This window comes from Coregonus clupeaformis, chromosome 33, assembly GCF_020615455.1.
Source record: "Coregonus clupeaformis isolate EN_2021a chromosome 33, ASM2061545v1, whole genome shotgun sequence".
NCBI classification, from domain to species: Eukaryota; Metazoa; Chordata; class Actinopteri; order Salmoniformes; family Salmonidae; genus Coregonus; species Coregonus clupeaformis.
Genome location: NC_059224.1, coordinates 19060129 through 19204307, shown reverse-complemented (window position 1 = coordinate 19204307; position 144179 = coordinate 19060129). Strand labels below are relative to the sequence as shown.

Genomic DNA, 144179 nt, shown 5'->3' with positions numbered 1-144179 from the left:
GTTATTCCAAATATTAACATCAAAGGTCTTCTCACAATAACATCATGTTTTTCTTCCATTGTTCAATGACCTTAGCTACTTACCTGGACTGCATATATAATCAAATAGATTCGATTTTTTTATATCTGATTTTGTAGACAGCATTGCTGTCATCATTCTAAATTCACATGTGTGCATTTGATTATCTAAGTAACCCATTGTTTAGGCCAAAACAAGGAACAATGGAATAAAAGCATGATGCACATGTTAATATGATACGTTCCAATCATTTGGTTTAATGTGTTTACTTTTTCTTTTTGTAGCTTTGGAAATGACTGAAAAAGACAAAAGACCTTTCCTAGGTTCATCCCCTGTTTTTGTACTTGACAAGGCCAACCACAAACACGGAAAACACTGAGACCATATAGGACAGTTTACCTGCTGTACATTCAAAATGAGCATGTACCTCACATGAATGATAGCACTCAGACAGAAGAGTATCAATGTGTAGTAATGTAGTAGTAATGTGATGCCTCAGTAGTGTGAACTCAATAAAGACTGTCTGTCTATACGATTACATAGGACCATTGAGAATCTCATTGATGTAATTGGTGTGTCCGTCTCTGCCCGTGCCTAGTGCCAGTTGGAATTACTGAAGCCTCAACACGCCCTCAGGCTCAACATGGATGTTCCTCCTAACGCAGTGTTTTCCAAGACTCTCCTCCAGTACCCCAGCCAGTTCCAGTTATTTAATGTAATGCTCCGTTGATGTAATCTAGTACACACCCTTAGGCACTACATGGATGGATGTCCCCAATGGACTGGCCATGAACTGAGGCTAGCCAGTTCTGCTTGGGGGTTGGTTGGGGGCATTGGGGTAGTGTATTACTGACCTCTGTATACCAAAGTCCAAAACTAGCCATCTAACTTTTGAACTGATAACAATACAAATGCAGTATTGTATTGACTTCTTCAGGGGGACTTACAACTGGTAAACATTACACAAAATGTCATATCCATATTGCTGATCTATTGACCATAATTGAATCATAATTGAGCGACTCATGAAGCGAAACACACAAACAATAGAAAAAGATGAAAAACAATAATCAGTAAATCAATCAATCAAATTGATTTATAAAGCCCTTTTTACATTTGTCACAAAGTGCTTATACAGAAGTGGAAGTGTCATCAATACTAACATGAAGAGACCTTGTCATAAAATACTCTCTCTAGACATCAGAGGAATCAAACCTCACCATGGGGTCATGTTGAAACCCTCTGGATCTATGTCTTACTGTCTTATCTTGTGTCCACATCTCTTAAATTGAGTTAAAGGCATTCCAGAGGCTCAAGTGATGTCACTGGGAAGAAAGGATGTTTCATAAATGGAAGAAATGGAAATGCCACTCATACCAACAAGCAATAATGTAATGTCATTTTTGGTCCTTATCTCTTGTTTAGTTGAACTCCAGATTGTACTTTCCCCATTATATTTGTGCCTTTGGATATTATTTAATGTCCTGACTAAATCATAAAATATCAAGTGAATCATTATTGGAAAGAAATGGAATACAACAAGAATGCCAATTCAAGGATGTTATTTAGAATTGTTTTTAAATTCAGCTTTTGGTGTAGGCTACTTGTAAGACTGAATAAAGCTGCATTTGAAACAGTGGGACTAGGTCCTATTTGGATCTTTAATTGAAGCGCGTTCCTTCAGCACACGTGACCCCTGAGCTTTGACACCTGCAAATAATTAATGGACGCATGCGCGCATTCAACGGAACATTACCTGTCAAAGTACATACCTTGATTATGAATTTCTATTCATGAAAATGCCCAATTCATTTGATGAAAAAACATTGTTGTTTGCTCAGAGCGTCGCTGCTGGCGGTTTTTTACAGAAGTGTTGCGGGTGAACGGAAGCTCAATGAAGAACAGCTTCTCTCCGTTGAGAGTGAATAATTTTTCACGGACAGGATGTCGAAGGTTAGGACGGTCAAATCCTTTCAAAGCGTCAAGGAAAGCAAGTAAGTGCTGAATACATGTTTAATCTGAAATGCCATTCTGTACATGATTGGGGCAAGACTTCACAAACTTTTTCACCGTTCTGAACCTATGAAGACATCGACGGTTGCCTCATCAGGACCCAGTGACGTGTTGATGATTGACACTTCATCCAAAATTCTTGCAGACGTCTGAATTATCGTCATAGCCAGTCCACTCAGCATGTGGTCGGGGATAAAAAGTTTCGAGGCAGGTTCCAAGGGTGTGTTTTAAATTTACACAGACAAGTTACACACAGTTTTTTTTTATGTCCAGAGGGTCTGTCATTGAAGATTTAGATCGACACCCTGTAGCCGTTTCCCCTAACATCCCAGGAAATGTCATGGAACACTGAAGGCTATAAATCAGAATTGATCTTGGGTACCTTTTGCTGACCATGTGCAGGCAAAATGTGTGGCTGGGAGGCCCGTGACATATGCAGTATAGGTCTTGTTGGCTTTGTGTGTGTGTGTGTGTGTTTTTGTTAATGTAATACTTGGCCCTGGATTCAGAAAGGTCGTTTCTGTACATGACAGACATAGTGTATTGATTGTTGTTGTGTTGGAAAGGTTGTCCATTTTAGTGCCATTGACTAGATTTGCAGAGAAATTGCCTTTTTTGCTTTCTCTGAAGAGTGCTAGAGGTGATTTCAGCATAACAGATAAGAAATACATCTACAAAGAGGACCAGGCCTGAGTAACCATTTCTTTCCCTCATCACCACTGGCTTGTAAAGTGATTGGGTAGGTTTCGTCAACATAAATTACACCTATCAAGTCCTTGTATATCAATGGCTATGAAGGAAAGGAAATGAAGACTGGAAGGAATAGGAAACCTGCCTGTCACACCACCGGGACACTGGGATACAGAACCACCTGCCCAGACAGCCCAGGGAGCCCTGCAGCTCTTCAGGCCAGGGTGGCAGGTGTTTCCACTGGCACCTAAATCTCGTGAGAATGTAACCGGAGAGGAAGTGACCTCACCCCTCCCAATGTGCTACCCAGTAAAGCAACACCCTGACTGGTGATGGGACAGGCCGGATCCCCCAGTGCTCCCAGTGACACCTCCCTAGTGATTTACTGGTGCTCTAATGACATAGAGGTGTTGGGTTTATACGAGGGGAGAGTGGGGGGATTGGGATGGGGGGTGCTTCCAGTGATTTGTGACAGTTTCACGTGATGGGGGGAGGTGGGGGGAGGATGGGAGGTAGGTGGATGGGAGCGTGTGTTCAAGAACTCGGCATCTTCCAGGCACTGCCCCTCTTTTATTCTCTAATGTACGACAGCTGATCTAGAATAAGCCCTTCTATCACCACTCTCAGCACTCCCTGTTATTTTACTTAGTGGTCACTGTCTGGTGGAAAGTTGGGATGACTATGCTGAGCTGTAGCCTGCAGGGCAGTTGTAAGAGAGCACAGCCGTCCCTCACTGTGTTCTGTAGCTGTTACTAGCATTGCTCCACTTCCACAGCATGCCTTTAGACCTGTGTTTGTAGAACATTTCATTTTTCTCACTCTAAGAATGACATCTTCAATCAATCCTCAACCTGCCCTGTGTGTGCTGCACTACAAATAGAAAACCTGGTTGAAGCAGAGCTTGAAGTTGAGCGTTTGAGTGCGTGCACGTGAGTGCGTGCGTGTCAGTGTGTGTGCGCGCATTAGTGTGTGGGTGTGTGTGTGCATGCGTGCGTGCTTGCGCATTAGTGTGTGTGTATACCAGGGAGATGACACACGGCACTCTGATGTCCACTGAAACCCTACACTTTTATCTCCGCTCCACTCTAAGCAGTTCCAGATTGTGCTTCAAGTTCAAACACACGGTAGATGGAAGAGACCCAACTGTGACTCCGCCATCAGACATGAAAGGCATATTGCAAATATTTTCCACCACGGGGCAGTATCATTACTGAAGGTATAGATACTGCAGAGAGATGGGGGTGTTGGGGTGGAAGGGTGATGGTTTGTAGGCAAATGAATGGGGAGATAGCCTTCGGGAGATTAAACGGAACTGAACTGTACTGCCATACAATTGTTTATTCCTCCTGACTTTTTCTGTATAATGCTATGATCTGTTGCCCAATGTGATCACCAAATCCTCTGGAGCTTTGGTCTTGGCTGTTTGACACTGTTTTGGGGAGCATCTCTTTTGTTTGGACCCCCCCCCCCCCTCGCTACTGGAGCAGTAGAGGGTCTTTGTCTGAGGTTTCACGACCTTTCACCTGCTACTGGCCAGCCTCCCTGCTGTGAGGTCACATTTGGGAGCTGAGGCATGAAGGAGAGGTGGGGGGAGAGGGGGAAGGTTGGGAAGGTGGGGAGGGAGAGGGAAGACGGAAGGGGAAGGAGTGGACAGGAGAAGGAGAGAGGTGAGCATCAGGGAAAGGAGAGGTGAGAAGAAAGGGGGAGGAGCGGGGGAAGGTGTTGAGAGAGGGGGAAGGTAGAGGCGAGGGGGAAGGTGGGGGTGGAGAGAGGGAAGGTATGGGGAGACGGAAAGTGGCTGTGGAGAGAGGGAAGGTATGGGGAGACGGAAGATGGGTGAGGAGCGGGAAGGTGGGTGAGGAGAGAGGGAAGATATGGGGAGAGGGAAGGTGGGTGTGGAGAGAGGGAAGGAGGGAAGGAGATAGGGAAGGTATGGGGAGAGGGAAAGTAGGTGAGGAGAGAGGGAAGGTAGGAAGAGAGGGGTAAGGTGGGAAAGTGTGGGGGGGGTGAGGAGTGAAAAAAGGGCATGCCAGCAGAAAGAAGGCATTTGTTGTTACTTGAGCCTGAGAAATTGTGAAGCACCGCTTTTACACGTTATACAGTGCATTCGGAAAGTATTCAGACCCCTTGACTTTTACATTTTGTTACGTTACAGCCTTATTCTGAAATTGATTAAATAGTTTTTTCCTCATCAATCTACACACAATACCCCATAATGACAAAGCAAAAACAGGTTTTTAGAAAATTTTGCTAATGTTTTAAAAATAAAAAACTGAAATCACAGTTACATAAGTATTCATACCCTTTACTCAGTACTTTGTTGAAGCACCTTTGGAAGTGATTACAGCCTCAAGTCTTCTTGGGTATGACGCTACAAGCTTGGCACACCTGTATTTGGGGAGTTTCTCCCGTTCTTCTCTGCAGATCCTCTCAAGCTCTGTCAGGTTGGATGGGGAGATGTTCGATCGGGTTCAAGTCCAGGCTCTGGCTGGGCCACTGAAGGACATTCAGAGACTTGCCCCGAAGCCATTCCTGCGTTGTCTTGGCTGTGTGCTTAGGGTCATTGTCCTGTTGGAAGGTGAACCTTCTCCCCAGTCTGAGGTCCTGAGCACTCTGGAGCAGGTTTTCAACAAGGATCTCTCTGTACTTTGCTCCGTTCATCTTTCCCTCGATCCTGACTAGTCTCCCAGTTCCTGCCGCTGAAAAACATCCCCACAGCATGATGCTGCCACCCACATGCTTCACCGTAGGGATGGTGCCATGTTTCCTCCATACATGACGCTTGGCATTCAGGCCAAAGAGTTCAAGCTTGGTTTAATCAGACCAGAGAATCTTGTTTCTCATAGTCTGAGAATTCTTTAGGTGCCTTTTGGCAAACTCCAAGCGGGCTGTCAATGTACCTTTTACTGAGGAGTGGCTTCTGTCTGACCACTCTACCATAAAGGCCTGATTGGTGGATTGCTGCAGAGATGGTTGTCCTTCTGGAGGGTTCTCCCATCTCCACAAAGGAACTCTGGAGGTCTGTCAGAGTGACCATCGGGTTCTTGGTCACCTCCCTGACCAAGGCCCTTCTCCCCCGATTGCTCAGTTTGGCCGGGCGGTCAGCTCAAGGAAGAGTCTTGGTGGTTCCAAACTTCTTCCATTTAAGAATGATGGAGGCCACTGTGTTCTTGGGGACCTTCAATGCTGCAAAAATGTTTCGGTACTCTTCCCCAGATCTGTGCCTCGACACAATCCTGTCTCGGAGCTCTACGCACAATTCCTTCGACCGCATGGCTTGGTTTTTGCTCTGACATGCACCTTTATATAGACGGGTGTGTGCCTTTCCAAATCATCTCCAATCAATTGAATTTACCACAGGTGGACTCCCAAGTTGTAGACACATCTCAAGGATGATCAATAGAAACAGGAGGCACCTGAGCTCAATTTCGAGTCTCATAGCAAAGGGTCTGCATACTTATGTAAATCAGGTTTTTCTGTTAAAAATTTTTTTAAGGCTATATCTACTTTCTAAAAATAGAAAATGTGAAAAACCTGCCACCAAATTTTTATTTTTTAACAGTGGCTATTGTAACTTATATGAAGGCTATAGCCTATATCTAGTTCATATTTTGCCTTCCTTGTTGACTAAAAATAAATATAACCGAGTTGGGCAGATTACTTGAAAAATTGCATCCATAAGTAAACCTACTAATAGGAGTTAGCCACTGTGCAGAATATCTAATATCCTATATGAACAATAAAGGACAATAGAAGAAACAAAGCAATCAAAAAACATTCTTTGAACTTTTTAAATAATTCATTTTATTTAAATTTTCTCTAGAATCAAATTATTGTTTGTCAGCAATATACTGAATATCTCTCCATAGATTTGAGGAATATTATTAGGCTACTAGTGATCGGCACCAATATGGAACGTCTGTCAGTCAATAGGCTGCATTTTTTTCGATATGAAAATTGGAGATGGAAATGTGACTGGCCTGCACAGGTAGGAAAGTGTCCAGACTTTGTGCTGGTTGAACAGTTTAGCTGTTCTGGAAGCTTAATTCAAATAAATAATCTGAAAACAAAAAATCTACCACTCAAAAAATAATAAGAAATAAACATAACTTGCAACATTAGCCTATTAAAAACAGTACTGTAATGAGGTTTCTGCAGTAGGCTATAGGCCCAATACATTATCACAGCATATTGGCTATGCTTGAATTGCCCTACCAATGTTGTTCTTCTCAGACCATTTAGAAAGTATATTGATTTTGTTTTTAAAGTATATGATGGTATTAGATCATTTTATTACTTGTGAGGCACAGCTGAAGGACCATAATAATTAGCTATTTTTATATTACTGGACTGATGGTCAGTCTGAGGGGAGGGAGGGAGCAGCGTTGAGGGTGCCTCACACCTGACTCACAGTCCCTCCGCTCTCCCTCCGCTGAGAAAAGGGGACACTGTCTTCCAGCTGATGGCGAAACTCAAGTCGCACTGCATTATTTCTGCCACATGCACCATTTCATGTTGTTATTCCTATGACCAGAGAGTGAAATATTCCTCTATTATTAAAAAAGGCACAGTCTGGGTAGCCATTTGATTACCTGTTCAGCCTTTTAGACCTAGACTTGACGCCCCGGTACCGCTTGCCATGCGGTAGCAGAGAAAACAGTCTATGACTAGGGTGGCTGGAGTCTTTGGCAATTTTTAGGGCCTTCCTCTGATACCGCCTGGTATAGGTGTCCTGGATGGCAGGAAGCTTGGCCCCAGTGACGTACTGGGCCGTACGCACTACCCCCTGTAGCGCATAGCAGTTGCCATACCAGGCGGTGATGCAACCAGTCAGGATGCTCTCGATGGTGCAGCTGTATAACTTTTTGAAGATCTGAGGACCCATGCAAAATCTTTTCAGTCTCCTGAGGGGGAATAGGCATTGTCGTGCCCTCTTCACGACTGTCTTGGTGTGTTTGAACCATGATAGTTTGTTGGTGATGTAGACACCAAGGAACTTGAAGCTCTCAACAGCCTCGTCGATGAGAAGGGGGGCGTGCTCGGCCCTCCTTTTCCTGTAGTCCGCGATCATCTCCTTTGTCTTGATCACGTTGAGGGAGAGGTTGTTGTCCTGGCACCACACTGCCAGGTCTCTGAACTCCTCCCTATAGGCTGTCTCATCGTTGTCAGTGATCAGGCCTACCACCGTTGTGATCGGCAAACTTAATGATGGTGTTGGAATCGTGCTTGGCCACGCAGTCATGGGTGAACAGGGAGTACAGGAGGGGACTAAGCACGCACCCCTGAGGGGCCCCCGTATTGAGGATCAGGGTGGCAGATGTGTTGTTGCCTACCCTTACCACCTGGGGGCGGCCCGTCAGGAAGTCCAGGATCCAGTTGCGGAGGGAGGTGTTTAGTCCCAGGGTCCTTAGCTTAGTGTTGAGCTTTGAGGGCACTATGGTGTTGAACGCTGAGCTGTAGTCAATGAATAGCATTCTCACGTAGGTGTAACTTTTGTCCAGGTGGGAAAGGGCAGTGTGGAGTGCAATAGAGGTTGGGTCGGTATGCAAATTGGAGTGGGTCTAGGGTTTCTGGGATGATGGTGTTGATGATTGTGTTGATGTGAGCCATGATCAGCCTTTCAGACACATGAAATGGTTCAAAATGGGATCACTTTGCCTTCCCGGCCCTAGGGCTGCTGAATCTAGAGCACCTACAGCCAACAGCACTAAACGAAAAATAAAAAATGGAAGTGTTGTTTTTTTTACAGAAATGTTTGGTGATCGACTACAAATGCCTCGGAGATCGGCCAGTAGATCGCAATCGACCGGTTGGTGACCACTGTCATAGATCTATTGTTGTTAGACCCAATGTGGCTCTCCTCACTTATGTTACTGAATAAATGGTGGGGATCGTGTTGTGCATGTGAGTTGATTCAATTTGAATTATGTGAATAGCCTAGTGATGATAACATTGATGATGGTGAGAGCCCAGTAACAGATTGACTGTAGTCCCTATAACCATAGGCTATAGTTACTTTGTCTCTCTAAAATCAATGTTTCCATTTCTATAGGCTAGCCATGTGACAGAGTATATTTTTTAATTAAAACTTCCAAATGCTGTCTTTTACCGGATCCATTTTTTCTCTCTCTCATAAACTGTTTTATTTTCATAGCTGATCATAATTTGGTATGCTATAGCCTATAGATGGGGCGGCAGGTAGCTTAGTGGTTAAGAGCATTGTGCCAGGAACCGAAAGGTCGCTGGTTCTAATCCCCGAGCCGACTAGGTGAAAAATCTGTCTGTGCCCTTGAGCAAGGCACTTAACCCTAATTGCTCCTGTAAGTCGCTCTGGATAAGAGCGTCTGCTAAATTACTGAAAATGTAAAAATAGATAATATTCTGCCCATATCAACAAACCTATTTTAGGCCATATAAAGAACCGCTATGCATGATTTAATGAAAAGCAGCAAACAGACACATTGTTTCACATTCTTTAATAAAAGACTCAGAAACAGAAACAGACAATAGGCTACACAGCTCGCTTCAGTTTCCCCGCCAAATAGGCCTACAAGAACTCGACGTATCTCAACGACGTTGAGTGCGCGAGGAGGTCTGCGCAGCGTAGTACCTTCCAGAAAAAGTTTTGCTTGGCAAAAAGACACGTAAGTGAGAAATTGTTGTAAGGTTCAGATTTGACGTTATATTTGAATCTAATACTGTACAACATACTGCCTGTGTTGTGATGTTTTGTGTGTTGGGGTATGGTTGGTGTTGAATAGGAGGAAATCAGTCTCAGCACACCTGTCTGTTTTTCCAGGCAAAGCCATGACTTCAGCAGTTTATGTGGAAGTCATTTTTTTTTTCTTAGAAGGAGAAAATAGGAGCAACAAGATGAGGAAGTGAACTTTCGTAAGATATCGCTAACTTAAGATATCTCTGCGCCTAGCCAGAGCACTACGTGTGCATTTTAAGCCAGAAAGGGGTGGGGTGGGGGGAGGATTTGCTGTTTGTCCTTGCAGATGAGGAAAACACCAGATTGGCCCTGTCAAACTGGCCTGTGTTTGTGTGTCTTCCTGCACAGCTGAATGACCTTTTCTGCTTGCCGTACAGGAAAAGGAAGTGAGCTGTGTCAACAAGCAAGACGTTCAGCTTGAACCTGAACTTGTCGTTTTCCCTGCTACAATCACACATTTGGGCTATTGCACACAATAACACAAAAAGTATGCATGTAAACACTTATGCATGCACTCACACACTGACTTGTGTACAGAGCAATATAATCTGAGACATGTTGTGAGAATGTAAAGGCCATACTAATACCCCTCCCATTAAAACTCCATTCATCTGAAGACTGTAAATGGCAGATATCAGTTTGGAAGCTCCAGTCAGTGCCTGAAGGCTCTGGTGCCTTTGAAGCAGAGAACATCCCTACCTCCCCTCTCTCCTCCCCCTCTGCTCCTGTTGTGATTTTGCATGCAAAAGGATTTTGCAATGCAAAGTGTGCTCTTAACCAACATGCAAAGCAGTTTGACTTGGTTCATGGCCCTGCTACTCACTCTCCATAGCAACCAGATTGTGTATTAATAATGATGTGGAGGTAGAGATTGAGAAAGTTTATGGACAGGAGGGTGTTTGTTTTGCGTGTGTGTTGCATTAAAGTTTGTTAGTGTTGTGTGTTATGCATGTTTTGTGTATGTGTGTTCTGGTGGTCACCTGCAGCCTTGATAAGGGGACATCAAATTTTATTTGTCACATACACGTGTTTAGCAGATGTTATAGCGGGTGTAGCGAAATGCTTGTGCTTCTAGCACCGACAGTGCAGTAATATCTAACAATTTCACAACACATACCCAATACACACAAAACTAGTAAGGAATGGGATTTAAGAAAATATACATATATGGACAAGCAATGACAGAGCGGCATGGACTAAGATACAGTAGAATATTATAGAATAGAATGCAGTATATACATATGAGATGAGTAGTGCAAGATATGTCAACATTATTAAAGTGACTAGTGTTCCATTTCTTAAAATGGCCAGTGATTTCAATAGGCAGCAGCAGCCTCTAATGTGCTAGTGATGGCTATTTATGATGCACCTGTACTGACCTCGCCTTCTGGATGATAGTGGGGTGAACAGGCACTGGCTCAGGTGGTTGATGTCCTTGATGATCTTTTTGGCCTTCCTGTGACATCGGGTGCTGTAGGTGTCTTGGAGGGCAGGTAGTTTGAGTGCTGCTTCCTGTTGCTCTTTATGGAAACTCTGTCATCTGACCTACAGTGAGGGAAATAAGTATTTGATCCCCTGCTGATTTTGTACGTTTGGACTGACGAAGACATGATCAGTCTATAATTTTAATGGTAGGTTTATTTGAACAGTGAGAGAAAGAATAACAAACAAAAAATCCAGAAAAATGCATGTCAAAAATGTTATAAATTGATTTGCATTTTAATGAGGGAAATAAGTATTTGACCCCTCTGCAAAACATGACTTAGTACTTGGTGGCAAAACCCTTGTTGGCAATCACAGAGGTCAGACGTTTCTTGTAGTTGGCCACCAGGTTTGCACACATCTCAGGAGGGATTATGTTCCACTCCTCTTTGCAGATCTTCTCCAAGTCATTAAGGTTTCGAGGCTGACGTTTGGCAACTCGAACCTTCAGCTCCCTCCACAGATGTTCTATGGGATTAAGGTCTGGAGACTGGCTAGGCCACTCCAGGACCTTAATGTGCTTCTTCTTGAGCCACTCCTTTGTTGCCTTGGCCATGTGTTTTGGGTCATTGTCATGCTGGAATACCCATCACGACCCATTTTCAATGCCCTGGCTGAGGGAAGGAGGTTCTCACCCAAGATTTGACGGTACATGGCCCCGTCCATCGTCCCTTTGATGCGATGAAGTTGTCCTGTCCCCTTAGCAGAAAAACACCCCCAAAGCATAATGTTTCCACCTCCATGTTTGACGGTGGGGATGGTGTTCTTGGGGTCATAGGCAGCATTCCTGCTCCTCCAAACACGGCGAGTTGAGTTGATGCCAAAGAGCTCGATTTTGGTCTCATCTGACCACAACACTTTCACCCAGTTCTCCTCTGAATCATTCAGATGTTCATTGGCAAACTTCAGATGGCCCTGTATATGTGCTTTCTTGAGCAGGGGGACCTTGCAGGCACTGCAGGATTTCAGTCCTTCACAGCGTAGTGTGTTACCAATTGTTTTCTTGGTGACTATGGTCCCAGCTGCTTTGAGATCATTGACAAGATCCTCCCGTGTAGTTCTGGGCTGATTCCTCACCGTTCTCATGATCATTGCAACTCCACGAGGTGAGATCTTGCATGGAGCCCCAGGCCGAGGGAGATTGACAGTTCTTTTGTGTTTCTTCCATTTGCGAATAATCGCACCAACTGTTGTCACCTTCTCACCAAGCTGCTTGGCGATGGTCGTGTAACCCATTCCAGCCTTGTGTAGGTCTACAATCTTGTTCCTGACATCCTTGGAGAGCTCTTTGGTCTTGGCCATGGTGGAGAGTTTGGAATCTGATTGATTGATTGCTTCTGTGGACAGGTGTCTTTTTTTATACAGGTAACAAACTGATATTAGGAGCACTCCCTTTAAGAGTGTGCTCCTAATCTCAGCTCGTTACCTGTATAAAAGACACCTGGGAGCCAGAAATCTTTCTGATTGAGAGGGGGTTAAATACTTATTTCCCTCATTAAAATGCAAATCAATTTATAACATTTTTGACCTGCGTTTTTCAGGATTTTTTTGTTGTTCTGTCTCTCACTGTTCAAATAAACCTACCATTGAAATTATAGACTGATTATTTTCCCTCACTGTATGTGTGTGTTTGTCGAAGGACTGCGGACTGACGAGCATCAGCATTTTTTTCCTGAAGTCCTCAGAAATGTGTGTGCGCGTGTCCAGCCACTGTTTCCGTGGCCCAAACTGGAGGCAGAAAGGGGCAGGCAGGGGCCTGTTTGACTCTGCTCGGCGCTCGCTGATATTTTTGGATTGTTGTGTACGAGCGCTGAGCAGAGCACTGATAGAGGGAGGGTTTTCCCCCCCTCCATCCCCCGTACAAACATCCCAGGACTTCCTTTTAGAGAGCAAATGATTTTTTGGGCCTAGAGTCTGGAATGTCCCTGCAGCAGGGAGCTTTGTGTCAATAATTGAAGTATTTATGCTGTCATAAGGACTGACGGAAATCATTGTCCACTATAGAACAGCTTGCTGTCTTAAGGCTGCTGCAATAACATTTAACTGCACTGTTTATTTTATAATGTCATTCACTATGTCTTTCATCCTCATTTAAACAGGTATTTCCCATCGAGCTAAAAATATATTTTAAGACCTGAGTATTAAGTTTCTTCGCAGCATAAAGTCTGTAAATACCTTCTAAACCTTTTTTTCTTATAGTGACAGCGATGAAGACATTTACTGTAGTGACATTTTTAAACATGTTGACATGGTTAAACTGCTCCATGATCTAGAGATACATGACTACCAGCTGACCTGATGCAGGGACTTTCTTCCATTCAGCCACGAGCATTAGTGAGGTTGGACACTGATGTTGGGCGATTAGGCCTGGCTGGCGGTAGGCGTTCCAATTCATCCCAAAGGTATTCGATGGGTTGAGGTTAGGGCTCTGTGCAGGCCAGTCAAGTTCTTCCACACAGATCTTGACAAATTATTTCTGTATGGAACTTGCTTTGTGCACGGGGGCATTGTCATGCTGAAAAAGGAAAGGGCCTTCCCCAAACTGTTGCCACAAAGTTGGAAGTACAGAATCGTCAAGAATATCGTTGTATGCTGTAGCGTTAAGATTTCCCTTCACTGGAACTAAGGGGCCTAGCCCGAACCATGAAAACAGCCCTAGACCGTTATTCCTCCTCCACCAAACTTTACAGTTGGCACTAAACATTCAGGCAGGAAGCGTTCTCCTGGCATCCACCAAACCCAGATTCGTCCGTCGGACTACCAGATGGTGAAGCGTGATTAATCACTCCAGAGAACGCGTTTCCACTGCTCCAGAGTCCAATGGCGGCGAGCTTTACACCACTCCAGCTGATGCTTGGCATTGTGCATGGTGATCTTAGGCTTGTGCCTGCTGCTCAGCCATGGAAACCCATTTCATGAAGCTCCCGACGAACAGTTATTTTGCTGACGTTGCTTCGAGGCAGTTTGGAACTCGGTAGTGAGTGTTGCAACCGAGGACAGGCTATTTTTACAGACTATGCGCTTCAGCATGCGGCGGTCCCGTTCTGTGAACTTATGTGGCCTACCACTTCGCGGCTGATAGTCACTGAGCCCTTCAGTACGAGCCATTCTATTGCCAATTTTGACTATGGAGATTGCATGGCTGTGTGCTCCATTTTATACACCGGTCAGCAACGGGTGTGGCTGAAATAGCCGAATCCACTAATTTGAAGGGGTGTCCACATACTTTTGTGTAAGTACATATGATAGCTACAGTGCATTCGGAAAGTATTCAGACCCCTTGACTTTTTCCACGTTTTGTTACGTTACAGACATATTCTAAAATGGATTAAATACATTTTTCCCTCATCAATCTACACACAATACCCCATAATGACAAAGCGAAAACAGGTTTTGAGAAATTATTTACATATGTATTCAGACCCATTGCTATGGCACTCGAAATTGAGCTCAGGTGCATCCTGTTTCCATTGATCATCCTTGATGATTCTACAACTTGATTGGAGTCCACCTGTGGTAAATTCAATTGATTTGATTTGGAAAGTCACACACCTGTCTATATAAGGTCCCACAGTTGACAGTGCATGTCAGAGCAAAAACCAAGCCATGAGGTTAAAGGAATTGTCCGTAGAGCCCCGAGACAGGATTGTGTCGAGGCACAGATCTGGTGAAGGGTACCAAAAAAGACGTTTGGAACCACCAAGACTCTTCCTAGAGCTGGCCACCCCGGCCAAACTGAGCAATCAGGGGAAAACGGCCTTGGTCAGGGAGGTGACCAAGAACCTGATGGTCACTCTGACAAAGCTCCAGAGTTCCTCTGTGGAGATGGGATAACTTTCCAGAAGGACAACCATCTCTGCAGCACTCCACCAATCAGGCCTTTATGGTAGAGTGGCCAGACGGAAGCCACCAGATCTAATATCTCTGCAGAGACCTGAAAAATTGCTGTGCAGCAATGCTCCCCATCCAACCTGACAGAGCTTGAGTGGATCTGCAGAGAAGAATGGGAGAAACTCCCCAAATACAGGTGTGCCAAGCTTGTAGCGTCATACCCAAGAAGACTCAAGGCTATAATTGCTGCTAAAGGTGCTTTAACAAAGTACTGAGTAAAGGGTCTGCATACTTACAGTGAGGGAAAAAGTATTTGATCCCCTGCTGATTTTGTACGTTTGTCCACTGACAAAGAAATGATCAGTCTATAATTTTAATGGTAGGTTTATTTGAACCGTGAGAGACAGAATAACAACAAAAAAATCCAGAAAAACTTATGTCAAAAATGTTATTAAAATGCAAATCAATTTATGAGGGAAATAAGTATTTGACCCCTCTGCAAAACATGACTTAGTACTTGGTGGCAAAACCCTTGTTGGATATCACAGAGGTCAGACGTTTCTTGTAGTTGGCCACCAGGTTTGCACACATCTCAGGAGGGATATTGTCCCACTCCTCTTTGCAGATCTTCTCCAAGTCATTAAGGTTTTGAGGCTGACGTTTGGCAACTCAAACCTTCAGCTCCCTCCACAGATTTTCTATGGGATTAAGGTCTGGAGACTGGCTAGGCCACTCCAGGACCTTAAAGTGCTTCTTCTTGAGCCACTCCTTTGTTGCCTTGGCCGTGTGTTTTGGGTCATTGTCATGCTGGAATACCCATCCACGACCCATTTTCAATGCCATGGCTGAGGGAAGGAGGTTCTCACCCAAGATTTGACGGTACATGGCCCTGTCCATCGTCCCTTTGATGCGGTGAAGTTGTCCTGTCCCCTTAGCAGAAAAACACCCCCAAAGCATAATGTTTCCACCTCCATGTTTGACGGTGGGGATGGTGTTCTTGGGGTCATAGGCAGCATTCCTCCTCCTCCAAACACGGCGAGTTGAGTTGATGCCAAAGAGCTCCATTTTGGTCTCATCTGACCACAACACTTTCACCCAGTTCTCCTCTGAATCATTCAGATGTTCATTGGCAAACTTCAGACGGGCATGTATATGTGCTTTCTTGAGCAGGGGGACCTTGCGGGCGCTTCAGGATTTCAGTCCTTGATGGCGTAGTGTGTTACCAATTGTTTTCTTGGTGACTATGGTCCTAGCTGCCTTGAGATCATTGACAAGATCCTCCCGTGTAGTTCTGGGCTGATTCCTCACCGTTCTCATGATCATTGCAACTCCACGAGGTGAGATTTTGCATGGAGCCCCAGGCCAAGGGAGATTGACAGTTATTTTGTGTTTCTTCCATTTGCGAATAATCGCACCAACTGTTGTCACCTTCTCACCAAGCTGCTTGGCGATGGTCTTGTAGCCCATTCCAGCCTTGTGTAGGTCTACAATCTTGTTCCTGACATCCTTGGAGAGCTCTTTGGTCTTGGCCATGGTGGAGAGTTTGGAATCTGATTGATTGATTGCTTCTGTGGACAGGTGTCTTTTATACAGGTAACAAGCTGAGATTAGGAGCACTCCCTTTAAGAGTGTGCTCCTAATCTCAGCTCGTTACCTGTATAAAAGACACCTGGGAGCCAGAAATCTTTCTGATTGAGAAGGGGTCAAATACTTATTTCCCTCATTAAAATGCAAATCAATTTATAACATTTTTGACATGCGTTTTTCTGGATTTTTTTGTTGTTATTCTGTCAATCAATGTTCAAATAAACCTACCATTAAAATTATAGACTGATCATTTCTTTGTCAGTGGGCAAACGTACAAAATCAGCAGGGGATCAAATACATTTTTCCCTCACTGTATGTATTTCAGTTTTTTTTATACATTTGCAAAAATGTTTAAAAACCTGTTTTTGCTTTGTCATTTTGGGGTATTGTGTGTACATTGATGAGGGGAAAAAACAATTTAATCCATTTTAGAATAAGGCTGTAACGTAACAGAATCAGGAAAATGTCAAGTGGTCTGAATACTTTCTGAATGCACTGTATGTTGGAGAGAGTTGATTACTGGTGAAACGTTCAGTCTGATGCACACACCGGTAGTGTTTGCCAGCCGAGAGTACATGGCACTTCTGTTCGGAGTGCCAGCCGTAATTTGCAAACAAAGTGCAAACCTATTCTACACGTAGAATCGCGTGAAAATGATGGCAGTCAGACGTCCACCAGTGGGTGGTCCCTTAGTCTCGAGGTGAGAGCTCACACTGCCCTGACATGAATGGAATTCACATGTCAGAGGTGACTACAGTGCTGAAGAGGTTCAGAGCCTGCAAATATCCTCACTCATTTTATGTAACGTTATGTCAAATCTCAGTGGTTAGAGTGACTGTTTTTCTTTGAGGAAAAACATCTCACCAAACTGTAAATAAATGTGTGTTTTCTGTACAATTCCAACTATCATTATAGACCTTAGGAAGGGTTTACTGTAAAAACATGTTTCACAAAATTACAAGGTTAGAAAGAGAAGAGAAAGTTGTAGCCCTTCTTTTACCGTCTCAAATCGGTACCTTTGCGAATACTTTAATACATACCTTGATGATTAGCCTACCTAAATACTTCCCTTGTTAAACAACATTTTTGAAGAGGCAGATTTGTAGAACTGCAACTCTTAAATGTATTTGAAATTGAACATGACGTGTGTATGTAAGAGAGTGTGTACAATCTGCAGTTCATCAACTTTCTTGAGGCGTGCCCGTGCGTGCGTGCATGGGTGTGTGTGCGTTTTGTGATGGCCTTGACAAGGGTGTGTCTTTACACTTGCCTCTCACTGGCGTTCATCCCAGAAGGGTCGTGCCATGGCCATGTAAACTCAACCCCAAAAGGTCAGAGGTCACCTGCTGGGTGAGACTGAAATACCCTGTATTTCAGAGAGCAAGAAGGCAGGCATGCTTATTTGAAGGTCTACAGTACCAGTCAAAAGTTTGAACACACCTACTCATTCCAGGGTTTTTCTTTATTTTTACTATTTTCTACATTGTAGAATAATAGTGAAGACATCAGAACTATGAAATAAAGCATATGGAATCATGTAGTAACCAAAAAAGTGTTAAATAAATCAAAATATATTTTGTATTTGAGATTCTTCAAAGTAGCCACCCTTTGCCTTGATGAAAGCTTTGCACACTCTTGGCATTCTCTCAACTAGCTTCATGAGGAATGCTTTTCCAACAGTCTTGAAGGAGTTCCCACATATGCTGAGCACTTGTTGGCTACTTTTCCTTCACTCTGCGGTCCAACTCATCCCAAACCATCTCAATTGGGTTGAGGTCGGGTGATTGTGGATGCCAGGTCATCTGATGCAGCACTCCATCACTCTCCTTGGTCAAATAGCCCTTACACAGCCTGTTGAAAAACAAATGATAGTCCCACTAAGCACAAACCAGATGGGATGGCGTATCACGGCAGAATGCTGTGGTAGCCATGCTGGTTAAGTGTGCCTTGAATTCTAAATAAATCAGACAGTGTCACCAGCACCATGCTTCATGGTGGGAACCATACATGCGGAGATCATGCGTTCACCTAATAATAATAATAATAATATGCCATTTAGCAGACGCTTTTATCCAAAGCGACTTACAGTCATGCGTGCATACATTTTTGTGTATGGGTGGTCCCGGGGATCGAACCCACTACCTTGGCGTTACAAGCGCCGTGCTCTACCAGCTGAGCTACAGAGGACCACACCTACTCTGTATCTCACAAAGACATGGCGGTTGGAACCAACAATCTCAAATTTGGACTCATCAGACAAAAGGACAGATTTCCACCGGTCTAATGTCCATTGCTCGTGTTTCTTTGCCCAAGCAAGTCTCTTCTTCTTATTAGTGTCCTTTTTAGTAATGGTTTCTTTGCAGCAATTTGACCATAAAGGCCTGATTCATGCAGTCTCCTCTGAACAGTTGATGTTGAGATGTGTCTGTTACTTGAAGTCTGTGAAGCATTTATTTGGGCTGCAGTCTGAGGTGCAGTTAACTCTAATGAACTTATTTGAGCTTTTCTTGCCATAATATGGACTTGGTCTTTTACCAAGTGGGCTATCTTCTGTATACCACCCCTATCTTGTCACAACATAACTGATTGGCTCAAACGCATTAAGAAGGAAAGAAATTCCACAAATTAACTTTTAACAAGGCACACCTGTTAATTGAAATGCATTCCAGGTGACTACCTCATGAAGCTGGTTGAGATAATTCGAAGCGTGTGTAAAGCTGTCATCAAGGCAAAGGGTGGCTGTTGGAAGAATCTGAAATATAAAATATATTTGGATTTGTTGAACACTTTTTTGGTTACTACATGATTCCATATGTGTTATTTCATAGTTTTGATGTCTTCACTATTATTCTACAATGTAGAAAATAGTAAAAAATTAAGAAAAACCCTGGAATGAGTAGGTGTGTCCAAACTTTTGACTGGTACTGTATGAATAGCATAGGATGGCTGGTCTGTTGATGGCCAGTTAGCCTACTATACAGGTGGTAGTACAGTGGACTTAACTTAGGACATGTCTAACATGTTAACATGTAATTTTACAAGTTGGAGGATAAACCCAGGCCTGACATATTTGAGAGAAAGAGTGTGTGTCTGTTCGGCATGCACATACAGGTCTTGTACAGCTCCCTTGTTCTGTTGTCACTAATTAAGGGATCCTGCTCCGTTCAAACCATGTCATGCCATGCCTACTGGCTAACAGAGCTGTGTTCTGTTTCAATGTACTGGTGCATCTGTGTGTATCTCTGTGTGTGTGTGTGAGAGGGAGAGGGAGGTACGCCACAGGGCTGAGGGTTTGGGATGTCTTTCTTAACCCCTGTACAGCGCTCCACCTCTGCCCCCCTCCTCCCACTATAGGAGGCCCCCTGTCCTGTACAGAACAGTGAGTGCTTGTCAGGGGGACGAGTTATACCCCTGTAATTTACCTCTACTTCTCTCTGCCTGAGCATGAAACATGGCGGGCCTATAGACACTCTAATTGTGTGTGTGGTTGTGTGTGTGTGTGCAGTATTTCCCCTATATTAATTTACCCCCGGACCCCCCCAGCAATGCCCATCCTAGGCATACATTTAGATATGTTGAAGGTTGGCACAGACAGCTGAAGTTTAACACCCATCTGGTGTGTGTGTCTGTCTGTGTTAGTCAGGCGATAGGATTTGACACAGCAGCTTAAGCCAATTAAATGTCTCTTTGAGATCCGCACTGTTCAGATGTTCGCTTGTGAAAAGACACCCTTTGTACTCAACGCTTGAGTCTCATGCCATCTCTCTACCATTTTCCCACTGAAAACCTGCCCCCCATCCTAGTCCAGTTACATACCCACAACACGCTATTTTAATCCACAAACATTCCTAATAAAACATTTGTGTATGATAATACAAACAGTCATTAAACAGACATTTTTATATTTGTGTCCACAGAATGGCAAACATATTCCACACTGCGGAGTTCTCAAGACCCATTCTTACCAATGATTAAACTCAATCCCTATGGGGCCTATCGGTTTGGCCTCATCATGTTAAGTAGTTGTTTTATGGCTATTTAATGACCAATCAGATCTGACCTAGAGAGAGGGGTCATCGCCCCACTGGACAGGACTGTCAGTTGGAGAATGTTCCCATGGTGCGATTCCATGCCAGCATAGCCCAAAAGTGTTTTCGGTAACTCAGATTGTTCTGGCAATTCCCACATAGAAACTTCATCGGGAAGAAGACTTCAAGCACGTAAAATTTCCAGAGTGGGCTTTCTGGTACTTTTGAAGATATGACCCATTTTATACATAGATATTGACAATATAGGTCAATAACCAATCACAGCCCTCCTTTAGCATTGCACATTCAGCAAATCACCAGCAGAGGGAGGTCCCTTTGAATCCATTTTCCCATTCACTGTGTTGGTTGTGCTCATAACATTTATCATAACTTCAAAATTAGTAGAGAGCCCACTCTAAAAAATGGATGTACTTGTTGTTCCAAACAATGTCTTAAAATAAAAAATAAATAAAAAAGGTACTTTTGAGATATTATGTTTTATGTTGAATAAATGAATGTGAAATATTGTATTTCAGAATCTAGACATACTCCTTATTTTAGAGCACACTCTAAGGAGCATAATGACACCAAGATGTTGTCTGTATCATGTATGGTTCACGGTTCATAGTGTCTTATAAGAGGCATGTATAGGTCTAAGGGCCTTAAATGGCTACTTTCAGCATTATTTCCTCATTGTTTGTGATACAAATGTAAAAAGCATGTCAAACATCCTTCCTCCCAATGAGGTTTCTATGTTAGAATTGCCAGAACAATCTGAGATGGGGCAAAAAATAAAAAATACCCTGCCGTGGAATCGCCCCATACGACTAGTGTTATTTTTATGCAAGTAGAGCAGATTCCAGCGTTCTAAGTTTATCAGTTGTAGCTGAAGTCAAACTGGGAAACTATGTGTGTTTTAATGTTGTGGGGAGAACACATTCCTTTGTCTCAATAATATTAACCCAGACCTGAACAGACCGTGGGATGAAGCGGTTAGTGGTAGAGTGGACTGCGGAGATGGGGTTATCAGGGATCTTGACCATCACAAGCTGGTTTGATCCAATGGAAAGTCTTGTTTTGATTGTTTTCATGTTATTACGCATAAGCTGGAACTGACCAGACATAATAAACCCACTTGTCATGTTCCCCCCAAGCCATCAATTTATGGTTCAAACCTATATAGTTTAGTCTGCTCTGTCCCCAAGCAGGAACCATAGCTTGCTGGTCCCTGGTACAAAAATCATTTGAGAAATCTAACTGACACCACAGGATGTAGGGGGCCCAGGTATCTGATTAAAAGCTCTGGCCTACAGTATGTGAAGGTTCTCGGTCTCTCTCTCTCTCGCTATCTCCCCCCACATTGCTGTCCATAAGGCCTGTATTTGTCTGGCCTCCATCACTCCTGTTATGTCTACACATACTGCACTATTTTTGGCAACCTGTCATTTTAATATAAATTTGAAGTACCCTGCCAGGAGAGAGGGGGAAAGCGAAGGGGAGAGGGTGAGGGGAGAGAAAGGGGGAGAGTAGCCTCTTAAACAAAGTGGGGTGTGGAGGTTTGCTGTTTGGCTCTCCTGTTGCAAGCCTGTTTTCCCCTCTGTTTTTCTGTACTTTTTTTTGCTGAGTGTTTTGTGGCGATGCTTGGTTTGGTTAGTGGGATCCATGCAGCTGTATTTGGACAGTGCTCAGGGCTACAGTACCAAACAAAAAGACCAGGCCTGTCACCCCCCAGGTCACACCAGCTGTCTGTCTGCTAGATGGATAGGGGTTTAGACTAGGCCTACCTAACGCACACACTTTTTTAGCACACACACTTGTTTTACCCGTCGCACACTCGTTTTAACACGCGTACAATACGTAACACCTACTATATTACCTAAACATTTTATACCGGTTCTTAGGGACTGGATGTTATTTATATTGAGGGATATTTGGAGGTAATCTGACCTCTAAGAAATGAAAATGGATGGCCCTCCCCCTGAGGAAAATATATTTTTACCTGGCCCTCCCCCTGAGGAAAATATATTTTTACCTGGCCCTCCCCGAGTGTTTGAAAAAACAAATGTGTAACCCTCCCCCTCCAAAATGATAATTAAAACAAAATAGCAGGGAATATTAAATCCGTTTTTAGTAGGCTATCAATGTTGCAGTCGTGATTTCTATCAAATCAACCCGTGGTTGAGAACCACTGCTGTATTCATACCATATTCATGTTATCCGCTAGAAGGCGGCATTTACCAATTTAAGCTTTAAGGGCCAATCCACACCAAGGACGATAACTATAACGATAAATTATACATGAGTATAAAACAATGGCGAGCATACACACTAGAGGAAAATGTATCGTTCTACAGTAGCCTACACTGTCAATCAACTGATCAACTGATCCTACTTCACACTGTAGGCCTATTAATAAGGTGGTAACACAGATCATTTAGTGCTTCAGGGTGTGGTCATTGTCATAGTGACAACTGCAAATAATACTTCAATGTAGGCTACATGTAGCCTAATGAAAAAAATTATATTAGAAACTCATATTTAAATTAAATGTAGAAATTCAACAACAAACGCGGTATAGCCTGCGCATCTTTTACATGTTGCTCAAGTGGTTTGCAAGCGATTTCCATTTTTCGAATGGATGTCAATTCGTTTGGATATTTTTCACTGTGCTCCTCAGTCTGTCATGTGCAACCATTTCAATAGGCTACACAAGTGCAACAATGTTATTATCACTGGCCAGTGATGCACTCTCTCTCCGCAACTTTCCCCGGCAGTTCATTTGGCCTATTTTACATTCAGCTATTAGTAAGAGCAGCCTGCTTCTCTACGAAAAGCCTAGTAGGCCTAGTATAAAAATGGCAAAAAAGTTAATCTCCTATAGCTTTTGTAGCATATAGCTTTTGTAGCCTATAGCTTTTCCTGGGACTTCAGGAGAAGAGGAATAGCGGATGCTTGTGTTTGTAGCCTATAGCCTAGAAGAGCGAGGCGAGAGTTGTGTAGCCGAATAAGCAAAATATTAGCTAGATATTAGGCCACTAATTAGTTAAATATTAGGGCTATAAATATTTACCTGTGAAAGTGTAAGAAAAAAAGTTAGGTTATGAAATGGTAGAGCTGTGCATTCCTCCAGGCTGCGCTCTGCAGCAGTCGGGCATGCAAAGGCCTATGTTTTTAGACAAAAACATTATTCTACCTAGGCTACAACAACACAGTGCAATGAGGAAAGTATTATTGTTATCAAGTGAGTGCACAATTATTGTCTAGGGCTGTAAACTGCAGAGATGTAGGCTAATTTCGGTTTGTATTTTTTTATTCAATACGTAAATTCCAAAATGTTGACAAATACTGACATTTAATCGCTTACAAATTACATGATCCTCGCCTAAAAAAAAAACCTGCCCCTGACTGAAATTGAAAAAGCATGACCCTCTCCCATTTTCTTCGGGTAACAATTGCGTAAGTTTCGACCGGCCCCTTCGAAGTAATAAATGTGCATTCTACTACTAATATGGAATCCCTGAAGGCCCTGTTGTGGTGTACCATACATGTAAAGGAACATTCCAGGTTTAGACGGGGGTAAAGGTGAGGGTCCCACCTGTACCTCCTCCTCCTCCTGGTTTCATGTTAAAAGGCAGTGTAGGGCTGTCATCACCATCTCCGTGTTAAGCAGATCTGTCAGCGCTGTGCGTGTCCCGACTCTGGAGTGACACCAGCATTCTAATAAGGAACATTCCACAGAGAAGGGAATAGAATATACTTAATGGGAGGGGGGATTCAATGTAGACATGTAGTGTATCTTTGAGAGCTGGGAATGTGATAATATGAAATGTGCACTGTCGTCTGGATTTAAAAAAAGTAAACAATTTAATTTTCAAGATGCTGTTTTCAGTATGTTCTGGAGAGGATACTTAGCTATGAGTTGCACTTGTGCTTCTCAGAACATGTGATTGTATTGAATGTGTTTGTGACAGTATGCTGGGGGCTAGAGTGTTCCAAGAGGGGGTTGGTCACCCTTACTAAAGTATCCTAGACGGGACACAAACATAAAAGTAATTTATTTCACAGAGAAAAGAAAGAGAGGAACCCCCCCCTCTTGTTTTCCTTTTTTCCTTTGGCTTCCCCTTCACCCCCCTCTACCACTCAGCAGCTGTTTCTCTCACTTTCTTTTGCCCCCGCCAACCCCCTTCCCTAAATCCCTCCCTCACCCCCTCTCTCCCCCCTGCCTGATGGCTTTGTGTGTTTGACTGGAAACCCCCTCACTACGGCACAGGGGTCCAGTAACCCTCAGAACACTGGGCTGTAGCTGGTCTGTAACGGTGTTTATGAAGAGATAAGCAGAGGATTAGCACAGAGATGGAGGTTTGGCGTCTCTGTGGTGTTGGAGCTGTTGCATGTAACCCCTCTTTGGCTAAACACCTGCTTTATACTTTCATAGCTGTATTCATGATATTGTTTTATTGCGTTTTTGTTCAAACTTGAATTTCCGGTTACATTTGTGCACCAGAAATGTCAGTTGAAACATGTCAAATGAACGTGTTTTAAATGTATGGCCCTGGGCCGTATCCAGAAAAAGCAGTTTGAAACGGGGAGGTAGCCTACTATCCAACTTGTCCAATATGAGCCTACTGAACACAACCCTGATGTTGACTAGATGTTAGTGTTTGACACCCAGCTCTGTGGTTGTTTCAGTGTTGTTTATGGAAAAAGGGACTCATGAGTTCCGCTAGTCAGTGCCTAAATTGGAACTATTATAGTGGATTGGCTCAACTGATAAGACTGTTACACATTATGCCTAAATATCAACTCAAACTCAATGTTTTTTAGTACGACTTTGAAGAGAAAAGATGTAGCATATCCCTGAATGTATCACATCACTTTTCATGCCTCAGACTCAAACACATTGTTGTCATTGAAATATTCACTACAAAAAAAACAATGGACCGAAAAACACTCTCAGTTGAGGACAGGAAATACACAGCGGCTTCATCCGAAATGACACCCTATTCCATACATAGTGCACTACTTTTGACCAGAGACCCGTCTATGGGTCCTGGTCAAAGTATAGTGCACTACATAGGGAATAGGGTGCCATTTCAGACACACCCAGCGTTTATTTGTTGCGTATACGAACGACCATTTCCTGTACGGGGGAGGCAGAAACATTTATGGGGCCAAAAACAGCAGCCCTTTCTGCATTGCCAGCCTAGCAAAGTATCACCATGAAACACTAATGGTGTCTGTGGTGCTAGATGGGAAGGTTCCCAAGGGTGGTGTGTACGTACAGTATTCCCTCAACAGCTGATCTAGGGCCTGTTTGACTTGTTCTGCTCATAGTCGTTGAGGTTAAGTTTGCAATGAAGAGAGCTGATGTTGAAGTTGGCAGAGCTGATCCTAAATCTGGTGTTAAGGTCCCTAGTGCAGTGTTTCTCAGTCCTGTTCCTGGGGACACAAAGGGGTGCACATTTTAGTTTTAGCCCTAGCACTCACACACCTGATTCAAATCAAAGTCTTGATGATGAGTTTATCAGTTGAATCATGTGCGACCTTTTGCGTCCCCAGGAACAGGATTGAGAAACACTGCCTTAGAGGGTATCGGAAGCATTGTGACATGCCTAAAGACAGCACTCATTTACTGAGGTGGGTAGGTACTTGGTTGGTGGGGAGTTCAGAGATTTTACAAATCTGTACTCAGACCCTGTCCCACCCCTGGCAGTCATAATGACCCTGGTGTTTACCCCACATGGGCCACTTTGGGGCAGTTGCCCTCTCAAAGGAAATGACACAGAGTGGGGGGTGAACCGGGGTGGATGACATTTTTTTTGCTAATGGCTGGTGTTTCCACATTCACTGTGCTTTACATCTGTGCGTGTGCCCGGCTGTACACGTATGTATTTGCATAGTGACTGTGTACCCTGTAGTAAATGTGTGTGTCCCCCTAGGTGAAGGCTAAGCTGCGGGAGGCTTTTTAAAGGCTTAAACTGACATCCTGTAATATTCACTGATATGAAACAGACTGGGGGTATAAACAACTGTCATCTGTGGCACTTAGCTAGGTATCCTACTGTACTAATACTAGCCACTGCTTAGCTGTGTGTGGTGTGTATGTGTGTGTCAGGGAGAGACAGAGATAGACGGAGCGAGAGAAGGGGAACGACAGTGAATGGTCAGTGTCAGTATGTAACAGGTGGCATCCGCTTTTGGAGTTTGTCAGTGCAGCCGAGACAAATAGCTGGGGATATCTGTGAATGCTGGCTTGTCTGGCTCTTTGTGCAGCAGGAACCCAACAGATGTGTGTGTGGTGTGTGTGGTAGAGAGAGAGAGAGAGGGAGGGAGCAATGGAGAGCGTAAGACAGAGAAATGATGGAGAAGTGTGGGTGTGGCCAGTGTTGTGGCCTGTCCATTGTGCCCTCAGCCCTCACCAGATGTGGCCTGAACAATGAACTGGGTCAATAAAAGGAAGTGGTGTATAAATAGCCTCTTACGTCTGCATGGTTGGAGTTTGTGTGTATAGTTTGTGTGTGATATGAATGAATGTGTTCTGGAAGTTCCCTGGCAGTGAGTGTTCTCTAGCTGCAGCATTCTAAACTAGAGTCAGGCAAATATGTCCCATTTTTATGATGCCCTGCAGGTCTCTCCTTCCTGTCCTGTTCTTTCTCTCCCTCTCTGGATCCAAAGGTGGACACACTGAGCGGTAGTCAGAGGTGTTGGTTTTGCTTTCTCAGCCAAGGTCAGATTTCTAACCCCTCAGGAGGATGACACTTAGGGCTGGTTTCACAGACACAGGTCAACTAAATACATTTCAGAAAGCAAAAAAAATATTTTTGTGTGTGTGTGATTTATAACCGTGTCTTTTGGGCAACACTCAAATTCTGACCTGTGACTGTATGAATAGGCCTAGTATAATATTTTCTACAGTAGCTAAGTGTTGTAGTGTAAGAGGCCTATTTATGAGCAGTGATTAAAGCCATGTTAGGAGCCTGGTCCTAAATCACATCCTGGTTATAAGTGTGCTAGGGCACACGGCTAAAAATACTCCTCACCCCCCCTTCTCTCCTTCCCTCTGTCCCTCCTTCTCTCCTTCCCTCTGTCCCTCCTTCTCTCCTTCCCTCTGTCCCTCCTTCTCTCCTTCCCTCTGTCCCTCCTTCTCTCCTTCCCTCTGTCCCTCCTTCTCTCCTTCCCTCTGTCCCTCCTTCTCTCCTTCCCTCTGTCCCTCCTTCTCTCCTTCCCTCTGTCCCTCCTTCTCTCCTTCCCTCTGTCCCCCCTTCTCTCCTTCCCTCTGTCTCTCCTTCTCTCTGTCCCTCCTTCTCCCCTTCCCTCTGTCCCTCCTTCTCCCCTTCCCTCTGTCCCTCCTTCTCCCCTTCCCCCTGTCCCTCCTTCTCCCCTTCCCTCTGTCCCTCCTTCTCCCCTTCCCTCTGTCCCTCCTTCTCTCCTTCCCTCTGTCCCTCCTTCTCTCCTTCCCTTCGTCCCCTGGTCATCTCTCTGCGCCTCCTGTATCCAGGCCATATATAGTGCCATACACACTCACCCACACCTACTCAGTTTTCTAGGCCACCTCTTGAGCTGGCCTGCCCCAGTCGGGGAGCTTCTATCTGGGGCTGAACTAGCCAAGCCTCAGCCTGCCAACATCCACCAATGGCCAGTGCAGACATGATGATGGTACGGTATTGTATTATATTATGTTCATCTATAAGAGACAATGAGGTGGATCTCTCTCTCTCCCCCCTCTCTCGCACTCTCTCTAATTGTGGTAAATACTAAGTGGATCCCAGTGGGATGGTGACAAACGAGCTCCCAAGTCCTAATGAGCATTTAATTGCAGCTGTTACCGCAAACCCATACCCCCATACTAACACACACACACACTCACACACTCTCCTTTCTGCATCCCTATATATCCCTCATTAATCCTGGCTATGCATTTCCTCTGGATCTCTCTTGCCCTTTCTCTCTCCCGTTCTGTCTGTCTTCCTTTCTCTCTGCAGGGAAGTTGCAGATTGTAGTGATAGAAGGTCTTTGTTGCCGAACAGATGCATTTCTGAGGCCGTGAACGAATTTCACCCACTATCTCGAGATGTTGACGGGGTGGACACACACCTCACGCGCACACACACACCTCACACACAAACAGCCACACACAGACACCCTTGACAAATGGATAAGGTTATATGGCTTCAACCATTAGTGCTACTGCTAAACCATACAGTCTTTTGTAGTTCTAAAGAGATATGAGTCATCTCGATGTATCATAAACGACCTGCTCTCTCAGACCAGGACACATCTATGATTGATCTCTAGGAGAAGTGGTTTAAATGAGGTCATACAGATCTGGACGATAGTGGGGGAGAGAAGGGAGAACAGTCAATGTGACCTGGAGAAATACAGGCCCTTGAAGAAAACTGGTGCATCAAACTATCTAGGTTCTACATGAAAACAAACAACCATGTAGTACTCAAATCAAATTTTATTTGACACATGCGCCGAATACAACTGATGTAGACTTGACAGTGAAATTCTTGCTTACAGGGCCTCCCGAGTGGCGCAGTGGTCTAAGGCACTGCATCGCTGTGCTAGCTGTGCCACTAGAGATCCTGGTTCGGGTCCAGGCTCTGTCGCAGCCGGCCGCGACCGGGAGACCCATGGGGGGGGCGCACAATTTGGCCCAGCGTCATCCAGGTTAGGAGAGGGTTTGGGGTATGTGCAGGGGTAATAGCTATATACAGGGAGTACCAGATCAATGTGCAGAGGCAAAAGCTATATACAGGGAGTACCAGTACCAGATCATTGTGCAGGGGTAATAGTTATATACAGGGAGTACCAGTACCAGATCAATGTGCAGGGGTAATAGCTATATACAGGGAGTACCAGTACCAGATCATTGTGCAGGGGTAATAGCTATATACAGGGAGTACCAGTACCAGATCATTGTGCAGGGGTAATAGCTATATACAGGGAGTACCAGTACCAGATCAATGTGCAGAGGTACGAGGTATTTGAGGTAGATGTGTACATGAAGGTGGGGTAAAGTGACTAGGCATCAGGATACATAATAATAAGAGTAAAATATAGAACAGAGTAGCAGCAGCAAATGATAAAAGTGTGTGTGTGTGTATGTGTGTGTATATGTGTGTGTGTGTGTGTGTATATATATATATATATATATATATATATATATATATATATATATATATATATATATATATATATATATATACACACACACACAGTGGGGAGAACAAGTATTTGATACACTGCCGATTTTGCAGATTTTCCTACTTACAAAGCATGTAGAGGTCTGTAATTTTTATCATAGGTACACTTCAACTGTGAGAGACGGAATCTAAAACAAAAATCCAGAAAATCACATTGTATGATTTTTAAGTAATTAATTTTCATTTTATTGCATGACATAAGTATTTGATACATCAGAAAAGCAGAACTTAATATTTGGTACAGAAACCTTTGTTTGCAATTACAGAGATCATACGTTTCCTGTAGGTCTTGACCAGGTTTGCACACACTGCAGCAGGGATTTTGGCCCACTCCTCCATACAGACCTTCTCCAGATCCTTCAGGTTTCGGGGGCTGTCGCTGGGCAATACGGACTTTCAGCTCCCTCCAAAGATTTTCTATTGGGTTCAGGTCTGGAGACTGGCTAGGCCACTCCAGGACCTTGATATGCTTCTTACGGAGCCACTCCTTAGTTGCCCTGGCTGTGTGTTTCGGGTCGTTGTCATGCTGGAAGACCCAGCCACGACCCATCTTCAATGCTCTTACTGAGGGAAGGAGGTTGTTGGCCAAGATCTCGCGATACATGGCCCCATCCATCCTCCCCCTCAATACGGTGCAGTCATCCTCTCCCCTTTGCAGAAAAGCATCCCCAAAGAATGATGTTTCCACCTCCATGCTTCACGGTTGGGATGGTGTTCTTGGGGTTGTACTCAACCTTCTTCTTCCTCCAAACACGGCGAGTGGAGTTTAGACCAAAAAGCTCTATTTTTGTCTCATCAGACCACATGACCTTCTCCCATTCCTCCTCTGGATCATCCAGATGGTCATTGGCAAACTTCAGATGGGCCTGGACATGCGCTGGCTTGAGCAGGGGGACCTTGCGTGCGCTGCAGGATTTTAATCCATGACGGCGTAGTGTGTTACTAATGGTTTTCTTTGAGACTGTGGTCCCAGCTCTCTTCAGGTCATTGACCAGGTCCTGCCGTGTAGTTCTGGGCTGATCCCTCACCTTCCTCATGATCATTGATGCCCCACGAAGTGAGATCTTGCATGGAGCCCCAGACCGAGGGTGATTGACCGTCATCTTGAACTTCTTCCATTTTCTAATAATTGCGCCAACAGTTGTTGCCTTCTCACCAAGCTGCTTGCCTATTGTCCTGTAGCCCATCCCAGCCTTGTGCAGGTCTACAATTTTATCCCTGATGTCCTTACACAGCTTTCTGGTCTTGGCCATTGTGGAGAGGTTGGAGTCTGTTTGATTGAGTGTGTGGACAGGTGTCTTTTATACAGGTAACGAGTTCAAACAGGTGCAGTTAATACAGGTAATGAGTGGAGAACAGGAGGGCTTCTTAAAGAAAAACTAACAGGTCTGTGAGAGCCGGTTGGTAGGTGATCAAATACTTATGTCATGCAATAAAATGCAAATTAATTACTTAAAAATCATACAATGTGATTTTCTAGATTTTTGTCTCTCACAGTTGAAGTGTACCTATGATAAAAATTACAGACCTCTACATGCTTTGTAAGTAGGAAAACCTGCAAAATCGGCAGTGTATCAAATACTTGTTCTCCCCACTGTATGTATGTATGTGTATATGTGTGTGTATGTATGTGTGTATATATATATATATATATATGACATATACACTGCTCAAAAAAATAAAGGGAACACTCCAAGTCAATCACACTTCTGTGAAATCAAACTGTCCACTTAGGAAGCAACACTGATTGACAATACATTTCACATGCTGTTGTGCAAATGGAATAGACAACAGGTGGAAATTATAGGCAATTAGCAAGACACCCCCAATAAAGGACTGGTTTTGCAGGTGGTGACCACAGACCACTTCTCAGTTCCTATGCTTCCTGGCTGATGTTTTGGTCACTTTTGAATGCTGGCGGTGCTTTCACTCTAGTGGTAGCATGAGACGGAGTCTACAACCCACACAAGTGGCTCAGGTAGTGCAGCTCATCCAGGATGGCACATCAATGCGAGCTGTGGCAATAAGGTTTGCTGTCTCTGTCAGCGTAGTGTCCAGAGCATGGAGGCGCTACCAGGAGACAGGCCAGTACATCAGGAGACGTGGAGGAGGCCGTAGGAGGGCAACAACCCAGCAGCAGGACTGCTACCTCCACCTTTGTGCAAGGAGGAGCAGGAGGAGCACTGCCAGAGCCCTGCAAAATGACCTCTAGCAGGCCACAAATGTGCATGTGTCTGCTCAAACAGTCAGAAACAGACTCCATGAGGGTGGTATGAGGGCCCGACGTCCACAGGTGGGGGTTGTGCTTACAGCCCAACACCGTGCAGGACGTTTGGCATTTGTCAGAGAACACCAAGATTGGCAAATTCGCCACTGGCGCCCTGTGCTCTTCACAGATGAAAGCAGGTTCACACTGAGCACATATGACAGACGTGACAGAGTCTGGAGACGCCGTGGAGAACGTTCTGCTGCCTGCAACATCCTCCAGCATGACCGGTTTGGCGGTGGGTCAGTCATGGTGTGGGGTGGCATTTCTTTGGGGGGCCGCACAGCCCTCCATGTGCTCGCCAGAGGTAGCCTGACTGCCATTCGGTACCGAGATGAGATCCTCAGACCCCTTGTGAGACCATATGCTGGTGCGGTTGGCCCTGGGTTCCTCCTAATGCAAGACAATGCTAGACCTCATGTGGCTGGAGTGTGTCAGCAGTTCCTGCAAGAGGAAGGCATTGATGCTATGGACTGGCCCGCCCGTTCCCCAGACCTGAATCCAATTGAGCACATCTGGGACATCATGTCTCGCTCCATCCACCAACGCCACGTTGCACCACAGACTGTCCAGGAGTTGGCGGATGCTTTAGTCCAGGTCTTGGAGGAGATCCCTCAGGAGACCATCCGCCACCTCATCAGGAGCATGCCCAGGCGTTGTAGGGAGGTCATACAGGCACGTGGAGGCCACACACACTACTGAGCCTCATTTTGACTTGTTTTAAGGACATTACATCAAAGTTGGATCAGCCTGTAGTGTGGTTTTCCACTTTAATTTTGAGGGTGACTCCAAATCCAGACCTCCATGAGTTGATACATTTGATTTCCATTGATAATTTTTGTGTGATTTTGTTGTCAGCACATTCAACTATGTAAAGAAAAAAGTATTTAATAAGATTATTTCATTCATTCAGATCTAGGATGTGTTATTTTAGTGTTCCCTTTATTTTTTTTGAGCAGTGTATATACTACCATTCAAAAGTTTGGGGTCACTTAGAAATGTCCTTGTTTTCTAAAGAAAAGAAAATTGTCTTAAAATAACATCAAATTGATCAGAAATACATTGTTAATGTTGTAAATGGCTATTGTAGCTGGAAATGGCTGATTTTTTTTATGGATTATCTACATAGGCGTACAGAGGCCCATTATCAGCAACCATCAGTCCTGTGTTCCAATGGCATGCTGTGTTTGCTAATCCAAGCTGATCATTTTAAAAAGCTAATTGATCATTAGAAAACCCTTTTGCAATTATGTTAGCACAGCTGAAAACTGTTGTGCTGATTAAAGAAGCAATAAAACTGGCCTTATTGAGACTAGTTGAGTATCTGGAGAATCAGCAATTGTGGGTTCGATTACAGGCTCAAAATGGCCAGAAACAAATAACTTTCTTCTGAAACTCATCAGTCTATTCTTGTTCTGAGAAATGAAGGCTATTCCATGCGAGAAATTGCCAATAAACTGAAGATCTCGTACAACGCTGTGTACTACTCCCTTCACAGAACAGCGTAAACTGGCTCTAACCAGAATAGAAAGAGGAGTGGGAGGCCCCGGTGCACAACTGAGCAAGAGGACAAATATATTAGTGTCTAGTTTTGAGAAACAGACGCCTCACAGGTCCTCAACTGGCAGCTTCATTAAATAGTACCCGCAAAACACCAGTCTCAATGTCAACAGTGAAGAGGCGACTCCGGGATGCTGACCTTCTAGGCAGAGTTGCAAAGAAAAAGTCCAGTCTCTGTGTTCTTTTGCCCATCTTTTATTTTTATTGGCCAGTCTGAGATATGGCTTTTTCTTTGCAACTCTGAAGGTCAGCATCCCAGAGTCGCCTCTTCACTGTTGACATTGAGACTGGTGTTTTTCCGGGTACTATTTAATGAAGCTGCCAGTTGAGGACCTGGCATACTTCCAAAGTTGTGGCAATATGGCTTAAGGACAACAAAGTCAAGGTATTGGAGTGGCCATCACAAAGCCCTGACCTCAATCCTATAGAATATTTGTGGGCAGAACTGAAAAAGCGTGTTCGAGCAAGGAGGCCTACAAACCTGACTAAGTTATACCAGCTCTGTCAGGAGGAATGGGCCAACATTCACCCAACTTATTGTGGGAAGCTTGTAGAAGGCTACCCAAAACGTTTGACCCAAGTTAAACAATTTAAAGGCAATGCTACCAAATACTAATTGAGTGTATGTAAACTTCTGACCCACTGGAATGTGATGAAATAAATAAAAGCTGAAATAAATCATTCTCTCTACTATTATTCTGACATTTCACATTCTTAAAATAAAGTGGTGATCCTAACTGACCTAAGACAGGGAATTTTTACTATGATTAAATGTCAGGAATTGTGAAAAACTGAGTTTAAATGTACAGTGAGGGGAAAAAAGTATTTGATCCCCTGCTGATTTTGTACGTTTGCCCACTGACAAAGACATGATCAGTCTATCATTTTAATGGTAGGTTTATTCGAACAGTGAGAGACAGAATAACAACAAAAAAATCCAGAAAAACGCATGTAAAAATTCTTATAAATTGATTTGCATTTTAATGAGGGAAATAAGTATTTGACCCCCTCTCAATCAGAAAGATTTCTGGCTCCCAGGTGTCTTTTATACAGGTAACGAGCTGAGATTAGGAGCACACTCTTAAATCTCAGCTTGTTACCTGTATAAAAGACACCTGTCCACAGAATCAATCAATCAATCAGATTCCAAACTCTCCACCATGGCCAAGATCAAAGAGCTCTCCAAGGATGTCGGGGACAAGACTGTAGACCTACACAAGGCTGGAATGGGCTACAAGGCCATCGCCAAGCAGCTTTGTGAGAAGGTGACAACAGTTGGTGCGATTATTCGCAAATGAAAGAAACACAAAATAATTGTCAATCTCCCTCGGCCTTGGGCTCCATGCAAGATCTCACCTCGTGGAGTTGCAATGATCATGAGAACGGTGAGGAATCAGCCCAGAACTACACAGGAGGATCTTGTCAATGATCTCAAGGTAGCTGGGACCATAGTCACCAAGAAAACAATTGGTAACACACTACGCCGTGAAGGACTGAAATCCTGCAGCGCCCGCAAGGTCCCCCTGCTCGAGAAAGCACATATACAGGCCCGTCTGAAGATTGCCAATGAACATTTGAATGATTCAGAGGAGAACTGGGTGAAAGTGTTGTGGTCCGATGAGACCAAAATGGAGCTCTTTGCCATCAACTCAACTCGCCGTGTTTGGAGGAGGAGGAATGCTGCCTATGACCCCAAGAACACCATCCCCACCGTCAAACATGGAGGTGGAAACATTATGCTTGGGGTTGTTTTTCTGCTAAGGGGACAGGACAACTTCACCGCATCAAAGGGACGATGGACGGGGCCATGTACCGTCAAATCTTGAGTGAGAACCTCCTTCCCTCAGCCAGGGCATTGAAAATGGGTCGTGGATGGGTATTCCAGCATGACAATGAACACAGCCAAGGCAACAAAGGAGTTGCTCATCAAGAAGAAGCACATTAAGGTCCTGGAGTGGCCTAGCCAGTCTCCAGACCTTAATCCCATAGAAAATCTATAGAGGGAGCTGAAGGTTCGAGTTGCCAAACGTCAGCCTCGAAACCTTAATGACTTGGAGAAGATCTGCAAAGAGGAGTGGGACAAAATCCCTCCTGAGATGTGTGCAAACCTGGTGGCCAACTACAAGAAACGTCTGACCTCTGTGATTGCCAACAAGGGTTTTGCCACCAAGTACTAAGTCATGTTTTGCAGAGGGGTCAAATACTTATTTCCCTCATTAAAATGCAAATCAATTTATAAAATTTTTGACATGCGTTTTTCTGGATTTTTTTGTTGTTATTCTGTCTCTCATTGTTCAAATAAACCTACCATTACAATTATAGACTGATCATGTCTTTGTCAGTGGGCAAACATACAAAATCAGCAGGGGATCAAATACTTTTTTCCCTCACTGTATTTGTATAAGGTGTATATAAACTTCCGACTTAAACTGTATATAGCGAGTGTGCGTAAGGTCAGTGCAAGATGGTCTATTTAGCAGTCTGGCTATTAATTGACTATTTAGCAGTCTGGCTATTTAGCAGTCTTATGTCTTGCGGGTAGAAGCTGTCTCGGAGCCTGTTGGTCCGAGATCCGATGCTCCGGTACCGTTTGCTGGACGGTAGCAGAGTGAACAGTCTATGGCTTGGGTGGCTGGAGTCTTTGCCAATTTTTCTTCGGGCCTTCCTCTGACACTGCCTGATATAGAGGTCCTGGATGGCAGGGAGCTCGGCCCCAGTCCTGTACTAGGCTGTCCGCACCATACTCTGTGTAGCGCTTTGTGGTCAAGGGCGGTGCATTTGCCATACCTAGCGGTGATGCAGCCAGTCAAGATGCTCCCGATGGTGCAACGGTATAACTTTTTGAGGGGCCGCACCGAGGGGGTGTGTGGACCATGTTATTAAGTCTGGGGTCTTCCTCTTGCTTACTTACTATTTAAATTAAGAAAACATTTCCATGGTTACAGTTGCACAATATAAGATCGGTGTACGCTAAGCGGAAGCACAGCTCTGATCCAGAATATTGTTCCCAATAGCTGTCCAACGCCTGCTCTGTGATTGGCTCTCGTTCTCTTTTTCTCTCTCTCGCTCGCCCTCTCTCTGTTGCTTGCCCTCTCTCTCGCTCGCCCTCCCTCTCTCTCTCTCTCTTTCTTAGCACTGGGTGTCCTAGATCCTGAGTTCTGTTACAGCACCTTAGGGAGCCAGGCGAGGAGGGGTGGGTTTGGGCTGGGAGAACTGGGTGTTGTCATTGAAGTCACAGTTGTCCTGTATTAGCGACACACTTCGGCTGAAACGTAATACAGGTAGCCAAGGCTGCAGATCAGTTTAATAAATAGTTATGGAGAGAATGAGGGGGAAGAGAGAGAGAGAAGTGTGGGTTATAGGTTGGAGTGGTGTCTGTATATACGTACTAACTACTGTATGTCCTTCTATTAAATCGTGACCACTGGTGTGATAGTGAATAAAGCCTTTGACTGTGTTCCCCCATATCTGTGTGTGTGTGCTTCAGAGTGAGGTTTGATGTGATGCAGTGCGAGAGCTCCTGTTCCCATTCGTTACCTCTAGGACTTGATCCAATTAACACATGCACATGCACACACACACTATCCACCCTGGCCACAGTGCTGCCTAGTTAATCTTACCCTTGACCTGCTCACACAGTAACTGTCAAAGGGGTTTTGAGTTCAGTGCTGGGCTCCTAGGAGAGGAGCAGTCTATCACATGATGCCTGTAGGAAATTAAGGGTCTGCATTGCATTAAGCTCTGACTCACTTCAGAATTAGACGTTCATCCATGTTTCTCAAACATCACATTTCGAAGTTGTTCCAAACGTCAAATTTCAAAGTATTTAAGGCTAAGTTTAGGCATTAACTCCGAAATCTTAAGGTTAGGCATTAACTTCAAATGGTTAAGGTTTGGGATAGGCTTAAAAAACACAACAAAAACTTTTCATCACTGGATTCAAACATGCAACCTTTTGGTTTAAAGGCAGATGCTTACACCCATCCGCCATCCCCGTCCACAACTCCTTTTCAAAACCGAAACCTACTTGAAGGTAACAGCGCTCACTGTTGCCCCTTGTGGCCGGTTTCCAATTCATCTCCCGACGTCCTCAGACATGGATGGATGTCGAATACTGACTTGTATCACGGGTGACCTGGCTGCTGCATTGACGTTCTGTGTCTGAGGATTTGGGCTAGATTATTCTCAATCCCCCAATCCCTCCCCTCTATGGTCCATTTGGTTTAGGAAGTGCTGTGTCAGGATATCTCCCCATGTTGAAGTGTTTTGATGCCCTTCCTCACTTAGACCTATTTACTGGATTTGGTTATGTGTTACTTCATCTGGATTTGGTTATGTGTTACTTCATCTGGATTTGGTTATGTGTTACTTCATCTGGATTTGGTTATGTGTTACTTCATCTGGATTTGGTTATGTGTTACTTCATCTGGATTTGGTTATGTGTTACTTCATCTGGATTTGGTTATGTGTTACTTCATCTGGATTTGGTTATGTGTTACTTCATCTGGATTTGGTTATGTGTTACTTCATCTGGATTTGGTTGTGTTACTTCATCTGGATTTGGTTATGTGTTACTTCATCTGGATTTGGTTATGTGTTACTTCATCTGGATTTGGTTATGTGTTACTTCATCTGGATTTGGTTATGTGTTACTTCATCTGGATTTGGTTATGTGTTACTTCATCTGTGTGTGTGTGTGGGTTTAAGTAGGTATTACTCTGGTTTTTCTCTTGTTTTTTGTGTGTTCACTTATGTGTGTTCATATTAGTGCCGGGACAATACCAGTATCGCAATATTTCTTCCATGTCAAAAATGTAAACACGAAGCAGACCAAACTCTTTGGTCCTTTAAAAACCTGCTGTATGTAAAATATTGTGTGCTATAGCTTGGAAAATAAATACATGGGAGACTGGATGACAACATGATGTTTGTTTCCAACGTTAAGGCTGTTGTCCTAAAGAAGTGAAATCTGCTTTGTGTTTTGTTTCCTTGCCACAATACTAACAAGTATCGCGATACTGATATCGTCCCGGCCCTAGTGCGTATGTGTGTTTCTATGTGTATGCATGCCTGTGTGTGTGTCTGTGAATGTCAGTGAGTATATGTGCTTGCATGGGGTGTGTCTTTGTATGTGTGTTATGCATGTGTGTCATAGAGTTTTTATTTGCGCGCGTGCAGTTTGTGTGTGTGTAAAAGTCTAAAAGTGGATCTTTAAGAGCTGTCTGGCCGTCTGTGTAGATAACCTCTCATTAAATAGACGTGTGACCTCACACTTAGTGGTTTGGTCTGGTCGCCCAGCCAACACACTGATGTAAGCCCATCAACTAGACATAAAGTACTGCTAGTCTACTGGAATACTGAGACCGATGGGCCTACTCTATAGCCTCTCATATACTGTATAGTCATTAGGTCTCTCAAAGGCCAGGCTGTTTCATAGAGGGTCTGTCTCTCTAATGGTGTTGGTTTCTCTTTTTTGAATGGCCCGCTGTTGATCATACTGTCACAATGGATGATGTGTGATGAGATTATTTTATGGTACTTGTGTGGTAAAACCAAAGGCTATTGTCTATATTTGGGTGGACAAAAAAGTGACATTCTACTTGTGGGGTAAGTTGAGCAATTATTTACATTGCGCATCACTCCGTCAAGGGAAATATAGTATTATTTCTAACAAAGTTATCTACATATAACACTGAGTGTACAACATATTAGGAACACCTTAACGTTGCAGTTCTTGACACACTCAAACCGGTGCGCCTGGCATCGATCACCATAACCCGTTCAAAGGCACTTAAATCTTTTGTCTTGCCCATTCACCCTGTGAATGGCACACATACACAATCCATGTCTCAATTTTCTCAAGGCTTAAAAATCATTCTATAACCTGTCTCCTCCCCTTCATCTACACTGACTGAAGTGGATTTAACAAGTGACATCAATAAAGGATCATACGCTACATGACCAAAAGTATGTGGACACCTGCTCGTCAAATATCTCATTCCAAAATCATGGGCATTAATATGGAGTTGGTCCCCCCTTTGCTGCTATAACAGCCTCCACTTTTCTGGGAAGGCTTTCCACTAGATGTTGAAACATTGCTGCGGGGACTTGCTTCCATTCAGCCACAAGCATTAGTGAGGTCGGGCACTGATGTTGGCCGATTAGGCCTGGCTCGCAGTCTGCATTCAAATTCATCCCAAAGGTGTTCGATGGGTTTGAGGTCAGGGCTCTGTGCAGGCCAGTCAAGTGCTTCCACACCGATCTCAACAAACCATTTCTGTATGGACCTCGCTTTGTGAACTGGGGCATTGTCATACTGAAACAGGAAAGGGCCTTCCAACTTTGTGGCAACAGTTTGGGGAAGCACAGAATCGTCTAGAATGTTATTGTATGCTGTAGCGTTAAGATTTCCCTTCACTGGAACTAAGGGGCCTAGCCCGAACCATGAAGAACAGCCCCAGACCATTATTCCTCCTCCACCAAACTTTACAGTTGGCACTATGCATTCGGGCAGGTAGCGTTCTCCTTGTATCCGCCAAACCCAGATTTGTCTGTCGGACTACCAGATGGTGAAGTGTGATTCATCACTCCAGAGAACGCATTTCCACTGCTCCAGAGTCCAATGGCGGCGAGCTTTACACCACTCAAGTCAACGCTTGGCATTGTGATCTTAGGCTTGTGTGCGGCTGCTCTGCCATGAAAACCCATTTCATGAAGCTCCCAACAAACAGTTCTTGTGCTGACGTTGCTTCGAGGTAGTTTGGAACTCGGTAGTGAATGTTGCAACCGAGGACAGACTATTTTTACGCGCTACGCACTTCAGCACTCTGCTGTCCCGTTCTGTGAGCTTGTGTGGCCGACCACTTCACAATAACAGCACTTACAGTTGACCGGGGCAGCTCTAGCAGGATAGAAATTTGACGAACTGACTTGTTGGAAAGGTGGCATCCTATGACGGTACCACGTTGAAAGTAACTGAGCTCTTCAGTAAGGCCATTCTACTGCCAATGTTTGTCTATGGAGATTGCATGGCTGTGTACTCGATTTTATACACCTGTCAGCAAAGGGTGTGGCTGAAATAGCCGAATCCACTAATTTGAAAGGGTGTCCACACACTTTTATATATAAAGTGTAGCTTTCACCTGCATTCACCCGGTCAGTCTATGTCATGGAAAGAGCAAGTATTCCTAATGTTTTGTCCACTCAGTATATTTCATGATATTATTTGGTCAAATGATCAATTTTGTGTATGGTTTCCTAGAAGCAAGGGTGGCTCAACTTACCCCTTTGGCTCAACTTACCTCACTCTCCCCTACTCTGAATCATGGCTAACAAAGTCCACACATCAGCATAAGCATGTCTCTGTGCTGTGAATAACTTTGGGGTATATTGCTACTGCAGAGAAGGGCTTGCTCCCTCTGTGGCCTGTTCTGGTCAGAAAATCCACCGTTTCCCCCTCATTTGGGAGAGGGAGAGGAAGAATGAGAGCGGGAGGGAACGCTAAAGAGAGAGAGGGAGAGCAAGTTTCTTTTGGTACTGTAAATAATAGCCCCTGTTTGAGTTGGACAGCTTTCAGGGCTCCTTTTGTTCACAATGACATCTTAGGTTCCCTGAAGGCCTGGAGGGGAGGGCAGCAGAGGGCCCCCCCCAATACTGTAGGTGAAAAGCAAACTGACAACATTCCCCGGCTTCTTGATCTGAGGCATGCGCATACATGCACAAATACATGGGCGCACACACGCTATCAAACAGTAGCACACATACATACGATTTTTGCTTTACCCCCTCTTCACCACCAGCAAATGGAGGAAGCTTCACCCCACCTCCCTAAAACTCGTTTTGGCCAGGATTTCTGAGTAGAAGGCTGTTTTCATGAGAACAGCTCTGTGGTAGCATTGTGGCCTTCTCTCTGTTCTACACTGTAATATAGACTTAAGGTTTTTAATTTTAATAGCAAACACATGGGTTCCCTCCAATGCCCAATTACACATCTATAGTGTGGTGGATTTGAGAGGGACTTAGTACTCCCTAGTTAGTAGTGGTTAAAAAAAGAAAATGTCCCCAAACTGGTGCTCTGTGATTTTCGAGCGTGCATGCTTGGCCTGAAATGGTCGACCACTTCACTTTAAACTTTGCTTACTCATTCAATGACGTTATCTCTTTATACTGCTATCACACACAGTCTAATTCCAAAGTTCATCATAATCTGACATGAGCTCATTCAGCAGAACCAGGAAGTAAACAATGAGACGTGTTAAACGACACCATCATCAGAACACAGCATGAGAATGGAAAATCCCAGATTAGACAGATAAAGGAGTGGGGTTTCGACTGACTCCTCCGGAGGGAAACTGCTACTAAACGGAGATGATTCATGTCCCAGGTGGATGACATCACTTCCTGTTTGACTCCTTAATCTCCAAACATCCGGAGCGGGACAGGAAGGGTTGGGGAGGCGTTTCCTGTGGAAGGTTGGGGCGAGTTCGAGGCTGTTATTCGCTCCTCATTACATCTACATTAGGGGTTTATTTTGACTGGCCACTGATTTTCCACCAATACCACCTCTAGTGTGCTGCAATGTCCCGCCTCTCTGTGACAAACACATGTGCGCAGCCAATGACGGTGGGTGCCTTTTACTCCTACACTCCTAACCTACTTTACATGGTAAATGCCTCTCCCAATGCATCTATATTCCCGGATGGTGCATGTGTAAGGTAGATCGTATGAAATAAGTAGTCTAAATATTGTGTAAATGAATGCACTATCTGCCTCTCTGTAGGTCATTCTAGTATTCCCCTCATAATAGGACCCTTGGGGCATCTCCATTCCACCCCCCCAGGAGCAGTCCTTATTGTATTGTTTAGGTTATATAATCACTCCCCATCTTTGGCATCCTGTGTTGTGCTAATACATTATTCTGTAGCCCAACCAAGGACATTGCCCAAGGATGTCATACGGAGCAGCTAATCTCTATCATCCTCCTCATCTCTAGTAGCTCTGGGGTATTGTGTGTCGTATAGGCCTGGCACAATTACCGTATCATCGGGTAACCGTTGATTATGGAGTCAAATAACAGTCATAACAGTCATTTTTTGGGGGGGCTTACAGCTGACTGTAGACGGGACGGCCCGGTATTCGTGCGGTTGAGTCCTTTTCCGCGTTAACATGGATTCTTTACAACGTGATGAAGCTTTGTTGCTCCTTGCTCAAACAAGCAAGGTATTGTAGCAAACAAGTCTTTGGTTGCCTAGGCACTGCCCCCTCCCTGCAGTCAGGAGTGGAGTCAGGAGTGGAGGAGAGGAGAAAATGTGCGTGGTATTCAAACGATTAATAACTTGACCGCGGTCATCTGGCTGACCAATAACAGTCATCCAAAATTCCATGAACGTCACAGCATTAGTGTCGTACACATATAGGTATATGTGTTTTTAAAGACAGTGTTTGTACTATGTGAGTGTAGGGTGTTGTGTATTGTGAGTGTAGGGTGTTGTGTATTGTGAGTGTAGGGTGTATTGTGAGTGTTATTCCCTGCTCTCTGGGTGTGGCAGCCTGGTGATTATACAGGTTAAGATAACAGCTGGTGACCCATATCCGACCTGCCCACAGAGTATGGATGGCCATGGTCGGGCACCACAGACTATATGTCATAGTCAATGGTTAACATTACTTACTGTAGTGAGTGTGTGTGTGTGAGACACACGCATGTGCGTACATACAGTGCATGAGTGATTTCCCCAGAAGGATAACATTGTCCATTCCAAGGACAGTTTCATATTCCTAGAAAATGAAAATCCTTCACAGAGAAGACATGGAAATGAGGAAGTGAACTGGTGTTGGGAACTGACAGGGCTGTGAGGTATCTGAATCCCAGGCAGCCTGGTTGAAGTCAGGAGTGAGGAACGCCATTGGCTCTCAGTGAGGGTACTTTCCTCTGGCCTGGCTGTGCACACTGCACTGAGGATCCAGAACAATGAGTCCCTACTACTCACACTCAATTCATTCAGATATGCAGGTATGCGTACTTACACACACTTATTCATATTCACTCACTCATCAAGTTGTAATGGATCTGAACAGTTTGCTCCTAACTCTGCAAGTTCAACTGTTCAAGTCCAACTGTCTAATGTAATCTTTATTTTCTAACCCTGCACTCCAAAACTGAGTCAGGAATTGGGAGCAATGGTGGTAGAGAGACGGTGTTTGGGAGTGGTAGAGACCGATATTGGGACAGAAACAATGGTAGAGAGAGGGAGGGATTAGACTGATCTGGTGCCGTGTCTCAGGGTTCTGGGTAATGTGACCCAGTTGTGTTCTTTATTTTTAGGGGAGGAAGAGACTGCTGCTGCTCGTCCTGGGGCTGTCCTCGATCTCTCTCACCCTCTCACCCTTTCTCACTACCGATCTCAATTTTTAATTTTTTTGCTATCCACTCTCTCATCCCTGACTTTTTAACTCTTATAACTCATTTGAAATCCTTCAATCCCTCTCTCCTTGTGCTTTCATTGACAACCTCTTTCTCTCTCACTGTAATTTATATCATTTGTGCCGCCTGCAGTGTTGGCTGTTCTCCAGTTCTCCCAATGAGAATGAATCCCTTAGCGTGTGTGTGTGTGTGTGTGTGTGTGTTACGAACAGAGAGGGCAGCGAGGGGGGTGAGTGAGAGAAGGAGTGTGTGTGTTAGTGAGAGAAGGAGTGTGTGAGAGAAGGAGTGTGTGAGAGAGGGTGAGTGTGAGAGAGGGTGAGGGTAAGTGTGAGAGAGAGGGTGAGAGAGAGGGAGGGTGTCTATTCTTTTGGAACTTTTGTGAGTGTGATGTTTACTGTTCATTTGTTATTGTTTATTTCACTTTTGTTTATTATCTATTTCACTTGCTTTGGCAAACATATGTTTCCCATGCCAATAAAGCCCATTGAGTTGAAATTTGAGAGTGTGTGATGGAGAGAGAGTGTGTGATGGAGAGAGAGTGTGTGATGGGGAGAGAGAGCGAGAGCTCTCTCTTGCAGCAGTAATTGGTCAGGATGTGGGCTGGCTGGACACGCGCTCCCTTTTCTCTTCCCTCCCAGTCCACTCCTTTCTGCTCACTTCTCTCTCTCTGAGCTGACTGACCTCATAGAGGTGGAGACCTGTCTTTCCACTGACCATCCCAATATACAGAATAGCTCTCCGCTTTAGAGCGTGGACGTGTTTTAGTGTGTGTGTGTGAGGCAAAACTTCCCGATGCATGGAGATGGAACTAAACAGTTAAAGGATACTGGGATATAATCAGCGGCTGGCTGCCTAGAGGAAAGACTAGCCATTGGAACAGTCTCAAAGGTGAGGAGGGACTTCCTAACGCTGTTGTTTTGTAATATTGCTATATACTGTACACTTATGCTGTGTGACTATGAATCAGACTTTGTCAGAGAGATTCACAGCAGAGGTATTTTTGATACTGTGTAGCAGTTTTAAAGTAGTGAATTTGTAAGGCTGAAATATGTGATGCAGCTTCTGTGCTGAAGCTGATCTCAACATGACTCTCCTGTACATTAACTCTAGACATGGTTTTCCCCTTCCAGAGTCTCTGGGTTCATTTATTCATCATTATGGTGGTTGATGTGCCTGGGCTGCACTGATCTGAAATGACTCTGTCCAAGGTTTTAATTTAGCCTGGAGCTAATGGTAGTCTTGGATCCCCCTTTAATTAGATGGCAGTCCATTGGTCTTATAGCGATGATAGACGCTATCCTCTCTTCTGCAGATAAGGTGAAGGTGTGTATGTTTGTGTATCACTGTCTAGTGTCTACTAGTTTCCAACAGTGTATACATCCTTCTGGTTCTCTGAAGCTTCATGTTTGTGTTTTGATCACGCGGGGCTGCAGTTTGGCAGGTACAGTATCCTATGTTTAGAGTGCCAGGATGTGTGTGTGTGATGGAGGGTTGTCGTAGGATAATATAATGAGATGTTAGTGGGTTTTCTGTCTTGTTTTATTGAAATGGAATGAAGATGTGGTTCTGGGTCTTCTACACGTTCTAAGCCCTCTATGAAAGAAATGTGAGTGAGTTGTTTGAAATTGTTGATTTTGAGGATGATGATGGATTGATAGGGGTTTGGGCTATTTTCGTCATGTTGAGGTTGTTGTTGTTGTCTGTCAATCCCAGACTCTAGTATCTCACCTTTTGAACACTAGTGTGTGTTTGTTTGTGGTTGTGTGTGTGTGTGCGCGCGGGTCCTTATTGTGAGAGGGCTAACTGGGACAACCAGCCTAACTGCGTCACACACGGAGGAGGAGAGAACAACTTGAAAAGTACTTTGTCTTTGGATCATATTTAGCCTTGATTTATTTTAACTTCTTTCATAATAATAAAACAGTATTGTTTTTGTTTACATTTTGATTTTCGTAAGCTTTTCCTCTCTCCCTCCCTCATTTCCACTCCTCTTCCGCCTGTAGTTATTTGTTTACTCATTAAGCCGTTTATGTGAATACTAAACACTATACTAATTACTACCTTTTATAGTATTGGATGTTGTAGTTTCTATTGTGGTCAAAGGGCTGCTGCTGCTGTTGTTTCAGTGGCAATGCTGTTTGTTGTTGTTGTTGTTTAGTCTGCTGTAAGGGAGAAGCTGCTCCTTGTTTTCCCGTGTCGGTTTTCCTCTGGTCATTCCGAGGGATCCCTGCTCTTATAGGAGTTTTATTCGCAGAGACGGAATTCTGGCCCCTGGACTCACATTCCTGGACTTGTCTCGGCACCGTGGCCAGACTGCTGCACGCTGCTCAGGGAATATGGGAAGCTCATAAGGCAGGAATCTTAGGAAAATAAATTAGACACATTATGGAGGCCACCAGGTGGAGGATACTGCTTTTTAATTGGTCTGTTTCAGTGTAGTAATTATTTTATTCACTGCTATTCATATGGACTTGTTGAATTGTTCTGAAAACCCATATGAAACTCTTGTTGCACTGTTAGGCTTAAGTGAGGAAGTTGAAGTGAAAGTTGATATACTGTATCAAACAGTACAGTCAAATCTCAGAGAGAATGCAAGAGTTGAGGTATGCAGAATGAATGATTGTTATGTTGGCTTTCCTACAGTGACATTTGGGGTATGTGGACGAGAAGAATGGAGCGTCCCTCAGATCTACAGGTGATCCATCTCTGGATTGACAGAGTGTAACAGGGTCACAGAAGGAGGAGAGGAGGGTATCTGTAAATAAATGAACCCTCCCACTCTATCTAGCCCTTTGTACATGAAGGGTTCTGAACCCCCCCTCCTCTGCACCCCAAACTGGTTTACTGTAGAAACACACTGGCCTCATTGTGACTGGCACAGCTGGGAAAACGAAGGAGCTGTCAGGTCATCTGAGGAAGCGCACACACGCACTCTGTGCCGACTGCAATAACAACCACCCCCTTTCCCCTCTGTAGCCCCCCTCCTCTTGGGACAGATGCTCTGTTCTTGTAGTCATGTGGAGTACATACCACTTTTTTCCTTGGGCGCAGAACTTTTTCACAAAGTTTTGTTCGTCTCTTGTGTTCAAGCTCTCTGATTTTGTGTGTGTGTGTGTGTGTGTGTGATCGAACCCTTACCCCACTCCAAGTGTTTGTCTGTCTGAGTGTAATGAGGAATAGAGCGCTTTATTTGACGCTACGCTCTCGGAGCCACTTTTCACTCCCTTCCTCTTTTCCTCCGGCTCGGGGGTGAGCTGAGCGCATGACTGTTGCCATGGTGACCACAGCGCTATAGCCTCGATCATCCTGGCAACCACACAAACCCTCGAACCCTAAGTGTGTGTGTGTGTGTGTGTGTGTGTGCGCGCGCCCTGTGTTAGCCCTGAAGTGGAGAGAGGCCTTGTGATGAGCTGTTTTCTATTACAGGCCTTCAGAATAATCGTTTTGCTTCTGAAGAGCCAGAGGAAAAGGGGAGGTTATAAAAAGTTATATTAGTTAGGAGGAAACGGGGGTAAGAGACCTAAGAGCAGCTGTGCTGTAAGGTTGTCAGATAGGATAGGCTGTGACTGACTGTAGGGATTTGTCCTTAATGAACTGTCCAGACTTGGGAGCAGGAGCTCTGGTCAATGGTGTTGTCTATTTGCTTAGCTGGGGGTTCTCATTATGTGACAAGGGGAGAGAGCGGTCGATGTTTGGGGTTTGGGGTTAGGGGGAGAGGGTGGGGGCAGAGGCCTTCATGGGTCAGTGGGTTCCCTTAGTGCCAGAGAGGGGTCATTCTGCTGGAGATGGACTACTTACTGGAGGCTGCCTGAGACCTGTTGGGGTGGGATGGGGTGGGGTCTCTAGTTAGAGTTCCCACTGAGATGGTTCACTGGCGTTGTACGGTAACCTACTGACCAGTGACCAGTAAGCTGCACTGACCAGTAGGGGGTAGGGGATGGGGGGTCAGTATTATTGTTTGGTCAGTAAAAGGGGGAGTGTTTAGGGGACGCCCTGCTGCTGGGACCAGTACCTCTCCTCTGGAGAAGGGGGACAAATAGCCGACATACTCGTGTGTGTATGTATGTGCGGCAGCAGCAGCTATTGTCTAAAACGTGTGGTCATCAGTGTGGTCATTAGCTGGTGTCTGTCCTGACGTGAGCTGAACTGTCCACAGACTAGGTGATCACTCAAGAGAATATATTGAAATTAAATATTTGTAACCGTTTGTAATAAACAAATGGTGTTCATTTGGAACATGTGGCGATTACCTTGGCTAATGATAGAAATGTACTTCCTGTTGCATTCCATTCTTGTTTGATGCACAGTGTACCTGCATGTGTGCATACGTACACTCTCTCACACTTGTCCCATTACAAACCCATTCTGCCTGTGAGAGAATGTGTGTATAGGGTGGGAAACTGAACACTAAACACAAGTAGTGGGCTGGGGGGAGGGGTCATTTTTTGTATTTTGTTTGGGACGGCTCCCAGCTATTGATCAGGGCTAACCCCCCTTGTAAAGAGTGTGTGTGTGTGTGTGTGTGTGTGTGTGTGTGTGTGTGTGTGTGTGTGTGTATTTGTGAAGTTTGAGAGTTAATTCAGTTTTAGAGTACATTTCCTGCAATTCTACACATTTGTCAATGGGTCGCAGAGAAAATGTTGCAGTTTTAAAGCAAGTTTGCTGGAATTATACAACTTTTGCCATGGAGTGGAGAAAGGATTTGGCAATTTAACTAATTTCATGCAATTCTACTCATTTTGCCATGGGGCGGAGATAACAATTTGAAGTTTTACAGCTAATTTCCTGCAATTATACACATTTTGCCAATGCTTATGCCATGTTAACCATTTGACACATATGAACACATGGGTATGATCATTCTACAGTGGTCCCTGCAGTGTACACTCAAACCGCTGTGATTAGAACACTTATTTAGAACGTCCAGTCAGCGTTTGAGGTGGCCACACAGAAACATTTTGCACAATGTTGGATGCAATGAATTGGTATTAGGATATTGAATTTGTATTTAATATTTTTGAATGTTTACTGCTCAAATTGAATCATTGAATTCATACATTGAACTTGTTTTTCATGATTTTAAACTGAATTGAATGAATATTGCGTTCAGTTTTAAAATCTAATGTAAATGTAATTGAATATTCAAATTCAATATTTATATATTCACTTTCAATATGGTAGATATTGCATTCATTGTCTATCAAGTTTACAAACCATAATTTAAACTTCTCATACTGGTACTTTGCCAGCCAGGAAAGGTAGAGGAGAAAATATAGAATCAAACACACTCTGTGGTAAACAGAAGCTTCTGGTGGTTTCTGAAGCCAATGTGGCATGTTTAATTTATTTTCTTCTTATGAATTTGGCTCTAGTGTTTGAAACGCTTTGGCTATGAGCTATTATGACCCCATTCCAGAAAGCTAAGACTCGTTGGAGCATGGATGTGCATTCTGTTTCCCTCTATGATGATCACAAGCCAAGTTAGAAGGGAGTGTCACAAAATAACGCAATTTGTCCCCCATAAGAATGAGGGCTGACCCCATTTTAGTCGATTGTTTGGTCAATAGGATGTTGGTCGACCAAGATTTTTTTTTTAGTCTAGCAGTCGCAAATATATCTTATACATATTTTTTTTTATGGCACACGAGACACCTGTCTGATTCACGCCTGTCTCAGTGGACGAATCCATTGCGGAGGCCACGGTGATGGCATACCAGTATCACCATTAGTACATTTTACCGTTAATTCCCATAATTTCTCATCTACAGTGTTTGGTTACGGTAATTTCTGTTAATGCATTCAATATATTATTCGTCTTTTACCGTTCTCATTGTCAGAGTGGACACGTTGTTTGCGGACCGCACAACCTAGGCTACACTTGTGAGGAACAAGTTTTGGTTTATTTCATTCCATTTTTGAGTTGTCAATTCATTCACTGTCTTTTGTTTGTAGTGCTCCTGTCAATGTTGAGTAAGGACGCGCACCTGATTATACATAGAAGTAGGTCTAGGCCACCTGGCCCACGTGCAAAAGTAGGCCTATAAATGTGCCCATTTGGGGATCTGATAGTATTTCTGATTGTCTTAACTTACCACCACTGTGGAGCTTCTCAGTCGTTTTTTCCCCCACCTCAAACAGCAAGTAAACAGTCTGTTTTTACATCCATTGAGAATGACAGGAGTTCCTCACGTAGCCTATTTGAAAAATCTTTCCAGCTCTCTTTTGATAACCACTTGGCGTGAAAGGGGAGAAAAATATAATGCTCTGATCCAGTGAAAACTTCATAAAATAGGCCTACCCGGTTACTTCTTATCCCTTGCACAAATTGCCTACAGCTATGTCTGTCCGGAGCTCACTGCTGCAGGAAACTTTGAGGGCCCAGAATATTTTATACAATGTTGCAAGTTTGCTAGTGCCAGCATCAGGCTGGACCAAAGTTAATAGTTGATACAATGTTTCAAGTTCCCTGCAGACATCCATGCGTAGCCAATGTGATTTATAGGATATTTATTTTTAGCAGGATATTGTCTACCTGCAGGCTGCAATGCTTTTATTTGTTGGCTTTATGTAGGCTATTTTTTAGAATTTTGATTAACATTTACATTTTAGTCATTTAGCAGACGCTCTTATCCAGAGCGACTTACAGTTGGTCACATGATAATGATTTTGAGATACCTGGGTAGCCTATTATCTACCTGCAACTTCAGGAGCGTAACAGCAGAATCTGCAAAGGCCAGCAGCAGCGGGAGGAAGAGGATCGGAAACAGTTTCTTTTTTTTCTTTTTACTTCTGGTTAGGCTATCTTGATCTCTTGCTCCCTCTTCAGTCGTTTGTGTGTCTTCATTATTTAATCACAGTGTGCTTAAAGCATCAGACATGCTCAGTAGCCTACATATAGTTTATTTTATTAACAGATAGGGTGTGTCTATATAGGGAAAAATACACGTAAACATTTTTTTACCTATCGATTGGTCGAAAGGACAGACTACTCTAGGTCGACCAAGATTTAGTCGGGGACAGCTCTAATAAGAATATAGTTGAATAGCCCTTCTAAGGATAGCATTTCCACTCCAGATGTAATCTTGCTCTTGTGATTTGACTGGGTTCGAATCAGGTCTCCTGCATGTCACAAGACTGTGTTAGCCCACTTAGATAAAGCCCATAGGGATTAGATCAGGAAGCTAACACAAGTCTTCAAGTCTCCAGCAAGGTTCCTCAAACCACCTTGGTTACATTTCACCCCCCTTTGATTTCATACTCAGAGATCACAGCACCAATATAACTGACTGGGTTCGAAATCAGGTCTACAGCACAACAACACTTTCTGTGGCAGACAGAAGCAGAAGGATCTGTGCACCCCATTTAATCTGTGCACCCCATTTGGTTTGGTGATCCATCCATATGATGAGTAGCCTCGTAATTACCAGACTGATTACCGTGTGTAGCGAACCATTCATGTAAGCTCGCGGGATCAGGCCGCTCACGAGGCTATGTGATGAGCATCCTTGGCTGAGACATGAAGACGTGTTAGTTTGACTGATGGGGTTCTACCTCAGGTCTCCTGTGCACCAGACAATGCAACTTTTCAGGTCTCAGACAAGTTAGATTAGATGAGTTTATTAGTCACATGCACAGCGTCACAGATGTAATTGCAGGGTACAGTGAAATTCCTAAGCTCCGAGCTCCAACAGTTACTCATCATATGAGTGTGGTCACTGAACCACCTGTTACATTTCACCCTCCTTTGACCTCCTCCTTGAAGAGACCCATCCAAGTCACAGGACCAATGCCTAGGCTTTAGCTCAACAGGCTAACACAGTCTTAACCCAGTCAGTCACATGTTAACCTTATAATGACTACCCTTGCCGGAGACTTGAAACTAGACTATGTTTAACACAAAATAACATGTCAAACTAACATGTCTTCAGGTCTCAGGCAAGGTTCTCATCACATAAGCATGGGTCACCAAACCACGCGAGTAACCTTGCTGGATCTTGAAGACTTGTATTAGTGTAGCAGATGGGAATCTGTGAACTCTGAAGTGTTGCCCCTTGCGCAATTGAAGAAGGCCTTTTTTAATAGCACGATGGGGTGGAACACTTCAGGAGGGCGGTCACGTGTGTTTGCGAGTTTGAGCTGTACTCGTTAAGCAAGCAGCGTGTCGTCCTTTACATGAACTTCCTGAACTTATCTCTATAGGCTTTAGCTAAATGGGCTAACACAGTCTTGTGATATGCAGTAGACCTGTTTTGAACCCAGTCAGTCACGAGCAAGATTCAATCTGGAGTGGAAAGGCTATCCTTAGAAGGGCTGTGACGGGGCATTTCATCTATATTCTTTTGGGGCCAATTTTTTGTTTTGTGAAATTCCTTTCTAACTTGGCCTGTGATGATCATAGAGGGGACCAGAAGGCACGTCCATGCTCCAGAGAGTCTTAGGTTTCAGGAATGGGGTCATAATAGCTCATAGCCAAAATTGTTCAAATGCTAGAGTCAAAATCAGTGTAAGAAAATAAATTCAACATGCCACATTGGCTTTAGAATTAATGCAATATCTACCAAAATTGAATTTTAAAACTGAATGCAATATTCATTCAATTCAGTTTCAAATCATGAAATACAAGTAACATTTCTGGATTCCATTTTTTCATTACAAAAAAATATATATTACATTCAAATGTAATCCTAATACAAATTCTAAATTATGGAATTCAAATACAATTTCTGTTGGCACTGAAATCGCTCCGTAGGGCTAGCGGTGTTTCTGTGCTGTACAATGTAGGCCTACAGTACAGGCTACATGTGATGGCAGAGTTTACGAAACAAATGCCCTCCCGATTGATACAAATCATCATGATATCATTCTGCCGGGTAGGTCTACTTTGCAGTCAACATTTATTGGGAAGGTTTGTTGGGAAAGAAATGTTCATTCAAACATCGTTTGATGACTGCATTGCGCATCGCAACGATTCAACCAAGACTTCGGACCAAACTTTTTCAATGCCTGGCCTGCATACCCATTGTTGCCTTAGTTGGCATTTACTGGTAGATATAAATTGAAACGTCTTTCCAATCCTACCGGGTACCGATGTTGTTCACTGTTCTACTTTGATACGCATCAGTCGGGATTAAGAAGTGAGTATACGCAATGCCTACTGAAAATAAAAATAAATAGCCCCCACTACACCACTGGCACGTGCCCTACATGCCCGGTTGATAATTCAACCATGATTACTACACGTTTATATAGCTGGCTAGACTAATTTAACCAGTCTCAGATTATTTTGCTGACATGGGCTAATTGAGTCAGTGTCAGTGACTGACATAACGAGAGAGAAACTGCTAATGTACAACCACATTTCGAAATTGCACCTTGTATATTCTACTTTTCTAACTCTCAACAGAGACAATTGAGACACCGACTGAGTTCCCAAAAACATTTTGGGGGTCGGAGGGCCCCCTAGCGGCCGGGGCCCTAAGCGACCACTTATGTCACTTATACCTGGTGCCGGCCCTGGAGAGGGCACTTACTGTGGAACTCAGGTCCTTGTAATTTGCTGTGGGAGAGGGGGGAGGAGTCAGGGGGAGGGGAAAGCCCAGTGGGGAGGGAACAGGGGAGCGCAAAGGCCATTCAGTCTGATACACACACACACACAGAGAGATATACACACATACACAGTGAATGTGCTACCACCAGAGAGAGAGAGAGAGAAATGTAGGCTGTCTGAAGGAGAGCGAGACCGAGAGCCCAATGAGACAGTTTTAGCAAGCCAGCAAAGGAGAAAGAGAGAGAAAGCTATAGAGAGAGCATCAGAGAGAAAGAAAAGGATAGCAAAAGTGGTCAGCTGCTGCACCAGTGAGAAGTCTGTGTGTGTGATAGGTTGCAGAGTGAGTGTGTTTGTGAGTGTGTTGGGAGCAGCGGATGGCACGCTTGCTCCCTGAAGAAGGAAATGTATTGGGCTGACTGAGAGAATGTGAGGTGTGCTGTGGTAATTCTGCTGGCTGCGTGAACTGGGAATACTGCGATCAGAATAGTCTGCTCCCTGTGGATATTTGAATTTTCCTGGACTGTTGTTTTCTTTCAAACCATTCACTCATCTTCAGGGGTTTGAACAAATCTGTTATTTTTGCTGAAGGAAAGTCATAGCCATTATGCCAACTGGTAAGCATAATTTATTTAAGGTATTTCTACTGTAGACTGTTTTATGTCCTAGGCTATTTGAGAGCTCTTTCAACAGTAAAGGTTTAACATCATCAGTTTATTTTATTTTTTATTTTTAATCTGCAGTCAAAAGGTGCATCAGAGTTTAGATTTCTTTATCTTTCATATCATTTTGTTTTTTTGTGGTAAACTGGGGGCCTTTTCATAACTGTCCTAGACCTCAAGTCTTTGAAAGTGAATGCCTTGATGGTGTGTCTGGTATGAATGAGTACTCCTGTTCATGTTTTTATTCACATGGATGTAAGAGCTGGCTCTGTTTTAGTTCAACATGTATTTCCTGCATCTGGTAAAGGTCATTTGAATGAAACTTGTGTTGTGTGCTGTTATCGTCCTTGTTTGTTGGTTAGTTGTGTGTTGTATCTAGCCCTCTTATTGCTGTCAGTTGTGGTCTTCTCCCTGCTGACACTGTTGTGTGAAGGATGTGTGACCTCTTTGTCGAATGGTTCTCTCTCCTGTGCTGTGTGAAGTGTTTTCTAGTTGTTTTCCTGCTGTGGCAGTTGAATGGAACATGTTTGCTTTCTCGCAGGGTTGTTGGTTCTTGATATTGCTGCTATTCTATTGCTGATTACGAGCGATTTTAAATTTAGATCATCCTTAGTTCCTCTCCTGTAACTTGTCCCCCACAGTCGTTGTTCATAGGTAGAGCCTATTCTCACTGATTGAGAGGTAGAGATATATCCGGTATAGATACTTTCCTGTTAGTCAATGGAGGAAGCTTCTCACTGAGGCTGTTGACAGAGAAGTTTATACTCAAATATTTTTTTATGTGTAAAAGTGTCTGGGCTAAATTGACATGGAGTTATTTCCATGCAACGTTGCTATGTAGAGTTTATTTTTCACATGGGCCATGAATGTGGTTTAGTAGTGCCTGGAGAAGTGGGTACTCTAATTTTGCAATAAAAATCAAAAACGGCTCGCCCGGCGAAGGCAAGGCGCCCTTGTGTGAAAACTTCTATGACAAACAGTGACACACTCTGAATGACCTAAAATGATAAATCACATATTGGTCTTTCACAGTCAGGCCAACTCAAGCTGTACTGTGCAAGTGGGCTAATAGTATTGAAATAGATCAATGAGGCTGTCAGAAATTCAGAGGTTTCAGATGTCTTTTTTTAATAGAAAAACAACATAATTGGGTGTTCTAAGTCCACGACAAAGCTTAAACCACATTAGGGGACCACTTTTGAGGTCTTGGAAAAATCTAAGACATTTTAATTTTGGCATGTAGTTACCCTTTCATTAACTGTGCTGCAGGCACCTAGCACTGTTGTTTGGTTAGCATTGTTTCTGTAGCGCACATGAGATGGAGTTTGCTAAACAAATGGCCAGTGGATTGATGCAAATAATCATGATATCATTCTGCCAGGTAGGCATAGGCTACTTTGTAGCTAGTTAACATTTAATTTAGAAGGTTTTTGGGAAAGCCTTTCCATCTACCAGAAGATGGTTATGCCTATCATTAGCATCTCTATATTTTACCTGTTACTTCATTGTTTGAAACCTGGACATTTTACTTCATAATATGAGGCATGTCTTACCTTGCTTCAAAGTAGCCTATAGCGTGGTGGCAATTATTTTATAAAGACTTTCTTGTATACGCTGTCCTGTTCTTTCATTGTCTAGCAGCCAAATACATTTTCCTAGTCATATAGCAACCCATAATAGTTGTTGCATCTTTAGATCTTTCCTCTTTCAACATTTCTAACGGATATTTCCATCTTTGTCCATGAAACTGCTTGCAACCGCTTGCATGTGCGGTGCGCATTTTAGAATGGTGTTTTGAAATGAAACATTTTGCGCGTGTGCATATTGTTGCTCTTAAACTATTATATATCTTTACATTTTATCAACATTTTAAGCTAAACATTCTGATCTGTTCCATCAACCTTATTAATTGATACGGCGTATACCTCCACTACACTACTTTGATACGCATCGTGGGGATTAAGAAGTGAGTATACGCAATGCAATGCCGTATACCTGTGTATACCCTCCACTACACCACTGGACTATGTTGACTCTCTTTAAATTGTGTCTTATTTAATTTCTCCATCTCTGCACTCTTAGTATCTCAGAGGGCCATTTGTTAGTTGGTGTATGTTGGTTTCCTCTCCCTGCCTGCCTGTATGTCTGTCTGTTTGACAGAGTAGCTGTTTGGCTAGTGCTGAGATGCCATTCTGCAGCCCATGACCCAAATTAGAGCCCTCAGGGGTGGCAGGAGGGGGGCGAGGGGTTGAGGCGGGGGGGCTAGAGGGGGGCATAATTACTATTGAGAGGCTTAGTGGACAATACACCCCCCTCCTACCACCACCCTACCCCAGCTCAGTAGGACATCTGCCCCCATACTTAGCTAGCCCTGCTAGGAGGGAGCATGGTGGGAGGGTGGGCGGTCAATTTGGGTGAAATCTCTCAAACAAAACAAATCAATATCTTCCCCTTTCACCCTCAAAAGCTCTCATGTCTATTGGTGTGTGTATTGTTAGAGGAGAGGTAGGGATACTGAGGAAGGCTGAGGAAGGCTGTGGACGGCAAGCACAGGCTAGTGGGACAGATGCAGACATTCAAAATGTGAGAAGTTGTAAGGGATACTAGTGAGAGAGAGAAGTGGAAATCTATGTTGTCAGGCTTGATGAGAGGGAGGGATAGGATAGGAACACAACTATTTCAGTTCCTATGGTATGGATTTCTGTGGTGTGGTGAGATCCAATCACTTTTGAGAATAAGCCCAGCATGTCACATACTCATAGGAAGGGCGAGAGTGTGTGCCAGGGGGCTTGTTTGGTGTCCCAAAGGTGGGTGTGTGTGTGTCTGAAAAAAGGGGGTGTGATTGGACTTTTCCCCACAGCGACTCTCTCTCGCTCTCTCCGCTTTCAGCTATGCCACACCCCCCTCTGAGCCCTGTCCCCCAGTTTTAATAACACACAATTAACACAATACTAATGTGTCCATACTGTTATTTTCATGTTAAAAACACTACTAAGATATCTGAGGTGTTCATCTCTTTGGTAGGTGGTGTTGTTATACACTCTATACAGTGCATTCGGAAAGTATTCAGTCCCCTTGACTTTTTCCCCATTTTGTTACGTTACAGCCTTATTCTAAAATGTATTAAATAAATGTTTTCCCTCATCAATCTACATACAATACCCCATAATGACAAAGCGAAAACAGGTTTGTAGAAATGTTTGCAAATGTATAAAATAAAACAGAAATACCTTATTTACATTAGTATTCAGACCCTTTGCTATGAGACTCAAAATTGAGCTCAGGTGCGTCCTGTTTCCATTGATCATCCTTGATGTTTCTACAACTTGATTGGAGTCCACCTGTGGTCAATTCAATTGATTGGACATTATTTGGAAAGGCACACACCTGTCTATATAAGGTCCCACAGTTGCAGCACTCCACCAATCAGGCCTTTATGGTAGAGTGGCCAGATGGAAGCCACTCCTCAGTAAAAGGCACATGACAGCCCGCTTGGAATTTGCCAAAAGGCACCTAAAGGACTCTCAGACCATGAGAAACCTAGATTCTCTGGTCTGATGAAATGAAGATTGAACTCTTTGGCCTGAAAGCCAAGCGTCTCGTCTGGAGGAAACCTGGCACCATCCCTACGGTGAAGCATGGTGATGGCAGCATCATGCTGTGGGGATGTTTTTCAGTGGCAGGGACTGGGAGACTCAGGACCTCAGACTGGGGGAAGGTTCACCTTCCAACAGGACAACGATCCTAAGCACACAGCCAAGACAACGTAGGAGTGGCTTCGGAACAAGTCTCTGAATGTCCTTGAGTGGCCCAGCCAGAGCCCAGACTTGAACCCGATCAAACATCTCTGGAAAGACCAGAAAATAGCTGTGCAGCGACGCTCCCCATCCAACCTGACAGACCTTGAGAGGATCTGCAGAGAAGAATGGGAGAAACTCCCCAAATACAGGTGTGCCAAGCTTGTAGCATCATACCCAAGAAGACTCAAGGCTGTAATCTTTGCCAAAGGTGCTTCAACAAGGTACTGAGGAAAGGGTCTGAATACTTCTGCAAATGTGATATTTCAGTTTTTTTATTTTTTATACATTTGCAAAGGTTTCTAAAAACCAGTTTTTGCTTTTTCATTATGGGGTATTGTGTGTAGATTGATGAGGGGAAAAAAACGATTGAATCCATTTTAGAATAAGGCTGTGACGTAACAAAGTGGAAAAAGTCAAGGGGTCTGAATACTTTCCGAACATTCTCATTTACAGCAACGACCTGGGAATAGTTACAGGGGAGAGGAGGGGGGATGAATGAGCCAATTGGAAGCTGGGGATGATTAGGTGGCCGTGATGGTATGAGGGCCAGATTGAGGATTTAGCCCTGTGTGTGCCCGTGCGTGGCTTGCTTGGCTGCCTGTGTAGAGATCTAATGAGTTTACCTTGTTGTGTCTGTGCCAGAGAGACAGTGATGTGGTTTATGATCAGTATCATCTCCAGTGTTTAGTCATGACAGGCCCTCTTCAGGTTGAAATACTATCGTGCAGATGTTGTTGCAGCAGCATGCTTATGCAGAGCCGAAGCATTAAGTATGGAATGTTTTTTTCTTTATCCACTCTGACACACACGCATGCGAGTGTGCATGCACACACATGCAATCTCTGTAGTTCACTATGATTCTCTCCTCTGTCTCTCTCTTTCTGTGTCTAACGTCTGTTCTGTAATGAATTGCCCAGTCATTGTTCTGTAATGTATGGCCCAGTCATGGCAGGTCTGTGTGTGTCAGGTATTCTCTCCCCTTCTCTCCTCTCCTCCTCTCTCTATTCCTTCTGTTCCTTTTGGATTCATTGGGCTGCAGTGTGAAATCCTGAGTGACACTTTAAGTTGTTAAACGTCGGTGGAGATCAGCCCTGCATCTCTATCAGAGAGAGAGAGATACTTGGGAGGATGATATTTCAGAGCCACAGAGAGGAGAGATGATTGAGATCCACTCAGAGGTGTTTATTAGATGGATACTAGCCTAAATATCCTAATAGGTTGGAGGTAAGTCTAATAGTGCAAGAGAGCTTTTTCAGACTAAGTGAAACTTTCAAGGGAGGATTCCGAGTGATGGGAAGAAAGGGTGGGAGAAGGAGGGAACGAAGGAAGGGTGGTGTTTGACTGACTCTTTCTCTCCTCTTTTTTTTCCCTCAGTCACTCATGTTCTCTCCCTCTTGGGTTAGTCCTTATCTGATTTAATCACAGTTGAAACCGTTACCATGACGTTGCTGAGCCGGAGAGACGGCCGTAACTCACGGCAACGCCTTTGGCCTATTACAGCTACTCATGTCCCCATGAGTGTCCTCCGCCCCTCCTCCCAGACCCAATACACACCCCACCTCTGGCACAATTTGTACTTGGATGTTGTTGTTACTTGTTTTTGTCTGTGTTCAACTCTCTTATTGCAGACATGTCAGACACCATCCATAATGATTGACTGTCACCATAGATTTAGCGCAATGAGTAGAGGGCAATAAACAATTGTGTGGCATAGACATTGCTACCAGTTGGCATTGTTGTTCTTCTCTATTGTCCATGCGGCAAACAAGAACACACAAGGTTGATGGAAGTGGAGTGTTTGTGGTCAGACCCTGCCCAGTCAGAGGTGTTCCTCTCTGGGGTGAAGAAACCACATTTGGCCCCTTGGTGAGAGAAGGGTTGGAATTCAGTCTGACTTGATTAAGAACCCAGTCCCAGATTCTCTCTACTTCTTTCTCTGTTGTCCCTCTCTATACAGTGGGGAAAACGTCATAACTTCTGTAAAACATCACAGTACAGTTGAAAAATATTTTGCAAATAGAAATCCAATATGGATGGTGTTAAGAGATAGATGGGAGGTGTTGAATGGAGCTGAAGGATGGGACTAATAACAACTACTAATAACAACAAGATAACTAATGTAAAGCATACTGTCTCCATAATAAGTATATACAGTAGGGGAAAAAAGTATTTAGTCAGCCACCAATTGTGCAAGTTCTCCCACTTAAAAAGATGAGAGAGGCCTGTAATTTTCATCATAGGTAGACGTCAACTATGACAGACAAATTGAGGAGAAAAAATCCAGAAAATCACATTGTAGGATTTTTAATGAATTTATTTGCAAATTATGGTGGAAAATAAGTATTTGGTCACCTACAAACAAGCAAGATTTCTGGCTCTCACAGACCTGTAACTTCTTCTTTAAGAGGCTCCTCTGTCCTCCACTCGTTACCTGTATTAATGGCACCTGTTTGAACTTGTTATCAGTATAAAAGACACCTGTCCACAACCTCAAACAGTCACACTCCAAACTCCACAATGGCCAAGACCAAAGAGCTGTCAAAGGACACCAGAAACAAAATTGTAGACCTGCACCAGGCTGAGAAGACTGAATCTGCAATAGGTAAGCAGCTTGGTTTGAAGAAATCAACTGTGGGAGCAATTATTAGGAAATGGAAGACATACAAGAACACTGATAATCTCCCTCGATCTGGGGCTCCACGCAAGATCTCACCCCGTGGGGTCAAAATGATCACAAGAACGGTGAGCAAAAATCCCAGAACCACACGGGGGGACCCAGTGAATGACCTGCAGAGAGCTGGGACCAAAGTAACAAAGCCTACCATCAGTAACACACTACGCCGCCAGGGACTCAAATCCTGCAGTGCTAGACGTGTCCCCCTGCTTAAGCCAGTACATGTCCAGGCCCGTCTGAAGTTTGCTAGAGTGCATTTGGATGATCCAGAAGAGGACTGGGAGAATGTCATATGGTCAGATGACACCAAAATAGAACTTTTTGGTAAAAACTCAACTCGCGTGTTTGGAGGACAAAGAATGCTGAGTTGCATCCAAAGAACACCATACCTACTGTGAAGCATGGGGGTGGAAACATCATGCTTTGGGGCTGTTTTTCTGCAAAGGGACCAGGACGACTGATCCGTGTAAAGGAAAGAATGAATGGGGCCATTCTGGATTTTTTTTTTCTCATTTTGTATGTCATAGTTGACGTGTACCTATGAAAATTACAGGCCTCTCTCATCTTTTTAAGTGGGAGAACTTGCACAATTGGTGGCTGACTAAATACTTTTTTTACCCACTGTATATGGTATCTCTATCTCTACTGGCACCTGACTCCTTGGTATGACAGGACAGCACATCATTGATTCAACTTGATAAGATCCGGGTGAAATCCCCTTTAACGTCTGATGACCAAGCTATGAGAGGAGAGGAGTCCATGGCACTCTTACGGCTCCCACACCACTCCTTTAGCACTTCATATCAATATCATAAATGTTTATCTGTCATATAGCTTCTTTAAAGTTTATGGACTGAAGATTTCAAGTGACAGTTGTAATTGACATGTTGTTAAGCAGTATAAGAGAACTCTTAGTGTGAGATTTGAGAAAGTGAACTAGACTTGGCCCACACATGTTCTCTGTATTCTATGTGCCCTGGTCTGTAAGTGTATATATATGCTCTGCCATGTGTGTATATTTTAATATGGTAAAGTATATGCTTGGAGCGGTTCGGAATGACTCTCAGAAACCCTCTGGAATCTCCCGGGCTACTTATAGGGAATGGTGGACTTGGCAAAGCTGTGAGGGCCATTATATGACTTCCTAAACATCATGTCTCTATGGATGTCACTGACATAGAAGACCTGAAGAGGTGGCAGTTATATTTATGAGTTGGGGGAAAGGAGGTAGGAAGGAAGGAAGAAAGGAATGGAAGGAGGGAGAGAAGGGAAATAAGTCAGATGGAGAAAGGAAGCGGCCGAGAAAAGTGAGGAAGAAAAGAGGAGAGGGACACAGGGAGAAAGAAAACGAGGGAGGGGTAGGGGAGGCCTAGAGCTCACAGGCCAGACCATTGTCCTGAGTGGAGCTGAATTAAATTCCGTCATGTTTTAGAGTGAGTCTCTCAGCAGTAGCACTCAACAAGGGCGTTAGGGAAAGGGGGAAGGGCTCCCTCCATTTCTCCCTCGCTCCTTTTTTTTATCCTTCCCCTCTTTCTTCTCTATCCATCTTAACTTTCTTTCTCTCTCTCCTTTCCTTGGGTTTAGACAGAGTTGATAGATTAGATATGAATGCGGGAGCTGCTTGTGGATGTTTTCTATTTTGGCGGGTTGAGGTGGGTGGGATCATGAGGGTAGGTAGAAAGGACGAGGTGTGCATGGAGGGTGGGGGGGTGGTGAGAGATCTGACGGATGAAAGCTGACTCGGGCTGTATTGTGACAGAGGGGGGAGAGAGAAAAGAGAGATAGAAAAGAGAGAGAAAGAGAGGACAGCAGCTGCTCTATACACCCTATACAGACCTGTTTCTATCTGTGTCATCTGCTGACTACGAAGGCTCATACAGCATCCATAGGACATCTGACTGTCATTCATCCTTCAGAATCACCTTTATTCGCCAAAATACATTTGAATGTACAGGAATTTGGCTCGTGAAATGGTGCTGCCACTAAACAGAATATACGGACAGACAGTAAACAGAATATACGGACAGACAATAAACCGAATATACGGACAGACAGTAAACCGAATATACGGACAGACAGTAAACCGAATATACGGACAGACAGTAAACAGAATATACGGACAGACAATAAACAGAATATACGGACAGACAATAAACAGAATATACGGACAGACAATAAACAGAATATACGGACAGACAATAAACAGAATATACTGACAAGATATATAGAGAGAGACTCTACAAAATCCACATACAGTATGTACACAATGAACACCAAGCTAAAAACTACAGACTACACTATAAACGCAATAAGCTACGTTATGAATTGTGCCTGTATATACAGTATGTATAAATGAGGCAATTTACAGGATGTGCAATAGAGTAAATATACTGTATAAAGGGTCTATTAGGATAAACTAAATTTATATTATGCTATAACATATGAAGCTTCATTGTGCTCCTGTAACTCTTACCACATTCATATAAATGTTGATAATCTGTTATGAAGCTTTGTCACGTTCGTCGATAGAAGTGGACCAATGCGCAGCGTGATGAGTGAACATACTTTAATTATTATTCACCACGAAACAAAACGATACGTGAAGTCCTTGGTTTACAGACACAAACCATACACGGAACAAGATGCCACACCAAAACAATGCCAAACGGCTACCTAAGTATGGCTCCCAATCAGAGACAACGAGCTACAGCCGTCTCTGATTGGGAACCACCCTGGCCAACATAGAAATACCAAACTAGAACACAACATAGAAACTCACACCCTGGCTCAACATACAAGAGTCCCCAGAGCCAGGGCGTGACAAGCTTCAGTACTTGTAGATGGAATAGATGGAGCACATGAGGCTGTGAAGGTTGTGAAGAACGGGGAACCACGGATCTCATGGTTGTTTGTTGACCTCTCCCTGGTGAAGTGCACTTCAGCTGGCCATAGAGTGTGCGACTGAAGTAGACTTGTTACAGTGCCTTCAGAAAGTATTCACACCAATTGACTTTGTCCACATTTTGTTGTGTTACAGCCTGAATTTGAAATGGATTAAAGTGAGATGTTGTGTCACTGGCCTACACACAATACCCCATAATGTTAAAGTGGAATTATGTTTTTAGACATTTTAACAAGTTAATAACAAAAGAAAAGCTGAAATGTCTTGAGTCAATAATTATTCAACCACTTTGTTATGTCAAGCCTAAATAAGTTCAGGAGTAAACATTTGCTTAACAAGTCACATAATATGGACTAACGGTGTGCAATGATTTTTGAACGACTACCTCATCTCTGTACCCCACACACACACAATTATCTGTAACGTCCCTCAGTCGAGCAGTGAATTTCAAACACAGATTCAACCACGAAGACCAGGGAGGTTTTCAAATGCCTCCCAAAAAAGGGCACCTATTGGTAGATGGGTTAAAATAAAAAAAGCAGACATTGAATATCCCTTTGAGCATGGTAAAGTTATTAATTAAATTTTGGATGGTGTATCAATACACCCAGTCACTACAAAGACACAGGCATCCTGCCTAACTCAGTTGCCTGAGAGGAAGGAAACCGCTCAGGGATTTCACCATGAGGCCAATGGTGATTTTAAAACAGTTACAGAGTTTAATGGCTGTGATAGGAGAAAACTGAGGATGGATCAACAACATTGTAGTTACTCCACAATGCTAACCTAAATGACAGAGTGAAAAGAAGGAAGCCTGTACAGAATATAACTATTCCAAACATGCATCCTGTTTGCAATAAGGCACTAAAGTAGAACTGTAGAGAAATGAACTTTATGTCCTGAATACAAAGTGTTATGTTTCGGGCAAATCCAACACATCACATCACTGAGTACCACTCTTCATATTTTCAAGCATGTTGGTGGCTGCATCAGGTTATGGGTATGCTTGTCATCGGCAAGGACTATGTTGTTTATTAGGATAAAAAGTAATTGAATAGAGCTAAGCACAGGCAAAATCCTAGAGGAAAACCTGGTTCAGTCTGCTTTCCAACAGACACTGAGAGACAAATTCACCTTTCAGCAGGACAGTAACCTAAAACACAAGGCCAAATATACACTGGAGTTGCTTACCAAGACATTGAATGTTCAATGAGTGGCCTAGTTACAGTTTTGACTTAAATCATCTTGATTAACAACCAACTTGACAGATAATGAAGAATTAAAAAAATAATAATATGCAAATATTGTACAATTCAGGTGTGCAAAGCTCTTAGAGACTTACCCAGAAAGACTCACAGCTGTAATCGCTGCCAAAGGTGATTATGGTCCTTGTGGTCCTCTGTAGCTCAGCTGGTAGAGCACGGCGCTTGAAACGCCAAGGTAGTGGGTTCGATCCCCGGGACCACCCATACACAAAAATGTATGCACGCATGACTGTAAGTCGCTTTGGATAAAAGCGTCTGCTAAATGGCATATTATTATTATTATTATTATTATTATAATTATTATTATAACATGTATTGACTAAGGGGTGTGAATACTTATGTAAATGACATATTTCTCTATTTAATTTTCAATAAACTTGCAAAAAAAATGTAGGCCTGGTCTTTGTGTCCTTATTGAGTTCGCCTGAATGTAGGCCAGATTCTGAGAGCCACTGGTTCACTGTGTTGCTGTTCTGGCAGGAAAGGTAGAGCTCACAGCACTAATACCAGTCTAATCCCTGAACACACACACAGGCACGCACAGGCACGCACACACAGACACACACAGACACAGACACTCAGACATAGACACATAGACATGCACACGCAACAGTACCAACCCGGAGGCTTTAGGCCCATAATTAGATATTATTTACACAGATCAGGTTGAACATTATCTGTGCTGAAGGTAACCCCAACCTCCCCCCTGCCCACCTCACTCACTCTCTCTACTTGTTCTAGTCCCATTTTACCACTATGTCACTCACACAGAGTTTGGGTGTGCGAGTGCGCGTGTAACAGGTTAAGTGTGTCCCAAACAGGGGGTCTGGGAGGTGCAGGGGAAGGGCTGGGTAAACAAAAGTTAGTAAGTCTTCGTCTGTTGTTTGGTTTTCACTAGGAGTGGAAACACATGGTTTCTTTGTGTGGATGTTGCTGGCCCTTGTCTAATAGCTCTAATGGCTAAAAGGAGTCCCACTAAAGCCATTAGCTCAGTTAGCCTTATCTCAGGGGTGATAAACCAAATGCATGTAAGAAACACACACACGAAACACACAGCGAGTTCTTCCAATCTCATGTGAGTAAGTACCGTGGAGTGGAGCAGCGTTGAGGCTGCCTCTCACCTGACTCACTGTCCCTCCATTCTCCCTCCCTCCGCTGAGAAAAGGGGACACAGTCTTCCAGCTGATGGCGAAACTCAAGTCGCACTGCATTATTTCTGCCTCATGCACCAATTCATGTTGTTACTCCTATGACCAGAGAAAGTGAAATATTCCTCGATATTAAAGACACAAGCTGCTAATAATAACAACACAAGCTTATCGAAACACTTTGCTATACTCATTCATTGCAGCTGCAGTGCTGGTTGTAGCATGAGTAGAAGTAGGGAGAATGCACATTTTATGGCTTATAAAAGTATTGAACAAAGTTGACAGCACTGAATAGCAACTTAAACATGAATTTACTCATAAAAACAGCAGCTCTTTGCTGTATTCGTTGAGTCTCTCTAGTCATGGTTTTAAACGTTTTAAATCTCACATTATCAACTTTGCTGTGCGTTTTTAAGGTTTCTTTTTATAGTCTATGGCTCGAGGAAACTGTGCAGACACAGTGATCTCAGCTATCTGATTGGCCAGAGGTAGGCCTATATATGCACTTGATTTGCTATCTGGGACTGCCTGGTAGGCAGAGTTCTACCTAAAGACACATGAAATGGTTGAAAATGGGAACACTGCCTTCCCGGCGCGAAACTAATTTTTAAAAAAATGGAACGCAAGGCTTTATCGTTATGTTTTTTAAAGAAATGTTTGGTGATCAACTAGGAATGCCTTGGCGATCGACCGGTTGGTGACCACTGCTCTAAGGCCTCTTAGTCAGGATGAGATACCAGATATACGGGGGTGGCATTCTTTGAGTGTGTTCACGGTTTCACATTTAATGTTTCTGATCGTGTGCCTTGAACTGCTTCTGATCCCACATGATCACGTGTTTTGATGTCAGATGGTCTAACTACCTGCCTAGGTAGAGACATGAATACATATACACACAGGCATCTTTATATCAGGGAGTTGATCTTAATGTTAGTAAAACATCAATGTTGCTGAGTAGCAAGATTTCCCATAGTAACAAAGATTGGTGTCGGGCATTTCCATCTAAAAGGACCCATGAGCACCAACATGTGAAGTTCATAGGAGCATGTCAAATTGGGTGTTACATGAAAGCTAAGAAAATTAAGGCATATATAAATTGTTCAACCATTTTCCATCTCTTTTTGAATAAGATGGAAAACAGATGGAAAAGGGGTCTTAGATAACTTCAACCTACTCATTCAAGGGTGTTTCTTTATTTTTTACTATTTTCTACATTGTAGAATAATAGTGAAGACATCAAAACTATGAAATAACACATATGGAATCATGTAGTAACCAACAAAGTGTTAAACAAATCAAATTATATTTTATATTTGAGATTCTTCAAATAGCCACACTTTGCCTTGATGACAGCTTTGCACACTCTTGGCATTCTCTCAACCAGCTTCATGAGGTAGTCACCTGGAATGCATTTCAATTAACAGGTGTGCCTTGTTAAAAGTTAATTTGTGGAATTTATTTCCTTCTTAATGTTTGAGCCAATCAGTTGTGTTGTGACAAGGTAGGGTTGGTATACAGAAGATAGTCCTATTTGGTAAAAGACCAAGTCCATATTATGGCAAGAACAGCTCAAATAAGCAAAGAGAAACGACAGTCCATCATTACTTTAAGACATGAAGGTCAGTCAATCCGGAAAATTTCAAGAACTTTGAAAGTTTCTTCAAGGGCAGTCTCAAAAACCATCAAGCGCTATGATGAAACTGGCTCTCATGTGGACCGCCACAGGAAAGGAAGACCCAGAGTTACCTCTGCTGCAGTGGATAAGTTCATTATAGTTACTTGCCTCAGAAATTGCAGCCAAAATAAATGCATCACAGAGTTCAAGTAACAGACACATCTCAACATCAACTGTTCAGAGGAGACTGCGTGAATCAGGCCTTCATGGTCAAATTGCTGCAAAGAAACCACTACTAAAGGACACCAATAAGAAGAAGAGACTTGCTTGGGCCAAGAAACACGAGCAATGGACATTAGACCGGTGGAAATCTGTCCTTTGGTCTGATGAGTCCAAATTTGAGATTTTTGGTTCCAACCGCAGTGTCTTTGTGAGACGCAGAGTAGGTGAACGGATGATCTCCGCATGTGTGGTTCCCACTGTGAAGAATGGAGGAGGAGGAGGTGTGATTGTGTGGGGGTGCTTTGCTGGTGACACTGTCTGTGATTTATTTAGAATTCAAGGCACACTTAACCAGCATGGCTACCACAGCATTCTGCAGCGATACACAATCCCATCTGGTTTGGGCTTAGTGGGACTATCATTTTATTTTCAACAGGACAATGACCCAACACACTTCCAGGCTGTGTAAGGGCTATTTTACCAAGAAGGAGAGTGATGGAGTGCTGCATCAGATGACCTGGCCTCCACCATCCCCCGACCTCAACCCAATTTAGATGGTTTGGGATGAGTCGGACGGCAGAGTAAAAGAAAAGCAGCCAACAAGTGCTAAGCATATGTGGGAACTCCTTCAAGACGGTTGGAAAAGCATTCCAGGTGAAGCTGGTTGAGAGAATGCCAAGAGTGTGCAATGCTGTCATCAAGGCAAAGGGTAGCCATTTGAAGAATCTCAAATATAAAATATATTTTGATTTGTTTAACACTTTTTCGGTTACTATATGATTCCATATGTGTTATTTCATAGTTTTGAAGTCTTCACTATTATTCTACAATGTAATAAATAGTAAAAATAAATAAACCCTTGAATGAGTAGTTGTGTCCAAACTTTTGACTGGTACTGTGTGTGTATATATATATATATATATATATATATATATATATATATATATATATATATATATATATATATATATATATATATATATATATATATTTTTTTTACTGATATCAAGTTTGATTAAAACTTTTAATTTTGTTACCAAATCAGAATTACTGCAATTGAATTGGCTACAATGGGAGATCATAGTAGTCACAAACCACAGTTGGGTCACCTGTTACTGTTCTCCCTTCCACTAGCATACTGTTATGTTCAGCTCATACGTTTTTTTCCCCCTTCTCTTTCAGTCGTCTAGTGGTCAAAACAAGACTGTTTCACAGTCTGGACAATCATTCCATCTTTCTCTCTCTCTCTGCCGCTCTCTCGCTCTTTTCTCTCCAGTTAATTTCACCTCCCCCGGCTCTTACTGACCACTACCATGACACCTACCACCTAACCTCTTTCCATTTACTGTAACAATCATCCTCACCCACTGAGCACCAGCGGACGTCCATGGACGTTGAAAAGTAGTTGAAATTTGGTCAGTCTGCCCTGGCAAGACCCAATCTGAACCAATCATAGACGTTTGTTTGATGGACAGTACAGTAGAGCACAGTAGAGAACAGTACAGAAAACTACATTAGAGTACTGTACAGTAGAGTTCAGTAGAGCACACTAGAGGACTGTACTATACTCTACTGTGCTGTACTGTGCTGTCTAAACTTGTGAAACATAGACGTATGATTGTTTCAGATTTGGTCTGGTCCGGACCAACCAAATGTGGGGGCGGAGCTCATTACAATAATAGCCAGTGTGTAGAACAATGGCCAAATATGCAAAGGAGGATATTGCATATTTCTACATTTGTGTACCACATATTTCTACCTATTCAGGATACATCACCATGAAGAGAATGACATTTATATCCATAATTATGCATTTCTGTGTAGTACAGATCAGGGACCCATGATGTAATTCTGTTACCGTAGAATTGCCCTGTCACCGTCTACTGTACCTGGGATATAGAATCTCTCTCTCTCTTGCTCTCTCTCTCTCACCCCCTTCCTTCCTTCTCCCCTCACTCAAAGCTTTCTTTCTTCTGAGGGGAGAGACTCCAGTACAGTGCCAGTAGCAGAGAGACCCTGCCTGTGTGGTTTCACCACCCCACACTAAATTGACCACCTCAGACAAACACACGCACATACTCACACACAGCCCCCTCTCTTCTGCAGAAATAGGTCTGTTAATCTGGTCATTAAACCACCTATGTCTGTCTCTGGACTGGCTCCATCTTTCACACTCTCCCTCTCTTTCACTCAAGCACACTATGTCCCTCTTTCACTCACTTACGCTCTCTCCCTCTCTTTCAGACTGAATCCCAAATCACCCCCTCGCCCCTCAGCCCTCCATTTGTGCGTTCACGCTCCTCAGCCATTTGCACAAGTGTCCCAAAGCTGAGGGAGTGAAAATTATCTAGGCTGTACTGGCTAATTAGCCCCTCCGGTAGTTACTTCAACTGAGCCTGCAACGCTGCCGGCTTCATGGTGAAGTGGAATCCCATAAGGCACCTCGTTATTATTGAGTTTGCGCAATTTCACACAAAATAATGGAGAGGAGTGCCTAATTATATGACACGTGCATTTGTTTATGTAAAATATGAAATACCTCCCATATTAAATGATTAACTGGAACTGAGGTTTAGATTTTGTAAAACGACTGAGGATTTGTTCAGTTGAGGAGAGAGATGGAGAGAGAGAGGCTTCCAGTGTCCAGACAAGCTTGCCACTTGGGGGTTCACATTTTAAAAACTTTTTAGGATGGTTGAGGCCTTCTAAGCTTTTTCCTGTTTTGTGAGTATTAACATTGATTGCTCTGAACTTGATGAGAGGACAAGGATAAAGGTCTCAGTTCTCACTCTTCCTTTTCTCTCCCTCTCTCACCTCCTCCTTTCAGACGATTACACGGATGCCCTCCCTCCTCTCCCGGAGATTCCGGACGCCGGCTCGGTCCTGAGCTCAGTGGGCGTTCCGGGCCGCTTCCGCCACTCCCCCCTACGCTACTGCTCCGCCCACAGCATGGACTCCTCCCCAGACAGTGCTGAGCGCCCAATTAGCTACGGCTCCACCTCTTCCTCCGCCTCCTCCCGGGACAGCCACTGCTCACTGGGCAGCCGCTCCACCTTAGGCCCCTCCCCTCACTGTCATCCCGCTCCGGACCGCGACCGGGACTCCGGGGCGATCCAATTGGAGCTGGTTCCAGCCAGGCAGCTGGGATGTGGGGATGAGGAGGAGAGGAATGATGGAGGGACAGAGGCAGGAAGAGAGACCGTTAGACAGGTATCTGCCCAGACCCCCCAGTCAGACACCAAGGCTGGGGAGAGAAGCTCCCCGGGGCCCAGGGTGCAGTATGTGGACAGGGTGGTTCAGGAGATACTGGACACTGAGAGGACCTACGTACAGGACCTGCACAGCATCGTACAGGTAAGGAACATGGTACCACACAACACCACTGGGGAGACACCATGCATCACTGCACCTACATACAGCACAGGACTACATTTTCAGACCGTTAGGTGAGATGCAAACAGTAGGACAGCACATTAAGTATAAGTGTTTCCCAACTCCAGTCCTCCAGTACCCCCAACAGTACATATTGTTGTTGTAGCCCCAGACAAGCACACCTGATTCAACTTGTCAACTAACCATCAAGCCCTCAGTGAGTTGAATGTATGGTGTCTGTCTGTACACTGTAACTGTCCTTCCCTGGCTGAATAACTGTGTTTTAATGAACCTATCAGGCTTCTCCAAACAAACTCACAAAGAAACCTGGAGAACGGCTTTTATCCCATTCCCCCTGCTCCACTCCCAGACCTGGAACACATATTTTATCCCATTCCCCCTGCTCCACTCCCAGACCTGGAACACATCTTTTATCCCATTCCCCTGCTCCACTCCCAGACCTGGAACACATCTTTTATCCCATTCCCCTGCTCCACTCCCAGACCTGGAACACATCTTTTATCCCATTCCCCCTGCTCCACTCCCAGACCTGGAACACATCTTTTATCCCATTCCCCCTGCTCCACTCCCAGACCTGGAACACATCTTTTATCCCATTCCCCCTGCTCCACTCCCAGACCTGGAACACATATTTTATCCCATTCCCCCTGCTCCAGCCCCAGACCTGGAACACATCTTTTATCCCATTCCCCCTGCTCCACTCCCAGACCTGGAACACATCTTTTATCCCATTCCCCCTGCTCCACTCCCAGACCTGGAACACATCTTTTATCCCATTCCCCCTGCTCCACTCCCAGACCTGGAACACATCTTTTATCCCATTCCCCTGCTCCACTCCCAGACCTGGAACACATATTTTATCCCATTCCCCTGCTCCAGCCCCAGACCTGGAACACATCTTTTATCCCATTCCCCTGCTCCACTCCCAGACCTGGAACACATCTTTTATCCCATTCCCCCTGCTCCAGCCCCAGACCTGGAACACATCTTTTATCCCATTCCCCCTGCTCCACTCCCAGACCTGGAACACATCTTTTATCCCATTCCCCCTGCTCCACTCCCAGACCTGGAACACATCGGAAGGCTGTTTGATGTTGACCAGGAAAAATCACAGCACCTCTGGGCATTCTCAGCAGAGGCTTGTGGGGTTCCAGAAATGGAATATGGATGTTTTGGAGTTAGCATGTCCTAGTGAACTGGCTTTCACATGGGCGTATGGAGTGAGGAGACGGTGTCGGTGTATGTTAGATTTAGAGAAATAGAGAGAAAGTGTGTGTGTCTTAATGTGTAACATGGGGAATCGTCAAATGCAGTTTAGTCTCAAACGTTTGAGAAGCTTAGCTGGGGGTGTGTGTGCGTTTGTTTTGGAATTGTGTGTGTTTTAAGATGTGTGTATGGTTTTGCTATCCTTGTGCGGACCAGAAGGGGTGGGGTTTAACACTTTGTGTGTGTGATCAGGCTCAGACTAGGCTGTGTTGATTGACTGGGTCAGGGCAGGTCACATGGCTAATAAAGTCTCACCTTACACCTTAACCATGGCCAACAACCCCAACCCTCAACATGACCCTGGTCCCCTACCATGACTCCACCAACCACCATTATCCTAGCTGCAACCCAACTCTTACCTCCCAACCTGACCCTAAACCATTACCCCGAAACGCCCATATCTGCCTATTCACCCCGTGTAGCTCAGTTGGTAGAGCATGGCGTTTGCAATGCCAGGGTTGTGGGTTCGATTCCCACGGGGGGTCAGTATGAAAATGTATGCACTCACTAACTGTAAGTCGCTCTGGATAAGAGCGTCTGCTAAATGACTAAAATGTAAATCCAAACTGTCTCCTCTTACCTCAGAACCTTGACCCATGCTTCTCTTTTACACAATGGTTCAGTCAGAGTTCCCCCTCTGGGAGAGGAGGACCTCACCAAACAATCTAAGAGTGTTGTGTGTGTGTGTTAGAGAGGGGGAGGGGGGTGTTGACGCAGTGTGTGTTTGGGGTGAGACGCAGGTTGGCTACTTTGTGTAGCCTGCAGATATAGATGGTATCAGTGTGAGAGAATGTACTTATCCCATCTGTCAACGAGACGGAGACGAGAGGAGAAACAGGATGAGGGAGAGACTGAAAGTGTGTATGCGCGTGCCGGACCGTGTCTGTGTACACGTGGAGAGAAAGCTGAGGCGTATAATCACTATTGGTAGCTGAACATGTCATGGCTGAGATGGTGGGATAAGAGACTGTCTGAACAGACACAGCTTCAGTTCCTTAAACACTTCTCTACAAGCCTCTCACCAGTGTATCCTATCCTATTAGCTACTGTAGGCCCTAAGACATTTTGCTGTGCTGGTCAAACAGCCATCTGGACAAAGAGGAGTACCGACTGAATAGTCTCTAGTTAAGTAGGCGGATTAAGACTGGACTGAAGTCAGGGAGAAGTGGGCTGTGGGCCCAGTTGTTTTACTAGACAGGAACTCTCTTTATCTAAAGCAGATTGAATGTGTGCTGAATAAGTGTGAGAAGTGTGTGTGGTCTCAAAGAGTTTACGATGCTGTGTGTATCTATAAGTGGAGAGTATGTTTTCATAGTGTGTGTGTGTTCAGAGTGTGTGTTGGTGGGGGGTTGGCAGAGTGATGCCAGGGAGCATGTCAGGCATACTGTCCCTCTCGCATGGCTGTTGATGGGATATTCCTCAAAACACTTTGTTGTGGGTGTCATAACTGACCTCTCTCTCCCCATCGCTCTCTCTGTCTCTCTCTCTGTCTCTCTCTCTTGCTCTCTCTCTTGCTCTCTCTGTCTCTCTCTCTCTCTCTCTCGGTCTCTGGCTGTCTCTCTGGCTGTCTCTTGCTCTCACTTTCACTCAATTCAATATGCTTTTTTGGCATGAAATATATTCTGTCATTGCCAATGTATAAAACGATACATTTAGAAGTCGAAAGTACAATTGCATAAAGACACGTACATTGTTTCTCAGAAAACATATATTTTTCTCTCTCTCTGTAGGATTACCTGGAGTGTATCAGTAACCAGTCTTGCCTGGCACTGAGCTCAGAGGAGAGAGGCTCTCTATTCGGGAACATACGAGACATCTACCACTTCAACAGGTAAGCACACTCACAATCACCTACTGTACCACTTCAAAGAGGTAAACGCACACATACACACACACACACCCCTAAAACAAATACAGAGTGCGTTCTCCAAATAATCTACAGAATGAGGATAGTTTGTCTCACCTGTCGATATGTGGGGGGCCAGTGACCAATGGACATTGTGTGTCCATTATGTTTTGTCCATCTGAGGAGTGTGTGTGTGTGTGTGTGTGTGTGTGTTCAAGACCACCAGGCCTGCTGCAAGCCTAGTCACTCAGACTGTCAGCTGTCACATAAAGACACACAGCAACACAGGGACAGAGAGAAAAACCTAGAGAGAGAATTCACATAGTGGGGGAGTTTGGTTTGACACAAACTCCTTACAAACAGTCACAATGACCTCATTCCCTAGACATGTAACAATGGCTACACCAGTTGACCATGTTTCCATCAACCAAGAAGAATTACGGACACACGCACACAGAAACTATTTCAATTAACGGAAGTTACTTTTTGTTGTAAGCAGAGCACCCTAGGACCTAATACTGTGTCCCAAGTACATTTGTTCCTGAACATTTTTGTTGTTTATTACAAAGAGCAATGGGGAGCAGTTTGTATTCCAATGATTGAATTAAGTGTGTGGAGTGTGAGTGGTTAAAGTACTGATACCCTGATGTGATAAACATTTTTGTTTACAGAGATCTGCTTCATGACCTGGAAAAGTGTAATTCGGACCCTGTGGCCATCGCAGAGTGCTTCGTAGCCAAGGTAAGTCACTTCTTTCTTTCTTTCTTGTCGAAGCCTGTCTGAACAGCTGGTTCGGAACAAAAAAACACTCCAAGCATGTACGTACACACACTCAACCAAAACATTATTTAGGTTACAAACTAACCAAAATCGTAATCATACTTCGTCATACAGACAGAGAAGGAGAATTTCTGACAAAATTTAAGGGACGGCCAAATGTATAACCACCATTTACTGGTGAGGGCTAATAGTAATACTTCAACAACAACTGAGCAAAAAACTCTGCTCCTCTCGTTTCTCTTAGCTCTGTGTGTGTGGGTCTATAACTGTGTTTGGTCTTCTTTCCATTCCTTTTCCACATTAAATCATTCTATTTCATGATAACTGCATACCAACACTTACTCAACAGACGTATCTCTATCAATACCACAATAAGTACACAGTAATCTGTCTGTAACAAGAGTTTATCAGTCTGGACATGCACAAACACACTAGTCATTTCACCATGGTCTGTGCCAGTGTGTACGATAGTAGCTCTTGTTGAAACACAAGTTTTATAGTTACCCAGTCCATGCTACACATATTCATTATCCCCATACCATTAATAATGCACTTCAGAAAGTATTCATACCCCTTGACTGATTCCATATTTTGTTGCCCCCCCGACTTAGTCACAACTCGGCAAAGCGTTTGAAGGAGTGAAAAAACAGACCATAAATCCATACCTCCCTCCTTCTCTTGGAGGTTAATCGTCTATCTGTCCTGATGTTCCTTACCCTGCTTTCAGTGAAATGTGTTGAGTAAGCAGCCTAGTCTTTATGGGTCCCTACATGCTGACTGCACCACTGTTGCACAATTAAAACAAGATCATAAAGTTTTATCATCTGGTAGAAAGAAATCTCTCCTCTTCAGCGTTTAGCTGATCTCCTAACCCCTAGCTCCTCAAGCCAGTCTAGACCTCTCAGCCTGCCAGCCGGTCAATACAGAAGCAAAACCAATTACTATATAACATCCCATAATGCTTTAGTCCTATCATGATGATGATGATGAGCAGCACAGTCTGGAGATGTACTATCTATAAATCTAAATCTATGGTAGCTCAGCAGAAATCCTCAGGTCCAGTCTCTGCCTTGCTGTTCTGAGATGATCTAAACTTCACTATCTATTAATTAAGGATGTTTAAAAAAAATAAATAATTTCACTGTTTGAATAGTATGCTGAATTGTCGTCGCATATCCACATATTCGAAATACATGTTTGTTTTTTTAAACAGAAGTTTTTAACCTGAGCACTGCTGCAAAAGGGGGGAGTGGCTGGCGCTATATTGCTGCAGCTGCAGAGGTGGCGTTGTATGTAGCGAATAGACGGAGCGAGAGAGATGCCAAGGCAACTCGGCTACAGCCAAGAATAGCTAACTTGTAGCAGCCACAATGTTATTTATCATCCCATATAACAGTGCCTGTCTTGACTGGAGTAGCTGAGAGAAGCTAACTAGCTAAGCCAGCCAGCTATAGCTAGCTAGGCTAATTGAGGCCACATGCTGCGCTTTCTCCCCAACCTCATTCAGATAAAACAACAGCCGTAACGGTTGGTTGCTTATTATAGCCTACTCCTTCTCATTTCGCAAACTTTTAATACCGTAATTTGATTCCATCTTGCAGTGCATTAGTGAACTCTCACTCCACTTGCTACACATTGAGCCTCTATGCCGCTTTGACAAATGCACAACATACACAACAACCTACGCACCTGAAGGCTACCTTTTTTTATGGGGCGCACCATGCATGTCATAACTACATTGGAAAGATTTTTGTTTTATTGACATAATCATTAGAAATGTCATGGTATATCCTTGTATGTACAGTGAAGGAAAAAAGTATTTGATCCCCTGCTGATTTTGTACGTTTGCCCACTGACAAAGAAATGATCAGTCTATAATTTTAATGGTAGGTTTATTTGAACAGTGAGAGACAGAATAACAACAAATAAATCCAGAAAAAATAATGTTATATAATGTTATAAATTGATTTGCATTTTAATGAGGGAAATAAGTATTTGACCCCCTCTCAATCAGAAAGATTTCTGGCTCCCAGGTGTATTTTATAAAGGTAACGTGCTGAGATTAGGAGCACACTCTTAAAGGGAGTGCTCCTAATCTCAGCTTGTTACCTGTATAAAAGACACCTGTCCACAGAAGCAATCAATCAATCAGATTCCAAACTCTCCACCATGGCCAAGACCAAAGAGCTCTCCAAGGATGTCAGGGACAAGATTGTAGACCTACACAAGGCTGGAATGGGCTACAAGACCATCGCCAAGCAGCTTGGTGAGAAGGTGACAGTTGGTGCGATTATTCGCAAATGGAAGAAACACAAAAGAACTGTCAATCTCCCTCGGCCTGGGGCTCCATGCAAGATCTCACCTCATGGAGTTGCAATGATCATAAGAACGGTGAGGAATCAGCCCAGAACTACACGGGAGGATCTTGTCAATGATCTCAAGGCAGCTGGGACCATAGTCACCAAGAAAACAATTGGTAACACACTACGCCGTGAAGGACTGAAATCCTGCAGCGCCCGCAAGGTCCCCCTGCTCAAGAAAGCACATATACAGGCCCGTCTGAAGTTTGCCAATGAACATCTGAATGATTCAGAGGAGAACTGGGTGAAAGTGTTGTGGTCAGATGAGACCAAAATGGAGCTCTTTGGCATCAACTCAACTCGCCGTGTTTGGAGGAGGAGGAATGCTGCCTATGACCCCAAGAACACCATCCCCACCGTCAAACATGGAGGTGGAAACATTATGCTTTGGGGGTGTTTTTCTGCTAAGGGGACAGGACAACTTCACCGCATCAAAGGGACGATGGACGGGGCCATGTACCGTCAAATCTTGGGTGAGAACCTCCTTCCCTCAGCCAGGGCATCGAAAATGGGTCGTGGATGGATATTCCAGCATGACAATGACCCAAAACACACGGCCAAGGCAACAAAGGAGTGGCTCAAGAAGAAGCACATTAAGGTCCTGGAGTAGTCTAGCCAGTCTCCAGACCTTAATCCCATAGAAAATCTGTGGAGGGAGATGAAAATTTGAGTTGCCAAATGTCAGCCTCGAAACCTTAATGACTTAGAGAAGATCTGCAAAGAGGAGTGGGACAAAATCCCTCCTGAGATGTGTGCAAACCTGGTGGCCAACTACAAGAAACGTCTGACCTCTGTGATTGCCAACAAGGGTTTTGCCACCAAGTACTAAGTCATGTTTTGCAGATGGGTGAAATACTTATTTCCCTCATTAAAATGCAAATCAATTTATAACAATTTTGACATGTGTTTTTCTGGATTTTTGTTGTTGTTATTCTGTCTCTCACTGTTCAAATAAACCTACCATTAAAATTATAGACTGATCATTTCTTTGTCAGTGGGCAAACGTACAAAATCAGCAGGGGATCAAATACTTTTTTCCCTCACTGTAACAACGTCACATGTATATTTTAATCTAAGTTAGAAAAGGCCTTTTCAGTGTTAAAATAGGACATACAAAAATTCTCTAAAACTGAATACTCACACAAGCATTCCAACACTAACGTCACTACTATTAATCTATATCTATGTTATATCAGAAGTGATTGATCATGTCATTTAGAAAATGTCCTCACTGATCAAAGCTGAGCAGAAATCCACAGATTCCATCTCTGCCTTGCTGTATGATGTCAGGGTTTCTACTGTAGTCCTTTCTAGCTCAGTTGGTAGAGCATGGCACTTGAAATGCCAGGGTAGTAGGTTCGATTCCCGGGACTACCCAATACGTAAAATATATGCACGCATGACTGTAAGTCGCTTTGGATAAAAGTGTCTGCTAAATGGCATGCATATATATATATATATATATACACAGTGGGGAAAAAAAGTATTTAGTCAGCCACCAATTGTGCAAGTTCTCCCACTTAAAAAGATGAGAGAGGCCTGTAATTTTCATCATAGGTACACGTCAACTATGACAATTTTTTCCCCCCAAGATGGCGTAGCAGTGCGGTCGCTTTTATTCATTGTCCCTGTGTAAATATCCAGTTTCTTGTTTTTTTGTCTATTTTGTATATATTTCTCAATTTTTGCTTTTCATTCTTTAACTAAATATACTTTCCTGCAACCCGCCTCGCCCAACGTGGAAAGGATTCTATTATTTCTTTATAACTTTCATCAAGAACCGTAAGCTGAAAATAGTGTAGCTGCAACTGAATGGCTACTTACTATTAGTCACCGTTAGCGTCTTCACCACTGTCCGTGGCCTACACTATCCACCAGCCAGCTCTAGCTCTAGCCTGGACAATTCGTCGGCCAGTCTGCACAGCGTGCTATCGACCCAGCGTGCTATCGACCCAGAGCTTATTGGACTTTCTGCCGGAATCACTGGACCCTAGCGCCGGATCATCGCAACCAGCTAGCTAGCTGCAACCTGTTGTTGGCTGATTACCATTGCCCTATAGCAAGCACCAGTTAGCCTTGAGCTAGCCTCAGGCCCATCTCCCGGCTATCTACCTCTCTGTCAACCGGACGGGACCTCCTAGTGTTGACACTGAGCCCCGCCGATCCAACACGACTGGTCTGCCGACGAAATAGTCTGATGTGGTTTCAACAGGCTTCCCGTTACGACGACCACGAAGATCCATCTGCCAGCCCCGGCCCGCTAGCACACGCAAACTACAACTGTGCTCCCTGCTAGCTGTGCTGAAGCACCAATTTGAACTGCTCTCGGACTCACATATTGTTGTTCACTGGACCTTATGATCACTCAGCTGCACAGCTGATGCCTGCTGGACTGTTCCTTTACACGGTACCCTGTCCTGTTTATTCTGTTTAGCCTTAGCCCAAACCGTTATCGCTATTTCCAGTTGTTGTCTTAGCTCTCTCTAATAACACCTGTGACTGCTTTATGCCTCTCTCCCATGTCAATTATGCCTTGCCTATTGCTGTTTGGGTTAGTTCTTATTATACAATTTCACTGTAGAACCCTAGTCCCTCTCAAACTGCCTCAAATAGTTCCTTTGTTCCACCCCCCATACACGCCGAGACCGGCTCAATCGGTGCCTCCAGTGACGCTATCTCTTTCATTGTTACCCAATGCTTAGGGTTACCTGAACTGTACTCATATCCTTCCATATCCTTTTCTGTACATAATGCCCTGAATCTTTTCTACAACGCCCGGAGAACTGCCCCCTTTATTCTATGTACCCAACGCACTAGAAGACCAGTTCTTAAAGCCTTTAGTCGTATCCTTATTCTAGTCCTCCTCTGTTCCTCTGGTGATGTAGAGGCTAACCCAGGCCCTGCAGCCCCCAGTATCACTCCTACTCCCCAGGAGCTATCATTTGTTGACTTCTGTAACCGTAAAAGTCTTGGTTTTCTGCACGTAAATATCAGAAGCCTCCTTCCTAAGTTTGAGTTATTCACTGCGTTAGCACACTCCGCCAACCCTGATGTTCTAGCAGTGTCTGAATCCTGGCTTAGGAAGGCCACCAAAAATTCTGAAATTTCCATCCCCAACTATAACATTTTCCGTCTAGATAGAACTGCCAAAGGGGGTGGAGTTGCAATCTACTGTAGAGATAGCCTGCAGAGCTCTATCATACTATCCAGGTCTGTGCCCAAACAGTTTGAGCTTCTACTTCTAAAAATCCACCTTTCCAGAAATAAATCTCTCACTGTTGCCGCTTGCTACAGACCCCCCTCAGCCCCCAGCTGTGCCCTGGACACCATATGTGAATTAATTGCCCCCATCTATCCTCAGAGTTCGTACTGCTTGGTGACCTAAACTGGGATATGCTTAACACCCCGGCCATCCTACAATCTAAACTAGATGCCCTCAATCTCACTCAAATTATCAACGAACCTACCAGGTACAACCCTAAATCCATAAACATGGGTACCCTCATAGATATCATCCTGACTAACTTACCCTCTAAATACACCTCCGCTGTCTTCAACCAGGATCTCAGCGATCACTGCCTTATTGCCTGCGTCCGTAACGGGTCCGCGGTCAAACGACCACCCCTCATCACTGTCAAACGCTCCCAAAAACACTTCAGCGAGCAGGCCTTCCTAATTGACCTGGCCCAGGTATCCTGGATGGATATAGATCTCATTCCGTCAGTAGAGGATGCCTGGTTGTTCTTTAAAAGTAATTTCCTCTCAATCTTAAATAAACATGCCCCATTCAAAAAATACAGAACTAAGAACAGATATAGCCCCTGGTTCGCCTCAGACTTGACTGCCCTTGACCAGCACAAAAACATCCTGTGGCGTACTGCATTAGCATCAAATAGCACCCGCGATATGCAACTTTTAAGGGAAGTTAGGAACCAATATAAACAAGCAGTTTGGAAAGCAAAGGCTAACTTTTTCAAACAGAAATTTGCTTCCTGTAGCACTAACTCCAAAAAGTTTTGGGACACTGTAAAGTCCATGGAAAATAAGAGCACCTCCTCCCAGCTGCCCACTGCACTGAGGCTAGGAAACACTATCACCACCGATAAATCGACAATAATCGAGAATTTCAACAAGCATTTTGCTACGGCTGGCCATGCTTTCCACCTGGCTACCACTACCCTGGCCACCAGCTCTGCACCCTCCGCTGCAACTTGCCCATGCCCCCCGCTTCTCCTTCACACAAATCCAGACAGCTGATGTTCTGAAAGAGCTGCAAAATCTGGACCCCTACAAATCTTCTGGGCTAGACAATCTGGACCCTTTCTTTCTAAAACTAGCCGCCGAAATTGTCGCAACCCCTATTACTAGCCTGTTCAACCTCTCTTTCGTAACGTCTGAGATCCCCAGAGATTGGAAAGCTGCTGCGGTCATCCCCCTCTTCAAAGGGGGTGACACTCTAGATCCAAACTGTTACAGACCCATATCCATCCTGCCCTGCCTTTCAAAAGTTTTTGAAAGCCAAGTCAACAAACAGATCACCGACCATTTCGAATCCCACCGTACCTTCTCCGCTATGCAATCCGGTTTCCGAGCTGGTCATGGGTGCACTTCAGCCACGCTCAAGGTCCTAAACGATATTATAACCGCGATCGATAATAGACAGTACTGTGCAGCCGTTTTCATTGACCTGGCCAAGGCTTTCGACTCTGTCAACCACCGCATTCTTATTGGCAGACTAAATAGCCTTGGTTTCTCAATGTGTCAAATCGGAGGGCCTGTTGTTCAATGTGTCAAATCGGAGGGCCTGTTGTCTGGACCTATGGCAGTCTCTATGGGGGTGCCACAGGGTTCAATTCTTGGGCCGAATCTTTTCTCTGTGTATATCAATGACGTCGCTCTTGCTGCTGGTGACTCTCAGATCCACCTCTACGCAGACGACACCATTTTGTATACATCTGGCCCTTCATTGGACACTGTGTTAACAAACCTCCAAACGAGCTTCAATGCCATACAACACTCCTTCAGTAGCCTCCAACTGCTCTTAAACACTAGTAAAACTAAATGCATGCTCTTCAACCGAACGCTGCTTGCACCCGCCCACCCGACTAGAATCACTACTCTCGACGGGTCTGACCTAGAGTATGTGGACAACTACAAATATCTAGGTGTCTGGTTAGACTGTAAACTCTCCTTCCAGACTCACATTAAGAATCTCCAATCCAAAGTTAAATCTAGAATCGGTTTCCTATTTCGCAACAAAGCCTCCTTCACTCATGCTGCCAAACATGCCCTCGTAAAACTGACTATCCTACCGATCCTTGACTTTGGCGATGTAATTTACAAAATAGCCTCCAACACTCTACTCAGCAAATTGGATGTAGTCTATCACAGTGCCATCCGTTTTGTCTCCAAAGCCCCATATAATACCCACCACTGTGACCTGTACGCTCTTGTTGGCTGGTCCTCACTACATATTCGTCGCCAAACCCACTGGCTCCAGGCCATCTATAAATCACTGCTAGGCAAATCCCCGCCTTATCTTAGCTCATTGGTCACCATAGCAACACACACCCGTAGTCTGCGCTCCAGCAGGTATATCTCACTGGTCATCCCCAAAGCCAACACCTCCTTTGGCCGCAATTCCTTCCAGTTCTCTGCTGCCTATGACTGGAACAAATTGCAAAAATCTCTGAAGCTGGAGACACTTATCTCCCTCACTAACTTTAAGCATCAGTTGTCAGAGCACCTTACCGATCACTGCACCTGTACACAGCCCATCTGAAATTAGCCCGCCCAACTACCTCATCCCTATATTGTTATTTATTTTGCTCATTTGTACCCCAGTATCTCTATTTGCACATCATCTCTTGCACATCTATCATTCCAGTGTTAATACTAATTGTAATTATTTTGCACTATAGCCTATTTATTGCCTTACCTCCATAACTTGCTACATTTGCACACACTGTGTATATATATGTATTTCTGTTGTATTTTTGACTTTGTTTTGTTTTACCCCATATGTAACTCTGTGTTGTTGTTTTTATTGCACTGCTTTGCTTTATCTTGGCCAGGTCGCAGTTGTAAATGAGAACTTGTTCTCAACTGGTTTACCTGGTTAAATAAAGGTGAAATAAAAAATAAAATGACAGACAAATTGAGAAAAAAAATCCAGAAAATCACATTGTAGGATTTTTAATGAATTTATTTGCAAATTATGGTGGAAAATAAGTATTTGGTCACCTACAAACAAGCAAGATTTCTGGCTCTCACAGACCTGTAACTTCTTCTTTAAGAGGCTCCTCTGTCCTCCACTCGTTACCTGTATTAATGGCACTTGTTTGAACTTGTTATCAGTATAAAAGACACCTGTCCACAACCTCAAACAGTCACACTCCAAACTCCACTATGGACAAGACCAAAGAGCTGTCAAAGGACAAAATTGTAGACCTGCACCAGGCTGGGAAGACTGAATCTGCAATAGGTAAGCAGCTTGGTTTGAAGAAATAAACCGTGGGAGCAATTATTAGGAAATGGAAGACATACAAGACCACTGATAATCTCCCTTGATCTGGGACTCCACGCAAGATCTCACCCCGTGGGGTCAAAATGATCACAAGAATGGTGAGCAAAAATCCCAGAACCACACGGGGGGACCTAGTGAATGACCTGCAGAGAGCTGGGACCAAAGTAACAAAGCCTACCATCAGTAACACACTACGCCGCCAGGGACTCAAATCCTGCAGTGCCAGACGTGTCCCCCTGCTTAAGCCAGTACATGTCCAGGCACGTCTGAAGTTTGCTAGAGTGCATTTGGATGATCCAGAAGAGGATTGGGAGAATGTCATATGGTCAGATGAAACCAAAATAAAACTTTTTGGTAAAAACTCAACTTGTCGTGTTTGGAGGACAAAGAATGCTGAGTTGCATCCAAAGAACACCATACCTACTGTGAAGCATGGGGGTGGAAACATCATGCTTTGGGGCTGTTTTTCTGCAAAGGGACCAGGACGACTGATCCGTGTAAAGGAAAGAATGAATGGGGCCATGTATCGTGAGATTTTGAGTGAAAACCTCCTTCCATCAGCAAGGGCATTGAAGATTAAACGTGGCTGGGTCTTTCAGCATGACAATGATCCCAAACACACCGCCCGGGCAACGAAGGAGTGGCTTCGTAAGAAGCATTTCAAGGTCCTGGAGTGGCCTAGCCAGTCTCCAGATCTCAACCCCATAGAAAATCTTTGGAGGGAGTTGAAAGTCCGTGTTGCCCAGCGACAGCTCCAAAACATCACAGCTCTAGAGGAGATCTGCATTGAGGAATGGGCCAAAATACCAGCAACAGTGTGTGAAAACCTTGTGAAGACTTACAGAAAACGTTTGACCTGTGTCATTGCCAACAAAGGGTATATAACAAAGTATTGAGAAACTTTTGTTATTGACCAAATACTTATTTTCCACCATAATTTGCAAATAAATTCATAAAAAAGATTTTTTTTCCTCATTTTGTCTGTCATAGTTGACGTGTACCTATGATGAAAATTACAGGCCTCTCTCATCTTTTTAAGTGGGAGAACTTGCACAATTGGTGGCTGACTAAATACTTTTTTACTTGTATACACACACACTACCATTCAAGGGCATGGCGGTTGGAACCAAAAATCTAAAATTTGGACTCCAGACCAAAGGACACATTTCCACCTGTCTAATGTCCATTGCTCGTGTTTCTTGGCCCAAGCAGGTCTCTTCTTCTTATTGGTGTCCTTTAGTAGTGGTTTCTTTGCAGCAATTTGACCATGAAGGCCTGATTCACACAGTCTTCTCTGAACAGTTGATGTTGAGATGTGTCTTTTACTTGAACTGGTAACCCTAATGAATTTATCCTCTGCAGCAGAGGTAACTCTGGGTCTTCCATTCCTGTGGCAGTCCTAGTGAGAGCCAGTTTCATCATAGCATTTGATGGTTTTTGCGACTGCACTAGAAGAAACTTCCAAAGTTCTTGAAATATTCCGTATTGACTGACCTTCATGTCTTAAAGTAATGATGGACTGTCATTTCTCTTTGCTTATTTGAGCTGTTCTTGCTATAATATGGACTTGTTCTTTTATCAAATAGGGCTATCATCTGTATACCACCCCTACCTAGTCACAACACAACTGATTGGCTCAAACGCATTAAGAAGGAAATAAATTCCACAAATTAACTTTTAACAAGGCACACCTGTTAATTGAAATGCATTCCAGGTGACTACCTCATGAAGCTGGTTGAGAGAATGCCAAGAGTGTGCAAAGCTGTCATCAAGGCAAAGGGTGGCTATTTGAAGAATCTCAAATATAAAATATATTTTGATTTGTTTAACACTTTTTTGGTTACTACATGATTCCATATGTGTTATTTCATAGTATTGATGTCTTCACTGCTGAAAAAAATTAAGGGAACACTAAAATAACACACCCTAGATCTGAATGAATGAAATAATCTTATTAAATACTTTTTTCTTTACATAGTTGAATGTGCTGACAACAAAATCACAAAAAAATTATCAATGGAAATCAAATTTATCAACCCATGGAGGTCTGGATTTGGAGTCACCCTCAAAATTAAAGTGGAAAACCACACTACAGGCTGATCCAACTTTGATGTAATGTCCTTAAAACAAGTCAAAATGAGGCTCAGTAGTGTGTGTGGCCTCCACGTGCCTGTATGACCTCCCTACATCGCCTGGGCATGCTCCTGATGAGGTGGCGGATGGTCTCCTGAGGGATCTCCTCCCAGACCTGGACTAAAGCATCCGCCAACTCCTGGACAGTCTGTGGTGCAACGTGGCGTTGGTGGATGGAGCGAGACATGATGTCCCAGATGTGCTCAATTGGATTCAGGTCTGGGGAACGGGCGGGCCAGTCCATAGCATCAATGCCTTCCTCTTGCAGGAACTGCTGACACACTCCAGCCACATGAGGTCTAGCATTGTCTTGCATTAGGAGGAACCCAGGGCCAACCGCACCAGCATATGGTCTCACAAGGGGTCTGAGGATCTCATCTCGGTACCTAATGGCAGTCAGGCTACCTCTGGCGAGCACATGGAGGGCTGTGCGACCCCCCAAAGAAATGCCACCCCACACCATGACTGACCCACCGCCAAACCGGTCATGCTGGAGGATGTTGCAGGCAGCAGAACGTTCTCCACGGCGTCGCCATACTCTGTCACGTCTGTCACGTGCTCAGTGTTAACCTGCTCTCATCTGTGAAGAGCACAGGGCGCCAGTGGCGAATTTGCCAATCTTGGTGTTCTCTGGCAAATGCCAAACGTCCTGCACGGTGTTGGGCTGTAAGAACAACCCCTACCTGTGGACGTCGGGCCCTCATACCACCCTCATGGAGTCTGTTTCTGACCGTTTGAGCAGACACATGCACATTTGTGGCCTGCTGGAGGTCATTTTGCAGGGCTCTGGCAGTGCTCCTCCTGCTCCTCCTTGCACAAAGGCGGAGGTAGCAGTCCTGCTGCTGGGTTGTTGCCCTCCTACGGCCTCCTCCACGTCTCCTGATGTACTGGCCTGTCTCCTGGTAGCGCCTCCATGCTCTGGACACTACGCTGACAGACACAGCAAACCTTGCCACAGCTCGCATTGATGTGCCATCCTGGATGAGCTGCACTACCTGAGCCACTTGTGTGGGTTGTAGACTCCGTCTCATGCTACCACTAGAGTGAAAGCACCGCCAGCATTCAAAAGTGACCAAAACATCAGCCAGGAATAATAGGAACTGAGTGGTCTGTGGTCACCACATGCAAAACCACTCCTTTATTGGGGGTGTCTTGCTAATTGCCTATAATTTCCACCTGTTGTCTATTCCATTTGCACAACAGCATGTGAAATTTATTGTCAATCAGTGTTGCTTCCTAAGTGGACAGTTTGATTTCACAGAAGTGTGATTGACTTGGAGTTACATTGTGTTGTTTAAGTGTTCCCTTTAATTTGAGAAAGGAAGGAGGGTATGGAGAGATGGACATTAGGTGAGGAGAGGGATAAGAAAGCTAGAGGGCTATAGACGGAACATGAGAGGGGGAAGTATGGAAAGATGGTAGGAGACATGTAATGGCATAAGTAGTGAGAGACTGTGATCAAGAGCGAAAGAGCGTGAACAGAAGAAACCGAGACATTCAGCGAGATGGAGGTAGAGAAAAAGGGATGAGGAGGAGAGCGAGGTTCATTCCAGCTTTGATAAGTCATGCTGCCTCTGATGTCTTTGAAGTACAGGGAGGCATGAGAGGTGGAAACGGCAAATTAAAGGGGTGGGTATGGGAATAAGAGGGCATTTAATCAGTGTCTACAGCATAGCGCCCCACATTGCCTTTAACGGTCAATAAGCAGTTGCTACATACATTTTGGTACTAATAAAAAACGTATACATTTGATTCTTGAAGAATATAACTTATAAATTCCTCATGAGTAGTTAAACTGTCGTACCCCATCAGAAATCAAAATATAAGCTTGTTTTACTCCAATGTTTGTTCATAAATAAAATGTAAACAAACACGGTATAGCCTCAAAACATGGTTAAACTATTCATTTGATATCATGGATAGCTCTGTCTATGAATTTGAGACTGGTTACATTTCTCCAACCCCGTCCCTCAGCTTTTTACCGAAACGGGCGGTGAGTAGCCTTTGTTATTGTTTCAACTGCTGATTGAAGCTTTAAGACATGGATACTGGTCATCAAGGTTCACTTTCATTCTCTGCCTTTAAACTGAGTTGAGAGGCCTCCTTATTCCCTGTTTCTAGATCAGTGAGCATAGCTCAGGAATGCTTGACCACTGACTCACCCAGTGCAACCTCCCCCTTCCCCTTGATACAAACACACACTCATCCATTTACTGTAAATGTAAACTCACTCTGTCTTCCCTTTTGGCACACATTTTACAAGGTTTTGAAAGTTCTCAAGTCAAGAGAGGAATTTAGGGAGGATAGTTTGTATCCTCTTCTGCTGTTACTGGTATGAGTGATTTCAGGGACTGATGCCAATGCAACATTAATAATAATAATATAATATGCCATTTAGCAGACGCTTTTATCCAAAGCGACTTACAGTCATGTGTGCATACATTTTTGTGTATGGGTGGTCCCGGGGATCGAACCCACTACCCTGGCGTTACAAGCGCCGTGCTCTACCAGCTGAGCTACAGAGGACCACATTAATGTAATAATTTGATCAAGGACTGATGCCAATACAACATTAATGTAATTATTTGATCAAGGACTGATGCCAATACAACATTAATGTAATTATTTGATCAGGGACTGATGCCAATGCAACATCAATGTAATTATTTGATAATGGACTGATGCTAATATAACATTAATGTCATTATTTTGTCTTTCTTTCCCAGAGTGAAGAGTTCCACATTTACACTCAGTACTGCACCAACTACCCAAGGTAAGCAACCCCAACTATGACTTCTGACACAAGATATCGGTTTTGCATATAGCACTTTTCATAAACACTGAGTATACCAAACATTAGGAACACCTTCCTAATATTGAGTTGTACCCCCCCGCCTTTTGCCCTCAGAACAGCCTCAATTCGTCGGGGCGTTCCTACAAGGTGTTGAAAGCGTTCCACAGGGATGCTGGCCCATGTTGACTCCATTGCTTCCCACAGTTGTGTCAAGTTGGCTAGATGTCCTTTGGGTGGTGGACCATTTCTTGATACACACGGGAGTGTGAAAAACCCAGCAGTGTTGTAGCTCTTGACACAAACCCGTTCGTCTGGCACCTACTACCATACCCCGTTCAAAGGCACTTAAATATTTTGTCTTGCCCATTCACCCTTTGAATGGCACACATACACAATCCATGTCTTGTCTCAAGGCTTAAAAATCATTCTTTAACCAGTCTCCTCCCCTTCATCTACACTGATTTGAAGTTAATTTAACAAGTGACATCAATAAGGGATCATAGCTTACACCTGGATTCACCTGGTCAGTCTATGTCATGGAAAGAGCAGGTGTTCTTAATGTTTTGTATACTCAGTGTAGTCTGCCCCACTTTCATTGTGTGTGCATCAGAGGATGCTGGTGGGAGGAGCCATAGGACGACGGGCTAATTGTAATGGCTGGAATGAAATAAATGGAACGGTATCAAACTTATGGAAACCACATGTTTGGCTCCGTTCCATTCATTCGACTTCAGTCATTACACTGAGCCTGTCCTCCTATAGCTCTTCCCACCAGCCTCCTGTGGTGCGTGTTTGACAGTCTGTAGTATGAACATATATACTAGTATTATCTTTCGCCTTGTTATCCAATGTGATCTGGATTTGCATACAGGTGAATCTCACGTTCACGTTCTTGATTCCCAGAGTGTCGTATATCTTTATAGAGCTACAGTACACCAGCCTCGCTCTCTGGGTAGCCCTGATATACAGCCCAACCCAACAGGAGTCTGTCTGTCTCTCCCTCTCTAATTCCTTCTTTATTTGATATGGAGCCTGTTGACAGAGTTACAGCCCCTACTCTGACAGATGGGTATTATACCCGTCACCTTATCATACTCAGTGGCTGGCTTTAATGTTTTATTTCACCTTGTGTGAACGACATCTTGTAATAGGAAACCATGTGCCCCTGTGACTGGGGGCCAAAAATGTGAGACAATGAAACCTAATGAGAGCAGTGTGTTTCACAATGGTTGTGCCACACTACAAGCAGCACACTTTTGGATGCGGCATGTCTGAAGTGTGTTGTTTTAGCATTGTGATGAAACACACACATTACCCGCTACTACTGACAAGTGATTATTTAGTAGTTATCGATGATGGTGATTATGTAAGTAGTTAGAGATTGTGTGTTTGTGTGTGTGCGCGCGCATGTGTCCACATTCCAGTGCAGCTCCACACAGGCCTCACATTGTTGTCTCTGAGAAACCCGATCCGAGAGCTCAGAATGACCGAGATACATCTACAGCCTCGGTTCCTACTGTAATTGTGTGTGTCGGTCGTGTGTGACCTTAGCTAGGGTCACCAGCTGTGTGGGGGGGTGGTTGACACACACACACACACACACATACATACATACATACATACATACATACATACATACATACATACATACATACAAACAGTGCATTCGGAAAGTATTCAGACCCCTTGACTGTTTCCACATTTTGTTACGTTACTGCCTTGTTCTAAAATGGATTAAATATTTTTTTTCCCTCATCAATCTACACACAATACCCCATAAAGACAAAGCAAAAACAGGTTTTTAGACATTTTTGCACATTTTTGAAAAATTAAAATACGGAAATATCACATTTACACAAGTATTCAGACCCTTTACTCAGTACATTGTTGAAACACCTTTGGCAGCGATTACAGCCTTGAGTCTTCTTGGGTATGACGCTACAAGCTTGGCACACCTGTATTTGGGGAGTTTCTCCCATTCTTTTACTGAGGAGTGGCTTCTGTCTGGTCACTCTACCGTAAAGGCCTGATTGGTGGAGTGCTGCAGAGATGGTTGTCCTTCTGGAAGGTTCTCCCATCTCCACAGAGGGTTCTTGGTCCATCGGGTTCTTGGTCAACTCCCTGACCAAGGCCCTTCTCCCCCGATTGCTCAGTTTGGCCGGCCGGCCAGCTCTAGGAAGAGTCTTGTTGGTTCCAAACTTCTTCCATTTAAGAATGATGGAGGCCACTGTGTTCTTGGGGATCTTCAATGCTGCAGAAATGTACCCTTCCCCAGATCTGTGCCTCGACACAATCCTGTCTCGGAGCTCTACAGACTATTCCTTCGACCTTATGGCTTGGTTTTTGCTCTGACATGCACTGTCAACTGTGGGATCTTATATAGACAGGTATGTGCCTTTCCAAATTATGTCCAATCAATTTAATTTACCACAGGTGGACTCCAATGAAGTTGTAGAAGGATGATCAATGGAAACAGGATGCACCTGAGCTCAATTGAGTCTCATAGCAAAGGGTCTGAATACTTTTGCAAAATAAATTTGCAAAAATGTCTAAAAACCTGTTTTCGCTTTGTCATTATGGGGTATTGTGTGTGGATTGATGAGGGGAAAAAAATATTGAATCCATTTTAGAATAAGGCTGTAATTTAACAAAATGTGGAAAAAGTCAAGAGGTCTGAATACTTTCCGAATGCACTGTACATACATACATACATACATACATACATACATACATTACCGTTCAAAAGTTTGGGGTCACTTAGAGATTTCCTTGTTTTCCATGAAAACATACATGAAATGAGCTTGAATAGGAAATATAGCAAAATGCATAGGAAAGGTAGTCATTGACAAGGTTAGAAATAATGATTTTTAATAGAAATAATAATTGTGTCCTTCAAACTTTGCTTTCGTCAAAGAATCCTCCATTTGCAGCAATTACAGCATAGCAGACCTTTGGCATTCTAGTTGTCAATTTGTTGAGGTAATCTGAAGAGATTTCACCCCATGCTTCCTGAAGCACCTTCCACAAGTTGGATCGGCTTGATGGGCACTTCTTACGGTCAAGCTGCTCCCACAACAGCTCAATAGGGTTGAGATCCGGTGACTGTGCTGGCCACTCCAATATAGACAGAATACCAGCTGACTGCTTCTTCCCTAAAATAATTATTGCATAGTTTGGAGCTGTGCTTTGGGTCATTGTCCTGTTGTAGGAGGAAATTGGCTCCAATCAAGCGCCGTCCACAGGGTATGGCATGGCGTTACAAAATGGAGTGATAGCCTTCCTTCTTCAAGATCCCTTTTACTCTGTACAAATCTCCCACTTTACCACCACCAAAGCACCCACAGACCATCACATTGCCTTCTCCAGCATCTTTTCATTTGGTCTGCGTCTCACCAATGTTCTTCTTTGTGGTCCGAACACCTCAAACTTTGATTTGTCTGTCCATAACACTTTTTTCCAATCTTCCTCTGTCCAGTGTCTGTGTTCTTTTGCCCATCTTAATCTTTTCTTTTTATTGGCCAGTCTGAGATATGGCATTTTCTTTGCAACTCTGCCTAGAAGGTCAGCAACCCGGAGTCGCCTCTTCATTGTTGACGTTGAGACTGGTGTTTTGTGGGTACTATTTAATGAAGCTGCCAGTTGAGGACCTGTGAGGCATCTGTTTCTCAAACTAGACACTCTAATGTATTTGTCCTCTTGCTCAGTTGTGCATCAGGGCCTCCCACTCCTCTTTCAATTCTGGTTAGAGACAGTTTGCGCTGTTCTGTGAAGGGAGTAGTACACAGCGTTGTACGAGATCTTCAGTTTCTTGGCAATTTCTCGCATGGAATAGCCTTCATTTCTCAGAACAAGAATAGACTGATGAGTTTCAGAAGAAAGTTATTTGTTTCTGGCCATTTTTATCCTGTAATCAAACCCACAATTGCTGATGCTCCAGATACTCAACTAGTCTCAAGAAGGCCAGTTTTATTGCTTCTTTAATCAGCACAACAGTTTTCAGCTGCGCTAACATAATTGCAAAAGGGTTTTCTAATTATCAATTAGCCGTTTAAAATGCTAAACTTGGATTAGCAAACACAACGTGCCATTGGAACACAGGACTGATGGTTGCTGATAATGGGCCTCTGTACGCCTATGTTGATATTCCATTAACAATCAGCCGTTTCCAGCAACAATAGCCATTTACAACATTAACAATGTCTACACTGTATTTCTGATCAATTTGATGTTATTTTAATGGACATAAAAATTGCTTTTCTTTCGAAAACAAGGACATTTCTAAGTGACCCCAAACTTTTGAACGGTAGTGTACATACATACATACATACATACATATTATTATTATTATTATTATTATTATTATTATTATTATTATTATTATTATTATTACACATGCTCAAATCCTTTCATATGGCCTTTTTTTCTGTAAATCATGTCATAGAAAATACATCTACTTACAAACACTGATCTAACATTGGCCTTTACCTGACCTTGCACTGTTCTCTCAGACAGGACTGTGTGTGTATGTGATCTGTCATTCTGTATTTTAATTGGGCTACAATATCTGTCATTAATATCAGATTTCCTTTTTCCTTCTCTCCCTCCATCTCTCTCTCTGCAGGTCAGTGGCTGTGTTGACTGAGTGTATGAGGAATAAGGTGTTGGCCAAGTTTTTCCGGGAGCGTCAGGAATCTCTGAGACACTCCCTGCCTCTGGGCTCCTACCTGCTCAAGCCAGTGCAGAGGATCCTCAAGTACCACCTACTGCTGCACGTCAGTAACACACCTAAGCACACACACACTGACACCTACATCACACTAGCAAAACCCCACATAAGCCAAACACTCAGACCACAAAGAACTGTGTGTGTACAGTTATCTGTAATGTACTGTATATTAAGTTAGCCACCAGTCTATTTTTGAACAAGCTAACCCTACTGCCAAGAAATACCGAGCCAACATAGCTGGCTACTGCAGAAACAGATGGTACCCAGTCTAACGTACAGCTATCCGTGTACATTACCCACTCTAACCCTGGGTGTGTTTTCTGTCCCCTGTAGGAGATAGCCAACCACCTGGAGAAGGACACAGAGACATATGACGTGGTGCAGGAAGCCATTGACACCATGCAGAGAGTGGCCTGGCACATCAACGACATGAAGAGGAAACACGAACACGCTGTCAGGCTGCAGGTAAGACTACACTTGCAAATTAACATGCACACACACATATACACATAGGCACACATGCTCACACATACCTGCATATGCAGTCAGGACTCCGGTTTTTACTGTAGTCTGGTCATGGCAATTCACTTATGTAAAGCAGGTACAAGCACATACACACACACACCTGACATGTTACAAGTTGGTCAACACACACACACGTTTATTCTGCTCCAACAAAGTACATTTGAAATAGTCTGCATCTTAGTGGTTTGAATTAGTTTGTGACATTAGTGGCTGTCCACAGATCCTCCCATTGTTTCCCTAGCTTTCACCAGTCTAGTCTGCTTCCCAAATGGCACCCTATTTCATACATAGTGCACTACTTCTGATAAAAGCCCTATGGATGGGTCAAAAGTAGTGCACTATATAGGGAATAGTGTGCCATTTGGGATGCACACTCTGTCTGTCTCCGCTAGGTTATGCAAGACATTGTTTTCCAGGGCTAATGATGGCCTTGCATAACACAGCCGGCAGATAAAAGAGAAAGTGTAGCTTTATTCAGTGGGGAGGAGGATGATCAGATGAGTGAAGAAATGTGTGTGGAAGTATTTACTCAGGATCTGAGGAAGAGTGCTTAGCTGACCTGTCTAATTCTCTCCGTCCTTTTTTGTCTCGCTCCTTTCCTTCCTCTCTTCTCTCCTCCTTCTCATGTCCTTTCTTGTCCTTCTTTTGTTCTCTCACCTGTTTCTCTTAACTCATTCTCATCCTATTCCTCTCTCTTTCCCTCTCCTCACTCTCCCCCCTCTCCTCCTCCGCTCTCTCTTTCCCTCTCCCTCTCACTTATTATTCCCTCTGTCCTCTTCCTCCTCTCCCTTTCCCTCCTCTCACTCACTCTCCCCCTCTCCTCTTCCTCCTCCCTGTCTTCCCTCCCCCTGTCTCAGGAGATCCAAAGTCTGCTAACCAACTGGAAGGGGCCTGATCTGATTGGCTACGGGGAGCTGGTTTTGGAGGGGACATTCCGTCTGCAGCGGGCCAAGAATGAGCGCACGCTCTTCCTGTTCGACAAACTGTTGCTGGTCACCAAGAAACGCGAGGAGGCCTTCACCTACAAGGCCCACATCCTGGTCAGTCACAACACTAATACCTCCCAAAACTTCCTAAGGTGTACCAGTCTTTATACTTCTACCCAAAGTGAGACATTCATCATACTAACCATGTCTCTGTCATTATAGTGTTGTAACCTGATGTTGGTGGAAATCATTCCAAAGGAGCCACTCAGCTTCAGTGTGTTCCACTACAAGAACCCCAAACTACAGCACACTGTACAGGTAAAGCAAAATTACACCCCACAAACCCAAATTCTAGCATATTCCACAGTCGATTGTACAGCATAGAGGAAAAGTAGCCTGTACTATCCCACTTGTGCTCTGCCAAGCCCACCACTCCTACGTGCCCAGACATGTTGAATTGTTGATGTTGAATGAGAAGGGCTTGTTGTTTCTCAACATGAGTGTTTTTGAAGGGACTTCAAACACCACCATAATCTGTTTTATGTAACAAGATAAAAGAGTCGAAGGGCATATCCCACTATTGTTATGGGTTTGTCATAATCATATTATACTTTGTTAAAGTTAGAATCCTTAATTAAAACAATTTCTCCCCGCTCCTGTTTAGCTAAAAAGCTAAGGGATTGGCCTGGAGAAATGTAACAACTCTCAAATTCATAGACCGAGCTATGGATGCAAGGACTGACCATCCATGATATCAAATGAATAGTTTAACCATGTTTTGAGGCTTTGTTTACATTTGTTGTTTCCAAACATTGGAATAAAACAAGCTTATATGTTGTGTTCTAATGGGGTCTGACAGTTGAAATAAGCTCATGAGGCATTTATAAGTTATATTCTTCAAGAATCAATGGGTATATATAATTAATTTATAAGTACCAAAATGGATGTAGCAACTAAGGATTCAAAATGTAAAGTCTAGTTTAATGTCTCTCTTCTTCTGTCCTCTCTGTTGTGCTGTGCTCCGCCCCCAGGCTAAGTCCCAGCAGGACAAACGCATGTGGATCCTACACCTGAAGAGACTCATACTGGAAAACCACCCGGCTAAAATCCCAGCCAAGGTGAGACACGGAGCAAGCAATGTGTGTGCTGTGCTCACTAATGACATAAACACAACCCTGAGTGGGAGGAGGTGGAATGGTCTCACTCTCCCTCTTTCTTTTTCGATCACCCTCTCTTTCTTCTCTCCTCCTCTCCTTGGCTCTGGTTCAAATGGAAAATTATGCTTTTGTCTGGAGGAAATCCTTGAGAGGGTTCATTGTAATTACAATAAAGGGATCTCTTGTTAAACTTGATGCTTGTAAAGTAGTCAGGTTCTGTTGGAAAAGACTACTGTCTGGCGCCATCTAGTGTCTGGTAGCCCCATATCCTCAACCTCAATTATAGGCTAACTGAACTCTGTAATATGGAGCTCACTTTAGTGTTTTGTTTTTTATCTTGATTTTCAGGCCAAGCAGGCCATTTTGGAGATGGATGCTATGCGTAAGTATTCATTTGATATTGGTTGAAGCCTCTTCTGACTATTGTCAGATCATTAAGTTTATTGGAGTTTATTTGGGTGTGTGTAACATTCCCTCTCTCCTCTGTCCTCTCCAGACCACCCAGGGTTCCACTACAGTCCCGACGGGGACAAGAGGAGCCCCCACACCAAGGAGGGCTCCAACCCTCGACGGGTCCGCAGGAAGTCAGGTGAGAAACAGGAGGGACAGGAACAAGGTACTGTAAATGATCAGTGCTGATGCCAATGGACGGGGCCAGTTTCTCTGACATGTCCTGTCCTGTCTGTCTCTCCTCAGAGCCTTTGTCCAAGTTACTGAAGAACGCTAAACATGGTGTAAAGGAAGATGGCTCAAAGGTGAGCTTAAACCCACATTAGTAATTTATGGATGGTGACACAATGCTACAGTTACACAAAGAAACAGTGTTATATCCATAGAGATCCTATTAAATTAATAGAGGGGCTATGTCATGAACCCCCAAAGTTCCAGAATGGTATGATAATGGCTGCTTTTGTGGTCAGGGAGAAATCCCTGTCTTAACATGCAGTCTAGACCGGGCACACGCGTGCGCCATAGCGCACATGTTGATTTTGTACATCCACACCAGACGCGATCCAGACACGCTGGTTGAAATATCAAAACGAACTCTGAACCAACTATATTAATTTGGTGGCACATGGACATTTAGCTAGCTAGCTTGCTGTTGCTAGCTAATTTGTCCTGGGATATAAACATTGGGTTGTTATTTTACCTGAAGTGCACAAGGTACAAAATCGTGTGTTCTCTACTCTGACATTTAATCCACAGATGATAAAATCGTTTCTAGTAATCTCTCCTCCTTCAGTAGTAGTCTTCTTTTTCTTCTTCTGTGGACTTTATGTCGGTTGGCAACCAACTTTAATAAATAATAATAATATGCCATTTAGCAGACGCTTTTATCCAAAGAGACTTACAGTCATGCGTGCATACATTTTTTTTGTGTATGGGTGGTCCCGGGGATCGAACCCACTACCTTGGCGTTACAAGCGCTGTGCTCTACCAGCTGAGCTACAGAGGACCATAATGCATTTAAGGTGCATTACCACCACCAACTGGACTGGAGTGTGGACCTCAGTTCATCTTTCAATCACCTACGTGGGTATATGCTCCTAAAAACCAATGAGGAGATGGGAAAGGCGGGACTGGCAGCGCATCTAGCGTTAAAAAAATATAACCAAATTCTATTTTAGCGCCTGGCTACGCATACGCTCGTGAGCAGTTTGGATGAAATGATTGAATAACATGTACACTAAATGTACACATCCATGTTATTCAATCATTGCATCCACACTGCTCGCAAGCGTCTGCGTAGCCAGGTGCTAAAATAGAACTTGGTTCTATTTGTGACACTTGATGCGCTGCAAGTCCCACCTCTCCCATCTCCTCATGGGTTTTTAGGAGCATATACCCACGTGGGTGATTGAAAAATTAACTGAGGTCCATTTGGTGGTGGTAATGCACCTTAATTAAACTATGAAATAACACATATGGAATCATGTAGTAATCAAAAAAGTGTTAAACAAATCAAAATATATTTGAGATTTTTCAAATAGGCACCCTTTGCCTTCATGACAGCTTTGCACACTCTTGGCATTCTCTCAACCAGCTTCACCTGGAATGCTTTTCCAACAGTCTTTAAGGAATTCCCACATATGCTGAGCACTTGTTGGCTGCTTTTCCTTCACTCTGCCGTCCGACTCATCCCAAACCATCTCAATTTGGTTGAGGTCGGGGGATTGTGTGTTGGGTCATTGTCCAGTTGAAAAACAAATGATAGTCCAACTAAGCCCAAACCAGATGGGATGGCGTATCGCTGCAGAATGCTGGGGTAGCCATGCTGGTTAAGTGTGCCTTGAATTCTAAATAGATTACAGACAGTGTCACCAGCAAAGCACCCCCACACCATAACACCTCCTCCTCCATGCTTTACGGTGGGAAATACACATGCGGAGATCATCCGTTCACCCACACCGCGTCTCACAAAGACACAGCAGTTGGAACCATAAATCTCCAATTTGGACTCCAGACCAAAGGACAAATTCCACCGGTCTAATGTCCATTGCTCGTGTTTCTTGGCCCAAGCAAGGTCTCTTCTTCTTATTGGTGTCCTTTAGTAGTGGTTTCTTTGCAGCAATTTGACCATGAAGGCCTGATTCACACAGTCCCCTCTGAACAGTTGATGTTGAGATGTCTCTGTGACTTGAACTCTGTGAAGCATTTATTTGCGCTGCAATTTCTGAGGCTTGTAACTCTAATGAACTTATCCTCTGCAGCAGAGGTAACTCTGGGTCTTCCATTCCTGTGGCGGTCCTCATGAGAGCCAGTTTCATCCTAGCTCTTGATGGTTCTTGCGACTGCACTTGAAGAAACTTTCAAAGTTCTTGAAATGTTCTGTATTGACTGACCTTCATGTCTTAAAGTGTCAAGGCGTCAGTGTAATGCGGTAGGACTAAGTCAGGCGCAGGACACAGAGCTGATCGAAAAACGTACTTTACTCGTAGGTATCTTAATGAACATACCTCCACGCAGGGAGGAACAAACCCGCTCACATACGACAACCAAAACATGAACAAACACGCACAACACACAGTGTGAGCCAGAGGGTTAAATAGGGAAGAAATGATTACATGATGGGAAACAGGTGAGACCAATACAGACAAAACAAGTAGAACATAGAAACATGGATCGGTAGCAGCTAGTACTCTGGTGACGACGAACGCCGAAGCCTTCCCAAGCAAGGAGGAGGGACAGCCTCGGCTGAATTCGTGACATAAAGTAATGATGGACTGTCGTTTCTCTTTGCTTATTTGAGCTGTTCTTGCCATAATATGGACTTGGTCTTTTACCAAATAGGGCTATCTTCTGTATACCCCCCTACCTTGTCCCAACACAACTGATTGGCTCAAACGCATTAAGAGGGAAAGAAATTCCACAAATTAACTTTTAAGAAGGCACACCTGTTAATTGAAATGCATTCCAGGTGACTACCTCATGAGGTGTGTCCAAACTTTTGACTGGTAGTGTATATTGCAACGCTCGCGCACGAAATGCAAGCGGTGTGGTCAGCATGTAAGGCTTGATATATCAGAAATTGTGTAATAGAATTATTGTCAACCTAAAATATTGTCATATAATTATAAATAGTTTATACTGGTTTTATATACAGTTCTGTATAAATAGCCTCTAAAATATATGTAAACATATATTTATATGAAAACTAAATTTGTGTTTTTTTGGAAAGCTGTTTTTTGCAGTGTTATTATATGATACAATATCAGTACATGTTGCATTTACAACTTGTCTAAGTCCTATCATCAACTGATTTCAGCCAGTGTATGGCTGTGTATTGACTGCGTTCTTTGAATGGAATATTGGCAGTTAATGTGAAACATTTATGGAATCATTCAACTTAAACTGGCTGGCTAGCTACCTAACAAACATACAGTGCAGATAATCTTCAAATTCATTGTTTTGCACTATATCTTATCACAGCACTGGCTGACCATGGTTGACCAACTCCCTTACCAAAATTGCTGACCTTATATACTGTCATAAGAAGGTTAATGTCCATTTTAGTATTATAATTCCTAATTCTATGATTATATTCCCATTATAGAGTAAAAGTTTCAGATAGTTTAGGTGTTATTTGCAACGCTTGCTAAACCCCTCAATCATGCACACATTTAACACTCTGGCTTATCACCCTCTCTCTGTAGCGGACGAGTCTGGGTGCCACCCTGCTCTCCCCCGTGTCCCAGCTGGCTCTGGGCACTATTGGTCGCAGCCGCAGCCTGGTCAACCAATCACAGGAGTCCCTGGACCCTGGCGACCATTTTGACCATAGCGACAGGGAGGATGGGGAGGAGCCACACCAGCAGGATGCCGACGATGAGGACGACAGTGGCCTGGTGAGTCTCTCCTACCTACCCACAATGCATCAGTTTGACCTTTTGAACCTCTTTCTCTTCATTCAAGTTTATCAGATTTGCCTGATTTGATTTCGATCCTTAGCCCCTTGCTCTAGCCCCTTTACAGGTATGAAGGGATTAGATAGGTAAAGGCATGTTCATTACAACATTTTCTAAATGTGTGTGTAGGGTGGGGGAAAGAGGCTGCGAGTCCCAGAGAAGTCTAGCAGGAAGAAGTTGAACCAACAGGCATCTATGGACAGCAGCATCGACCAATGGAAGACCTTCAACATGAGCGCTTCAGACCTACAGGTGACTGACCCGAACAGTGTGATGAGAATGACTAGTAGGAATAGTTGTGTACAGGACTTAACTCTAATTTAATAAAGTTCTACATCAACATTTGCACATTTACAAAATAATGTAATTTCTCCTCCCTCCATCTCTCCTCTCCAGAGGGCTAACAAATCTCTTCAGGGAGGTCACCACCCTCCTCTCCTCAGGACGCCCCGTGTGACAGAGGAACCCCCGGACACCCATGTCCCCTCCATGCTGGTCCCGGGGGGTGACCCGCAGACGGTGGGGAACATCTGGGCAGACCACCGTGTCCGCAGAGCCATGTTCCCCACGCGTCAGCGCACCATGAACCCAGACGAAGAGGACGAGGACATCTACCAGATGTTTGTCCCCACTGAGCTCGGCGGGCCAGAACCAGAACCACTTCCTGTTAGGTCAGAGGTCACATCGTCTCCCAGCAGGACCCAGGGGCGACCCTGCAGCTGGCACATGGAGCAGGTGCCCACGGTGCAGATAGACCCCCCGTCCACCGGGGACAGCAGAGGGCTGCGGAGAGCCAGCAGCGTGGGGGAGAAACAGACTGGCGGCCGACAGAGCCAGCCTGGTCAGGATGACGACCAGGAAGGGATGATCCACGCCGAATCCTCCAGCAATGACATCTCGGGTTCGTCGTCGGCCGAGCAGCTGATGATAGACGACATAGAGAACATTTACGACAACATCAGCTATGAGGACCTGAAGAGCATGGGGCTTATCAGGAGGGAGCAGGAGGATCGTGGGGCCCAAAGAGAGGCCCTTAGAGACACACAGGGGCCTGGGGCTCTAAACACTGGGGTCACTGGGGGTATTACAGAGCCTCTCATCGAGCCAGACTGCTTGTCTGACAGTAACCACTCCTCCACCGCCCAGGAGGGGGTGCCATTTGGGACGTGTGCGCTGAAGATCGTGGAGGAGGAGAACATCTATGACACTATCTGCTTTAGGGAACCCCCAGCCAAGGGTGACAGGGATGGGGACAGCCTGGGGGGCTTCGTGTCCGAGGAGAGCCTCCATTTTGGGGAAGACGAGGGGACGGAGGATAACTCCCACCCAGTCCACGGCACCTCCGAACCGGACTATTCCTCCTCATCTGCCTCGGAAACGTTCTCCCAACGTTCCCACACCGGTGACCAGATGTCGGAGCAGGTGGACGAGATCTGGAACGATTTGGAAAACTACATCAAGAAGAACGAGAAGAAAGCGGACCGCCTTCCTGCCGCGTTTCCCGTGAGTGCCAGTGAGGCCCCCAAGAAGACCTCGTCGGTCAAGAGCAGCCCCAAAAAGAACAGCTCCCAAAAACACAGCTCCCTTACCAAGAGCCCCCCAGCCCGCAATCCCAACCCCCCCACTGTGACCCCCCCTCACCAATTCACCATCCCCATCTTCCCAGAGCTGCTCAGAGAGGCTACCTTTGAAGAGGAAGACCATTACCCCTCCCCCTCTCCCCTCACTCCCCCGTCCCTCCCCTTGCCTGCCATCCCAGACCCTGCCCCTCCCGGGACAGTCAAGAGCATCCGTAACAGACTGGCCCGCCTCAGCAGTGGCAGCTTCCGTCTAGAGGATGATGATGAGCTGGGGGAGCTGCCCCAACGGGACCCCAGCCAGAGGGACCCCTCCATCAGGAACCTCCACAACCTGTTCCCTGGGGAGCTGACCGGGCTGGGGGGTCTGGACTCCCCCCTGGCCGCCTCTTCTCTCCTTCCGGGGGACTCAGTGGACAGCTTCTCCCAGGAGCTCATGGACAAGACCAAGAACCGTGTGTTCCTGATGGCTCGCCAATACAGCCAGAAGATCAAGAAGGCCAATCAGCTGCTCCGCATGAAGAGCATGGACCCCGGCGACATGGGGTCAGGAGGACACAACAGGGAGGAGAAGAAGCAGCAGAAAGACCTGGAGAAGAAGCAGAAAGACCTGGCAGCCATTTTGGAGGATAAGAAGCAAGGCGGGGCTGCCATAGGTAACAAACATAATCAGTAGTTGTTTATCTAGTCATGATATGTACAGCTAACTACAGTCAGGTCCATAATTATTGGCACCTTTGATAATGATGAGCGAAAAAGACTGTATAAAATAAATAATACAAATACTGAGCTATATTGCATGCAACATTTTATTGGCACCCCTGTTTTCAGTACACCCTCCCCTTGCGAAGATAACGACACTGAGACATTTTCTAAAATGTTTTATGAGATTGGAGAACACATTGAGAGTGATCTTAGACCATTCCTCCACACATAATATTTTCCAGATCCTTGATATCTTTCGTCTGCGCTTATGGACTGCTCTCTTCAATTCAAACCACAGGTTATTAATGGGGTTCAAGATCGCCATTTGCTTCCAATGGTCCTGTGGCCCTTGTTAAGGTCTACGGCATCATGAACTTTACTACCAGGACATTTTAGCCAAAAACCTGGTTGCCTCTTCAAGGAAGCTGACACTTCAATGGCCGCAAGTGGATCTTCCAGCAAGACAAATAACTCTAAGCACTAATCAAAATCCACAAAAAAATGGTTAATTGAACACAACATCAACATATTGCAATGGCAATCACAGTCTCCGGACTTGAACCCCATTGATAACCTGTGGTTTGAATTGAAGAGGGCAGTCCATAAGAGCAGACTAAGGATATCAAGGATCTGGAAATATTCTGTATGGAGGAATGGTCTAAGATCGTCCCCAACGAGTTCTCCAATCTCATAACACATTGTAGAAAAAGGCTGTGTCGTTATCCTTGTAAGGGGAGTGTGATAGAGTATTGAAAACATTTGCCTTTTTAGATTTTTTTAAATTACTTGTTAAACAACATCTCTTTCTCTGAGCAATTGTATTAGTATAAAATAATAGTATTTCCAAAAAAAGTATTTATTTTATACAGTATTTTTTGCTCATCTTTATCAAGGGTGCCAATAATGGTGGACCTGACTGTTTGGTTAATAAAATGACTAAACATGAATTCTGTGTATTTTATTAATGTCACTTATTGTCTCCTTATCTACCTCTCTCTCTCTCTCTCTCTCTCTCTCTCTCTCTCTCTCTCTCTCTCTCTCTCTCTCTCTCTCTCTCTCTCTCTCTCGCTCTCGCTCTCGCTCTCGCTCTCGCTCTCGCTCTCGCTCTCGCTCTCTCTCAGGTGCGAGGATAGCCGAGTACTCCCAGCTGTATGACCAGGTGATGTTTAAAAACCCTTCAGGTCAGGGCTCCAGCAGCCCGGGCCCTCCTGGCTCGCACCATGCCCACCCAGGGCTGCCCTCCTCCCCATCCCTGCCTGAGACCTGCTCCTCCCTGGGCCTAGGGCTGGAGGATGACTGGCTCCTCTCCACCTACAGCAATGGGGAGCTGGCCAGCTTTGTGTCAGAGATACGGTCCTCCACCCCCCAGTGCAGGCTCACCGCAGCCTGCTCCGTCCCCACCCTAAAGATCCTACCTCCCTCCCCAGAGACCTCACCCACCCAGCGGTGGAGCTCTTGTGTCTCCGCCCCCAGCGAGAAGGAGGAGCATGTGTACAGTTCTATTAAACGACACACCTCCTTTAACTCCCCCTCCTCTTCCTCGTCCTCCTCTAAACCACCTACCAGCCGCTGCCAGTCTATCTGCTCACTGGGCGACCGGCAGCAGGAGAAGGAGAATGACTGTACCAGGTCCAACCGTGGCCCGGCTGTGGTCCAGAGTTCCTCAGAAAGACTCCATGGCCCCAGCAGTCTGGGCCGGGCCGGTCGGCAGAGCAGCCTCCCGGAGCGGTCCAGTTGCGGTCACAGTCACTCTGACCTCACCCTGCAAGACGGTCAGCAGGTGGTAGTCCTGAACCGTGCCTCCCCACTGAGCATGCTCACAGCCACCCAGAACTACCTGGCCAACTTCAAGGACAATGGAGACGACGATGACGACGATTACGTAGAGATCCGCTCTGAGGATGAGAGCGAGCGCGAGCGGTACCAGGACTGCTCTGGGCAGCGTAACAGCGGTGGTGGTGTTGGCTCCAGAGGGCCAGCCCAGAGCCAGACCCAGAGTCTGCCCTGCACCCCGTCGAGGTCCTCCTGTGGGCTGACGGACCGGGAGCGTCTGCAGGAGTACCTGTGGGCGGAGCAGCAGGCGCAGCAGAACCAGCCCAACATCGTCCAGTCACTCAGAGAGAAGTTCCAATGCCTCAGCTCCAGTAGCTTCGCCTGAGTTGCCATGACCACCCATAACACACCACCATATGAATATACTAGTGCATGTAGTTTAAGCAGGTCTGTAGCTTTGCCTGTCTCATCATGACAGCAAATAACACCACACGAAAGACAAAAAATGACATTGTTTTCTTCCATCCACAACACGCTGGAGTTTTGTTGACAAAGAATGACACACTAAATGCTAAATTCAACACACTACTGTACACATAACACTACACACAACACAGGTCTCTAGCTTTGCCAATATGCATTTTTGCCTGATTCACTGTTACGACATCACACACAACATGCAATACTGCAGCTTTGCCAAAGTCACATGGTCAAATTTCCACATATCACAAAACAACATGCCAAATACCGCACCTGAGTAGTCATGGCAACATACATGTACAGGAACATATTAGTACTACAAAGGCACTCCACCGCCACAGCACTTCCTTACAGTCTTCCATGTCAAGCAGATTGACTTCCGTATCTATTTTAGATACGTTGAAAAATAACTATGAAACTGTAAAAATTATCATTTTTAGCAAACTGGATGAGTCCAACACAGTGTGGAAAGGGGCTCAGAGTGTATGGGCTTAAGGTTTAAAGGGAAGCATACAGGTCATCTTTTTGAGATGTTGGAAATGAGTATTCCATATACTGTACAGATATTTCTGTTATAAATAGTAAGAAATAGAAAATGATCCATTAATTCTAACTGTTCCCCCTTCAACAGAAACACTGATAACCCAAAAATGTAATTTGGTAGACTGCTGTAGTCTGCTAGCATCTCTTGATGAGGAAATGGCACTGGCTGAATTTGAGTTATGTTGCTGTAATTTCCTCTTCTGAACACTATCATTTTAGTAAACAACCAACTAATCAAGGTTTTTAACCTTTTGTTTGAGTTACTCTGAAAATATCTTCCTTTTTAAAGGTTGTTTTAGCATATTTAACTTCCTATAGCTGAGCTTACCCCTTATCAGAGGGATGATCCTATGTGACTAGTTGTCAGTGGTAGTGTTTTAACTGTGCATAATACAGTGTCAACCAATTTAACAATCTGTACAAGCAGCTTAATGAATTTGCAATTAGCTCAGGATTATAGGCTAGGTATGGACATCTTATCAGCGATAATATAAGGAAGAGGATCCACGTGCCTTTTTAAGCATGGAGCCTCCACACATAGTACCTTGCTGTTCATTAGGTTGAGTATATTTTACATTGGGCTATGGTGACGTCAAGCGTAGATAGCCTGTACCAGTCTTTCTATAATGATTGGGTTTTCTCAACCTGCTCAAACGCCTTGGTCATGACTAGGGGATCGCGCTTTAAACAGAAAAATCTTAAAATCAAGAGAAAAGTGTGTTGATATTTCAAAGATATTCAATAAGCAGCCGCGATAGGAGTTATCTATTTATTTTGAATCTGTGGGTCTGAAAATGTTAATAAGTATATATTAGTCTTCTGCGTACACTATGTAGGTTGAGTGGCATAATGCATCTTAATAAGAGAAACCTAAAATGTTATTTTATCTTATTCATTTTAAAATGTTGTTTCTAAGAGGGACCATGGAGGAGAGCGTTAAATGAGTGCAGTACTGTGTTTTGATGTACATTTCTCTTAAACCTCACAGAACTTCGGGTCAGATTTTTTGTTTACTTCATGGGACACCCCCCCACCTTCACACTACTGATCAGCACCCCACCCCTCCCACTCCCTTTCTAAACACGTTATGCCTGAATATCATCCAATAATCCTGATTCATTAAAATATTCACAATAGTCATATTAGGATAGATTGTCACATACATTGAGTTGACTTTTTGTTTTAACTCGGACGTCACTTTACAGTTTCAGTAGTGCGGATACACACTTATTAAGAATTTGTTTCATGTTTGATCTCATCTTCAACTTACAATGTCTTATTTATTTACAAAAAATCCCTATTCTTGACCGCACACATCGCTATTATGAAACGCCACAGCCAGTTTGTAAATTAGAAAAACATTTATTTATTAAGAGGTTGGCTTCTTGATGAATTTCGGGACACTTTGGATAAAATTTGGTTCATTTGTTTACTGTGAATGTTACAAAAATGTTTCGTTTTTTATTTTACGCACTGTTTGATATTTTCCTTATCAAAATAATAAATGAAAAGTTGGAATGCACAATATCATGGCCTACTGTTCAAATCAATGTAATGTATCCAAAACAACTTAAAAATATGAAGTATGTTTTTTGTTCATTGTATATTTTGTTTCTCGTGTTTCACTGGTGGGGATTGTCAACCTTCATTGAAATTGAATTGACTCTTGCACTTTTTCTTTCTTTTTTAACATTTGATTTGTAAACACTTTGTAAAGATGTACATTTTAGGAGAGTTATTATTGTATGCCATAGGTTTGCTTTATAATGATTTAATGTTTAACTTAAGTGTACTGTACATTTTTTTACTGCTAGTTGGCATTGCTCAAGAAAACAAATGTATTTGAGGCAATAAATAAAAGATAAAATGTGGGTTTTGGTGACTTGTTGAACAATTATTCACTGATCAAATACACTTGAGCTACCCATGACTGAAAAACACTTGATGGATAATATAAATTCATACACAAGGTTGCATGAGAGCTATTCAGAGCATCAACTGAACCATGATATTGACATTATTTTAGCACAAAGACATCGACATAGGCCTAAGCAATACAGTAAGTAACTAAGTTAAAGAAGTCAGTAATGAAAGACTACTGTTAGCTGAGAGAAATAAAGATTGTATACAAATTACAGCCGGTTATGTTGGGCCTCATGAGGGTTTTAGGATGAGTGCTATATTTTTTAGAGAATTTTTTTATTTAACTAGGCAAGTCAGTTAAGAACAAATTCTTATTTACAATGACGGCCTACACCGGCCAAACCCGGACGACGCTGGGCCAATTGTGCGCCGCCCTATGGGACTCCCAATCACGGCCGGTTGTGATACAGCCTGGAATCGAACCAGGGGGTCTGTAGTGACGCCTCAAGCACTGAGATGCTGCGCCACTTGGAGTTAATCAGAATTAACTGATATAGAATACTTACTGGTGACTTGCTGTACTTGTTTTTGGTATGGAAAATGCTTGAGACTACAAGCAAGTGCTACAACACCTGCCAAAGTGAGCTGCTACAGAAAAAGAAAAAACACAAGACTGTCATTACTTCTAGGCTACTGATTACAAAGCATCACTATTATTTTAATTTACAATAACAATTACACAGCATTCGCCACCAACACTATAAAGTGCGCTGTGAAAACCTTGGCCAAATGGACAATTTAACAAGCTCTCCCTCAGTTTTTACAATAAGACTTGACAGTTGTCCTACAAATTGATACCATCTGTGTCATCGGTGGTCCAAAGTGAGTATCATATGCACAGCCAACCAGTAGAGGGCACACGCCGACCATGAGTAAGACCAAAAAAAGGAACAAGGATCTTTGAATGCTGGGAAATGTATTTCATCATATAGCAGTTGAATAAAAAGTGATACAAGTGATAAATGTATATTGCTATATACAGTCTTACGTATACATTGGTTTCGTAATTAAAAATATTTTTGTTTCGATGCCATTATTGTTTTAAAGTGTAATCTTCTTCTGGAACATTCTCTCGCTTCTTAATCTTTACCCAGAAGCCCACGTGCCCCACCGGTTTACCCATAGTTCATTACTTCGTTTCCTTTCTTCTGTCTCTAGCTTGTCCAAGATGTCGTTAATGGATGGAGCGTTAAACGTGTTCGGCACGAGAACGACCGGCGAGTCCGTTCGTTCTCAAAATGGTGAGCTATTTTGTTATCTCTTGTGTCGCAGTTTATGCCATTTCTGTTCTAATCGGTGTCTGAGGGAGAGTGGCAGGCGGGGTTCAATGGTTAGCTAACTAGCACTCCGCAGCACGTGCGGATAAAAAGATGCGTAGTTTCGCCTCCCTTTTCCTAAACTTGCAAGATATCCAACGTTAATCAATTAGGTACCTAAGCATAATATGTTGCCCACATTCATATAAAAAGCTGTCTAATAAATCAATATTAGCTACATTGTTGTCGAACGGTATATTATAGCTAATTCGTGCTAGTTAGGCTTGCTAAGTTGCTATATTAGCTAGCTAGCTAACGTTGGCTTACTAATACGCATATGTCATTGGCGTTAGGCATTCGCTAGTTATTAACTCGCAAACGCAGCTAGCTAGCACAATCAGCTACCTAGCCCTGTGCGTAACATGATTTTGCACACAAAAAACTAGGCGTTTCCCGTTTTTAGTACCGTTCATTCATCCATCCCAGAATGAACGGCTATGCTAATGGGTGAGAGAGAACACTGTCATCGTCTGACGGAGCGGCTGGCTTCGTCCACCCCTTCTAATAGAACTGACAGAACAATTTCCATCAGTTTGGACAGTTTCGGAATTGTGTTATTGTTTCTAGATTGGAATTGTTGATAGTTACTTGTAATAGTTAGCTAGCTATTAGCATAGCTAGTGTAACGTAGATGTCACTGTTTGTAACACATACATTTTGTGGCAAGGTAATCAGCTTTGATTGTGTGCCCACGTCTCTTCTGCAGTCATGGCCGCATCATCCATCGCCAACATCGTCAAGAGCTCCCTTGGCCCCGTTGGGCTGGACAAGATGTTGGTGGATGACATCGGGGTAAGTACTTGTGGCCGATTATGGTCACCGCCCTCAGTCTCAGTGGATATGGCCTGTGTACCATTCAGATTATTGACGGAAGAAGTGCTTACAAATGCTCTAATGTTTAGGATGTGACAATCACCAACGACGGGGCTACCATCCTGAAGCTGCTGGAGGTGGAGCACCCGGCAGCCAAGGTGCTGTGTGAACTGGCTGAGCTGCAGGACAAGGAGGTTGGGGATGGGACAACTTCAGTGGTGAGTACTTCCAACAGCTGCTCAGAACAGAGGTCAAGGGAAAGGAGCTGTGGCCACTGACCAGAATGTTAGTCTGATTTATTCCTAGCTGAAAGACTGTCATTAAAATGTTAGACTTCAATTTGATCAAGTAAACATTATTTGGTGAAGGTTGGACTGAACCTGCCTATTCACTATTCACACTATTGGTTCAAATTACCTGCTTCCTGTTTTTAGTACCGCCCATCTGCCTCCTTTACAGATGTTCGGCTATGCTAACAGGATAGAGAGACTGTCCGTCATTGTCTGAAGGGGTTGGGCGGCCTCCATTCCGCCACCTCTATATGAAATAACGGCACATGTATATATAATTGATTGTCTTATTCATTAAATCGTCTTCCCTGGCTTGTTCATATTGTTCTCTTACCTTTGTTTTTAAAGGTGATCATTGCAGCAGAGTTGCTGAAGAGTGCAGATGAACTGGTGAAGCAGAAGATCCACCCCACTTCAGTCATCAGTGGATACCGCCTGGCCTGCAAGTAAGAATCTAGCCACAGTCTATCCATTTTCCCCATCAATGTTTTGAATATTATCATCCTTTTGACATCCTTTTCCCCTCCACACTCCTGGTTCATTACTTGGTTTACAAGTACATGGTTGTTTGCCTTTATGTGTTACTTGTCTCCAGAATGAATGTGTCAACCAAGGTATAAATTAACTCTTGTGGTTGTTTGGAAGGAATCACCATAGGTTCCTTTCAATAAGATCATCTTCAAGAACACACAACTGTAGCTAGCAATTGTAGCACTAATGTGAAAACAAATTCGAGGTTAATAAGAGCTGTGTTTCTGTGGATAGTGGAAGATAATTTGTTTGTATTAGAAGCAAATAGATGTGTGTTCATTCATAAAACAACCAGTTCGGATTTTAACTTTCATTTTATATTGACTTATCTGTCCGCTGTGGGTGTGTTGTGAACTCTGCATGTCTTTCTCTGAAGAAAAATACAAAATGCTGTGTCTTTGGCTAGAGGGGAATCTCGGGGAAGGTCCTCCACTACAAGGCCGAACCAGGCTGAACTGTGAAAATCCCTAGTTCTGTAAACATGGAGCTCTTAATGGATCTTTCATTCCTACCAGGGAGGCAGTGCGCTACATCAATGAGAACCTGACCATCGCTACAGATGACCTGGGAAGGGAGTGTCTGGTCAACGCAGCCAAGACCTCCATGTCCTCCAAGATCATTGGAGTGTATCCTTTCTTCCCGCTCCCTGACTAACCTGAAACCTCCCCTTCCATGTGTATCTGTCATTTGCCATAAAGGATCACATAACAAGTAGGGCAGGGAATTGCTCACAATAAGATGTCACTTACTTGGATGCCAATACGATATGTATTGCAATTCTCACGATTTGTATTCCAAACATATTGCTCACTGTGTTGGCTGAAGAGAGACGGGAGCATGAGAGTTTTGATCAGTCATGAAAATAAAAGTGATGGGAACATGTTGGTTTAGTGCCACAATACCAGCATTTTGACTTCGATACCAGGTTTAGTATCACAATATTTGATCCCAAAACGATACCACAAAAAAAAGGTTTATTAACCAGTCACAGAATGGCACTTGATCCAGACAGAAACTCAGCTACTGCTCTGTTCAATCAGTGGGTGTCTTTTGAGTTCAATATCATTACATTTGAAAAATAATTGTAACTTCTTTAGGCAGCCATGTATGCATTAATTGAATCAATTGTACAATCAATTTGACTTTGTAACATTCTAACACCTAAAACAACAGTAATTTATTTGAATGGTGAATCTATTGATAAACTGGGTAAATCAAGTCTATTCACAATACAAGTGAATGCATATTATTCAATAGGAGTGTGTGCGTGCATTGAGTAATTGAGGTTGTTTTAGTTGATTTCATGGGGCTACAGATGACAAACAATCCCTTCCATTCAGGACTTATTTGATTGGCAACTGCTTAGAACATATTTTATTTTAAAAGAAGCACTCTTTTATAAAAGTGTGTGTACTGTCTCTTTAAGAAATGTATCTTCATTCATGATGCAGAATTTGGCTATGGAATCTAGTGGAAACCAGACGGGAGGCGAGGGAGACGTCAATGAGTTTTTGGTGGTGAGGGATTCTAAGTGAATTAATACCGTTTTTTGGTGACAGTCCACTTTGAAATCAGCATATTTTGCATTATAGTTTGCATATTATCACAAACAAAGTACTAGGGTAGTGAATTTGTTTGCTTCAGCTGTAAGCTGGCAAGGAAAGTTAGCTTACAATTAAAGCTGGAAGCTACCCGTATCGTTTTGCATTTAAAAATGTTCTATCCTATATGGACGTTGTTTTGCTTACAGTAATGAACAGTTTCTATATGCTGTGTTGCATTATTCAAGTGTGTAAACTTCTGTGCAGCATGAGTGGGGACTGGGGAGATGATGCAGCCCGGACAGCTTTAGCAATAAGTGGAGCAGGCTCTTCGTGCTATAATGGGGCTGCACTGGTAGATCGACTTGATCCTCTCAAGTGAGACACATTTGACAGAAGTACCGAAACTAACGTTCTAGGACCGAAGCGTTTTTTTTTTGGGGGGTTGTATCAAAAGTACTGACGTTTTTTTTCTTCCATACCCCTAAATATTGTGTTTTCAGCTGTTTGAAGCTGGTGTACAAAACCGAAAGTAAAAGACACGAAAAATAAACGTAGGAACGGGAAGCATAGAAATAGCGCACGTGGAACAGATCTACCGCTTTTTAGACTTGCTTTCAATGAGAATGACACATCTAAAAAAAATATAAAAAAAAATTGGTCATTTAGCAGACGCTCTTATCCAGAGCGACTTACAGGAGCAATTAGGGTTAAGTGCCTTGCTCAAGGGCACATCGACAGATTTTTCACCAAGTCGGCTCGGGGATTAGAACCAGCGACCTTTCGGTTACTGGCACAACGCTCTTAACCACTAAGCTACCTGCCGCCCCTCTATAACTGATGTTTCTATGTACATTTGGTCAGTTTGCCCAAAAAGTAACATATTGCAGCTTTAAAAAAGATGGAGAACAAGGTATAGGATATTTTTAAAAAAGTTTTGAAACGGGTACAGCCGACCTAATGCGATCTAGCAACAACGAACATTATTTTTTACTAATTGATAATCGGAGTCAAAGTATCGACTAATATCGTCCAAAATAATATTGCGATACGTAACTATCTTTATCACTAATAAGTAAATGGTGTCTTGAGCTTCACATCTCCTGGTAGCTTTGGTCAAGTTTCTGGCAGACTAGATGCGCAGACATTGCATCAACCAATGGTTGTGTGTAACGTCATCTACTGTGCAGTCATGCATCAGATTGCTATATCATATCATATATGTGGTTAGCTGATATGTTAACCTATCCAGGCGTTGTAGGATCTGGCATGCGTCTGCAATGTAGTCCGGCAGGAACTCTACCATTGAATGCCGGGAAACCCTACTTCGTCCTATAGAAAAGCTTGAATCCTTGACCAGTGAATCCTCAGTGATGCAGACTTCTTTGCCAACATGGTGGTGGATGCTACTCTGGCAGTGAAGTTTGTGGATCAGAAGGGTGTGGCGAAGTACCCCATCAACTCAGTCAACGTGCTCAAAGCCCACGGACGCAGCCAGAAAGAGAGCTATCTGGTCAACGGATACGCACTCAACTGCACCGTAGGGTCTCAAGGTACATGTGTGTAAAACATTGTTGATGGTGACTGTTTAGTATGTGTAAGGATGAGCGCCAGTTCCATAACCATACAACCATGAAATTACCATCTGACGCAATTGACCGACTCCCATTTAAATTAGCAGCTATGCTTATTCTTGTCGCGTACGCAGGGATACGCGTGGGAGACAGAAAGCTGGCTTTGAAAAGTAATGGTTGCGGTGCTTCTTGTATGAACTGTGGCACTATTTTTCTACCCACACATGCCATGATGACTAGATTTGCATTTTAGTCATTTAGCAGACGCTCTTATCCAGAGCTACTTACAATTAGTGAGTGCGTACCTTTTTATACTGGCCCCCCGTGGGAATCTATATTATAAAGGTTTCATGTTGATGAATGTTTTTATTGTAGTAGGTTAATCCTGGCTTGGGCCACGTTCAGTAGTAGGCGAATGTTGCAGATAGAAATGTCATGAATAGAGCAGCTGACATGATTCCTAATTTTACATGTCAGAGGCAGGTTTGCTCTACGTAATAGATTTCCATCTGTACATTCCACATGCCCTGATCAACACGGCGACAAGGGGAATCAGTAATTGCTTGGGGATAGGTTTATCTTGACCAGCGATAAGTGTCTGTCTTGTTTAGTGGTGTGTGTGTGGTGACTGGGTCTGGTCCCGCTGTAGGCATGGTGAAGCGTTTGACCAACGCCAAGGTGGCGTGTCTGGACTTCAGCCTGCAGAAGACCAAGATGAAGATGGGAGTCCAGGTCCTCATCAATGACCCAGAGAAACTAGACCAGATCAGACAGAGGTGCGTTGGACATATACCACACACTGAGGCTATTTGTACGAGACCTACTGTTTTAAGATCAAGTCTTGCCACATGCATGACAATATAAGACTATTCCCATTTAAATTTGCTACTATACTTGTTCAGTGGTGTTAGTAGTGATACGCGTGGGAAAAAGAATTCTGGCTCTGAGTTCAGGCTGCAGCTCTTCCCTGAGCTGTAAGACTACTTTGGGCTGGACAACATTTATCTAAAGACAGGGTGATTTGTTCATGCACTCTGATGTCATCACAGCTTGTTGAGACACATTTACACAGGGTTTGTACAAAAGACACACACACACATAATGTTTTCATGTTGATTTTGCTGTTCCAGGGAGTCTGACATCACCAAGGAGAGGATTCAGAAGATTCTGGCGTCTGGTGCTAACGTCATCCTGACAACTGGGGGCATCGATGACATGTGCCTCAAGTACTTTGTGGACGTGGGAGCCATGGCTATCAGGAGGGTCCTCAAGAGGGACCTCAAACGCATTGCCAAGGCAACGGGAGGTAAGCCACAGGTTTTGTTTACCTTATGATAAATGCATCATAACTGTCAGGTCAGGTCAACACAAGTTCTGAAACAGTTTCTCTTTTTTCAATGAGTGATCAAAACTATTTTCTGAAAGCAACCAAGTTTTCAGTTAACTTGTTACCCGGTGGTTTTGTTCTGTTTGTCCCTCAGCCACTATCTGTCCATCCCTGTCTAACCTGGAGGGAGAGGAGACGTTTGAGACGACCATGTTGGGCCACTGTGAGGAGGTGGTACAGGAGCGTGTGTGTGACGACGAGCTCATCCTGGTCAAAAAGTAAGAATTGGAACTGAAGTCATCTCATCTACAGTAATTATGTGCTCATGCAAAACCTTATTACATATCTTTGCAAATGTTTTGCTTTAGCACATTACTTATTTGTAACATTCTGTTCTAGTCTTTCTCTTTTCTCTCCTTATCCCTTGTTACTATTCACGTCTCCATCTTTCCCTATTTGCCGCCTCCTTCCTCTTCCCCACTCTCTCCCTCTGTTCTTCTCTTAGTACCAAGGCCCGTACCTGCGCCTCCATCATACTGCGTGGGGCCAATGACTTCATGTGTGATGAGATGGAGCGGTCCCTACATGATGCTCTGTGTGTGGTTAAGAGGGTGCTGGAGTCAAAGTCTGTTGTACCAGGAGGTGGCGCTGTGGAGGCAGCCCTGTCCATCTACCTGGAGAACTATGCCACTAGTATGGTAAGGAAATAAACCTGTGAATCACTGCTTCGTCATCTCTGTCCTGAGTGTCTAGATGGGATCAGCGGTATTGTTGCTTTTGAAACCCATCATGTTTCATGTCTTGTTTCCATCTGGAAAACCCATTTTAAGATATTAATTGTCCTAAATGACCAACACAGGGGGTAGAGCAGGTCTCTCATAAACCTGTAGTGAAGGCCAAAACCTCTGTGGATCCTGTTGTCAGAAACACAACTTGATACACTGGTTAATTTGTCATTTAGAATGACTAGGTTTTTCACTTTGGTCACCGGTGGCCAATCTACATTGTTTTGTGTGATGTTAATCTGTGAATATCTTGGCTGTTCCCAGGGTTCCCGTGAGCAGCTGGCCATAGCAGAGTTTGCCCGCTCCCTCTTGGTCATCCCCAAGACCCTGGCTGTGAACGCTGCTCAGGATTCCACCGACCTGGTCGCCAAGCTCCGAGCCTTCCACAACGAGGCCCAGGTCAACCCCGAACGCAAGAACCTCAAATGGTCAGTGTGCTACATCACTAGATATGAATTTCAACATGTGTGTTTGTGTTGATGTCATTTAAGTGAATGTTTCTTTTTTTAGATGCCATTGAGCTTGAGACAAGTTTGATCAAGTTTTACCACAAGGATGCTTTACATTCCCATTTTAAATTTGCTGCTGTACTTGCTCAGTAGTGTATGCAGTGATACGCGTGGGAGAAAGCATACTGGCTGAGAGTGGCGGCTGCAGTTTTTCCCTGAGCTTTAATGCCACTACTCTGGGCTGGACAACATTTTAATGTCACAATGGTTTGTACATTCTGCGTTGGTATCAGTTCATCACGGCTTCACATAGTTGTGAAACCAATGAGCTTCAGTTGTAGAAGTGCCTACTGTTCAGCAGTTTTCAATGCAGTAACTCTGCATCAGGGCTCTCCAACCCTGTTCCTGGAGACCTACCCTCCTGAAGGTTTTTGTTCCAACCCTAGTTGTAACTAACCTGATTTTGAGCTTATCAACCAGCTAATTATTAGAATCAGGTGCATTAGATTAGGGTTGGTAGCTCTCCAGGAACAGGGTTGCTAGCTCTCCAGGAACAGGGTTGCTCTACGTTGATGGTGTGGCTGTGATGTTGTATCTGTGTTTCTCATCTCTAAAGTTATCCTCTCCCCTAAAGGATTGGTCTGGACCTGGTGAATGGTAAACCCAGGGACAACAAGCAGGCTGGTGTGTACGAGCCCACCATGGTGAAGACCAAGAGCCTCAAGTTCGCCACAGAGGCTGCCATCACCATCCTCCGTATCGATGACCTCATCAAGTTGTTCCCAGACCAGAAGGAGGGTGGGCCTTCGTACCAGGACGCCGTTGCATCAGGACAGATGGACGGGTAGACATTCCAGAATCCGATGGTTCCAGTTCTGGAATCTGCCCTGGGTTTCTTAGATCCCAACTGTAGTTCTGGTCCACTTGGCTTTGTCTGTGTATTTATACATACAAGCTCTTGGCTGTTCCGTCAGTGTCCGTCATAGGCTGTGCACTTTGCTTGTTTACTTTTGTTCCCATGTGGTAACTTGTTACTGTGGGAACTGTAACTGATTCTGTTGGACACTCACAAATAAACCCCGACGGTAGATTACCGTTGATTTAACTCATTTTGTCTGGTCTGTATTATTCTAAAATATTTCCATTTATGTAGTTGTCATAGAAAATCAATAAATTATACATCAACATTTTGAAAAAGCATGAGTTCAGTTCATTATATTCTGTATTGATAAGTCATACAATTGAAGAGTGGACAAAGGCATTCATCCCTATAACAGGCTATCTACAGGACACACTAAGGTACAGCAAGCTTACTCGGCCTCAGGGCACTTATGCATATTTAAGGAAGGCGGCAGTCTTCAGTACAGGTTCTCCTACAGTTCATAGAGCAGTAAGGTACATGGCTAGCATTCCATGAGCGAAAGAAAAGGGCAAATAGGAATGTTGGAAGGCTGAATTCTCTATTCTAAAAGTCTTATTAGGTCAGGTGTGAACAAGTCCAGTCAGTGGGCTTCAATGGCTTTCTTTGGCACACAAGGTATGTAAACCATTGTTTAGCTGATGAAAGACTAGCATGTGATGCCCATTGACTAGTTACACACAGGCAGAAAGACTTTCGCCTCAAAGCTTTATACAATCAATTTAATACATATGCTATGGAAAGCGAAGGACCAATATTGGATGATGCACAATACAGCTCGATTGAACGGAGACCTTCGCCACTTTCCTCACCTAGATTGCATTCACATTTTTCAGCGTAGTGACTGGTAGAGAAATGAATGATCAATCTAATATAACCTCCATTCACACCACTCCGTTGAAACAAGTTGAGTAATAAAGCATTCTAAACGTTCCCTTTAGGACCAATAACACATTGCCGATGTTGTGATCTAGAGACTGCATCAGTATTTGCATTCAGTCACACCCTTTCTACACACATGGCAATGCCCATCCCTCCCCCGATGCAGAGAGAAACCACGCCCCTCTGACCCCCAGTCCTCTGGAGCGCGTGCAGTAGGGTGACCAGAACCCGACAGCCAGACATGCCTATGGGGTGTCCCAGGGAGATAGCACCCCCACTCACGTTCACCTGCATAGGGGAGAGAGAGCAAAGATGTGGTGTAACAACTGTTTGCCCTAAGCAATAGTGTGGAATTAATGGTTCATTAAATGAAGGAGAATAGAGTTACCTTATCTGGGTTGAGTCCAAGCTCTTTCACTACAGCGATAGACTGGGCAGCGAACGCTTCGTTTATCTCAAACAGGTCCACTTGATCCATCTGCCAACTGGCCTTCGCAACCTGGTAAAGAATCAATGAAAACTCTTCCTTTAAAATGAACAGGATTATACATTACAGTCATTCTAGAGTTGTACACATCTGAACATTTGCTAACTGGTTTCTGATTGGTTCTCACAGCTTTCCTGATGGCTGGGATAGGCCCAGTTCCCATAATTGCCGGGTCGAGGCCGGCTTGAGCCCAGGAGGTGATTCTGGCCATTGGCTTGAGGCCTCGCTTCTGAGCTTCTGATTGGCTCATGAGAACGGTTGCTGCGGCTCCATCATTTATACCTGAGGGAATGCATGGCAATTAATATAACACACAAAAATTATGAGTTTGACGAGATGCAACCCTGTTGTATATCCCACCTGAAACATTTCAAGGTCATGACCATGTAGACTCTAGATCACTATCACTATACCAGGAGAAACAGCAGAAAGAATAATGTCATTGGAGTGGTCAACTGGTAAGATTCCAAAGGATAATTGAGTTGAGGGATCTCAGTGACATCATCACTGTGCGTCAAGGATGAGTGCCCCCCTGCGTACCTGAGGCGTTGCCAGGGGTGACCGTGCCGCTGCCATCCTTTAGGAAGCAGGGCCTGAGTTTAGTCATTGCTTCCATGTTGCTGCCATGGCGAGGAAACTCATCTGTTTTCACCTCCACTGGGCCTGAGGAGAAAGGAATGTACAATACAGTTAATGAAACATCTACACTCATGTAATAATCATGTAATAAAGCAGATAAATAATAGGTGTCGATCATCTAATTCATTTCTAAGGAATGGTGGGTTAGCCATATAAGAAACATTGGGTCCACACCCAGCAGTAAGTAATTTGAGCACACTTGAGGTCTCAGGGGGTTCATTCACCAGCATAACAGATTCCTTGCCTTTTCTGGACGGCACCATGACCGGAACAATCTCCTGATCAAAATGTCCTGCTTTCTGGGCAGCCTCAGTCCTGTTCTGGGATTGGGCGGAAAACTGGTCCTGAGCCTCGCGACTCACACCCCACTGCTTAGCCACGTTCTCAGCTACATCCAGAAAATGAAGAAAACATTAGCCTACTGGATTAAGACACCCCAATGTTCCTCCTTATTGAACTGACAAATATTAGTTGCATTGTGTAATGGGAATATTTAAGATGAATAAAGTTCATATTCAGTTAAGAGTGATTAACACAATGTTTAGCATATTTCCCTTTCTGCAATACACCTGATTTCCAGTGTTCTGTTTGTGACACGGGTTGATGGTCACTAGACCAGATGCTGTATGTTATGGATTAAACTCATATCTGTTGATAGTGATTGACGCCAGACTGGAGGTACAAGGACCGAGGACACACTGATTCTGTGAAACACTGTGATTCTGTAGCAGCTGACAACGTCAATGCATTTTGTTTTTACTTCATACAAGCCTCTCGGGCTGGTGTTTAGAGAACACTTGGTACTGTCTGATTAGAATATAAAGAGCCTGTCTCCAAGAGGCCAGCTAGACATTTTCTCTGCTTCGGTGCAACCGGATTGATTTTTGATTTATATTAACAGGGACTGCTCTCCTTTTGTTTCACCTGGAAATTCCCATTACACATTGATATCAATAACTCTGTATCTGGTCCCCTGACCTGTGATGCCCATGTGGTAGCAGTGGAAAGCATCAGTCAGTCCATCAGCGATGATAGAATCCTGCATGGTGGCGTCGCCCATCTTTACTCCAGCCCGCATCTGCACTGTGTGGGGAGCCTGGGGGTCAAAGGGGAAAGAGTAATTGCAGATTAATGGGGAAATTTGGTAGAATGGTATTGATTTCACCCCATCTTTCTCTCTCTCACACACCCCCTCCCTCTCCACCATCTCTCATATCCCTCCTTCTCCCCCCATCCCTGCTCCCTCCATCTTACCCGGCTCATGCTCTCCATGCCTCCAGCCACCACCACGGTTGACTCTCCAGTCTGGATGGATTGAACGCCCAGACACACAGCCTTCAGCCCAGAGCCGCACACCATCTGGCAGCTCCAGGCAGGCACCGGGTAGGGGATGCCTGCCGCAACACTGGCCTGTCGGGCTGGGTTCTGCCCTTGACCTGGGGAGGAGAGGAGAGGAGAGTAAATGAGAGGGAGCGTGAGAAGTGAATGATTGCAAGAGAGAAGGCTTACAATGGCTAGTACACTAGATCAGTGGTTCCCAACCAGGGGTACTAGAACCCCTGGGGGTATTCGGCCCATCCACAGGGGGTACTTGAGAAGACTCATGGGACCATAGGCTTACTGGTAAGATGCACATGAGGGGGTACTTTAGGGGAACTCCGGGCAGTGCAATATTCAGTTGGTGGTACAGTAACCAAAAAAGGTTGGGAACCACTGCACTAGTTCACATGACACAGCACTGTTGTTATGAATATTACGTAATCGGACCTTTCACACTAATTACATTTGTTTACATTTTTGTCATTTAGGAGATGCTCTTATCCAGAGCGATTTACAGTAGTGAGAGCATAATTGTTTTTCTTTTTTAATACTGGTCCCCGTGCAAATTGAACCCACTGCCCTGGCATTGCAAGTGCCATGCTCTACCAACTGAACCACATGGGACTATTAACTAAGTAGCAGGTAAGCGCTAATAAGTAGCTATGATAAAAGGACAGGGTTCCGTTCCAGGTGGTCTTTACCTGCTGTCAGAACATGCCCCATGATGACCTCAGACACCTCCTCAGGCTTCAGGTTGGCTCTCTTCAGGACATCCTTGATCACCACAGAGCACAGGTCTTGGAGGGGCACGGTGGACAGAGCACCATTGAAAGACCCTGTGAAACAAGATAATACAGTTGAGAGAACTATATCCAGTATCCACAAAAAGAACAGGGCATTGATTGTATGAAATCATGGGTTCATAACGGGGTAGCTGGGTTTTGAGAAATGCACTTGGCCATTGGTATGATGATGACTGATTCTATGGTGTGACAGCACTCTCCCATTGCATTACATCAGACAACAAGATAACAGACGTTATCATCAACAAACGTATTGATTGCAAAGTTGCAACAGTTGTTGCAAAGACACCATCCAACTAAAACACGCCCAACCCCATTCATGGTTTCATCTCCAGCCTATCGCGAATACTGTAGCTGCTGGTCCATGGTACTATGACCAACAGCCAATCGCTGTTTCGAGAATCTGGGCAGAGGGTGAGGCAACCAATCAAGGTTCAGCATAAGAGAATCCATTGAAAATCCTGGTCAGGAGGTAGCTCGCGATAATGAACGACAGTAATGGTCTATTCAATTCATAGGTTCAATTACATTAAAAAAAGTTGTTAAAAAAAGAACATTGTCAATACACTACACTCAAAACCAGGACTGGAAAAATGTGCACGATCGTTCAAGCAACGTCAGCATCGCTACAAATCCAATCTCGTGTGATAAGGAAATGCAACAAATAAACATACATACAGGCAATTATTATTGATACAGGTAGTCACCTATAGTCACCTATGTTGCAAAGGATTGCCTTAGTGTGGAATCAGACAGATTCAATAGACTTATTTACCAATGGGGGTCCTTGCAGCAGAAACGATGACAACAGACTCAGTGTTCATATTGACAGCTAGCTGGTAATCCTTCAGATTTCACTCTGTGGGCTGCTCGGTCGCTTGTCTCTTCCGTGGTGTTGTCAGTATCGTAGTGGCCGGCTAGCTAGCTAGCTGTCTCAAGCACTGAATTTGTAAATGGTCTCAAGCATGTTGATTAATTTGAATGACAAAAGAGATCCTCCTTCGGCAACGAGCAAGAATAGCCTTGGCAGTAACAGAGACAGATATTTGACGAAAGCACTACCTAATGGCTAGGAGGACTTCGGACACGATCTTGGCAGCCACACAGGCTGTGAAGCAATGTCTGTCTGTAGCTCAGTCTGTAATCCATACTGGTGTACCACACAAGGCGGAAGGGGGCACGGGTAGCTTTCCCCAGCTAGCATATGAACACTTCATAAACCATGGCAAAAATGTGTAGAATTACAGGAAATTAGCTGTAAAACTGCAACATTTTCTCTCAGCCTCATGGCAAAATGTGTAGAATAGCCGGAAATTAGCTTTAAAAATCAAAATTCTCCCAGCCGCATGGCAAAATGTTTAGAATAGCATGAGATTAACTATAAAACTGCAAATGTTTCTCTTTGCTCCATGACAAAATGTGTAGAGTTGTAGGAAGTTATCTGTTGCTTCTCTGCTTCCCTACAATACAGGAAATATACACAGTGCACAGTGCCTAGTTTTGTATAGCCTAGTTTTGTATCACATTCCAATGAGCCCCCCGAAAGTTGCACCCCTGTTGATCACTTGTTAAATCCACTTCAGTCAGTGTAGATGAAGGGGAGGAGACGGTTAAAGGAGGATTTTTAAGCCTTGAGACAATTAAGACATGGATTGTGTATGTGTGCAGTTCAGAAGGTGAATGGGTAACACAAAAGGTTTAAGTGCCTTTGAACAGGGTATGTAGTAGGTGCCAGGGGCACCGGTTTGTGTCAAGAACACATACGTTTTCCGTGTGTATCAAGAATGGTCTATCACCCAAAGGACATCCAGCCGACTTGACAGCGGTGGGAAGCAATGGAGTCAACATAGGCCAGCATCCCTGTGGAACGCTTGACACCTTGTAGAGTCCATGCCGAGACAAATTGAGGCTGTTATGAGGGCAAAAGTGGGGGGTGCAACTCAATATTAAGAAGGTGTTCTTAAATGTTTTGTACACTTTCAATTCAATTGAGAAAGGCTTTACAGTCCCTCAGTTGAAGGACAAGAAAAATCCAGTCATGGTCATATTTAAGTCTTTATTGATATTGGTCAGTACATGAAAAGGATGGAAGTCAGAATAATGAATTCAACAAGGTACATCGCGTAGAAACTACACAAGTCAAACTGAAACTTATTATTTTGCCAAGGATGGAAACTTAGAAACTGAATTTTAAAAAACAAAACACAGGCCAACATCTAAAAGACGAAATCCTTGAACACTGCAATGCTCCTAAAGTGAACTGTGGTTTATTGACTTTTATTGAACATGAATACACCACCAGATGCGTGACGATTGGAGTTTGTCAAGAGTTCAAACAAGAATGTTATGGGTTCAAATAAACAAGTGATGGAAGAAAAATAATCTCTCATTTACATTTACATCATTTAGCAGACGCTCTTATCCAGAGCGACTTACAAATATCTAGCTTGAATCATACAAAAAACTCAATTCAAATCTATATACATTACACGTAATGTCCCGGTTTAGCAACGCAATTATTTTCTTTAAGTTTTGGCAGAGGTATCACGATAGGCAAAGGAAAGAGGAGAGAAAAACTAATTCTGGACAGCAGTACTGTTACCGACTATGTGTTCATTGTTTTTGTTTGGTTTTCGTATAAAAAGATAGACATACGTGTTATTATAAAGTACATTACAAAACTGCGCCCCCGTTCGAGTCCAGGCCATTCTGAGCATGCCGCAACCCTGCAGTCCTGTTGCCCTTGACGACCGGGACTGCCTTTTCCTCATGGGGGTCGGTGTTGGAGTCTGTGTCATTCGAGTGCTGCGTCAGGGACGTCTCACTGCCAGTTGGGGAGTCCACGCTCTCGTACCCTGCGCTCAGCTGGCTCCCAAAACCCACTGCACAGTCACTAGTTTGGCCCCCCGCCGCTTCTGAGTGGTTGGAGAGTTTAGTCTCGCCCTCGCCGGGGCTGGAGACCATGGGAGACGGAGGAAAGTCTTCCTCTGTGCTGCTGACCTCACGGTACAGGCTGGGGGTGGCCGCTGCGCCTCTCTGGGAGGACGAGCTACCGTTGCTAGGTCCGTTGGAGACCCTCTCGCAGTCTTTCCCTGGCTGGGCGGAGGAGGGGGTGAAGGTCTGCTCGGCCTGGCTGGGGGGCTCGGCAGAGCCGCTGGAGGGTGAAGTCCTGCTGGGCCCTGCCCCAAAAGAGGCAGCCTGAGCTGGGTTCTGGGAGAGCTGCAGACGGGTCTCCCTGAGCTGCTGCTGGAGGACCAGGATGGTGCTCTGCATGCCCTCCACCTCCTCATCCAGCTGGATGATGAAATCGTTCAACTCTGAGAGGGACGGAAACAGACAGACAAAGCCACTGGTCAGAATACAGGGAGATGGAACACAGTCAGGATCAAGACAAAAATCCCAAGTTAAATATAGGCAAATGGCAACAAAAAAAATTAGCCGGGAGGAAAATACATTTGGTTTAATTGAATATTAGAAACATGTCTAAGAAACGCTGTCACAAAGTTCCTGCATCTGAATGTACTGGTCTGCTGAATACATGTGGAGGAGAATATAGCTCCTCCAATGCAGAGGTTACAGACCACACTTTACTGTTGCACAGTTTAATAACCAGGGGAGCTACAAAGCAAACATGGGTCTTCACTGTGCTGAAATGTAACATTTCATGCTTAACCTTTTTTATGGCAAAATATAAATGCAGATGCTATTTGACGAAGTAGATGGAGGTGGGCTATTGTGTTCTCACCATCCTGGCTGCTCTTCAGCTCCTCACTGTACTTCTTCTGCAGGGCCAGCTCTGCCTCCAGCTGGGCGATACGGCCTTGGGACAGCTGCCTCCCCAGCTCCTGGTTCTCCTGGATCAGCATCCGGCACTTGGCCATGAGCTTCTTCCCCGTCTGGCTGCAAGGTAAACAGACCTCACATCACAAAATGAACCAGGGCACAGCCAAACACCACTCACAGGCAAAGACAGGGACAGCCCAATCAATCAGTCCAGTGATCCAACCAGGTGGTCACTGTGGTGGTGTTCCAGGTTGTCATTTTTGCAGTCGCGCTGCAGATTATCAGATTACCACGCATTGCTTGGAGAGTTGCTTAGCATTGCAGGAACCACATTGAGATCTGAGATGTGCACCTGCACGACTGCAAAAAAGAGGACCTGGAATACCACCGTCCCATCCACTAACACTATGAATCTGGTCCATCCATACAGCAAGTTTCCATTTCCAAAAGGAGTACAGTTGTAGATACAAATACCGGAGACAGTTTGGGATCGGCCAAGGATACCAGCAAAGTCCCCATAGATGACAAAACAGCAACATTCTTATGAAGTAGCATACAGTACCTTTACCTCTTGAGTACCCCTATGCACATTCTACTACTAGAAGCAGGCCTACCCTGCTCAGCAGGATGACGACCGACCAAGTTAAAGTACCCAATTTCAGCAACCATACTTTAGGTTTCTACACGCCCAATTGTACTTTCAACAGCAAACCACACCAACAAAAATCAGAGTCTGTCACAACAGACCAGTGAGTTACTCAGTCAGCACTTTGGTAAAGGTCACCAGAGGTATTAATGTAGTAACCATGACAAAACATTTTATTTCTCTATAGTACTCAGGGCTCAGACACACCAATAGCCGTTTGCTGGCTGAGAATACTTAGCACCTCTGAACGCAATTTGCGAACAGAGTGCGCACCGATTTTACATGTAGAATCAGGTGACAAATGTTGGGCAGTCAGACGTCTACAGTGGACGGTCCCTAAAACACAGCGCGCTGAACGATCGACAGACGAATGCTAGATCCACATTCGGTGCGAGCCTTTAGGAGAAACTGAAGGATTTGAAGTCTAAAGGATTATAAAAACACACAATCTTGTTACTTTGGTTGCTACCTGAAAAGTTGAAGGGCTATCAACTCTTTTTGCTTGCCATAAGCAAATGTAATATGTTACTCCCACTGAATCATACCTCATCATTGCTTTAGCAGACCACACCTCAGAACCTTGTAATTTTACCGGCTGTTCCCACCCAATCTCAATCTTTACTTTTGAACTCTACCCAATACAAGGCAAGGTATTATACATTACAAGACCAATAATTCAAATCACATCATTCGACATTGCAAAGAAAACTGAGGACAAAAGCTTATTACTCATGTGCAGTTTTCTTTTCTTTGGGAGTTCTTGTAATTCTTACTGTACGAGTGTTGTAACTAGCCTATGTTGATGACCAGATATCCAAGGCTGGATTTAGGCTGTTTACCTAGTTGTGCTGTTGTTTGAAATTGAAAATCAATCAATTAATTTCAGATTGCCCACAGATTACTATGACTAAAAAATGGTCCAATTCATATCATCTCTAGAATGTTAACTGGAATTGACCCCCCCCCACATAAAAAATAAAAGTTCAAAGGTAATTGGCTAGGGGGAGTGAGGTGAACAACAAATTACACAAATAACAATATATTGCACTGAATAAATACATTCTCATGAAGTTGTAACACTACTTGTTTCACAAATTTGTAATCATTATGAGAAAATAACACTCAAGAACCAACTGCAGTGTGTATGTTCTAGAAATAACAATTTGGAATCATCGAGCATCAAAATAATGTAGCATACCGGTTGTTCTTTTTTCAAGGGCACCAAATCTAACAGAGCAAATATCTCTGTTGACACACTGCAGCAAGCGCAAGAGCATATCAGAGAACCAAAAGAGGAAAGTAAATGAAACCGCAGCAAATGAAACTCACAAAATAAAACATGTAAATACACTCTACCAGTTTGCGGGCCCATGCTCAGACACAGGCGATCGGACCCTCGCTTGCCCATGCCTCAACCATAGTCACTTCTGGACTGAGGGTCTTACAGCTTATCCTAGAACTTCCCCCACAGTATTTTCATTGCATTCTAGAATCTGTCCAAGAGTCTTAGAGTCTCAGGAGCACTAGCGGGTAAGAGTGGGGTGTTTTCCACTGTAAAATGTCTTTACCTAGCGGGGGCAGTGTCTTTAAAATGTTCAATTGGTGATTTAGGCTAGGGGTGCTCTCCCTGCTCCGGCAGCTTGCCCAAGACTGCCTCATTCTCCACCATAACCCCCCATTTAATAAGGCAACTGTCTGGCTTCGGCTGAGAGGGGGGGGGCAGGGCATATCCATGTCGGACGTGACCACCTCTTCAGGAACTGTTCCGACTCCTTCAGGGCCCCTGGACGGTGAGGGGGGGAGAGAGAGCTGAAACAAGTGTCACCTGACCATACTGTCTTTTTCATTCAGTTTAGATTATGTGATATGTAGCTGGGGGTCAGTACAAGAGTACACAAAACATGGATGGCAGTTTGTTTTTTTGTATTTGGGTTTGAGTTTTTGGTAAAGTCTGAGTCTTGTGGTGAGTACAGCATTTCTCAGCCTTGCCCCCCCCCCACCATGATTCCTGCATGGCTGCAGTGGGGGTGGGGGGTGTGAGGAGGTCTTGGCTTTTTTGGGGGGAGTTATTTTGATCGTCTTTACCTATCTGGTGTAAATTTCCAGGCACTCAGTTCATTTTGGGCCTGCTCCAGTTTATCTTTAGTCTGTTCCAGTTCGCCCTTCATTTTGAGGAAAAATAAGTTTATGGCCGGGTCTACCATGGACGACCGCAGTTGGGCTGCACTGGGCTGCTGGACTTGCTTGAGGTACTGGATCTGGGTCTGCAGGTTGAAAAAAAGACAAGTGTCAAAAAGGCACAAGCACATAAACTCCATTTAGAAAATCCCTCCTTAGGTTTGTACAAGTTCCCAATAAAACTACATTGACAATTTACATAAGAGCAGGGGTGAAAGTAATTTCTTACTGGTATGGGACACCCAAGTGAACGCATGCCTTATTATTTTTTTAATACTACAAAAATTACAGGGTAGCCTACTCTGCTGACACTGAAAAACAGATAAATAAAAATGATGTCTGAGCCATATAATCGGCTGCCATATAATCGGCCGACGAAAAGGGGTGACACAAATACAATATGACATCCATCTAACCTGGAGGAGGAAATTATTGTCCAAAAACAAACAAAAGTGGCACTGACCCAATGAAAAAGACAGTGAATATGCACACTCACCGGGGATATGGCCAATGTTCTCCGCTGGTGCAAATAAGATAGGCTATTGCTGAAGAGCAGCCAGGATGGTGAGAACACAATAGCCCACCTCCATTTATATTTTGCCATAAAAAAGGTTAAGCATTAACTAAAAGACAGATTGGAGTCTTTTCATTGTCATCTCTTTACAGCAATAGCCATTTGCTTTCCAAACAGTTTTTCTGCGACTGTATTTTTAAATATTGCAATATGCCTGGCTGGGTCTCTCTGCTTTTCACTCGACAATCATCTATTTGGTATTTGCAGCACACGCTGCCCAAATTGCGGGCCCTTCCGACTGTAGGCTATGCAATAAAAAAAAAAAAGAGGAAGCTTGTTTTAAGTAGCTAATGATCCTCTGTGGCCAAATCATGCTTTCTGGTGTAGTAGCCTATTTTGAATTATTGTATTTATTTCTGCATAGACAGGAGTACGCTTTTAGGATATATAATTTTGGCAATTTAATTCAACTTATTTTAGGGAAAGCTTAGCTTCCTTAGCCTTATAGACACACTGCCTATTTTTATTTATTTAACCTTTATTTAACTAGGCAAGTCAGTTAAGAACAAATTCTTATTTACAAATGACGGCCTACACCGGCCAAACCCGAACGACGCTGGGCCAATTGTGCGCCGCCCTATGGGACTCCCAATCACGGCCGGTTGTGATACAGCCTGGAATCGAACCAGGGGGTCTGTAGTGACGCCTCAAGCACTGAGATGCAGTGCCTTAGACCGCTGCGCCACTCGGGAGCCTATGCCCTTTAATGTGGCAGAAACACAACCAGTCATGATGTTTTCATTGGATTGTCAAACAATTACTTAACAAAGGCGCTCCTGTAGGTTACCGGCGCACATTCCTTCACTCACAAAATGATTTCAGCATCCAAACCACAACAGTGCACCCGCAATTTGATGACTGGAAAAAGACATCAGTTATAAAACACCTACATGTATTGTAATGACATTCTGCAATTGTCATTAGGCATACACTTGTAGCCTGAATTGATGCATCCACTGTTGTCCGCATGCCTCGGTCTCGGCTACTCATCAGCCCGCAAGCATCTCGGCCACTCATCTCCGCCTTGGCAAAATGTAAGCGTTCTCCTCAAACCACAACACAATTTAGAGCGTATACCACCCAGTTTCCAGTCAATTCGCTAATTTTTCATGCGGCTGACATGCAGTAATGTTAAATAATGGTGTAATAGCCTATAGTTTTTGGGGCATGTTGTATTAATTGTGATAAGCTCACGTTTTACTGGTACGGCGTACCCTCACTATTTATTTTGCCGGGACGCCGTACCGGACCGCCTTACTTTCACCCCTGCATAAGAGGCAATGGATGTGGCTACTAACAGAACTATGAAATCACAGTGGCCATTACTGTAGCTGAACACAATAACATCATGCTTACACAATATTCATATACCTTTGTAAATCATTATTGAAAAGTGCTTGACTTCAAGTCACCTTGTTAGACTACAGTGTAAAAGACAGCTTTGGGTTGATTATTGGACTTGTCTTGTGCACCATAACTCTTAGATTTGTGTATATTGTTGTGAATTGTTAGACACTACTGCACTGTTGGAGCTAGGAACACAAGCATTTCGCTACACCTGCACTAACATCTTCTAAATATGTGTCTGTGACCAATAAAATGTGTTTTGATCTCAGCTTAGCATTTTATGCACCCAACGGTCCGAGTCAGTTTGATTGACCTCATTTGATCGACAAAAGGGATGGCATTTGCTGCTGTAAAGCTGTTGGGTGAGCCACTGTGCTGTCAGTCAGAGTGAGAGCTCTGCCAAGTAAGGAATCACATTGTCCATATACTATACCCTCCTTTCCCTGCACAGCTTGGATTTAGCTTGACTAGGGTCAAGATCCACACTTGTATCCAGAAGGTTGAGGTCTATTGTGCAACTAACATCTTATTACAAAAATAAAGGCGTTTCTATTTTCCTGCCAGAACTGTAATGCCCTGCAACAGAGTGATTATCATTGAAGACCACCAAATCAACATAATGGTTAGATTTGCCATTGAAAACAACTTTTATAGTAAGATGTCAGTAGTCCCTCCTTAAAGCTAAAACTAGCAGAATCCAAAACCAGCCCTTCGCCCCAAAACACTTGCTCGGAGGGCCCTCCTTTTGTCACAGGGACGAAACTCAGTGTGACTTCCAGAGCAGAGTATGTGAGTGGAGTGGAGCGGAGCGTGCCCAATTTCACTGGAGCGAGAAGTGAGTTTTCCAAAGGCCTTCTCACCTGCGCCAATGTCGCTCACTTCACAAGGTCCTCTGTAGCTCAGCTGGTAGAGCACGGCGCTTGTAACGCCAAGGTAGTGGGTTCGATCCCCGGGACCACCCATACACAAAAATGTATGCACGCATGACTGTAAGTCGCTTTGGATAAAAGCGTCTGCTAAATGGCATATTATTATTATTATTATTATTACAAGCGCAAGGCATGCCCATCCCAGCATGCATTTGTATGCCACTTGTGTGCTGCTATAGCCCCTTGCTTTAGCTACTGTCATGGAGTTAGCTAAATATTTTCAATAAAGAAACTAATAAAACACAGCGGTGCAAAATTAAGGTGACTTACAAAGATGAGGACCAAGAGAGGGAGTGTGGCAATGTAGTGTTCACAACTAAAGAATCATTGTGGAATCTGAAAAGACACATATACCAAAAGCATGATGTGTACTACGTGCACATACTAACAGAAAGGAACAAGGTGGATAGCTAGCTAAGTGTGTCATTGTAGCAAAAAAATCAGATCTTTAAAGTTTAGTTCATTTTTGTTCTATTCATTTTTGTTCTACAATAGGCTATCATTGATTTTTGCCCAACAGGCCTGACATATGACCTCTTTCAAGGAGCTTTCCGTTTTGATGGGGTTATTTTGGCTAAAAACCTGTAGGCCTACATATATACAAATAATAATAATAATAATAACAACAACATCTGCATCCCTGCCCAGCCTGGCAAGAGCAGCCCGAAGGGTGTTTGGCATCTCCAGTGGCTCTGCAAGCGTGGAGAAGGTACTCCGCTGCTGGCTTGCTCTTCTTTGTAGGCTATAGCCTTGAAATAACAGGCTAATAATATAGCCTAAATAATTAATTTTAGTTCCTTCGCTCCTGACCTATTTAGTGTTTATATGCTGTTTAATATGACATGTAGCCTATTTGAAATGATGAGCGTTTCTTACAGTCACCTTTTCATGTTGTTTATGAAAATACTTTACATTCAAATCATATGGTTTGGTTTCAATCTTTCAAAACCAAATGGTTGGTCCAGGTAATCACAAAAATAGATGGGTGTTGGTTAAATGGTGATTTTAATGAATGGAGCGAATTTGGAGCGGTAGTTTTTTTTCTTCCTGTGAACGAGGAGCGGTTTTTAGCGGCGAGGTTGGAAAGGACGATGGGCGGGTTTTCTGACCGCTCAACTCTGTTCCAGAGAGGTGAGGGGATCAAATAAACCTGGTTTCACGCCTCAAAATCAGATACAAACAAATGCACATGTCATAATTAGTTACGCCTCTCCATTCTTCTGTATGATATTGCGCAAACTCCAAACATTTAGTGAAGCATGTTGGGATACCACTTTGTTGTGAAGCCGGCAGCATAGCTGGCTCACTCCAAGTGGCTATCAAAGATTAGATAGATAAGATAGAAATAAAATTTGCCCCTACACCCTTGATATTTTTTACTCCTTCAGCTTTGGGACATTTGTGCATACAGTGCATGCGGAAAGTATTCAGACCCCTTGACTTTTTCCACATTTTGTTACGTTACAGCCATATTCTAAAATGGATTAAATTGTTTCCCCCCCTCATCAACCTACACACAATAACCCATAATGAAAAAGCAACAACAGGTTACAAATGTTTGCAAATTGATAAAAAATGTAACTGAAATATTACATTTACATAAGTATTCAGACCCTTTACTCAGTACTATGTTGAAGCACCTTTGGCAGCGATTACAGCCTCGAGTCTTCTTGGGTATGACGCTACAAGCTTGGCACACCTGTATTTGGGGAGTTTCTCCCATTCTTCTCTGCAGTTCCTCTCAAGCTCTGTCAGGTTGGATGGGGAGCGTTGCTGCACAGCTATTCTCAGGTCTCTCCAGAGATGTTCGATTGGGTTCAAGTCCGGGCTCTGGCTGGGCCACTCAAGGACATTCAGAGACTTGTTCCGAAGCCACTCCTGCGTTGTCTTGGCTGTGTGCTTAGGGTCGTTATCCTGTTGGAAGGTGAACCTTCGCCCCCAGTCTGAGGTCCTGAGCGCCCTGGAGCAGGTTTTCATCAAGGGTCTTTCTGTACTTTGCTGCGTTCATCTTTCCCTCGATCCTGACTAGTCTCCAAGTCCCTGCCTCTGAAAAACATCCCCACAGCATAATGCTTCCACCACCATGCCTCACTGTAGGGATGGTGCCAGGTTTCCTCCAGACGTGACACTTGGCATTCAGGCCAAAGAGTTACATTTTGGTTTCATCAGTCCAGAGAATCTTGTTTCTCATGGTCTGACAGTCCTTTAGGTGCCTTTTGGCACTCTAAGCAGGCTGTCATGTGCCTTTTACTGAGGAGTGGCTTCCGTCTGGCCACTAACATAAAGGCCTGATTTGTGCTGAGATGGTTGTCCTTCTGGAAGGTTCTCCCATCCCCACAGAGGAACTCTGGAGCTCTGTCAGAGTGACCATCAGGTTCTTGATCACCTCCCTACCCTTCTCCCCTGATTGCTCAGTTTGGCCGGGCGGCCAGCTCTAGGAAGAATCTTGGTGGTTCCAAACTTCTCACATTTCAAAATGATGGAGGCCACTGTGTTCTTGGGGACCTTCAATGCTGCAGAAATGTTGTGGTACCCTTCCCCAGACCTGTGCCTCGACACAATCCTGTCTTGGAGCGCTACGGACAATTCCTTTGACCTCATGGCTTGGTTTTTGCTCTGACATGCACTGTCAACTGTGGGACCTTACAGTGAGGGAAAAAAGTATTTGATCCCCTGCTGATTTTGTACGTTTGCCCACTGACAAAGAAATGATCAGTCTATAATTTTAATGGTAGGTTTATTTGAACAGTGAGAGACAGAATAACAACAACAAAATTCAGAAAAACGCATGTCAAAAATGTTATAAATTGATTTGCATTTTAATGAGGGAAATAAGTATTTGACCCCCTCTCAATCAGAAAGATTTCTGGCTCCCAGGTGTCTTTTATACAGGTAACGAGCTGAGATTAGGAGCACACTCTTAAAGGGAGTGCTCCTAATCTCAGCTTGTTACCTGTATAAAAGACACCTGTCCACAGAAGCAATCAATCAATCAGATTCCAAACTCTCCACCATGGCCAAGTCCAAAGAGCTCTCCAAGGATGTCAGGGACAAGATTGTAGACCTACACAAGGCTGGAATGGGCTACAAGACCATCGCCAAGCAGCTTGGTAAGTTCCTTTCCTGAAGATGGCTCACCCCTCACAGTTCTGGGTGACTTTAACCTCCCTACGTCTACCTTTGACTCATTTCTCTTTGCCTCCTTCTTTCCACTCCTCTCTTCTTTTGACCTCACCCTCTCACCGTCTCCCCCTACTCACAAGGCAGGCAATACGCTTGACCTCATCTTTACTAGATGCTGTTCTTCTACTAATCTCACTGCAACTCCCCTCCAAGTCTCCGACCACTACTTTGTATCCTTTTCTCTCTCGCTCTCCTCCAACACTACTCACTCTGCCCCTACTCAGATGGTAATGCGCCGTTGCGACCTCCGCTCTCTCTGTCCCGCTACTCTCTCCTCTTCCATCCTATCATCTCTTCCCTCTGCTCAAGCCCTCTCCCTCCAATCTCCTGATTCTGCCTCCTCAACCCTCCTCTCCTCCCTTTCTGCATCTTTTGACTCTCAATGTCCCCTATCCTCCCGACCGGCTCGGTCCTCCACTCCTGCTCCGTGGCTTGACGACTCATTGCGAGCTCACAGAACAGGGCTCCGGGCAGCCAAGCGGAAATGGAGGAAAACTAGACTCCCTGCCGACCTGTCATCTTTTCACTCCCTCCTCTCTACATTTTCTTCCTCTGTTTCTGCTGCTAAAGCCACTTTCTACCACTCTAAATTTCAAGCCTCTGCCTCTAACCCTAGGAAGCTCTTTGCCACCTTCTCCTCCCTGCTTAATCCTCCTCCCTCTCTGTGGATGACTTCGTCAACCATTTTGAAAAGAAGGTTGACGACATCCGATCCTCATTTATTAAGTCAAATGACACCGCTGGTCCTGCTCACACTGCCCTACCCTATGCTTTGACTTCTTTCTCCCCTCTCTCTCCAGATGAAATCTTGCGACTTGTGACGGCCGGCCGCCCCACAACCTGCCCGCTTGACCCTACCCCCTCCTCTCTTCTCCAGACCATTTCCGAAGACCTTCTCCCTTACCTCACCTCGCTCATCAACTCATCCTTGACCACTGGCTATGTCCCTTCCATCTTCAAGAGAGCGAGAGTTGCACCCCTTCTCAAAAAACCTACACTCGATCCCTCCGATGTCAACAACTACAGACCAGTATCCTTTCTATTTTTTCTCTCCAAAACTCTTGAGCGTGCCGTCTTTAGCCAACTCTCTTGTTATCTCTCTCAGAATGACCTTCTTGATCCAAACCAGTCAGGTTTCAAGACTGGTCATTCAACTGAGACTGCTCTTCTCTGTGTCATGGGGGCTCTCCGCACTGCTAAAGCTAACTCTCTCTCCTTTGCTCTCATCCTTCTAGACCTATCTGCTGCCTTTGATATGTGAACCATCAGATCCTCCTCTCCACCCTCTCCGAGTTGGGCATCTCCGGCGCGGCTCACTCTTGGATTGCGTCCTACCTCACAGGTCGCTCCTACCAGGTGGCGTGGCGAGAATCTGTCTCCGCACCACGTGCTCTCACCACTGGTGTCCCCCAAGGCTCAGTTCTAAGCCCTTTCCTATTCTCTCTATACACCAAGTCACTTGGCTCTGTCATATCCTCACATGGTCTCTCCTATCATTGCTACGCAGACGACACACAATTAATCTTCTCCTTTCCCCCTTCTGATAACCAGGTGTCGAATCGCATCTCTGCATGTCTTGCAGACATATCAGTGTGGATGACGGATCACCACCTCAAGCTGAACCTTGGCAAGACGGAGCTGCTCTTCCTCCCGGGGAAGGACTGCCCGCTCCATGATCTCGCCATCACGGTTGACAACTCCGTTGTGTCCTCCTCCCAGAGTGCAAAGAACCTTGGCCTGACCCTGGACAACACCCAGTCATTCTCCGCTAACATCAAAGCGGTGACCCAATCCTGTAGGTTCATGCTCTACAACATTCGCAGAGTACGACCCTACCTTCCACAGGAAGCAGCACAGGTCCTAATCCAGGCACTTGTCATCTCTCGTCTGGATTACTGCAACTCGCTGTTGGCTGGGCTCCCTGCCTGTGCCATTAAACCCCTACAACTCATCCAGAACGCTGCAGCCCGTCTGGTGTTCAACCTTCCCAAGTTCTCTCACGTCACCCCGCTCCTCCGCACACTCCACTGGCTTCCAGTTGAAGCCCGCATCTGCTACAAGACCATGGTGCTTGCCTACGGAGCTGTGAGGGGAACGGCACCTCCTTACCTTCAGGCTCTGATCAGTCCCTACACCCAAACGAGGGCATTGCGTTCATCCACCTCTGGCCTCCTGGCCCCCCTACCTCTGCGGAAGCACAGTTCCCGCTCAGCCCAGTCAAACTGTTCGCTGCTCCGGCACCCCAATGGTGGAACAAGCTCCCTCACGACGCCAAGACACCGGAGTCACTCACCACCTTCCGGAGACACTTGAAACCCCACCTCTTTAAGGAATACCTGGGATAGGATAAAAGTAATCCTTCTACCCCCAAAAAAAGACATAAAATAAATAAATAATAATAATTTGATATATTGTAAAGTGGTTGTCCCACTGGCTATCATAAGGTGAATGCACCAATTTGTAAGTCGCTCTGGATAAGAGCGTCTGCTAAATGATGAAAATGTAAATGTAAGGGACAAGACTGTAGACCTACACAAGGCTGGAATGGGCTACAAGGCCATCGCCAAGCAGCTTGGTGAGAAGGTGACAACAGTTGGTGCGATTATTCGCAAATGGAAGAAACACAAAATAACTGTCAATCTCCCTCAGCCTGGGGCTCCATGCAAGATCTCACCTCGTGGAGTTGCAATGATCATGAGAACGGTGAGGAATCAGCCCAGAACTACACGGGAGGATTTTGTCAATGATCTCAAGGCAGCTGGGACCATAGTCACCAAGAAAACAATTGGTAACACACTACGCCGTGAAGGTCTGAAATCCTGCAGCGCCCGCAAGGTCCCCCTGCTCAAGAAGGCACATATACATGCCCGTCTGAAGTGGACGGGCCATGTACCGTCAAATCTTGGGTGAGAACCTCCTTCCCTCAGCCAGGAAATTGAAAATGGGTCGTGGATGGGTATTCCAGCATGACAATGACCCAAAACACACGGCCAAGGCAACAAAGGAGTGGCTCAAGAAGAAGGACATTAAGGTCCTGTGGAGGGAGATGAAGGTTCGAGTTGCCAAACGTCAGCCTCAAAACCTTAATGACTTGGAGAAGATCTGCAAAGAGGAGTGGGACAAAATCCATCCTGAGATGTGTGCAAACCTGGTGGCCAACTACAAGAAACACCTGACCTCTGTGATTGCCAACAAGGATTTTGCCACCAAGTACTAAGTCATGTTTTGCAGAGGGGTCAAATACTTATTTCCCTCATTAAAATGCAAATCAATTTATAACATTTTTGACATGTGTTTTTCTGAATTTTGTTGTTGTTATTCTGTCTCTCACTGTTCAACTAAACCTACCATTAAAATTATAGACTGATCATTTCTTTGTCAGTGGGCAAACGTACAAAATCAGCAGGGGATCAAATACTTTTCCCCCCTCACTGTATATAGACAGGTGTGTGCCTTTCCAAATCATGTCCAATCAATTGAATTTACCACAGGTGGACTCCAATCAAGTTGTAGAAACATCTCAAGGATGATCAATGGAAACAGGATGCACCTGAGCTCAATTTCAAGTCTCATAACAAAGGGTCTGAATACTTATGTAAATAAGGTATCTGTCTTCTATTTGTAAATACATTTGCAAACATTTCTAAAAACCTGTTTTCACTTTGTCATTATGGTGTATATTGATGACGATTTTATTTTATTTAATCCATTTTTGAATAAGGCTGTAATGTAACGAAATGTGGGAAAAGTCAAGGGATCTGAATACTTTCCGAATGCACTGTATGGTGGAGGCACGCGTGAACGTGTAAATGGAGGGCCAAGGGGAAGGGACGGATTTGGGATTCAGCCTGAGCCTACATATCCCACAGTCTCCTCATTTAGGAAAACAGCAGGACGCATTGCAGTGGGATACGTACTGTACACTCTTGCATTTCCTGCTCCTTGGTGGCGAGCCGCATGACCAGGATGTTCCCCCTGCGTGACGCCTCCTGCTGCTGCGGCTTCAGCTTCTCCTCAGACTCCTTCAGCCCTGTCACATTGTTCGCTGAGACAGTGAGTGGACAGAAACAACACAGTTAACCTCATCATGTGTCAACTGAAAAGGAGCAAAGTCATCAACACCATAACAAAAATAAAACTTAAATAGTGTTGAGTGTGGGTATTTATACCCCCCAAAGTTTGGTATTGAATGATGACTTGATGAAATGTTGGAGTAGGCCTACATTTTGTGGAGCACTTACAATTCAGATCAGCATATTTCGCTTCCAGGACCTGGACATAGGTTTCATGTTGTTTCCACCTAAAGGACAAATAATAAACATGCACATGATGAACACATTGAACATACTTGTCATCACATCCAAACAGAATCATCCCATCCTCCATCTACTGTAGTGTTATCCATTTACCTCACACACAGTTCCTCTCGGGTCAGGGTCTTCATGTCAGATTCACTGAGGCGAACCTGAATGAGGAAGATGGGAATACAATAGTCAGCAAGTAGTCTTTAGCTGCATAACATTATCAATACAGGGACATTTGGTTTCCTAATAGAGGCTCTCTCACACCTTCTTTGGAAGGGGTTCCTCATTCGTCATTCTGAGCTCTGAAAGGGAAGTGAAATAAGTATAAATTAATAATGTGGAAGCATCAAAAGCAAGACGTTCGGTTCAATAATGTAGCTGTCATTTTAAAGTATAGGTTAGCAGGATACATATTCAATGTGACCAGACAACTGTTAGCTAGCTAGCTAACGTTAACGGAATAGCGAGCATGTCAAAAAAATAATTAACACCTCGCATTGACCAGCGTCACGATATGAGCCACTTTTGAATTTAGTCTACAAGGAAGTGTTGCCTACTTTTAATTATGACCTCAAATCAATGTAAATGTGCATCGGCTTAAATTATGTTTGACCCCCAAATGTTCATCTAGATAGTTACCTGTGGCCAGTTCTTTGCTAGCTATGTTTTCCGCTTCTTGTTGTCACAAAATGGCGGAGAAAGACGACTCCTATCCCCGTCCACAAATGAGCGTTCCCTTTTCCTTTCGCGCAAAACCCTGCTGCGAATGAACACTTAGCGGACGCGTTTGTTTTAATATACGAAACCGTATGTTTTGAACACCCACCTACTAATATTCTATTTACAATCCGAATTTGCTAATTTATTAGTTCAGGGATGCCAACTTTTGAAGATACAGTAGCTTGGAGTGTGACTTCCTATTGTCAATGGCTCCACCCTTAGCCGGGGGTCTGGGGGTCCCCCCAAACAATCTATTTTAAAGCTAAATTCATGCAAATCTACATATTTTCACATGGTTTAGGCCCATGACCAGAGCAGAATAAACATGTTTTAAAAATCACAGGTCAAGTTTATTCAGGATTCTTTTAAAGTTGAATACACACTCAAAACTGGAGGACTTGGTTTGAAGTTACTTTGAGATTATTTGGCCATGAAATTTAGAGTATGCTAACTGGGGACATTGAATTACATAGTTTTTTTGTTAGAAAATGCTAATATTAACCATTGGTGGAAGTGGCTAACCATAGGATGGATTGCAGTCTCTCTTTGTCCATAAGAAACTGTCAAAGTTGCGTCAATTCAAATCTGGCATTAGGAACAAAAGAGGTCAACACGACTTCTAAGATATACTAGTTATTTTAATTAATGCAAAAACCTTCAATGGTAAATATGATGTTTCGTATATACGGGCTCTTTGAAATACCTCGCAGGGCACTTCAGAGAACTAATCCATTGTTCTGGGTTCATGCTCAAATACTCTGACAGAGAGAGTTTCCCACCTCTCTGCTGGCCAATTAGAGTAAAGACTTGAGCGTGGTTTAGACTTACTCAGCCAATCCGTTGATGCACCCCTGTTGCCAGGCATAAGTCCATATCATAACAACCTGTCATAGTGAGAAGAGCCAGCTCCCTTAGACACCATTCCTACGTCCAAGGAAGGTTCACAGATCACAAAGAACCAGTATATTCCAGTATCTGGAGACAAAATCCTTATCTCATTTTACCCCCTAAAATAGCTCTTCACATCAATCACAGCCTGCCAGGTGTCACAACCTACATTAGCCCAGTCAAGAATGCATTCTTTCTAAGTTAGTCATCCCATCAATTATAAAAATAATAAATCTCTCACAAAACCAACATGTAAATATGTAATTCATTTGGGTAAACTATCCCTTTAAAATAGGACCATAGAAAATCCTGCCTAGAGGCACAGTAGTTCTCCAAGAGGGTTGGCCGCCAAAAACGGCGGCCACCCCTGATCAGTTTCCCAAATACTGGGGGTTTGAATATGTTCATGTGACAAATTACCCCACATTCAAGAAAAATCGACTGAATATCAATCTTCAGGTGGTTGAGGCTGACTTGCGAAACCTTGCCATCATCTTACTCTATAGGCAAGATCTTTTGCATTTATGCCTACCGTTTCTGCCTAGCAGCTTGTGCACAATACTAAAATGTCAAAACAGGATATTTGATGCAAGGGGCATTTAAATATAGCCCAATCTCATTTCATGACGTAGCATATAAATCAAATCAAATCAAATGGTATTTGTCACATACATGTGTTTAGCAGATGTTATTGCGGGTGTAGAGAAATGCTTGTGCTTCTAGCTCCGACAGTGCAGTAATATCTAACAAGTAATATCTAACAATTTCACAACATATACCCAATACACACAAATCTAGTAAGGAATGGAATTTAAGAATATATACATATATGGACAAGCAATGACAGAGCGGCATGGACTAAGATACAGTAGAATATTATAGAATATAATATAGTATATAACTACGAGATGAGTAGTGCAAGATATGTAAACATTATTAAAGTGACTAGTGTTCCATTTCTTAAAGTGGCCAGTGATTTCAATAGGCAGCAGCAGCCACTACAGTGCTAGTGATGGCCTTGAGATAGAAGCTGTTTTTCAGTCTCTCGGTCCCAGCTTTGATGCACCTGTACTGACCTCGCCTTCTGGATGATAGCGGTGTGAACAGGCAGTGGCTCGGGTGGTTGATGTCCTTGATTATCTTTTTGGCTTTCCTGTGACATCGGGTACTGTTTTAGGTGTCTTGGAGGGCGGGTAGTTTGCCCCCGGTAATGCGTTCAGCAGACCGCACCACCCTCTGGAGAGCCCTGCGGTTACGGGCGGTGAAGTTGCCGTACCAGGCGGTGATACAGCCCGACAGGATGCTCTCAATTGTGCATCTGTAAAAGTTTGTGACCACACTGTCTGCGTGGGTGGACCATTTCAGTTTGTCAGTGATGTGTACACCAAGGAACTTGAAGCTTTCCACCTTCTCCACTGTGGTCCCGTCGATGTGGATAGGGGGGTGCACCCTCTGCTGTTTCCTGAAGTCCATGATCATCTCCTTTGTTTTGTTGACGTTGAGTGAGAGGTTATTTTCCTGGCACCACACTCCCAGAGCCCTCACCTCCTCCCTGTAGGTGGTCTCGTCATTGTTGGTAATCAAGCCTACAACCGTTGTGTCGTCTGCAAACTTGATGATTGAGTTGGAGGCGTGCTTGGCCACGCAGTCATGGGTGAACAGAAAGTACAGGAGGGGGCTGAGCACGAACCCTTGTGGGGCCCCAGTGTTGAGGATCAACGAAGTGGAGATGTTGTTTCTTACCTTCACCACCTGGGGGCGGCCCGTCAGGAAGTCCAGGACCCAGTTGCACAGGGTGGGGTTCAGACCCAGGGTCTCAAGCTTAATGATGAGCTTGGAGGGTATTATGGTGTTAAATGCTGAGCTATAGTCAATGAACAGTCAATGTACTTACATAGGTATTCCTCTTGTCCAGATGGGATAGGGCAGGGCAGTGATGACCGCCGAGGAGCTGAGTGTAGCTGAGTGTAGAGGGAAGCTGTGTGGTGTAGTAACTCAGAGATGGAACCTGACAAGAGTATGGCTGTAGTACATGCGGTGAGGACCGCCAAGTTCGGGCCTCGTCCCGAGAATGAAAAGGATGATTCTGGCCCAGTGGGAGTGAGGTTTGTGGAGAAAATGAATCCTTGCATTTTGGCTGATCCATACGTATGTGGTGTCAGGTTGGGTGGAGAAGAGGTTGGGGAATGTTGAGTTGGTGAGAGTAACTCTGAGTGGATTGGTGATGATTTATTGTGTTTCTTCAGTCCAGAGGGAACGGGCGCTCAGGATTACGCAATTAGGGTCAAGAAATGTGACATTGTTTGGAGCGAGAGAGGGCTAATTGTTGGCAGTGCTATTTTCCCTTTTCCCAATTTTGTATTACCATATCAATTAATTAATGTAGGTAGGCCGTGAATGGCCTCACACACCAGTACAGTAGGTGGCGCTGTATGCACCTAAAAGTTGGACGCTGGCGCATTAAAGTTCTTGCTATTCGAATTCGCCACGGTATGGACACAGAACAATGAGACAGATATTTCACCGAATGTATAAATGTGAAACATCCGCTTGGTGTTTCCACTCACTACCAAATATGGTAGTGAGAGGAAGCCCACTGGCCGGCAGTGGGAGAAGATAGAAGGAGATGGATTTTGGCCGGCATTCTGCACATTTTCTCACCGATTAAACATTTGATCTCAATACAGTTTTCTGTTCCCAAAACTACAATATGTTATGAACAGAGTGGACTACGTTTAGTAGACTTTGCCCTTTGCAAAAGTTTTTAAAAATCACGTTGTTTAGAAGGAGTGCAACGGCGAATTGAGTTATTGCACACGCGCTCTTCACATACTATGTTTTTTCCCATTGGAAACGACAGGCTATGGTCTATCTTGGTTTAGTTATAAAAATCTTTGGTATGGATATGGCGTCGCCGCCATCATCTGAGATGGCACCGCAGCAGCGCATCTAAGCTCTCTGCTTACCACCCTACAGTGCTGAAGGAGGGGCGGGACGAGTTCACATCAGAGTATGTTAACGTACAAGCAGAGATGCTAGGCTAGCTAACTTTGTCACCTCAGAATCACATCCATTTCAATTACTGTCCATGCAAACATGTTTCATGTTTTGAACTAACCAGATAGATAGCTTTTCAACATCTTCAGAAAACGGGGGAACTTCGCATGCATCACTACTTCATGCTGTATGTGCTGTATGTGCCTATGCCATCAGCTAGGTAGCTGGAAAGTTAGATGTGTTGAAGTATTAGTTGAAAGCATTACACAATATAAAAAATATAAATAAATTGAAAAATAAAAAGTCAACCAGTCATTGCCACGAGTTCACCTGTAAAGTTCTATTAGGACAAGTTTGGTAAGTAAACATGTGAAAAATGCAACTTAAAAAAAATAATAAAAAAAATAAAATATATATATATATATATATATATACATATATATATATATGGGGCGGCAGGTAGCTTTGTGCCAGTAACCGAAAGGTCGCTGGTTCTAATCCCCGAGCCGACTAGGTGAAAAATCCGTTGATGTGCCCACTTAACCCTAATTGCTCCTGTAAGTCGCTCTGGATAAGAGCGTCTGCTAAAATGACTCAAATGTAAACTGTAATTCAAAGCCATTCAACAACTCCTTGCCTGGTGGGCAAAACAACGAAAAAACGCCACATGATGGAGGGAGACAGATTTCCCGCCGAGTTGGGCTTCTCTTTTCCTCTCGGGTCAAACTCATTCCACGGAGGGCCGAGTGTCTGCTGGTTTTCGCTCCTCCCTTGTACTCGATTGATGAATTAAGGTGACTGATTAGTAAGGAACTCCCCACACCTGGTTGTCTTTAATTGAATGGAAAAACCAAAAACCAGTAGACACTAGGCCCTCCATGGAATGAGTTTGCTACCCCTGCTGTATACCATCTAGTCTTCACCCATCCGGAAAGGAAATGGGATGGGTGGAACTATGATATTGTAATTTCGGTCAGGCGATTGGGGACTATGTGGTGGACCAAATATTTTCAGATAGAAGACGAAGGCCAAGATGGATAGAATAGATGCCAGAGGGAGCAATGAAGAGATCATTGTGGACTGTGAGGTTGAGGATAGAATAAACGACGGAAGGGAAAGGAGGGGGGAAATGGAGTCCTTTGAGAAGGCAAGAAATAGATATTGGTTAGGAGAAATGCAGTATTATCATAAGGAGACGTATACTTGGATGAATGAGGAGGAATGGAGGGAAAAAGAGGCAGAGGAGGTCTAAGAGAGAGAGGGAGGAAGACTGAGTTTGAGTCGATAAAAAATGGCGGGAAAAAGGGAGAAGGTTTGTTAAAGAAGAGTGGTAGGAAATGTAAGCAAAGTGAGCTGAAGACAGGAGTAGAAATGGAAGAGGGTGAAGTATCGGAGGTGGTAGGTGTGGTGAAGTGCTCAGAGCCAGAGGCTTGCGCAGAGGGTCAGGATAAAGATGAGTCT

The 144179-nt window shown here is 44.1% G+C and overlaps 4 protein-coding genes and 1 non-coding gene across 5 annotated transcripts; 2 read left to right on the top strand and 3 right to left on the bottom strand.

Moving 5' to 3' along the window:
- The first annotated feature begins 53495 nt into the window (after nt 1-53495).
- LOC121548755 (pleckstrin homology domain-containing family G member 1-like) lies at nt 53496-107441 on the top strand. The gene is made up of 17 exons (XM_041860295.2): nt 53496-53983; nt 70482-71008; nt 74044-74144; nt 74831-74900; nt 88685-88731; nt 93374-93524; nt 93812-93943; nt 94861-95043; nt 95152-95247; nt 95961-96047; nt 96435-96468; nt 96583-96675; nt 96783-96841; nt 100241-100432; nt 100622-100744; nt 100889-102725; nt 103896-107441. The coding sequence occupies exons 1-17, from the start codon at nt 53974-53976 to the stop codon at nt 104930-104932; spliced, it is 4779 nt and encodes a 1592-aa protein (XP_041716229.2). The 5' UTR covers nt 53496-53973; the 3' UTR covers nt 104933-107441.
- A 1167-nt stretch (nt 107442-108608) lies between these two features.
- On the top strand, nt 108609-117228 carry LOC121548753 (T-complex protein 1 subunit alpha). Its single transcript, XM_041860292.1, has 12 exons — nt 108609-108734; nt 109516-109601; nt 109712-109840; nt 110261-110358; nt 110959-111069; nt 113356-113537; nt 114208-114334; nt 114689-114864; nt 115040-115163; nt 115391-115583; nt 115935-116098; nt 116754-117228. The coding sequence occupies exons 1-12, from the start codon at nt 108662-108664 to the stop codon at nt 116965-116967; spliced, it is 1677 nt and encodes a 558-aa protein (XP_041716226.1). The 5' UTR covers nt 108609-108661; the 3' UTR covers nt 116968-117228.
- Nucleotides 117229-117323: 95 nt separating this feature from the next.
- On the bottom strand, nt 117324-122310 carry LOC121548754 (acetyl-CoA acetyltransferase, cytosolic-like). The gene is made up of 9 exons (XM_041860293.2): nt 121945-122310; nt 121068-121202; nt 120301-120482; nt 120025-120142; nt 119291-119434; nt 118948-119070; nt 118535-118689; nt 118309-118419; nt 117324-118208 (listed from the first exon to the last, which is right to left on the bottom strand). Exons 1-9 carry the CDS (start codon nt 121991-121993, stop codon nt 118038-118040), a joined length of 1188 nt encoding a protein of 395 aa, XP_041716227.1. The 5' UTR covers nt 121994-122310; the 3' UTR covers nt 117324-118037.
- A 901-nt stretch (nt 122311-123211) lies between these two features.
- Nucleotides 123212-139048, bottom strand: LOC121548751 (pre-mRNA-splicing regulator WTAP). The gene is made up of 8 exons (XM_041860290.2): nt 138753-139048; nt 138378-138415; nt 138219-138274; nt 138051-138109; nt 137727-137854; nt 127684-127862; nt 124915-125069; nt 123212-124486 (listed from the first exon to the last, which is right to left on the bottom strand). Exons 2-8 carry the CDS (start codon nt 138405-138407, stop codon nt 123843-123845), a joined length of 1251 nt encoding a protein of 416 aa, XP_041716224.1. The 5' UTR covers nt 138408-138415; nt 138753-139048; the 3' UTR covers nt 123212-123842.
- LOC121549379 lies at nt 124685-124819 on the bottom strand. The gene has a single exon (XR_005996818.1). It is a non-coding gene; the product is annotated as a small nucleolar RNA SNORA22 (small nucleolar RNA).
- Nucleotides 139049-144179: the final 5131 nt, after the last annotated feature.

Excerpts from the sequence above, each read along its gene's own strand:
- LOC121548755 (XM_041860295.2), top strand. Across the intron at positions 93,525-93,811 it reads AGTACCACCTACTGCTGCAC|GAGATAGCCAACCACCTGGA; the intron begins GTCAGTAACACA and ends TGTCCCCTGTAG. Across the intron at positions 96,048-96,434 it reads CGGCTAAAATCCCAGCCAAG|GCCAAGCAGGCCATTTTGGA; the intron begins GTGAGACACGGA and ends CTTGATTTTCAG.
- LOC121548753 (XM_041860292.1), top strand. The coding sequence starts at position 108,662 with ATGTCGTTAATGGATGGAGCGTTAAACGTGTTCGGCACGAGAACGACC. Across the intron at positions 114,865-115,039 it reads CATTGCCAAGGCAACGGGAG|CCACTATCTGTCCATCCCTG; the intron begins GTAAGCCACAGG and ends TTTGTCCCTCAG. Across the intron at positions 115,164-115,390 it reads GAGCTCATCCTGGTCAAAAA|TACCAAGGCCCGTACCTGCG; the intron begins GTAAGAATTGGA and ends TTCTTCTCTTAG.
- LOC121548754 (XM_041860293.2), bottom strand. The coding sequence starts at position 121,993 with ATGAACACTGAGTCTGTTGTCATCGTTTCTGCTGCAAGGACCCCCATT. Across the intron at positions 120,483-121,067 it reads GGGGCATGTTCTGACAGCAG|GTCAAGGGCAGAACCCAGCC; the intron begins GTAAAGACCACC and ends TCTCCTCCCCAG. Across the intron at positions 118,420-118,534 it reads TCCCAGCCATCAGGAAAGCT|GTTGCGAAGGCCAGTTGGCA; the intron begins GTGAGAACCAAT and ends ATTCTTTACCAG.
- LOC121548751 (XM_041860290.2), bottom strand. The coding sequence starts at position 138,407 with ATGACGAATGAGGAACCCCTTCCAAAGAAG. Across the intron at positions 138,275-138,377 it reads AGGAACCCCTTCCAAAGAAG|GTTCGCCTCAGTGAATCTGA; the intron begins GTGTGAGAGAGC and ends TTCCTCATTCAG. Across the intron at positions 127,863-137,726 it reads AGGAAATGCAAGAGTGTACA|ACCCAGATCCAGTACCTCAA; the intron begins GTACGTATCCCA and ends TTCAACCTGCAG.